The 144,179-nt window shown below is 39.5% G+C and overlaps 1 protein-coding gene across 2 annotated transcripts; it reads right to left on the bottom strand.

Moving 5' to 3' along the window:
* Positions 1 to 68,350: 68,350 nt before the first annotated feature.
* On the bottom strand, positions 68,351 to 133,367 carry pcdh17 (protocadherin 17). 2 transcript variants are annotated; one of them, XM_040010893.1, is made up of 5 exons: positions 132,561 to 133,367; positions 129,000 to 131,795; positions 104,835 to 104,893; positions 104,229 to 104,401; positions 68,351 to 73,117 (listed from the first exon to the last, which is right to left on the bottom strand). In XM_040010893.1, the coding sequence occupies exons 2-5, from the start codon at positions 131,493 to 131,495 to the stop codon at positions 72,420 to 72,422; spliced, it is 3,426 nt and encodes a 1,141-aa protein (XP_039866827.1). In that variant the 5' UTR covers positions 131,496 to 131,795; positions 132,561 to 133,367; the 3' UTR covers positions 68,351 to 72,419. The 2 variants fall into 2 exon arrangements, with proteins under 2 accessions (XP_039866827.1, XP_039866828.1); XM_040010894.1 differs by having other exon boundaries at positions 129,210 to 131,795.
* Between the last annotated feature and the right edge of the window lie 10,812 nt (positions 133,368 to 144,179).

Here is a 144,179-nt window from a genome sequence, read left to right as displayed (position 1 = left end):
TGTAAAGACTTATAGTGATACAAAAACAGTAGTATGTGCTTTGATATGAACTGAATGACTGAGAAAATGAAACAGTGTTAGGAATCTATAGAAGGTAAGCAGCACAGAGAGAAACAGAGAGATCTGCCAATACCCCAGCACACTAATATGTGTTTCTTATAGCCATAATAGGACAATAGAAAATACTTATCAAAATAGTGTCACATTGTTGTAGTGATGGTTATTGTTTTTTTATGGTTTATATGCAGAACATCTCAATATAAAACAATCAAATATAAGATAAGATTTTTTGGTCCAGTCCAGTATGTTCTACAAAGACAATAGGGAAAATGACCTATGGTTCAAGTTTGAGGATTTGATCTTAAAATATACTATATGGGTTTTATACACCTGCCACAATGGGACTGAAAACATCTGAATTCAAAGTAGCGTTGTCCAAAATATTTGTTCATACAGTGTTTTTTTTTTTTCTCTTTCAACATAGTAAGTCCCAAATCAATTACAATCTGCATTAAACACTACAACTGGTTGATATTTATATTACCAGTCTTGATTAAAGGGAGGAATGAAGGTATCAGTGGATTTTCTTCACAGTGCACTGAAATCAATAGGTCGTTTGAGAGATATCGGTACCTCAAAGGATGGAAAAAATAACTTTTTATAATCTGAATTTAAAAGAAAATGAGCTTCATATTTAAAAGAAAATGTTCGATCTCCCACTTGCCCAAAGGATTGTCTGCTTATTGACTTCAGAAGGAAAAAGTAACCTATAGTGTGCCTCAACTGGCTTTATTCAATATTACTGTGGAATATTCTATTTTGCTTTCATAGACAAGTGTCTATTGACGTTTATGTTTCATATTATCTTGGTGTTTATAATGTGCACGAGGAACGAGAGTAATTGCAATGCAGAACAAACCAAGCAATCATACATTTTAATAAACCATTCTGTCAAATGCATGGTTTGGGAAGAATGCCTTTGAAACTGTAGATATGCATCAGGGGAAAATATTACTAAGCCAGCAGCCTTACCCAGTGTTGCTGAAACAGGAAAAAAAATACCATGTCAGTAATTTAGAACGTGAACAGTTTGTTAGAATCTAAAAATGATGGCAGCAGAATCATTATTTTTGACAAGTCGATTGATAGTGTTTGGCTGTTGACGAATTGCAATAACAAAATCCTGTTTCTGTCAGCCACTTTTGTGCACTACTGTTTCTTTTAATATGAATGGAACATTTTAACATAAAAATTGACATCTGAATTGATACAATCCGTCATTTACAATATGTTTCATATTTCTTTGTCAAACTGTGGGATTTGCACACACGGCATTTTGATAGTAAGAAAAAATGTCAGTCTTCTATAGAAATGGTTGATAAAATGACTGTTACTGTCATGGGTTTAAGCGAGAGTAATGGACTCCACTGTGGAACTGCTACAAAAACTGTCGCACAATTACTGTACTCCTTAACATTTTCACAATGTCAACATGTTTCCTGGCATGTTTTCCTATCTATCTATCTATCTATCTATCTATCTATCTATCTATCTATCTATCTATCTATCTATCTATCTATCTATCTATCTATCATGTATAAATACAAATTACATGAGCAGTTTTCTGAATTTTCTTAAGTTTGCCATATGAAGGTTTAGAGAATAGAACTTCCAGTGTGTGCTACTGAGATTTGACTCTTCGGTGTAGATCTGAACAATGTGTCCATCAGTCTCAGGGTGGTTGAGCTTCCCTCTGTTGGCAGGATGAACCAGTGAAGCACATTCAAACAGTTATTCTTCTTAACATGAAAGATCTGCCAGTAATAGTTTAGCACAGTCTCCACTGGATTCATTAGGCAAACGAGCGTTTGTTGTTGTTGGGAGTCTTTCCTACATTTCTCCATTTATTTTTCCAGTCAACAAAATTGAAAAAAAAAAAGGCTTTGTGTATTTCAATAAATAACCTTTAAATTATCAAATAGAATGGCTAAAATTATATTTCCCAATAAATATTTTAAAACATTTTAAAATTCATAAATGCTACTAAAATGCTTGTGCAAAATAACAACAGTGGATTACAAAGTGTTCTCATAATGAGGACCTGAGCACCCCCAAAGGGACAATTAGCCGCAATGAGAGAGTTCTGCTGACATTGCTGATCTGTAGAATAATTAACACCTCTGCCCTTTGTGTTGTCCCTGAGGAGAGGCCTTCTAAACCACAGTGGTGCGTAATTCTGATGGAAAGTTTTACACAGCTGCAATAAATATAGGCACAGGGAAGAATATTAGTTCTCCAAGAAAGAACATTAAGTGACTTGGAACATACATGGAAACAAAATTTGGAGAATCCATGTGAAAACGGTTGCTTTGTGAATACAAAATCATATGTTTGAAGCAAATCAAACCTGCTTGGTTTGGTTCAAACAAACTCTACTCAGTGTGCCCAATTAGTGTGGTTAATTTGGGTGTGTGAGAAAACTGCCAGTCAAGCACCAGCAGTGCTAAACATCCAAAGTGAGTTTTTTTTTTAAATATGGTCTCTATTCAGTCTCAAACAGATTCTGGTGGTTTTATTGTTTATCTGTTTGTTTGTGGTGTAACAGCAAAAAAGATTGATCCCCAAACTGTGTGGTATTACATCTGCAAAGCTCAGCCCGGCAGATGTTGTTTAGCTATAAAGCTAAAGAGCTAATCAAGCCATCTTCTATTTTAATCTGATCAGGGAGCAGAATAAATGTGCAGAAACAATGTGAATTTAAAGCAGTGAGTCAGCATTCAAATCTGATTGTGAAATGCTTTTTACTGATCATTTCTCTGATTTGCCTGCTTTGTTAATATATTAGTTCCATCAAAAAGGCAAAGAGCATAATATTCACAGTTTTGTACAGGGCAACTTGTGCCCTATCTCTTCTTAGAGTATGACCTAGTAGTAATGCTCATAACCCTTAATTTTTTCATGAGCTCTTTATGCCCCCAGAACATAACTTTACACAAAGGAAGTATTGAAAATATAATTAGCTTATTTGTTTCCTAGTTCAGCTGTTATATAGCACATGATTGGCTCATTAGGGCCGAAATGCCATATGGAATTCTTCCACTGACCATATTTAAAAGATGGAATTCCTGGTCTGAAAAGCAAAGCCAAAAAGCCAAGACTTTCATTCTTTTGAATGACCAACAGGAGGCGACTGCTCTGGCTGCTAATGCAACTCTGATGATAGAGTCAATTGGAAAACAGCCTTACTTATTACTTGGTTTATGTCCTCCGTAAACACTTTCCTAATTAGTTTGTGGTCTCAGTGGCTAGTATCATGTCAGCAGATTATCATTTTTTAAAATCACGATACACATTACTGTCAAGAACAATAATAAAGTGGGATATACTTTAGGGCAGGCACAAGTTACGACCCGTGCTTGGTACACCAAGTATGGATAAGATCTTAACCTAATGTCAGTGTAGCTACATCTGTCTTTTATATACAGTATATGGAGTTCAACATCTTTCCAGTATTCTTTGAGTGTCACGCGTCGGATTTCTGGTATCTCTGATCATTCTCTGTTGTATGCCATTGTGTTACAGCAACAGAACATATAAAGCAATATTGTCATCAGCGACTGACCAACAGTCAAAATTAGGTTTGTGCTTTCTAATCAAAATGTCGAATGCATGACAGGAGTCCAAGTTCAGACTTCATGTCTGTCTGGAGACTCTCTGCCTCCAGTCCAGCCAGTCAGTGTTGACTCCGTTCCCCCAGGCACTGTTGGTCTTCTCTCAGTATGGCATTCAAAGACTAAGCATTAAAAAATAAAGGAAGGCATAATACTTGATAAGTTACAAGTCCAAAACGTAGATGCATGTCAGTAAAATATGTCACTTTGCAAATGGAAATCTTTGACATGCTTAGAAATTAATTTAGTAGTGAATGTGTAGTGTATACCGTTAAGACAAGTAGTATCTGAACACATGTTTTTCTAATTTTTCCTCTCTACACAATCACAGTACATTTGAAATCAAAGAGTGAAGATGCAATTGAAAATCAGACTTTCAGCTTTAATTCAAGAGCTTTGATAAAACTGCTCCATTAAGTGTTTCAGAATTACAAGTACACCACTCTATCATGGTGGTATACAAAGACAAGTGTGCAACAAATGTGTCACTGTCCAAATAAATATTAATTTTCTATTCAACAGTTATTAGATTAAATCATACTATCGATTGTGATAGTTTTTCAAATGTTCTTGACAGAATGTTTTCCAAACCAAAAACATGTAGCAATTCTGATTTAAATTGCATTTCCACTTTCTGAAGGTAATTGCTACCCATCAGTGTTGTAATATTTATCTTTTTGACTGATATTGGAAGACGCATGTGAGGAAAAAAGATGAGGTTCCCCTGGTCTAGTAAACAAAAATTATTATCACGAATATTCCTCCAAACACAAAATCTGCTGCAATGCTCAATTTGTCCATCATTTAATTTTTGCGGGAAAATGTTTAAAAAACCCAAACAACAACACTTTTTTAAGGCTCCTGGTTAAAAAAAGAGGGTGAACAGAGGAAAAGAGAAAAATCTTCTCATTGAGTAATAGTTGGTGTTAGCCACAAGCATAGGCCAGGATGGTATGACAGTAAGCATAACAGAAAAGGACAGCCTCTGTTCCCCCAGGTACCCAGTGCCTCCTTGTCAATTTAGCAAATTATATTTCCATTATTTTCTTTTCATTCTGCTTATTAGAATGGTTGGGAAATTAATGAGGGATATATCCGCAATACAAATTGGCTCTGAAGCACAGTTTTTTCTCTAATAATCACATTCCTCTTGAAGGATAGAGTGAGAAATGACGGTGGGTGGGGGGTTAGAAGACAGACGTTGAGAGAAGGGTGTGTTAGAAGGGGGTTGCAATGGGGAAAGTTGTGGGGTGAGTAAAGAGGACCCTTGACAGCAGCTTTAAGAGTCATAGATAAAAGTGAGGAGGTAATGTGACTAGGCTGAGCAGGTGAGGAGCACTGAGATCAGCCTAGAGGATAGATAATTACACAGAAGCACAGGGATTACCATGATTCTAGATGAAGTGGAAAAGCCATGCAAAGCATATTATTATGATGAGAGGAAGTAAAACTAGAGCTGTGTATAATTTATCCTCTGTGGCAGCATGTGAGGGGAGGATTGAGGAACTTACGTATTTATCCCTGAAGGAGTTCAAGGTATTTAGGCCTAAATAACAACCAGGAAGACATCAAAGGGTGTCAGCCCACAGAAAGAGTTCCATCCTTGACAAATAACATGATTGCTGCAAGATCGGTAAACAGATCTATTAAATAGAGATCGCTGATTCCATATATTCCTTTTCTACATTATGAAAAATAGGTACACAAATAGTTTGTACTTTTCCTGGAATTTTCAGAGAGGTTGTTCTACTAATGACTTCTAGCTACACAGAATGCCGAGAGATCAAATATTCATGTATGATGAAATATGCATACAGGATATACGGATGTAATTTGTGTTGACATAATCATATATAACACAGTTAAAATCCCACCAACTGTGTCCTTTAACATTAACACATGTTAGTTTAAAGGAAGTGAACAGTTATTTTAATCTTCACAGTTGCAAAGTTTAGTCTACCTATCAATTTTGTTTTATGTACAGATATTTGGCTTTACACACAGAATTGATATCCCATAGCACATTTTTGCCAGCTGTGTTCCTGTCGACATGTCAAAGTCATAGTAGGTATTGTCATGGTCCTGGGTCTCAAGACTCAGTGTTTGGTGTTGTTAGATTTTGAATTCTGTCATTTAGTGGGTTTCCATGGTTTAGTTTTGTATTTCAAGCCCCTTCAGTCTTTCTTTAGGTTTCTTTAGTGTTTGGTGATTTCTAGTCTTTAGGTTTTGTTACTTTTCCTCCCTCGTGCTACCTCCAGTCATTCTTGTCTCTATGTTCACGTATTTCCTGTTTTACTTTGACAGTCCGTGTCCTGTGTCAGTGTATTCTGTAGCTGTGTCCCAAAACGTAGGCTGCATCCTCCTGAGGCCGCATTTGTAGGCCGATTACGTCACAGCGACGCGACGAAGGCTGTCCCAAATCAGTTTGGCTGAGATCAAAGTTATTAGATTAGATTAAATAAAACTTTATTAATCCATCGGGTGGGTTCCTCCAAGATTTTCACACAGCTGAAAAAATGTCAAACAGAAAACTGATCAAACAGAAGTGTGCGATGGTCGAGAATTTATGCCAGTGCCCTGTTATATTTTAGATAGCAAGGAGCAGACGGCTGATTTTATTAAACTCCACCGAGGCAGGGACACAGCTACTGGCTCTTCTCCCTGTTTCATCATGTCTGATCAGTCTCAGCTGTTCCTATTTTCCTCATAACCCTCTGTGGGTATATATAGTGTGTGTTGCCCCCTGTTCCTCGTTGGATCAACTGCTTGTCATCCTCTGTGTTTCCTCTGCGTTATTTTCCAGGTTTTCACAAGTCTCTGGTTCTTCATTATTGGTTTCTACATGTCCTTAGGTTTAGTTTTTCCCAGTTTAGGTTTTGTTAGCTTTTCTCAGATCCTCTTGTCACCTCTTGTTCGTGGTGTTATTGCTGCCAGAAATAAAGGCTTGCCTTTTGCTCTCCACCCTCATCTCCGTGTGCCTGCATTTAGGTCTGATTTAAAATATGATTTGATTTAAAATATGATCAGATTATCTGTAATACTGGGCTACATACCAGAGGCCTATAAGGTGGCAGTAATTAAACCATTACTTAAAAAGCCATCACCTGACCCAGCTGTCTTAGCTAATTATAGGCCAATCTGCAACCATTCTTTTCTCACAAAAATTATTGAAAAACTAGCTGTTAAACAGCTAACTGATTATCTGCAGAGAAATGGTTTATTCTCATTAATTTATTATTTATTACTTGAGTTTCTGTTGGAATTTAGAATCCATCACTCTACAGAAACATCTGAAGAGAAGGTACACGTGATCTTTTTATGTCCTCTGATAGTGCAGTGTTTAATATTGTTGACTATAATATTTTATCACAAAAATCAGAGCATGCAGTTTTTTTCAAATTTATTGCTCTGCAATGGTTTGAATCATATCTGTCTAACAGATTCCAATTTCTGTATGTAAATGGACACACATTAAAGTTAATAATGGAGTTCCACAGGGTTCCATGCTAGGACAAATTCTATTTACACTGTACATCAAATGTGACTTTTTTGCTTGCATTTATCTCTAAAATTAGAAATACCCTTTCTCAGAGTGATGCTGAACATTTGTTACTTCTAGACTTGACTATTGTACAGAATGGTGCACGTCAGTTAATGCTGGTTTGTGCTGCAATAACTATTCTTGGTCGGAAGGAGAGGCCTACATCCAGTGAGTAGATTGTAATAGGTGAAGGTTATTTGCACTCAGACTGATGGTACAATCAGGTATGGCATAATGTAGGAGGATGTGGAGGGGTGATATGGTGTGGTTTGTTTATATGACACACACCATTCACAACAAATGGGCTACTCGCTTTTCTTCCCAGCAGCTCTCTCCTACATCGTTAGCCCAGGAATGCATTCCTGGGCTATCTCAGGAGTCCCATGAATTCCATGACTGCCCAGAGGCTGTTGGGTAATGTAGTTCACACTAACAAATATTATAATTCATTATTATCAATTTGTCTTTAAAACTCCCTGAAAGGGTGTTGATCCAAAATGCTGCAGCAGGAATATTGACAGAGACAGATCTATTAAACTAGCTCCCAGTTTGGATTTTGGGAAACACACACCCTCTTTACTTTAAAGATTAAGCTTAAGACTTTATGATAAAGCCTATACTTAAGGCTGGATCAGTTGACCCTGATCTATGAGCCTAGTTCTGCCAGAAGTTTTTTCCTGTTAAAAAGGAGTCGCCATATGCTTGCTCCAGGGTGTTGTCTGATTTGTACACTCAAAAAAGTAATCTGTTGAATGAATGTAATTTTATCATGCCACCATATTTCAATTTAAAAACTTAAGTTGGCTTAAGGTGTTCTGATTAAGTTATATGGACATTACCTATTTGTCAGTTACATTTAATTCAATTATGTATCTTTAATTTAACCTTTCAAATAAAAAGAATATAACTAAATATTTATTTAGATAACCAAGTTTACCACAGAGAAATTATGCTATTAACAGATCCAAAGAAATGTAAATTTTTTTCTGTAACTGGCAGCAGTTAACAGCATCTAACAGTGTTGTTATAACTAGTTCTTCCTCCTTTAACACATTTTGCTAACTATTTCTTTTTTTTTATGGTTAACTTCCTTCAGTTTCTGTGTACATCCCCACCAGCCACAGAACTGGTTTATTTTCTATTGCTTTCTACAATGTAGAAAGCACAATGTAGAAAGCAGTAGAAACAAAGAAAAGAACATTGAATGAGAAGGTGTGTCCAGACTTGCACTGGTAGTGTAATTTGACTGCAACTTTCCATCTGCACCTTGAATACATCACAGGACTAAGAAGGAAGGAGGGTGTGTGAGCAGGTCATGTTTTGTTATAATGTTCCTATTACTCAGCAAGTCTCTCAATGCTATCAGCTGGGAGTACATGAAAAACTATAAGTAACTCATTCAGCAGTACTGTCTATAACAGCGGTCCCCAACCCCCGGCCCGCTAGAGTTGAGGCTGGGGTGTGAAATTTATGGTTTTCAGAGTTTTTATCATTAACTTGGTTTCTCTGGGTTTTTTCCCGTGTTGTAGTTGTGTGTCTTATTTTGAAATAATATTTATTTGATTTCCAGACCATCTCCAAGGCAAGCTTTCCCAGATGAATGTGCCTGATCCCATCTGCCGGTGGATCACTGACTTCCTGACGGACAGGAAGCAGCATGTGAGGCTGGGAAAGAATGTCTCGGACTCCCGGACCATCAGCACCGGCTCCCCTCAGGGCTGTGTTCTTTCTCCTCTGCTCTTCTCCCTGTACACCAACTGCTGCACCTCCACCCACCAGTCTGTCAAGCTGATCAAGTTTGCAGATGACACCACCGTTATTGGACTCATCTCGGACGGGGATGAGTCTGCCTACAGGAGGGAGGTTGAACGTCTGGTGTCCTGGTGCAGCCACAACAACCTGGTGCTGAATGCCCAGAAGACAGTGGAGATTATTGTGGACTTCAGGAAGCACACAGCCCCACTCCCCCCCATCATCCTGACTGACACCCCCATCACCTCTGTGGACTCATTCCGCTTCCTGGGTACCACCATCACCCAGGACCTGAAGTGGGAGCCCACCATCACCTCCGTCATTAAGAAAGCCCAGCAGAGGATGTACTTCCTGAGGCAGCTGAAGAAATTCAACCTGCCAACACGGACAATGATGCAATTCTACACTGCAATCATCGAGTCCATCCTCACCTCCTCCATCACCGTGTGGTACGTTGGAGCCACTATCAGGGACAAACAGAGACTGCAGCGTGTTGTGCGCTCTGCTGAGAAGGTGATTGGCTGCAGACTCCCATCTCTGCAGGACCTGTACACCTCCAGGACACTGGGGCGTGCAGCTCGGATCTCAGCTGACCCTTCTCACCCTGGACACAGTCTGTTTGACCTGCTCCCCTCAGGCAGGAGGCTCCGGTCCATTCGCACCAGAACCTCTCGCCATAAGAACAGTTTCTTCCCCTCTGCTGTTGAACACATGAACAATAACCGTATGACTGTTCCCACCACTAACACATGACCCTACGCTGTGTTCACTGCATCATTTCATGTTTGGCACCGATCACCACCTGCACTCATGTATATATCATGTATATATCTATCTATCTACTTAGCACTTTTAATTCTTATTCTTATTTTTATTTTAATGTCTATTTTAGCGTAATTTATGACAGTATGTTTGCACTGAAGCACCGCAGCAATTTCCTAATGTTGTAAACCTGCTCAACATTTGGCAATAAAACCCTTTCTGATTCTGATTCTGATTCTGAAAGAAATAGTTACGCGTTCCCATAGCGACCTGAAAGCATTAAGTGGCAGAGAGGAGGATGTTACTCTCAATGTTTTGTGGCGCATTTCAGGAGGACGCTGCTAATAAAGTAACGCAATTACACAGTGAATTCACATTTATCATTAAATTTTGTCCTATAGTCGTATCATTTTATTTTGTTGTATTTATCCGCGACACCTTAAAGGACGGTCCGTGAAAATATTGTCTGACATTAAACCGGTCCGTGGCACAAAAAAACTTGAAGACCGCTTTTTTTGTTAATGATCATTAGTTGATCATTAATTGAAGGTGCTGGAACACCACTCCAGATTATTCCAGCCCACTTTAACCTCTGGAGCAGCTGATCAAATACCTTTAAATTTGATCGATCTCTCACTTAAGATCATCTGGCACTGCTGTTATTTTCCATTTCTGGATTTTGTTTGCATATCTTTTTTCATCTTTGCATCTCAAAATTTTAAGCTGCATTGTGTGTGCAACTTTGGTCACTGATAGTGGAGTTGCTCATGACCTCATGCATGGTTTCCATTACTTGTCTCTTCTTCTTGTCTTCTTGTACTATATGTTACTAAATAAACTAATTAGTTGTGAGATTTTTCACCATTATATATTTTTACTCTCCATTATTGCACAGTTCTTTTGCAACATGTTGCTGTCAGTAGGTGAATTCTGTTTTAATTTGCATTTTACACTTCATACAACATCCCACCTTTTAGAAGAAGCAGTTGTATTTTTCAAAAGAAAAATCATCAAGGCTCAGTGGCAGTTTTTAGCATCAACAGTCGAACAACAGTCAAGCTTTTCTCTTTGGCATTAGCTTGTTACAGAACCACAGTATGAGCCTAATTATCAGCAGCAGTACCTTTGAAACTGGTTCCAGCAGTTCTCAATCCTCCCACGTCCAATCAATTTGGTCATTTTCTGGGTGAGTTTCCATTACTTTAAAACGTTATTACTGAGGCCATTAGTCTGTCGCTATTGTTGTGTTAAAGTGGGAAGGGGGTTGTGTTCTGTTTTGAATATCTTTGAAAACAGGTGCACTTATTATTCTTACTAAGGCCCCAGTCACCACTTAGTGGCCCCCTGACTGTTAGTCACTAGGGAATAATATGCATTCCCCAACAAATGGCAAATGGTTGCAAAAGGTTGCTGGCAGTCGCAGGGCAGTCGCAGGGTGATATAGATATATACAGTGCTGAAATGAAACCCTCCTTGTGTTTTTTTTCCAGATTGGTTGGATGGTTGCAATCAAAGGAATCACAATAGTGTTTTTGGTGCAGCACCATGTAACCTCTTGTAAAACACAATTCCAACATTTTATCCCCGCACTTCTTATCTTTTTTGTACTGACAAGATTTCACTGAATGGTAGTTTTATCCCTTTTGGGAGTTACACCACTCAGCAGGATTCTCCAAATAGTTACTTCTAATTCTATTTTTATGTGTAATGCTGCAAGACATCAGTTTTTTTCTGTTATGTTTTTGGACTCTTACACCAAAGCATCAGTCTGTCCTGCCAAAAGAAGTGTGGAAAGAGTGTTAGCACAACTGATTTCATTCACAGTGGTAGATCTGACATCAGTAGATTTTTCCTGATGAACCATAAGTCTTCTGATCAGTGTGTTAGGCTTTCTTGCTGTGCTAAAGCCAGCGGCATTAATAGTTTTGCACAGTGACTTTCTTCAGAGGTTTTTCCTTTTTTATCTTTTCGTTCCACTGCTTCACGTCATCTATGGCAATAAAAATAAAACAGCACAAAGTCATCAGGTAGGAATAGATACAAGTTGCTTAAATTAGAATACGGCAGTCTACAGTTCAGTCCTGTTTCCTAAAAATGTTTCCATACAGGTAAAGAGCTTTCACATTTTTTTTCAAGGGAAGTGTATTTTCTCTCAGACAAAATACATTACAGTTTAAAAGACAGATGACATTCAGGTAAGGAGGTAGGCAGGCAGGGTGGTGGAGCTCTAATCCATAAGATATTAATACAGGAGACTGTGACTGCAGTTATAAAACAGGATTTTTAGACTTTTAGTTATTATTCTTTTGCATTTGGTTAGATCTAAAGAAGAGAATGGAAAAGATAATGATTAGGATTCAAATATCATATCATAGCATAACCTTAATCAGGTTACCAGGCATTTTCTGAGCTACCAGGAAGTCTTGGCCTGCCTGTTCTAACATATGTTTGGTTTCCTGAAAAGGATAGGTGGTGAGAAAGTAAGAACATAGCAAATGTATCATATTTAAATTTTTTACAGTCAAATGCAGTGTAGCTGGATGTATATGTAAATCTAAGGGGAGGGAGTGGTCATCTGGACAAAACTCCTCTCAAGCACACAAATCTCTTTCAGTTCAACTCAATTCAATTCAGTTTTATTTATATAGTGTCAAATCACATCAACAGTCGCCTCCGGGTGCTTTATATTGTAATTAGACCCTACAATAATACATAAAGAGAAAAACCCAACGATCATATGAACCCCTATGAGCAAGCACTTTGGCGACAGTGGGAAGGAAATACTTCTTTTTAACAGGAAGAAACCTCCGGCAGTACCAGGCTCAGGGAGGGGCGGCTATCTGCTGCGACCGGTTGGGGTGAGAGAAGGAAGAAAGAATAAAAGACATTCTGTGGAAAAGAGCCAGAGATTAATAACAAGTATGATTCAATAATTTCTTTTTAACACATGAAAAAGAAATACTCAATGCATCATGGGAATCCCCTAGCAGCCTACACCCATTGCAGCATAACTAAGGAAGGATCCAGGGTCAGCTGATCCAGCCCTAACTATATGTTTTTTAAGTTTTAAGTCCATACTTGACTGTATTGATAAAATCCATACATCCATTATACTGCTATTTTGTGCACACCATCAATATTGTTATTATTATTATTATAAAAAACTAATTTTGGGAAGCCTATTGTTTAATTATTCTCATGGCCTATGGCCTACTATCATAAATCTGAAGGTCTCTAGAGAAGTTCTGCATCTGTTAGGTAGTATAAGTAAGCCTTTAAAAAAGAGCCATAATACCAAAGTTAGTGAAATATTTTGATTCCTTAAATGTGTCACTAAAGTCCTGAGCTCTCAATCCTAAATGTGGCTTGTGAGGTGGATAAATATGCTTTCATTTTTCATCCTGCCTTGCCAAGGAAAGCAAACTGTCTTCCATTTGCTAAGGTCTTTCCCAATAAAGACAGAAATTTGATATCTTAAGATAACAGAAATGATATTACCCAGAAGCCATAACTGAGTCCTGTCAGAAAGGAGACGAAGTGAGTGATTGCCCCCAGTTATGCAAGAGCTGATTTATCCCATTAGGCTTTGGTGTAGGCACAGACCCAGAGCTTGTGCCACTGAGGCTCACTAGCAGTTATTGCCTGACATGAAAATTCTTCTTCAAGCGTAAAGTGTCAGAAAGTTAGATTGATGCTTCTACTCATTATTGCTTCTGCATTTTGGGATGAGAAAGGTAATATTAGCTTGGAAAAAAGTATGAATTGCAAAGCCTGTGATTGATATTTCTGAGAATTTTGTATCAGTTGGGACGTCAGCTGATAAGAATGAAGGTATAACAAAATAAACAGAGAATAAATGCTTTTATGTAAAAGTATATGATCTAATAAAACATTACATAGTTAAAAATATGGATAAAATCATTGCTTTATTTCATTAATTAGCAACAGACAACATTTTGAAACCTTTGTTAGATAGCATATGCATGCATGCAATACAGTGCACAATATATATTTCACAGGGGTACCCAAATGAGAGATTACAATCAGGAAATATTTTGGGGAAAATGATTATTTATCCTAAGCAAAGTAATAAAAACAAAAACAATGCCAGTCTTATCTTATGGTAATAAATCCTGGACCCAGAGTTTCACCTTTTTCTGATATTCCATTTTATGATATAAAGTATACATCAGCTTGAAGTGCCTTTCTTTAAAAAGTAATCAAGCTATAGGTCTCTGCAATAACAGAAACAAGAACATATTGGAATGCTGCTGACTTTTTTAATATATGGACTCACTGGTGTGGGACATTGTATTGCAGCAATGGCAGACATCTACTCTAGACATCTTCGACCCTTGCCAAATCAGACTGAAACAATTTGGATGAAGAGATAGTATTCCTGCTATCTGAACCAGTATGACTGTTTCTGTTTGCTCCCAGACTAATATCTGGGAGCTAAAAGTATGATTCAGACTATTAATTATATTTGTCATCAACGGCTTTAAAAAAATCATTAACAAACTCTAGTGTACTGAATACAAAATAGATGAAGTCTTTCTTCACACCACAACAGCACTTTCAATTACCTTCATATCAGTATGACCTATGAAGGTACATATAGGCATAGAGTAATCGTAGCAACACAATAAGACTGTCCCATTTCACGCCACTGGATTTAGATTTTCTGGATGCCTAACAGCAATATAGTAAAGGTGTAATGTGCAGGGTAAATTCAAATTGTAGGTTGTGATATAGCTATACGAATGTGGTACAGCTAAGATTTGAATCTTACAAAAACTTTGTGATAGTTTTCCCACAAATTATGACAACTACTGTTTTTTTTCTTAATAAAAATGTATATTCTGTGAATATACAAATTTCATTTCAGGGTAAGACACCCACAAGCCACAGACAGTTAATTCAAATTCCAGTAAGGCATCTATAGTTTGGTAGCAACCCTATGATAGAACAAACAACGCAATGAAGGGTTCTCACTGGCAACAATATATTAGTTTATGTAATGCACAATATATCTAACAAGGTTTGTATTGATGTTCTGTGAGAAAGAAACACATCATACTAGTGCAGGAGGAGTTCCCAATCGATACAGAAGTAAGTGTGGATAAAAATACTGATGGGTATGTAAAAGTGCCAACGGTTAAATAAAAACTATCAGCAGTGAAAACAACAACAACGACGATAACAAAAATAACCCAGAAATTGCTGGTTGCAAGAAAAAGAAGATTAAGGTGAGGCAATTATTTCACCAAACACAAGCAAACAAAAGAGAAAAATACTCTCAGCAACCAGCTGGAGCAAATCTAAGGCTACGTTTGTGCATTACGCTTCAAGAATTCAAGAAGAAGAAAAATACAGAAGGAAAAGCATTTGAATCAGACACAATATTAAAGCCAGGTTAAATGAACAATAAGGACCAAAGTGTTACAATTCAATGATCTATTAGGAACCCTCAGGTCATGATTCCCAGATTTCAATTTGATTGAGAATTTGACAAGTGTTAAACATGCAGGTCGAGGCCCATGTTCAGGGATGTCTTAGTGGCTTACAAGGCACCCGAAGAATATTGTATGTGGGTTTAACATTGTGGCTGATAACTTTATCAAATAATTCCATCATCACCCAGAGGTAAACCAGGGCAAGATGCCTCCCAGACAACGCGCACTTGTGTGAACAAATGTGACCCATTAATTTCCCTAAGAGCTTGTATTGGAACACAAACGTTTTCTGACCCAGTTCAAATAATATCACTGAAACAAATGTCACTGAAGGGCTAAAATGCCAGAAGACTGCATCAGTCCACCAAAGTTAAAAAAAAAAAAAAAAAGATTTATAATTTTTGTGTTCGACATACTAAGAAATCCATTTTTTTTATTTTGCTTTCATGGTGACGTGTTAATGAATAGAGAATATAGAGTTTGCATATTAGAAAAATCTAATCTTTCCTGTAGTCTCGCTGTTGTGTGCAGATTTAAAAACAATTATTTGAACACGCTCGTGTTTTTGTTAATAGCTAGCGAATAATGAAAAGTGTATCTTCCTCTTGATTCCTCTTGTGAGAGTGAAGATACAAGAGTCTGAATGCGTGTGGAAAAAAGCTCATGAACAAATGTAGAACTCAACAGCTGAAGCCAGTGCACCAACAAGCTAATACAAGTTTCTGGAAGAAAGAAAAGAAAGAAAGAAAAAATATCCAAATTGCACTTTTGGTTCTGATAAAACTAGATTGACAGTCACATTGGCAATTAATTTGCAACATAAATTTGAGTTGCAGTATTTTGCTTTTTTACCCCCAAGTTAGTGTAGGATCTTTAAAGCACCTTGAGGCAACTGTTGTTGTGATTTGGTGCTATGTAAATGAAACTGAATGGAAATGAAGAATCCCATCAGTCTTGAGAAATATCTACATGTCTTTGGCTTTTAAAACTAATGCTGGTAAAGTAGTATAAAGCCATTCATTAACCCTCTCAAGGCAGGCGTTGCCGATTTGCAACAGTTAAAAACTAACAACCTGATTACCCCACATACATATTTTATGAGTTTTTTTTTTTAACTCAGAAGTACCACTGCAGGACTTGGTTGTGCATTAACAACGAAAAGTTTAATTTGAGCCTGAGAGGGTTAATGCTGGAAGTGGCAATGACTAGGGACTGTAGTGATTAATAGGGCAGGCTTGTAATGAAAAACATAGTCTGGAAAATAAATAGCATGCAGCTACAGGTAAGTTATTCCATGCTCACAGATTAAGATGAAATAAACAAAACACAACAGAATGACTTTGACCTCAGTCACACAGGCCTAAGGAACAGCTCGTGACCCCCTCTGGAAAACACTTGTGAAAAGTGTGGTACAGACCATAAATGCAAAACATATCAACTATGTGAAATGTTTGAACCTAGATAATTTATCATTTTAAGAAAAATATTAGCTTACTCTGAATTTGATGGCAGCAACTTTGCTCAAAAAATGTTGGGACTGGGGTCAACAAAAGGCTGGAAAAGTAAGTAGTATCAAAAAGAAACAACTGGTGGAAGACTTTGTAACAAATTAATTTAACTGGCAACAGGTCAATCGGTGGGTGTAAAAAGAGCATCTGAGAGTTTCTCAGAGGTGAAGACTGGCAGAGGTTCACTGATCTGCAAAAACTGCATCTATAAATTGTTGAACAATGTCAGAATAAACGTAAAAGTGCGAATGCTATAATTAATCATAATCTAGAGTTCATAATACCTTCAACAGATTCAGAGAATCTGTAGAAATCTCTGTGCACAAGGTTGAACATCGGTATTGGATGCCAAGATTTTACTGCAAACTGGTGTGTTTCTGCCATGGAAATCACTACATGGGCTCAGGAACACTTCCACAAATACTTTTCTTTGAACACAATTTCCCATCTCATTCAAAAATACAGGTTAACGCTTTATCAGGCAAAGAAGAGGGCAGCTTCTCTGGGGCACATTTCACTATAAATGGCCCGAGGAAAAGTGGAAAACTATTTTGTGGTCTGACAAATTGAAATTTGAAATTCTTTTTGGAAAATGCAGCATCCTTCAGACTAAAGAGAAGACAGAAAATCTGGTGTGTCAGTACTTACTTCAAAAGCCTGTAACTCTGATGGTATGGGGGTACATTGGTTCCTATTGAACTGGCAGCGTGTACATGAGGAAGAGCACCATGAATCTTGAAAGGTATTGATGGTGACTTTCCACTGTTTTAGAAAAACACGTGCTCCCATCCAGATGACTTCTCTCTGAAGGTCTTGTGAACACCTTGCATGTTTTAGCACAACAATGCTAAACCCTCTACTGCAGCGGTCCCCAACCCCTGGGCCTCGGACCGGTACCGGTCCGTGAGTCGTTTGGTACCGTTGAGTTGGTAGAGTTGAGGCTCAGGTGTGAAATGTATGGTTTTCAGGGTTTTTATCGGTTTTCAGCATTATTTTGTTATCGTTTTTATCGTTAACTCGGTTTTCCTGGGTCTTTTCACGTGTGTTATGAATAAATCTTCTTTTTTTCGGTACTGGTACTAGTTTTATTTTGTTGTATTTATCCGCGACACCTTAAAGGCCGGTCCGTGAAAATATTGTCTGGCATAAACCGGTCCGTGGCGCAAAAAAGGTTGGGGACCGCTGCTCTACTGCATGGCTTTGTAGTAGAGGACTCTGGGTGCTGAACTGACCAACTGAAAACATTTAGAGGATTATTAAATTGAAAATACAAGAAGACTCAGAACTGCTGAGCAGGACTGTTGAGCAGACTGAAGACCAGTCCAGCAAATGCTCTTTAGTTCCCAGAAATATATGGACTGTTGTTAAAAGAAGTAGGGAAGAAGTGGTAAACATGATGCTATTCCAACGTTTTTCTTTTTTTTTATGTGTTGTTACCATCAATTTCTAAAGTTTTTTAATTTAAATTGTAAATTTTCTGTATCCAAACATATGTTTTACTATGGTGTAATGTGAATAAAAAATGGATTTCTGAGATCCATCTTTGGACGGAAGTTGGTCCCCCAAACGTGTTACATTTTTGTTTTAGTGTTCTAGATGAATTTGAACACACTTTTCTCATTGAGCAGATGGTCATGTTAATTACTGAAAAGTGAGGTGAAACTGAAGTAACAATAAGCAAAGGACGATTCTGAAGGAGTATTTCAAATGCAAGCTATCAGATTTATTTCTGTATATATATGCAAGTATGTACATTTTTATTTTATATTTAATTGTATTTACATGTATTATTTAATTGTGACTTTTTTGTAATTTGAGGTTAAAAAAGGTTAAAATAAAAACGAAACAAAAAAAATGTAGCTCTCCATTAGTAGCAACATAGTGGTATTGCTCAGCAGCAGCATATTTTATACTTTTATGGTCTAGTTAATAACAACCACATACTGTGTGCGAATAAATTCTGCTGGCTGTGGGTTTTTAAACCAAAACATTTCCAAAGGTCTTGACATTGTTTAGACACCGTTGGAACCACATGCTGTCTACCAATCAAAGGCACAAAGACAGATGGGAGGTGGAAGGAAACCCCAGGGGAAAGGCCTTATGTCTCAGTTTCACTGCAACAATGGGGCACGTGCTCTCACTATTGTTGGAATTGTTCACTCACACAGTGTGCATCAGCTGACCGGAGAACTATATCACATCCTGTCTCAGAGCTATTGATCTTGAGTTACAGGGCCTCACGGTATTTTAACGGATGAAGAGATTTTCTTGGCAATACTCTGCTGTGAGTGGGACCCCAGCGACCCTGGCATCTGGCGGCTGCATCATTCAAACAGGACCAGAAATCTGATTCCTGCATTTCAACCAATCACATCATGACGTTTCATAGTGTTTAGCTGTTTTGACCAATGAAATATCCCTGTATGAATTTACATTTTCTATATGATATACAACCACTTTCTATCACTCTCCCAAGATGATAAAGGACATTTAAAAATAAAGAAATTGTGGAAAATTATTTAAAATGCTCTTATATTGGAGAAGAATGAGTACTATGCAGAAATCACGTATATATACCATCTGATTATACAGTATTTACAGGTGATTTTAAGCACAAAAAATAAATACTGCGTAATGACTTGAACAGAAGTCAGACACTTATAACAATGTGCCAAAATAAAGGAGGATGTGTTTTTCAGATCACTGTATGATCACATTATATACTGATAAACACAAAAACATATAAAGATGTATGTGCATTAGATTAGTAGATATCTTGTAGCATTCATGAGCGTACATTCAAAATCTCTTCTAACAAAAAATCCAGAACTCTGTGAGTATGCCGGCAAAGACTGCTTGTCTTTATTTAGTCAAAAATAATAATAATAATAATATATTTTTAATACATTACTTGCTCTTTTTATTGTGTCAAAGCCGTTCAAGGCCATAATTTTTGAGTTACACAACTGAATTTGTATGGACAGTTTTGAAAGGCAGGCAGCTGGGTTAAAGAGCAATAAAAGAAGCTTGGGTATTGAGAAAGCTAATGAAGTATATCTTTCTGAATGGGAGGGGCTGGACTGCTGGCGTGTGCTTCACACAAACACAGGCACGGGCCAGAGGGTAGTGTCAATAGACTTCATGGGGGATGGGCACTTTCTACCGTTAAATTTTCAACGGCATTTATTTCCTTAAGGGTTGTCACGTGGCCCATTTCAAGGAGGAGGTTGGGCTGTCTGGAATAAGTCAAAGTAAAACTGCAGCTGGTTGATTTAATCACAGAAAAAACTCACAAGAACCTAATGGTTTTCATGGCTTTATACTTTATACACACTTTGTTGACTGAATATGTGCATGTGATAGTGAGTATATATGTGTAGATGTGTTTATGTATAAGCAGTACAACAATAACCAATTTTGTTAGCACCTAAAAAACCTGTTGGATAAGTCCTTTGCTTTCAGTAGCTGAAAACACAACATTCAAATTAATATTTGAGAAAATAATTAACAGTTACTTGGCAACACAACCACCAGGCCCACAAAAATAACAGCAATTTCATTTCAAAAAATGCTAAATCCTTATTGGTGTTCAGCAGTGACATCAGCTTTTCTAGCTGAGGACCACCTACATCAAATGAATCACACAGCACAAAGGTCTGCCAGCAACACTCTCTGAAATGGGGCCTGTTGAACATCACACAATAGATTGCTGTTTGTATGCTTCCCAGGGATCCTGAGAAGCATGAACAGTATGGAAGTTTACTTCCCCTTGTCTATGATGCACATATAATGTACTTAGAAGTGCATTTCATGTCTGCACTGGTAACTCAGGTACCGGGTTACACGTGTCTGTTTTCCTTCAGCATGAGTATCCAAAAAGGCATATATTTTTCAGTAGCCATGTGATGAATTGGCTCCGTGAGTTTTCTTGAGAATAAAAATAAAATAAAGTTCTTATTATATTTGAGGAAGTACTCTAATTGAGTGGCATTCACAGAGAGAACTCTCTTCTCTGTGAGGAAATCAGATCATTCAGCTTCGTTAATGCAACAAAGAGTGCCTGCCACTGTCTGCTGACTGTGGTGATAGTCAACATCACAATGTAAAACTGAAAGTTAGCTGGAGAAGATAGACTGATCTGCTAATAGTGTAATATTTTGAAGCCAAAATAAACAGCGATTTTAGCAGTTTTAAATATTATAAATGAAAAATGTTCAGTATAACCGTCTTTAGCCATAACTTGGCACGTCACTCTTTGGTTAGGCATAGTGCATGATTTGGGTCAAAATACACCCTTTAATAATGTTAAACACATGTTAGACAAACTTCTCTTCCAATTCATTTGCTATTAAGTAGACAAGTGATTGATAACACAAGCACAGAATATTTGGCTATTTCAGACCTTTAGAAACTTCAGTTAAAACATACTGAACTACCACTAGACCTAAAACCGCATCTTAAAAATGAAGCTAATGGGATACTTGTTCAAGAGGAGAGGGGGTTTTGCGTTACTCCCACACCCCTTTAGTGAAAACGGGTTATGGGAATATCACAGAGGTAAAATAAGCCCTCTATAGTAGTTAATAAAATGACTTCAGTGTCTTATTTCACCTGCAAGGGAGCTGGATTTTGACTTGATCTGGCTTTGCTTCAACATTTATTTTTGCTCTTTTTCAGTCTGGCTTTGACAAAAGTATGATAGGGTACACTTGCGATTGGTTGAAGGTAGCCTGTGATAGACAGATGGCTCATCCAAACACCTGCCAAATATGTTTTGAAAATGCCTACCCCATTCCAGTTTTCAAGGTTAAATTCTCAGATGGTTTTGTGTAATAAACCATCTGTCATGTCAGGTTAAGCTTCATCATAAATTTAATCCAACAGAACTAGCAGTAGTTGTGCTTGTGAAGCTGTTGTAGGATTGTGTCCTTGTCACTGCAATCATGACTTAGTGGTTGCTCTGGGTGCTTTCATTGAACTCAGGGAATTGGATGAACATCTGTGTGGGGTGAGGGTTCTTTCTGGCTGGGGAAAATACAGCATTTAGCACCACAGTGCATATTTGACAATTTACATCCCTGTGTAAAGCAGGTGGAGTACAGAAGAACTGTTTTTTTTTTTTTCAAAGTTGGTAAAAATTAGCAGATAACCTTAAAATGTCTGGATGTCTTAAATTATGGAAACAACCCCCACTGTTCTATTTACTCGATTCATACTTCATTTATTTCAGTTCAGTTTAATGTCATTTATAGAATGACAAATCAAACCAAGAGTCACATCAAGACACTTTATATTGTAAAGTAAAGAACATGCAATAATACAGAGAAAACCCTACCAATCAAACAGCCTCCTACAATGAAGCACTTAGCGACAGTGAGAAAGAAAGACTCAACAGGAAGAAACCATCTGCTGCAGTATCTGTATATAATGTATAGAAATGATAGCTGTGCTGGACAAACAGAAGGAGACAGCACACTTAAAGAATCCGACATACAAATAGATCCCATGAACAATTCATTTATTTTCATTGTATTTCAATTCTGGGTGAACTACACGATGAGGTAGGCACGGCCATATTGCTGTCCTGCTCTCAGGTGATAAGAGATTGTAACTTTAGCTCACACGAGGCCAGAAAAAAAACTGCAGCTGCACAGCTCTCTGTAGAGGTTTTCAAGCATATTTCACTTATAACCACACCCAAATCAGTTATGTGTGGGCGATTAAAAGCTGACTAAAAACACCTGCACACACTATCAGCCATTATGTCGCTATGCTTGCGTACTAAATGGGTTGCATCTGAGGCTCTTTCAATACCTGTTATTATACGAATTTCTCTGGAAAATTCAGATGGCCAAGTAAACCAGGAGCAGCCCAGTAGATTTCAATGCCATTAGCCGCCCTGCTCAATAATCAGCTTCATTTGCTAAGAAAACAAACTGGGGCCAGATGGCGAGGCTGATGAGTGTTCATCGATCTGGGGTCCCTCTTGCATACTTGCTTAATTTTGGAAATGGAGGGGATGGACCTCTGAAGGTTGAGAAGGGAAACACTGGGGCAGATGTGACTTCCCTCCTCAATGCTGAGTACAACACTCAAAATGTGAATAGTATATGAGCTTTGGAGCAGCCCTTGAAGTATAAAGCAGCCCCACTAGTGAACCTATGTTCACTTTAGTTATTTTTATACCTGCTGCCAGTGAGATGGTAAAGCCTGGGTGAAAATGAACTGCTCATTAAGCTGCGGTATGAATATTTTAAGAATAACCTTCAATTTAGTGCACTTTGATCTATTAAAACATGCAAATAATGTTTTATTAGTCTCAAAGATGTATTTGATAAGTCACATCTGCTAATTAAAGTAGTGTTTGATGAGCTTTCTTGGGAAGAGGAGATTGATCCTTCATCTAATGCTATTATTCAACTAACATTTAACCTAGAGTCAGTGGAAATGTTACCTCTGGGAGTTTTATGTTTGACTGGACCTAATCATTTTCATAAAATAAACATTTTTTTTGCAAACCATGAAAGCAAATATTTAAGTTCAACACAAGTTTAACTTAAAGAACAGTGTGTTTCATAATGTAGTCATTACCTTGGCACTCTAATACCACAGAAAAGGTTTTAATATTTAATTTTTTTTTCCTTTTATGTTTCATTAGATAAGATTTTGGAATTAAAAGTGAGCAGCAATTTCATCTGGATTTGACCTGAGTGACCCTGCTACTTAGGCTGAGATATTAGTCTCACTTCCTGAGAGAGAGGCAGCTTATTAAAAACAACCATTCATTACCATAAGACATAGCAAAGCAGTTGGCTTCCTAATCTTTGGAAGCTCCAGATGAATATCTTTCCATGACCTAAAAGCTATTATGTGCAGTGCAGCAGAATGCAGCATTTTCCTGACAGAAAAAAAAAGAAGCTGGCAGTTGCGGCTGATTTTTAGCTGATGTTGGGGCCAAATAACTATTGTCTCTGTGAAATCTTGTTTAGTCACGCTGTGACTGTCCTGTACTTGCAGGAAAATAGCTGTTGCATATTGTTGGCTGTGAGGGGGGGAAAAGGCAAAGCAGAGAAAAGGCAAACAGATGGTGTCAGGCTCAGAGCTGCACGCATTAAGTCAACGTTAACCCAAACGACAGAACAGAAATGATTTGGAGGTAATATTAACCTTCAAGAACGAAAACTGATTTTAAAAAATCTGATTATGACCAGATGAACTGGTCCAAGGGAAAACCTAAATCCATGCCAGGATTTCACAAATATGGAAAAGCAATGAGAGACACTCGCTGAATAACAATTGATCGACTTACAGAGTGATGACGATTGCCACCTAGAAAAGCTGGCATACATGGCTTCAACTCTGCTGTTCACAAAGTAGGAAAAGCAGGAAGAGAGACAAGCATCTTCATTTCTTCCTGAAATGAAGATGCTTTCTTAATGAACAACTGACTTAGTGTCTGACCTAGCAATTTGGACAAACTTTAATTATGAATGACACCTAAGTACCTCCCAAATTAAGGAAAAAAAAACACACACTTTTAGAAAAAGACGGTGTAGAAGGTATTGTTGAAAGACATCGGCCCATTTTTGCCAAACGTGTGAGCATGTTGACTCCTTGCTTTTAACATTTTTGAACACAGGCAAACAGATGGTGTCATGATCAGAGCTGCACGCCTTAAGCCAGTTAGTTAGCCCACCAAAATATGAATAAACAAAGACCTTTCTCATAGACAAGGCATGTTTGATGGAAATGTATAATAGTTTAATAAACATAGGCTTTGCGCAATGAATAGAATAGCTGTCTGCAAACACAAAAATGTCTGCAAAATAACAGCTTTGGTGCCACAGCCCCTGTCCTGCACCTGTAACCTCTCGATCTTTGTGAGTTAAAGTATCACAGACACCAAAAGAGGCCAAAAAAACCAAAACAGCAACAAAAATCACCCTTGGTAAAGCGTTTACATATCTTGAGTGTCTAAATAATTTTGAGAAAATTGGACAAGTTGGTCTTTTTATTTGTTTAATTGTTTGTTTTACATTGTTCTAATAGAAGATTTTTGCTTGGATTAATAATTTGGAGGAAATAGATGGTTGTGGCTCCCTAAAAAAATCATCTCCCTAAAACAGTTTTCAGTATCTTGACTGACATGAATCTGCAGTGAAACATGAGGAAAATGAGGTAGTTATGTTTTTTTTTTTCTTTGAATATGGCATTGAGGAAGCTAAGCTAAACTGAACAGATTTGGTGAGTCTGCATATTATTATATTTTCAGGCACCCTACCAGCTATACTTATCTCAACACTGACATTACAAATTTGCAGTAGATTTAGATAACTATCAAATCTGTTAAATCCTTTTTTGTTTTTAATCCCAGAATGCATACAGCCCACCCATGAGTGACTTTTTAAAATGTAAAACACTTAAATTTTCTTTGTTTTTCTTTCAAAGGAGCTACAGAGAACTGAAAAGGGGGTTATCTTATCAAGGCTTCCTTGTAAATGATCTCGAAAAATATAACCTTGTGAAATAGTTTTCTGGTAATTCTTTTTAGAATAAAAGATGAAAGCACACACTATAAAGAGATTGTGTATTGTGTTCCTTGAAATCTTCAACAATGTCAACCTGAAGATAACTGGAGCATAGTAAGAGCTAGTGTAAAACATGCCTCTATTTGTAGTTCCAGCTTAATCTGTGAGCTTCAAGAAACTGATAGATATGCAGAAGACTGCATAAACAAGGGTTCCATGTATGGTCTTACAACTGAAACAAAGCAAGAGCAATACCTCCCATTTTTAAGGTGTATTTATATGTTTCCACTGTCTTGTTTTGCAGGACACTGTATGTAAGTTGGGCACAATGTGAGTTCTGAACTGCTTTTAATCCATTTCTTTTAGGTGTGCCGGTGTGGCTTGCTGCTGAATCAGAGGTAGGGCAATAGAAAGGCTAAGGCTTCAACAGAGAACACAGGGTTTTTCCTGTTCTTCTTCTCCCAGCATTAATGGCTAGAGCATTCCTATTACCTGCTCTGAGCCCTGAAGATGGGATTCCTGTGGTGCAGGCCGGGAGCTGCTCTGCTGCACTGCATTGTGATGAGTTCTCCACTGATGTTTTCCTGCTTTTGCTCCTCTCAACTCTGCCAGTTCTACTTTTCTCTCCTGCCTGTCTTCAAGCGTGGTGTAGTTTCTCAATACGCCTGCTACTTTGTGCCCCTTTATTCTAGCCTATTGCTGAATTCATGTGCATGTTATTTGCACTCATTTCATTACTATTTTGCAGTAAATAAATATATCAAGATTCAAAGATGTCACTGACTATTCTAGTGAAGTCATAATGCTATTGTATGCACTTTACCTTGGTTTTTGCAACTTTTTCATGTTGAGGATAACATCTCATTTTAAGTAGGGTATGATTTTACGCTTTTTAGAGCACGCGCTTTTTATTTTTAAAACTGTATCTATCTACTCAGCAATCAGAATTCTACAGTTTAAACAGGTTTTTTTTATATTGACACATTTGATAGTGGGTTCAGAATACCAAAACATTTGTTATATTTATTTCAACTATCATTAACTTCACCAAACTGTGATCCACAGATTTTTTAATAAAGAGTTTTTCAGTTATTACTGTGCATATATGTATATACTCCAAAAGCTGATGCAAAACATTCTCATCACAGCTTTCATGGTCCTGCATTTAATTCAGCTTGTTAACAATCTCAACTGCTGCGTTGACGTCCATCACAGCTAATGAAGTAAGGCTTTTCATTTCAGCAGGATCTATTTTGGGGTTGTTTTGTTTTCAGACTCGAAAGTTAGACTATAAACTTATACTTGTAGAATTCTTACAACCTGTCTCTAGCTTCAAACAGATAAACTGTAACGTCAAAGATAGATAAAATGAGATCGTTTCTCAAATAAAATGAGGTGTTTTGTAATCACTGACTATGCTGCATATCAGGAGAAAGTTATAATCAGTGTCATTGTGAAGCTAAAAATAGTAAAAACCAACAAAAAAACAGCATTATATTAGTCACATGTGCTCAGAATGATATTTTTTAATCATCTCTGCCCATTACTGTCATTTTTTTTTCTCATTTCTAAGTTCTGTACTCGTTCCCATTCTGCTCTTTCTACTAATTCTTCTCTATGTTGTCACTCCACGTCCTGCTCTCAGACACCATCATTCTCTCATCTGTTCACACTCTCTTGGGAACCCTGTTTGTCTCCTTATTCCCTCTACATACTCCTCTCCAATTCTCCCCTCCTACTTTCTCTTTCTTCCTCAGGAGTCTCTTGTCACTTCCCAAGTTCCCAGCGGTACATCTTGGAACAAACAATCCAGAGATGGAAATGAAATATGGACAGAGTTAAAAAGAATATAGACACTGGAGGATCAAGAATATTGCACTGACAATGAAATGTTTCAGTAACATGTACTGGGATGTAACACCATCTAATTAAAATACAGTGAAGTACGCATTGAACAATGTGCATATGTACACTTGTGTGCCTTTGGATGTGTGTGTTTCACAGGTGGACTTGATAAAGTGAAGACGAAGTCCATATCCATATTCCCCAGACAGCCCCTTAGCATTTCTCCAGGCTCCCGCCCCTCCTAGTTTCACACCCATTTTTTTCAGGGCAGTTCAGACGTGGGGCCCCTCTTTTGCTCTGGGTTTGACAGAAACCAGTATCTTCCCCATCTGAGCCTGCATGAAGTCTGGGTCTCTCATCACAGAGCTGGTTGCCTGACAGCTCATCCATTCAGCCCAACCCCAGAAGGCTTTGCCCCAGTGCTCACTGCTTTAACTAGGTCTCCATAACAAACCTCTTTGCAGTGTTGACTGTGGAAAGCTGACGCTGAAACTGGCCAACCTGTATGGTGGTTGGGAGGGGGATGGAATTGAAGGGGTGAACAAGGAAGGACTCTGGGAGTAAGACATGGAAAATGAAGTAAGGCAGAATGAAGAGAGATGCTAAAGTCAATAAGTAACCTAATAGAGCAGAGGTGGGCATACCAGACATTCCTCTTTGCAGTCCCTTGTGGGTAGCGCAAGGAGCAATTTTTCAAGTTAAAAGAAGGATCTGGGTTAGATGTGAGGCCCATGAGAGTCAATGTGGCATTTGCACTATGCATTGGGTACCAGCTGAAAAAAAGACAAGAAATACTGTAGAGGAAATAATAATTTGTCAGTGTTACTGACAGTACAAGGGGGAAAAAGCAAACAAACAAAAAGGAACCATCCTCAATAAAAGAAAATAGTTTTCAAAGTTTTGTTGGAGACTTTGAGAGAAGTGACGATTTAAAAACACCTTCATTGAGAAGAATATTGGCGGAAGCCTCTGTTTTAATCACTTAGACCTAGATACAGAGGAGCTAAACTAAAATAGCTCTGTGTTCCGCCCCGCTTATTCCCTCACGTCTGAGTGGGTGCACGATTGCTGAATAACCTCCTCCACACTCCGATGGTGGCCAGCTTCTACTACAGATGGAGGGAAATTGGATGGATAGAAAAAGAAATAGAAATAGGACAACCTTGGCCTGAAGCAAATAAAACAGAAGTGAGAATCAATTTTATCATCCAATTATCATTTTGGCCTGACCCCCGTGCACTCAATATTAGTAGTTTTAGTAATAGATTTAAAAGTACTTTCTCTAAATCCCAATTAGAGCTAGTACACACACATACAGTAGACATGGGGAGCTTATTAAATATCTGTTGTGTGTGCTTGGTATATACGTAGACTTTTGTATAGTGAAAGTTGGACACCCCCGTATCCTTATATTCATGTTAGTTAACACTAAATTAACCCTAATATCATTTTAAACTGAACAGAAGGAACATATTTTATTTCCTCAAAATGAAGCCCACCATGGAATCGGCATGATTAATCATGCTGCGAAATTGCTCCTTGGCTGCTGCCTCTACATGCAGATCTTCACAGAGCTATCTGTATAATTTGCTAGTTTAACATCACTGAGCATCACCATCTGAATCTCTTAGTTTTATTCATTTTGATCTGGAGAACTGACGAGTGAGAGGGCATTTATTAAACTTTCCAAGGGTGACAAAAAAAAGAAAACTGAAGAAATTATTTGTGCAGATGTTTCACTAATGAAAGTTGTCTAAAATTATTAAAAATTTTGTGTTTTACGTGAAATCAGTGAACTGCCTAGCTCTCATTGTTACTGTGTATGGGTGCATACATGAAAAACTCAAAAACTATGATGGATCCTCTAGAACTTATCCTCTGAGCTACTCACAGTGGTACTATAAAGCATCACAAATATCTTATCTTTGTAGTTAAAGCTTGGCTAGCTGACCTTGAGAAAAAAAAATGAAGTATTATGCACCACAGATGAAATGCTGCCTGCATTTCCCATTGCAGTCAATAAGAGCTGGGTTATCTATCAGTTCGTATCTAAAATGTCAAACTTCAGTTGTGTTCATTGATGGGATTGTGTGAGAAAAGGGTGTTGTGGCTACATTTTAATGCATATTATGGGCTTATTGACATATAGCTGAAGGATTCTGAGACGTTTTCTTCAGTTTCCAGCAGCAAACTGTAAACTGGTTTCTATAAATGGCACACTAGTGAAATCTCCACAAAGCTCTAAAATTCTTTTACTTTTCACCTCTACACAAACACATGGCATCGAAGGGCCCAAGTTCTGTGAATTCTGAGGCTGTAGCTGCGCATATGTCAAAGCAGTAGGCTTTTAAAGCTGACTAGGTATGAAGAAATCTGACTGCACTCCCACGGGATCCCCTTCATTTTTATAATGTATAAAAATCTCAGTATGAAAATCTGCCCCTATAAATTTCAGCACTAAAATTCACACATCTCCTAAACGAGCTCAACATTTTAGAAACTATGCTCCTTACTGCAAGCTCAAAATGAATGATGTCAGTGTGACATGTAGATAAATACAGATTTTCTAAAGAATAATTAACAAGCTGACAAAACAGACAATTCCCACCACAAGGAGAAATAGATTCAGATGCTGAAAGTGCAGAAAACATGCATATACATGCATATACAATATGTAATAGCATTTCTGTCCCGTGCAAAAGGCTGTGCAGTCACCAGGCATGGTTGCTCAATAGCAGAGGTCACTGACCCTTAGCCCACATTAACTATTTGTGCACCTTAAAGGCCTCTTTATGTTCCCTGTATTTGCGCCTGTCACTCCTGGACTCTGCAGCTGCTGCCAACAATAACCTCTGCCAGCATGCCACAGACCTGAGCTGTTCTTGGAATAACAGAAAATTTATTCAAAGAGCTGAACAAATAGAATGAACACTTAGAACACACTTTGTGCCCTTCAGCTGTGATAAAGCCATGATTCCAGTCCCACACAGAGACAGATTGATTTTGCATGTTGAATTCTGTAAGTCTCATACATTGTTCGAATTGGAAAATTGAACCTTGATTCAATAAATAGAGGGACCTTTTGTGCATTACAGGATGAACACAATCCTGCCAAGACATAATCCTTCTAACCTCAGACTTTGGGGACGTGCAAGCAAAGCAAAATCACAGTGCAGTTACAACGACAGTGAAACATCACAATACACATTTCCATTTGAGGCCCTGGAAACTAATTAATCTCATATGGGACCGAACAATAATGTAGTGGTTACTGTTGCCTGACAGCTAAAAGTTTTCTCTTGTTGGCTTGAGCCTTCCTGTGCACACTCTGCATGTTCTCCACGTGTGGTTTTCCTTCAGGTTCTCTGATTTCGTCCCACAGTCCAAAGACATGTTTGTTTGAATAAAGTCTTTTAAGCAAAGCACTTGAGCAAAACCACATCCATTTGAGGGCACTTAACATGTGTAAGGTGGGCTCTTTTTGACACTTGATATTTTCAGTCACGCAAGCTGCAAAGATTCAGTCATCACCTGGTAAAACTCTACAGCTCTGATAATGTGTCTGTTTATTCAAAGCAGTACTTTATGCCAGATGCTCACAGTGAGAACATTAACACAAAAATCTTTAGACTGTTACGGTGTTTGCCATTGTTATTACTTCATGTTAGTATGTAGAAATGTGAATGAAAAAGTTTTACCTAATTATTGGGGTATGTGAAAAGGCAGGGCACGAGAACATTTCCATCACTTTCATGCAAATTCATTCACTGTTTGAATTATTTGAAATGATTTGCATTATTAGAGCTACTCACATGCCAAAAAATACTATAGATTATCGTTAAGTATTAAAAGAAAAAAAAATGTTTTTTGGCCTTAATGGCATGGGATGGGTTACATCTGCTGGGTAGGTTGGATATATAATTCTACCACCGAACTTGATGTAATTGCTGTAAGAGTGTCAGGGGGACAATGTGCAAAGATGCAGTCCAATATGAGGTGGCTGAGGTTAGTAATAAAACTTAAAGTTATTGTAACAGTTTCCGTGGAGACTGATAGTAATCCATATGGGAACCTTGCAGAGACTGAAGCTTTTAACCTGAAGGCCAGAAAAGTTTAATTTCACTAGATAAATGGCACCAGAAAGGAAGCTAAAAGTGATGACTGAACTTTTACTCTTCTGCTTGTCTCTTCTGCATGGCACGTCTGATTTTGTCATTTTGTGCACAGAAACGTTTCATTTACATTTTGCTATGAATACAGCATTTTTAAAATTTCTTTAAATCTTTCCAAATTATTTTTTTAAATGGAAACAAATAGAGGATATTAATTTTAATTCCTGTGGTCAAACAATATTGTAAATGTGGTCAGCAAGTCCATTTCTCTGGAGCAATCACTGATTAAGTGGGCATTCTGTGTCCTTGAGGGTCTTTTTTTAGCTATGAAAGTGATTGTATGGTGGAGTGTGCTAACACTACCATGAAGCACGGACTGATTCATAAAGGTGAAATGCAGGTTCAGACATGTCTCTCTACATTTATATAAATGTTCAAATGTACTAATGGCTTTAAGTTTCCAAATCACAATTAATTTTTTGCTTTACTATAACATTTTTGTCATGCAGGTTATACACACAGGAGCTCATTAAAAATAAGAAAGCAATACAAGGACAAAAGGCCTGAAACTTCCTATAGAGAAGTCCTTGTTTCCACAGTGTCATTTTTAACATCACCATGTCTGCCACATGAGAACGTGCACGCCATTTGATACAAGACCTTTTCATAAGATACACAATAATACGATTGTTCTTGGAGTCTCCTCTTGCTTTAGTCCTCAGCTGATAATGATTGTGAAAGATTGAAAGATTGACAGTATGACTTTTTAAATGTAAAATTCTAAATACATTTCCTTTAAAGTATTTGGTGTCAAAATTCACATAAAGATAAACAGTTTCTAGCAGTCTGACTGAGTGGGGGGAGTCCAGTGACAGCCAAAGACCTATAAGAAGGTGTCCATGTGACTTACATTTCATTGTTTTTCTTCTACTGTAGGGTAAAGTAGGCAGCAAAAGTGTTACAACACTGCTTCCAGTTCACACTCTGATTAAGAGGTTTTTAGTTCCCACATTTAGAAAAGCTAAAGAAAAAACAGGTTTTCATCCACTTGTTGTGCTGATGAAATGATGACTGTGTTTCCACACCCAAGCATCTCCTGCACTCCTGCACTTGCTTTGTGTTTTATTTAATAGAAAAAGATATGTGGTCATTGATGGCCTCTCTAGCTTAGCACTGTTCATGTGCAGCACGTCTTAAAGCTAAATGTTTAATAACTCAGTGTCCCAGACACCAAATATTTAAACACTTCAGAAAATAATTACTCTCAGGCGGACTAAGATTTCAGTTTGAACAATAAGCTCAGGATCCAAACTTTTTCATAGTGAATAATCTTATTCATAGTGAGTAATTTATTAGTTGACGTTTGGTCCATTTTCACTGTTTTCTTTCTGCCACATGATCTCTGTCCTTTGGGGACCCTCAACATGAACTTTCATTGAAAACAATTTAACCCTCATCTTACATCTTACCTGTGCTAATATATACATATTATCCTAGTCATAGCTCTTTAGTTAGCCACCAACATCATTATATTACTACTTAGTTGTATACTACTCCATTTCCATCCAAATGTATGATTTTTTTTTGGTTTGTTTTTAGAAATCTTTCAGTCAGAACTTGGTATATTATCTTTATTTGGTTGAAATCCTGAATGATTAAGTCCTGTAAGCTATTTTGATGACAACTCTTAAGAAGGTTTATTGTGTAAAACTCAACTTTGTTGCTTAATTCTTGCTCAACAAGTTGAAATTTTGTTTTTTACATTTTTTCAGGCCATTTTATTTAGTGCATGTCATACTGTACACTAGAGTTGGATGTCTCGAGACCGGTCTTGGTCTCGAGACCACTTTTACGTGGTCTTGGTCTCGGTCTTGGTCTCGCTGTTTCGGTCTTGCGTTCTCAAATCGACATAGTGTTCGGGAGATTTGGAGTCAACCATCAGCGGAGCGGGGGGGGTGGCTTACTGGGCTTAAGCCCAAAAACAACACACGAAGCACAGAGCGCACCGTCGTAAATTCCCCCTAATTTTGGTATGATCCGAGCTCAGGCACTAGGCGACTGAGCACAGGACCCATGTGAGCGAGGGGGGAGAAGCTGCTGCCTGCGAGTTTGCTGCAGACAGAGGAGAGCTTAAGTTTGACCAGGTACCAAAGCAAATCATTCGTACTGAACTAATAATGTAAATATGACGGTGTATCACAAAAGATTGATATCAAACTGATTACTTGGTTGCGTTACTTGCTCTTCGAGTGAATCAACAAATGGATAAATAAAAAGCCGAACAGCAATGCTGATTTTTTAGAGTCTTAGCTTACATTTCATATTTTCAGTTGTTACCCTCCACGGCTAAACAAACTCTCTAAATCGGTTTCAGTTGTGTACTGATGAACACAACAATGGACATAAGGAGCTTCTTTCAAAGAAAAAACTCAGGTAGACGTTATTTTATATATTATGCTTTGGATGTTGTTCAGTATATCTATGCAAAACAAGAGGAATTTCAATACACAGCAGTATATTCACAGTTGAAACCAGATATTTACATACACTTTATGGAGAAAACATAAAAACTTTTTTTTACTGTTAAACATCAATTTAGAGTAAACTTTTGTTTTAGATAAATAAATGTTGAAATATCTTTTGAATTAGTTAAATGTCAGAATAAAAAGAGGGAGCTGTCTATTTTAATCACTTTCATCAAATTTAGGAGTACATATACACTAAGTTTATTGTTAATTAATAAGAAAACTCCAGACGATTCCATTCTGAGCTGAAGAAGCTTCTGATAGGTTAGTAGAGTCCATGTGAGTAAACTGGTGGCACAGCTGTGGATGCATATAAGGCAAAACACAGAGCCTGTTTCTTTGACATGGGAAAATCAAGAGATATCAACCAAAACACCAGGAACAGAATTGTAGAGCTCCATAAATGTGGCTCAATTTTGAATACAATTTGTTGCCATTTGCAATTAAGAAATACAGATAGTTTCTCTCTTTACTCTTAAAGTTAACAAATATGTTTTTTATATTTATCAATCTAAAAAAAATAAACATTTAGTCTGATTTGATCTTACAATTAAAAAAGTGTTTGTGTTTTTATCTGAAGAGTACATAAATATCTGGTTTCAACTGTATATTTGATGATGTTGGTGTTTGGCTTGATTGTCAGCACAAAGAGGGAGAGAGAGGAGCAGCGAGGGAGAGAGAGAATGACGACAGAACAGAGATGGAACAAGAGCAGGTGAGACACACATGTTAGTCAAATGGTTGTTTGCCAAAACTCATCAGAACATGTATCTCGTACCTAGTGTTTCTTTTTAGATACCATTTGTTACTTTTCAAATTCTATATTTATTAAGTTATGCAGGCTTGTTTGCACAACGAGGCTAAATAATTATATAAACTTTTCTCAATCTAAATATTGTACTTTGGTAGAATTAAAAAATAAGTGTAGTGCAGGTCTATGATGATTTTTAGTGCTACTATCATCTAGTTCTGATTCTGGTTCTGTCTTGGTTACTGTTGTAGTCCTGTTTTAATTCCAGATCAGTTCTGGGTCTGGTTGAATTGGGGTTTAGTCCCTGTGTCTTGATACAGGCCCGACTTTGTTCTGCCTTGCTGCTTAATTAAAAAACTAGTTTAAGGTGTCCTGCATATGTATATAGAATAGCATCTGGCTGCAGTTTAAAGACTTTTTTTGTCTCGGTCTTGGTCTTGGTCTCGTCTCAACTTGGTCTTGGTCTTGGTCTTGTCTTGGTCTCGATACCCTCTGGTCTTGGTCTTGTCTTGGTCTCGGATTAGGCGGTCTTGACTACAAGTCTACTGTACACACACTTGTATCTCCCAGAGAAGGTATCTTTGGCCAGTTCATAGATTTCTTCTAAACCTCTGCATAAAGGAAAAAAACACAAGAATTTAAAATAAATGTGTAAAATATGTGTATTTACAAGGATCTATTTAAAAAAGGAACAAGAATGCAATAACTGATGTTACCAGATATTTTCAAGGAGAAGCGATGAGCAGATGAATGCTCGAGCTTAGAAAGAAACATGAGCAAAGTGCCATAAAATCATGAGGCAATAAAAAAAAAGAAAGATATAGATTTGAATCTCATGTTACAAATGAATAAAATAAAGAGCCATTGAAGTTAATCACATTTTTCTGAGACTGAATAAATAATTCAGAGTAATTTAAAGCAATTTCAATAAAAAAAAATGTTATCATTATTTTCAGATGATTATTTTCAGTGTACCAGTGACATTACTTTTACCACGAGGCAGATGAAGTTAAACTGGTTTGCCTACTGCTGAAATCACAAGCTGGCTTGGGAGATAAACACATCCTTCTGTGCTGAAGATGACCAACAATGACATGAACGTCTTCTCCTAATTCAGCTCTGGAGGCCTTCATTTATAGTTGCCTTTCAGACACTCTGACAGTCTGGCCAGAGTAGATGGAGCAGGTTCAGCCAGGGCAAACCACTTGATTTTGACTTGTCAAGGAAAAAGTGGTTGGCAGGAAGAAGCTGTTAGTCCTTGATTCCTTGATTGTGATTTGATCTCTGTGTTTTTACATTCCTTATCTATATGGAGCAATAGAATCTGTGGCATGGCTTTTGGCTTTAACTTATTAAAAAATAAAGAAAAACGTCCACATGGAGAGCACACATCAAAATTAATATCTGCAAAACAAATACTGAAAAATCTTTGAAAGATAAGAAAAAATGAAATTAAAGAGACCAACATGGGGACAAGTGAAAAAAGCAAGGCAAAAACGCGAGAGCATTAAAGGTAAGAGGTCAAGAGCTACGAGGGCGAAGAAGCTACACACTAAAAAAGGAAGAGTCTAAGAGGGCTGAGGAAGCCATGAGGTGCACACTACAAAGTGAGATTAAAGAGTTAGAGAGCTACGTTGAGCTTAAAGCCAGAGTTTCAGTGTCATGACAGTGGCTTTTTTTCTACGTCACTATGGGAACAGGTTATGCTCGAGTTTTGGTTTAAAATCAGCTACAAGTGCAAATTCTTTTATTTACTGCATGGGTTCAGCGGTTCTCTGCTTGGCAAATATGATTTATATGTGCAACTTATGCTGGGCCTCACTAAAACAACCTGTCACGGCGAGTGAGGTGAGCCGTGTGGAGGAAATGAAGGAGGATCCAAATGCAGGCAGTCGTGAAGGTGTAAAGGTGGTTTATTGAACATGAAAGTAAATACAAACGGCAAATGGAGCTAGAACTAAACTATACTGGGATCAACTAAACTACAGAGCACAAACCTTAACGAGAACGACCAGAAGAGACTAACGGCGGACAGCAGGGAGAACACACGGGTGAGACATGGTAGAAACGCAGATGAGGCAGGGTGGAATACACAGACGGACCAGCAACTACAAGGACGGAGGACATGACTTAAATACACCCAGAGAAACACAGGGGAATTACACACAGGTGGTGGACACAGCTGGGAATGATCAACAAGACGAGACAGAGGTAAAACTGAACACACTCACATGAGACCCAGACCTTCACAATAAAACAGGAAATGAGAACACCACACCAAGACGCAGACCTGACACTGAGAGACAGACAGAATGACACATGGAACCTGAACTAAACTAAACGTGAGATACAACAGAGAACAATTCCTTAAACATGAAACTCAAATAATAAACATCATAATCATCATCATCATAAACACAACAAGAGAACAAGAAAACAATCCCTGATGCAAACTAAAACCAAAACATAATAACCTCAAACATGGAATAACAAAAACATGAAACTCCACATACTGGGTCCAACGGACCCAGACCCGTGACACAACCAAATGAACCCCAGCTGTAAAGTTACAGCATCACAAACTGTGCATTACCTTTTCACTGGAATTCGCATGCATTCAGTTGGTAATGCAAAAAAAAAAAGAATAAATATTTTCGTAGTTCAATCTAATCTGCTGTTACATCTGTTTTACATTCCTGGAATTGCAGATACTATCACGCAGATTAGAAGATTGAAACCGTTTATCACCAAGAATAAATAAAATTAATTTCAAACTAATGTAATTTCCACATCCTCTTTATTAGGCTGTGCGGAATTGTCAGACTCTGAAAGTGCCGCCATTACATTGGAAAAAAATATCAATATAAATTGAAAATATACAATAAATATATTCAGTGCTTAACAGTCCTTTTAGTTATTTACAGTCCCAGATTCAGTTCTTTCCTCCAGGTCCTGGTGTGCCACAGAAATAGGGGAGGCATGATTAGATGATAGCTGCTGGCCTCGCCGGTCAAGGTCCCTTGAACCTACTGCACCACCCTGACCTACAGCCGAGCCACAGATCACACCTCTCTATAATTCTTTTATACTTTATTATTCTTATTTTAGCAATGCTGCATTTTACTGTTACAGTTTTTATGCTCTTTATAGGTCTTCCTAGACCATCTGACTAGAGTAGGTGGAACTCATATGGATCAATTTGTGTGGGGAAAAAGAATCATATAACACGTGACCTAAAATAGTGAGAAAACCTTTTTGTCATTCTTCATTTTCCTGTATCTGTATCTAAGTAATTAATGATTAAATTTAATGATTAAAATAGTTTAATGATTAAACATCTTTCTGTCTTAATATCTTCACAAATCTGTGCTGGTTTAATAGGAAACTACAGGTAAGTAAGTATAAATTATTTTGATCAGGCCAGTTTCCAGAGGTCAGTTTTATGGTCAGCGCTTTAGGTTATTCTTAGACATTACGATAAAAATGTTGTGGCTTCTGTCATATTTTGACATGCATAGAAATCATCTTTCCACCTTGAAACAATGACAATCTTACTCCATTAGATTTACCAATTTATTTAAAAATCAGCAAGAATACCAAATGATCTGATCACGTAAGGGAAAAACATTCACGTGTAGGTTGGGGTAAGACATGTGATGACGTTTGTCTGCCTACATGTTAACCTTGCCACAGTTGTGCATTTCTAGATGTGATTTTTGATATGTACAGCATCCATCACAAACACCATGAAAATACCATGAAATGTGGCAGAGAGATGAAAAACATGCAAAATATGACATTAGCTTTTGTGCCCCTCAAGTTTGCCATTGGTGTCAAGCAGAGCAAGTGCAGCATGCATGCAGTAGTTATAACTAACAAAGATCATATAGAATTCAGTAGGGTGCAGTATTTGCAATGCCCAAATGGTTTCGACAAGTATGTGGTAACTGATATAACTGTGAAACTGAATAGCTCTGCCATCAAACCCATTTTGATTAAGCCCAAGATACTGATGTCTGGCAGCAGCCTCTGCTATCCGGTCTGATGTCTTGATGACAGAAACTTCAGTTCCCTGTTTGGGACAATTACTCCCACACAAGCTCTGGAGACTTGAGAAAAGGCTTCATGACTGAAAGAGAAAGTACCATATAAACTGTGACAAATATGACATGCCTGCTGACTAGTATATGACAGAGAAACAAAAGCTCAGTTCTCTGACTATCCTAAGATGTATTTTGTCATCACACCTGGGCTTGCTCAGTGCTTTTCAATTTTTAAAAAAGAGACTAACAAATGGGAAACATGTTTTGACAAGTATTTCTTTTAGTAAAGTTTTGAAGGGAAGGGACCGTATATCTTGAAGAACTGTTCTACAAAGGCATGACCTTAGTCTCACAACAGCTGAAATTTCACCTGAACTCTTCCTTCAACACGAACCTTGAAAAAAAAAAATGTTATAATGCTCATTTTCTGTGCTTCTCTACAACAGATGTCTTTTAAAAGTAGTATTTTGTGCACACAGTTTTTGGTGCAGACAGAGGAAATTAAAACATTGCCTTAGAGCATGAAGATGAGTAAGTCCTGTTTGAAGTTTATTTTTCAAGGAGGAAAGCATTTGTGTATTATACGGTGAGCTGAATAAATATTTAGAAAGCAATAGATTTAAAGTCCATAGCCAGAGTCTTTAACAAAAATAGAGAAAGCAATACCAGTGTGCTATTGTGTCTTCACAACTTCAAGGCTTGACAAATATGTTAGAGGTGATTATTACAATGAATTTTAGAAAACCAAAAGGAATATTAACCTAAAGACAAAGTAAGCACTGGGTTACAGACAGCTGGCTGACACCTCTTCACATTGTGGATTTAGACTGAGTGATTTGAATTTCCCTAACAGTACAGCTCTGCTCACTGGGCCCCAGCAGGGAGAAGGTTGACTAGAGGGTCATTACAGACTGTTTTTCATAAATTGTTTTGCCTTTGAGATTTGTCCTGCATTTAAATTGCTTTCATAATTGAATATTAAATATTGAAGGTTCAGCTCGACTTTTACCATGACTTCTCGATGTTACTGTTTGCACTCTTATCTTGTTTTTACTTCTTTTCCATCATAAAGCAGAGGTTCCAACTTACGGACCAGTCATTTTGCAGTAATGTGCCAGTGCCAACCTGTATATAACCTGATATTTCTCAGTGAAAATGCACAGCATCATTATGGATTAGGTATTTCCGCCGCTTGTGGAAAAGAACTGCCTGTCATCACTTGAAGTCGGTGAGTATCGCTCATTTTCTATGTCTCTGGTCACCACATTGTTGCTAATTGCTTCCTGTGTGAATGGAGCTTTAGGACACCAGAAGCAGAAGAAATAAAGCTTTTTGTGAAGTTGTGAATACATTATCAGCACATTGTCAGTTGAAGAAGCTCAGTATCACATCATCTCTGTTTGTTCATGTTAAAAGTGGGGAAAAATGTAACAGGCAAGAAAAATAGTTCATAGCCGTTTCATGTGGGAAAAAAAGATGAATGGAACAAGACATTAAAACACACATCTCCAAAATTCTATTGAGGTCCTCGTTTAAGCGAACACTCTTACCATCTATAATTTGTATATAATCAAGAACTCTGAGTTCCTTGCATTTGACAAACTTTTATATTTCAGATCATCCAACAAATTTTAATATTAGACAAAGATAATCCATAAATAAAATCAATTTATTTGATCATTTATTAAGGGAAAAAAAATCTATCCAAATCTACCTGGCCGGATGTGAAAAACGAATTGGCCCCATAGTTAAGAATTGTGATGAACCACATTTTTGGGAAAACTGGATAAAATGTCTTTAGCCACAGCCAGGCCTGATTACTGCCAGAGCTGTTAAATCAAGAAATCAGTTAGACAGAACATGTCTGACAAAGTAAAGTAGGCTAAAAGATCTCAAAAAGTAACACATCCTGCAACAATTTGAAGAAACAGCCGAGAAACAAAGTCAGAAATCTTTGGTTCTGCTTACATCTGGCATAAGATTCATAAAAAGAGCATCATACCAACAGTCAAATGTGATGGTGGTAGTGTGACATCGGGGGCTGTGTCGCTGCTTCAGGAACTGTATGAATTGATGGAAATTTGTATGAGGGCGTAATACTTTTTCACATAGGTAGGTTTAACCATTCAAAAGCTATATTTTGTATTTATTCAAGTTATCTTTGTCTAACATTAAACTTTGTTTGATGATCTGAAAAAAGTGTCACAAATATGCAAAAAGTAGAAACGGTTTCCTAAAAAATTAAGAAAGCATCATATACGTTTTTATTAGCACCATAATTTCTCTAGGCAAGGATTTTATACTCAGTAACAAAGTGCTGTCTCTCTTTTCCTCTTTTATACACTTAATACCAAAGTGTGAGTATTATATCACTTTCGTCTTGGTCAATTCTAGGCAATGACGGTAGATCAATAAGACATGCTGTTCTCCTCTCATGGTGTTTGGAGATGATGTCAGAGTGGAGTGATGAATGACAGAATAACAGGCTCAGCAGTCGAGAAAAATGAGCTGGACGGGGAACAGGGGGTCAACCAGGTTAATGATGTTGGCCATGATTATTTGCAGGTGCGAATGATCTGAGATTAATCATTTAGGGGCAAAGCTTGAATGACAGGACATGAGAAATGGCAGTGATCAAACTGGAAACGCTCATGAGCTCTGCACCACCTTCACGAACATGAAACAACAACATGAGGCAAGGGTAAATATTGCTGCACTCCACTTTGCACAGTGTTTTCCAGGATGCTCATTGATTTTCATGCACTTAGGTCTGTCATTATCACTGTGAAATAAAACTGACAATATGTCCTGAAATTTATCAGAAATAATGTCGAGTATTTTGCAGATCCTCATCAATGTTAGGTGTATTCAATCCAATTAAATTGATTTTATTTATATATGGCAACAATTCACAACAACAATTGATTCCAACTGCTAAAACTGTAAGTTAAAGACACCACAGTATTAGAACGAAACCCCAATCATCAATCATATGGCCCTCTATGAGAAAGTACTAGGTGACAGTAGGAGGGAAAAACTCCCTTTTAAGCGGAAGAACACAACATTGGCTCTTTTCAAGCATCTGCGCAGAGACCATGCTAGCAGATAGCTGCCAAAGAACCCAGCCGCAAAGCTTGAAACTAGACTTTAACAGGTAACAAAGATGTCATTCTTGCAGCCTGTGCATGTTCCTACAGTAAGATCACTGCAGTGTTGTCTCTTTGGACCGGTTTTCAGTTTTGTTTTGTGTCGTCATTTTTGTTGTTATATGTAAAGACTAAAAGAAAGATCATATAAAATAGCGATTGCATCTGGAACTATTGGAGATTATGTATCAGAATTTCAGGAACGCCACGCCTCCAAACAAGCTCCTTCCGGTTGTCATCTATATAGGTTCTGCAAGCTGTTCATTCTCGTTTACGTGCCCCACCCTCCCTCCTTGTTCTCAATTCTTTAACTTCTTTACTCCTATTTAGTACATGGGGATCTGCCAGGCCTGGGAGCCGTCGCCAGGCCCCTTCGAGGCCTTCCCCAAACCGCAGCTCAGTTCATTCACCTTTACCTACTAAAACGCGGTCAAACCTAAAATGAGGACGTGGGCCCAGCTAGTGAAACAGCTTATTTCAGATCATGTGGCTGAGTAATGCAAAAGCAGTGTAACAAATGACTTTATTTGGGAAATAATTAAGCACAGTATAAGATGTACAGTATTACTTTTAACAAAAGGGACGAGTAATGTGCAATACATTACTTTTTCAGTAATCAACCCAAAAGTGTTTGGTGTCTAAGAGTAGATAGACAGATAGACACGCAATGAAATGTGTAGTCTATTCTAAATAGAGTGGTCTACTCCAGCACGATAAGGTGGCGATTCAAGTGACAATCAATACTTATGCTTTCCTTTGTTTTAATGGTCAGGGCATTCTGTCAGTGATGCGATACTTTGAATGGGGGATACTCTCCCCAGAGACACAATAGAAAAATGTCTGATTAGTTGCACAGAAAGCAACAAAAACAAATCTGTGTAACACTGTGATGTCACAGATAATCAAATCAGTGACGGTTTATATTTAAATCTTAGTTCATTGATTTTTTTTTTTTCATCTAGTGAATCCAGAGCTTTCACAGAATACCTTGAAGATGGTTTGCCAGAGATGTACACACGCACATACTGGGTATATTTACACACCGTCCTCTCAGGGGCATGTCAAGCATGTTGTGCTCAGTTGCCTGACCGGACCAAAGCACATTACCCAAGGCTCTGACAAGAAGACATACATACATGTTTTTAAGACACACTTGAGAGCTCCAGAAAGCAGCTGATATAGATTTATTTGCTCTGCTTAAAATGCGTCTGCACGTACGTCTACCCCAGCTGTCTGTGTGGCGCAATCAGAGGCTTAGTTCTGGGAATACCGTTGGAAAAGGAGAAAGTGTGGGTAGAGTTCCAGAAGGAAAGACTCTGATATTGCAAGCTGTACATTAATATACATATATCTATATGTGTGAGTATGCATACACTGTCTGTGACAGAAATCAAGTTGGGGCTTAAACACTCAGAATGAGGATGCATTTGAAAAGTAGTGGCTCTTGGGCTTAAATCTGTCCTCAGAAGTCAAGTCAGCTCTGTGTTGTCTGCAGCAAGGAAAGCAAAAAAGATAAATTGCCCACTCAGGTCCAGTTTGTGTTCACATTGCTTAATTACAAATGGACCAAGGACAGTACATTTAGTCATAAGAATTGATAATGCATGCTACTGGGTTTCAGTATAGAAATACAAACAACCATCTGCATATAAACAGCAATAATAGAAGGAAAGTTGCAAATCAACTGTTTACTTAGCCTGACACATGCATACACACCCACTAATATGTAGAAGAAGACATTATTTTAAATTTTCTGTAACACAAAAACCTTAAAAATATAAAATGCTGCTATTTAAAAAAATATTGCAAAATGTGATTACATCAAATATGAGATGTATAGGAACAACAAGTCTTGCAGATTCTGTTTTAACAATTTAATCCTTTTTCATAATGATTTTTCACCAGGGACATTTTCATAAGGCAATCATTTAATCACAATCAGAACATTTTTCTACCAGTGGCCTTTCACTGGACTAAAAGCACACGGCAGGAATCTAACTCAAATCAATTAAGTGACCTCCCACAGAGTGGTTTATGTCTTATACATCTGACATACAGTATAATGGATTGATAAAAGCGAGATTATAAAGTTGAACCAATAAGATGTTTTTTTTCAGAGTCACTAGCTGTTGGTACGTGACTTCTGACTGAGGAGCGTGTTGATGAATGGCAAAGTGAGTCAGACCGCATTCAGTGTAACTGTACAGGCGTGCAGCAACAGTAACTGTACATGTTGGTATTTTGGAAGTGCTGGAGATGATGATAAGTGACTATAACAGTGATACATGAATTTCCATCACGGATGATAATACACCTCATGTTTTATTCCCAACAATGACGCTGAATTGAATGACTTGTTCAAATCTACTGATATTTCAATTTAAAAGCAGACCTGCACACAAGGATAACAAGATTTCATGTGAGATTCATGTATGCTGACAAAATTTGCTCTCAGAGCTCGTGGATTTCAGAAAAACAGTGGCTTGTGGTTGCATGCATAAGTATGTTGAGACTACCTCCAGACAAAGTCAGTATAAATGAAATAGTTTGGAATTGATAAAACGAATAATACTAAAGCATGAGAATGAATTCTTTGATTATATTTGACCTGCGTGTAATTGTGTGTATAATTACTATTATTATTATTATCAGTAATTGCCATTCAATGTATTGTACCAAAGTTAGCTTAAGCTCATTTTTATCTGTAGTGCCTTGGCTGGTCATGTGCAGAAGATCATAACAGTATCACATGAAAAGCACAACACAACACACATGACACAACCACACATCCACACATCCACACACACACTCACACACACACACACACATACACACAAAACACATCAATGTCAACCAGTCTGTGAATCTTTTAGCATTTCAATTTGTTTATAAAAGTGGTGATAAAGCTGCAGTTCTTAATGATATATTAACGAGATATACAAATATATATATTTATAGGCCGTGTCTGTAGTTACAAAATTATCCTAAATGCTTTAACAAGACTAGTCGAGTCTTTATTCACAACAAGAGAGTCTTTCTAGTTTTCAAATCTGAAGGTCTGAAAGCCTGGACACCAAAAGCTGACATCTACTCCCACACATGCAAGGCTTTAGGTTGAAAAAAAAAATCAAGATAACAGGTAGTCTCATTAATTTTAGTGTAGGATGCAAGTGCTTTGGAACAGTGCATCTTTCAAAGGATCAGAAACATTTCAGAACTGCACTCAGACAAGGTCAAAAAGGGACTTTGTGAAATGAAGAACTGGCTTGTTTGAAAAGGCACCTGTACTGAAAATTCAACATCAGGGCTTTGTTACTCTGAGTGGGATGTGCAAAAATAAAAACAAGTATGTGCACTGTTCCACAACCAGTTCCACAACCAGAGAGGGAGTTTGACACTGGCTGAGATTAGTGGGAATAGATTAGAGGTGGGCATGACAGGGATTGACACCAGCCTTGACCCGTTAATTCACCTGTTTTCATTAACAATAAAAGCAGTACGCTCAGCCGAGTGGTTCCATTACAGATATTTTCTCAGTACATATAGACATGCCTCGAATGAATATACTGCAACTAAATAATGAGTTTGGTCATGTGAAAAGTTTGGTTCCCTATAGATTGCTTTGAAGTGATATTATCATCATCATTGGCACTAGCTCACTCATTTCTCCCATCAAACATAAAGTGAATGAGAATAGGGACTGTAAGCAACAAAGGCACAGGAACGTGTACTAGTGTTATTTACTTCACTGGTCAGTGGTTTTAATGTTGTGACTAATGTGGTGCATTATGCAACATACATGCACTTAATTCTATTTCTTGTAATATGATAATAACTAAATTGAATGAAGTAGTTCATGATGATGTTATGAATGGACTATGGCCTGCAATTAACACTCCACCTCTAATTGGTCGTGATGGTTCCTGCTCCAGCATTTCCCTGTCTTTTTTAGGGCCATGTTCACCTGTTCATTTAGATTGCAGAGTAAGTATTAAATAAATAATTCATGTTGCACGACTGGCTGTTAAATATTATATGCCTCACAGGCTAAAATGTGAAAAGGATCTGATTAGTAGTCAAGAAGAAAATTAACAAATGTACATTCTTTTTTAATTTTGCATATTCACACTTAAAGATGATTACCCTTTTTTAAAAACTGTCTTAATTGCTTTGTGCTCAGTGTAGTTAAGAAAAACAGTTACATCTGCAGCAGTGCTCCAGTACTGACAATCGCTCCAGTATGAGAATTCCCAATCTTCCAAATGGCCTATCCTGAACTTCTAAATAGTAGCATCACTTTCTGAGGGAACTGCCATAACTTACATGCTTATATATAGTCTATAGTTCTTCTATGTAATAAAATGTAAAACTGATAGTTACACAACCCAATAGCTTGCAAATTTTATTACTCTTGCAGGCTATACATCTCCTTGACAGGAAGCTTCTGAGAAAGTACCCTTAAACTCTCTTTCATTTGGAGTGGGTCTCTTGGACTAAAACCACAGAGAGTTGGAGGTTTTTTTTTTACAGGTTTTTTGCGCAGGTCTTTAACAAATCATGATAAAGAGAGTATTTGCCATAATATGTCCGTCTTTAAATGTTGAGTGCCTGTCCTGTGCGGTCCTACAGATAAATACAGCTAAACAATTTCCCAAAGTGTTTTTTTTAAAGGCTTATAAATGCAGAAGAAAAATGGACAGCAAGCGGCTGAACATTTGCCCAGCTGGCCTCAAAGTTGCAGTTTTAAGAAAAGACAAGTCAGAAGGACATTTTCCAAAGGACAGCAAATGAATGTTCCTCAGTAATGTTCTGTATGAATAACAATGAGGTGGACTGATGGACGTTTAAAGAGTCAGCCTAAAAACCTTCGTTAGCTGTCCATGAAAATCTAGAGGTCAAGCAAGCTCTGAAATAAAATATTACCTTAAAACACAACACAATATGAAACATACTAATTCATTCCAGTGGGAGTGCCAGGGTTACGGGCAGACACACACACACACTCCTCCCCCTCCTCCTCCCTACTCTAACTAATGAGAAGCTGTAAATGAGGAGGTTTGGATAGTGTTTATCTATGTGACTCTGAGGGGGCCAAGGTGCCCTCATACACAGCAGTGTGTAGAGAGAGCGACTGCTGGGCATAATACTTCACACATCAGCTGCCTCTCACATATGGCTGTCCTCGGCTGGCCCTGGCTCTTGCCCCATCTGCCTTCCCACCTCAGTTACCATAGTTTGTTTTTCCAACCACTGATTGGTTGCCTCTGAGTGCTTATTGTGGTGCCACATCGGCCCCAAAGCTAGTCGTTATATTTTTCAGTGCCCTCTTCTTGACTGCCATGTGCACATAACCATTTTGCCCTTCTCCACTCAGTACAGGCCCCATCACTATCCTACCTCCATAACCTTCCCTCCAACCCTCCCCTCGAATCAATGCCCTAATCCTGCCAAGCTTGGCACAGGGTCACATCTGGAATGGAGAATTACTGCTGCCCCGTCCCAGCCCTCCCTGCTATCTATTCACAGATGGCCTGTTGATTTTAAGTTCTCGACTGTACAGTGAGTGCAGGGTGTTGGCATGTGAGAGAATGGTTAATATTGGGGGAAGCCTGTTGAGGGCAGCAATGTTGAAACTGTTTTTTGGAAAACAGATGCAAGGATTAGTGCTAAACATTTCACACTTATAATTTAAACCAAAGTAATGATCTGCTTAGATGACCATGGGAACTGGGCTGTGGCTCAGTAAGGCCAAATCGTAACACACTGAGATATTAGATAACTGAGAAAAACCATGATTTCAGTAATGATTTCTATTACTTTTGCAGTATTGTTAAGATATCCTAGTGCTTTCTTACAGCCCATTATGTGCACAGGAATCTATAAAGAGCTGCTGAAGGCATTCAGCTGAGGAAGGTGATGGCATTTACACTCATGTGGTATTTGATCAGACAACAAAAGCTTCAGGTACATTACTGTGGATAACTCTTGAGCCACGTGTTTCCACATTTCCTTATTTCCCCACCCAAGGATCCAGACTTTCTTGTAATTGTCTGCACTGATCTTGAGCAATAGCTCTTTAGGGTTTCTGAAGGTGGTTTTCTTTGGATAATAATCGCTTTTTCACTCATTTTCAGTCCAGCCTTGAGTGTTTGTCTTTGTTTGTTAAGACACTTAACACTGACCACTGATCTTGTCAATATTAATGTAACATAGAAAAATAAACATACAGAATTACCATCAGAGTTTAAGCCATGATGCAATACCATCTGGAAAGCATTTGATTGGCAGAGGCTTCATTTTACAGCATGCCAATGATACACCATCAGTTATGGATTGGCCTCCCCAGAGCCCGGACCTCAACATTACTGAAGCAGTGTGGGAACATCTTGACAGAGAACAGAACAAAGTGCAGCCATCATCCAGAGAAGAGCTTTGAAAGTCTTTCAAAAAGACTGGAGAACTACTCCTGAAGACTACTGAAAGAAAATACAAGAAAGCTCGCTAAGAGAGCTCAGGATGTATTGAAAAGTAAAAGTTGTCATAAAAAATACTGACTTTCATTTTTGTTTTCAATCACATAACCCTGGAATTCCAATGACTAATTACAACAATCTGCGCTCACAGAAATACTGGATATATTAAACAATTGGTTGTAAAGTAAGAGTTGGAAAAAACCAACATCTCTGTTGTGGAACATTCTGAAACCCTTTGGAAGCAAAATGTTTCAATAGTAACACCCGAAGGGCAGATAAGACAGGAAAGGGCAATCTGGGTTAGGCTGGAGGAGAACTGGAATATCCTGCCCACCAGAAAGGAAACCCTCTAATGTATATTTGATGGGTATGCTGTTGGTCTGATGCATGAGCAGAGGAAAAACTTCCCAAACCTCCCGAACCAATCAGCGCGCAAAATACACGATAAGCAAACAATGTCAATTTCAAAATTTTCGTCTTTAATTCACTGAGCTGGTCGTGAAAATCAATAAAATACCAGATAAGATAATAAATTATGAAGTGATTAAAACAACCAAACGACATGCTAGAAAGAAGTGGAATGTGCAGCAGTGGCAGCACTTAAATCTATGCCCAAGGCAGGCTTCAAATGCACCAATGCACAGATTAGAACATGAAGGAAAGCAGACGCAAGGCAATCAAAGAGGCAAAAACCAAAAAACTGTCCAGAAGTTCAATAATAATAATGAATAATACATTATACACATGATTTATTTCCATGACTTTGTCTGCAGATGTGGTTTGGTTAATTTTACACACCAAAACTACTTGCTTAGGTTAATTGAAAGATCTTGTTTACAGGCATGTGAATAAGTGCATATAAAATCAAGGACATTAGAAACATTTAGAAATCCATCAATTTGTTTTCCTGTTTGTTTTTCTGTTTATTGAACATTGCATGAAGTTAACCAATATGCACAACAGCTTCTGATGATCAGGATTAATTAAGTGCACACGTAAAGTGCATGTGAAACACAGTATTCTTCCTATCTCTTCTTATTTAATAAATCCAATCTGAAGTGATAGCACAATGAATAAAAATAAACACTTTGCTTTTGTGACAATTTGCTGTTTTGTTATCCACTCTTTGTAAGTCAAAGCATAAATCTGCTTTGGGATTTTGACAGCCATAATTTGGCATTGTCTCGCTGTAGCATTTGTCCATAAATATGAGAGGAATTCATTTGAAAATGTACCTTCACCATATGTCCCTTTACACATCTAAAGCCAAAAACCTATTACTTTGAAACTGCTTACAGCTGTTCTTGCTCAGGAGTTTGGCAAATGCATCCCGTCAACATCAACACACCGTCTAAAGCCAGAGCGAAGAGCGAAGCCAAAGAATGACTTTCCAAATTTGAGCATCATAGTAAGGACACGGGCAATAAAGGGAGATCTCTTTATATGAGAGAACTCCAAGGTGATCATCATTGCATATCCAAATAACAAAATAAGACCAAAACAATAATAGGAGACACAGGCTTTTGTGTTGGATTTCGGTCTGGATTCCTCTTTTCATTCCTGTCTTTACCAATGCTGAGCTTTGTGGTATTATTTGAGTTCTGATGGGGCTTTTTATGACATTTTGAGATCCTTTTTGGATCACTTTAATGGTTTTATATTTAATTTTTATGAATTTCCGATTTTATTGAGGGTGTTCCTGTGCAGACTTTAGTTTTCCTTCTCATGTGTGTAGTTTCCTTAGCATTTCCTGTCTGTTTTCCTTCTGTTTCATCTGTGGACTTGTAACCTCTGATTTCATATTTATTGTCTATAATGTTAGTTGTCTATTCTATTATTTCTTGGTTTTTTTTCTTTGAAGGTTAGTTTTCTTTCATGTTTTGCTTAAGTTTTACATCCACCATAGTGAATTTCTGCAGGATAGGATTTGCTTTGCTCCCAAGCAAAGAAGAGCCATGTATGTATCAGCAGTAATTTAACACAATGCCTGCTTTTTTCTTGTTTTTTGCCAAAACTGCTGCCACCTTGAATTATGAAATCGGAACTTTCCAAGTTGGAAATCTGTTGTTGTTAGCAGCAAAAAAATTCCCCTGAGCTGACATTAACTGGGCAACTGAGTTTGAAGGAGTTTTTGTTTGTAGTAACTGCTGGTCTGGAAGTTGAATCCGGATAAGATAAGATAATCTTAGTACAATGTTTTGTAACATCATACATAAATTTCTTCCTCCCAGCATGAGAAGTATATCATAGTGTCCGCATCTGTGAGATTGTTAGGCTCCACTTAGGCCCGGGTGATGTCGATTTTGTCTTCAGACAGAGCGCTTGAGCAGATGTCGCCGTCCCAATTTTCTGTGAGTGTGCAGAATTATCCGTTTAGACTTTACATTACAATGCACCAACTGCGCATGCACTCATCAGGCAGACTTCAAGCTGACGTCAAAGCAGTATAATAGGAATGACTCCTCATCTGTGATGTCTCCAACTGTCTGTGTCTGCAAACTTAATGAAGTTGTCTTCTATTTCAGCACATTTTAAATTTGTTTTTACTTTAATAGATGTGAGCACTGTCTTCCTCTTACTATTTGAACATAATGTCACTATCAGAGCTGTGCAGTAACTTTTTTTTCAAAGTACATTGGGAATAAGTTTCAACAACAAAGGGCAAATATTTAGAGGTGAAATTTGTCATTGCTTCACATCCATTTCTGTTAATAAAGAATTAAATTGCTGAAAAAGCTCTGATTTGCCATCATGTAGCCTCTCTAAGCTGGGTGTACATTAACTGCAATGCAGACATTTTCGAAATCTGCATCCTCTTCAGTAATTTTTCAATACAGCTGTCCACGGATGACATGGTCTGTTTGTTTCGCTTTCCTTATTTCATGCATGGAGAACGGGAGACAATCCATTCATTCTATTATTCTGTTACCATCCAAACAGAAGCAATGTAGCACACATGATTTACAGTACATTAATAATAGATTTAAAAACACAAGATGTCAAATGAAGAAAAATACTGCAAAGCGGAGGGCAGCTCGGTGCTTCCACTTAACCGTTCCAGCTTGATTCATCTGCAGCAGCCCTTTGTGCACTTTAAATCCAAATAGTTGGCTTAGTGTATTTCTGTCTGAAATCACTTTTGGCAAGCTTCCCTTAAACACCTCTTTCCCCTGATAGCTCTCTGCTGGTTGAAACTGGCAGCACAGGGTTATCTATATTTAGCATCAGTGATTATCTGAGTACTACTGGCAGATGTTTTATGATGCAACATGTGTAATATATTCAAAAGATACAAATATAGAAGATAATCTTTTTACACTCAGGTTTGCCCTCAAAATGGCCTTAGTTAACTGCAGTGCAGATGGCGAATGGTATGAAAACACACACACACAGGCTCGTGGTGACTCCTATACTTACAGTGGTGTTAAATTGACTAAATACAATGTGAAGACTGGAAGTGCATTTAATCTTCATTTAATATTGACCCAGTTTTTTTGGTCACATTTCACTAACAACAGTGGAAAAGGGAAATTATTCTGCTGATGAGCCCAATACAGTCTATGACGCTGCACAAGCTTAAAGACAGTCTTTGTGTGGCCTCCAGTCACAGGGTACTGAAACCAGGCACTCCAGTTGAAGGGTGGTCTCCCTACTTAAATCAGCCTGCTGCTTATGCGATAGCATCTACTGACAGGGAAGGCAGCAGTGTGCTGAGTTTGTCATGTTTGTGTACCCATTTCTGGCCAGACTTAGCCTTGTGGTATGTGACATTATCATGCAATAAAAATGAGAGATGGCTTCATTACTGCAGTTAAAGGATGCACCTGCATGGCAGTGATTGCAGTAGATTGTGTGCGGTTATTTCGGTGAGCCATGGCTCATCATTAGCTTGGAAACATAGGATCACTTGGAGATTTCCATGCTTTTCCTTTATAAAAAACATACAAATAAAAATATAGGAAATCAGATGAGTTTTTTTTTCCAGTAAAATGTATTTTGAATTAAATAAAAGTTAAGTAATTTAGCTGTCAAATTTCAAAGTATAATCAAATCAAAAAGTCTTAAAGTATAATCAAAAGCTTGGTTACAATTTTCCATATTCCTTTTTTCACTGTGTATTACAATAAATGCCAAATACTGTAAGATGTTTTGCGCGATGACCCCATTTCCTGTTATCTACTCTGGGTATGTTTGTTTTTTAGGAGAAAATTGATTTGAACATGTTTGGATGGAAGACAAGCAATAAACCCAGAGTGCACATCGACAAAATTTGAAAGTACTGTAAGAAAATCGTAAAAGATAACTCTCTGGACATTTCTCTCTCTGTTGATAAGTGTTAAAAAATGGATTTACTATTTCAACCGGCCAACAAAAATCAAAAACTACACCTTATTTAAATTGGTATGAATCCCCTCTTGGTTTTTTGATAGCAGGTCAAAAAGGTGATGAGACACTGCAGTACAGCAATAGCAATGGATTCATGATTGCTACTACTGGCTGCCTGGAAGTCTACTGCCTTTCTAGTATATGCTTAAACCTGTTGATAGGTGATTTTTGTTTAGATTAAAGTTCAGTGATTTAAACATGATAGGATAATTGTAAAGTAAGTTGCAGTATGGTATTAAAAAGTACAATTTACAAACCCGTGTTAGACAGGTTTTCTACGCTAGTAACTCGTGACCTAATCTGCCATTATTATTCCAGCTTCCTGAATCAGCTTTAAGATAGACATTTTCAAAACAGGTTTTCCATCCATCCATCCATCCATCCATCCATCCATCCATCCATCCATCCATCCATTCTCTAAACTAATCATTAAAAGAAAAGAAAACAATAAAACAGATAGTCGTTGAAGTTTAATACATCATCATCAGTTTTCAGTTCTAAGACTTTTTAATATTTGGCAGATAGCAAGCTAAAATAAAAAAAAACAAAAACATGCACAGTTTGTTTCACCTTACCTTACCTTAGTTAATCGGTTATTGCTTTGGTTATTACAAGGTATTACATAATTATTTGTTGTAAAAGAAATTGTCCTATTAAAATAATATTATTATTATTTTTTCAGCTTTCTGACTTCCTGACTAAACAAAGATAAACATCCTCCAACCAGACTTTCTAGCACTGCACACACTTAACTTTTTTTTTTAGAGGTTTGAAGGTTAGAGAAACAGCAGTCTGACTGAAAATTTGCCAGATCTGAGCTGACTACAAAAGCTGAGTGAATACCACTCTTACCCTCAATAGCAGCCATCAAAATGCAGTTGAGCAAGGCACTGAAGCATCAGTTGTTCTGGGGGTATTATATAGTTGCCAACATAGAAAAACCTGTAATGGTACTGGCCAAGTGTGAGAGCAAAACCCTGAGTGGGTGTCAGGCTCGCAAGCTTTTGGCTGCCTGCTGTGACTCTTACCTTGGCTCGTTTTGTTAAGTCGACATTAGAAAATCAGGTTGTTTTTTGTTTTTTAAGATCTTAAGATACTATACTGTAACCATCAAAGTACATTTTATAATTCATAACATCACCTTGCCTAATTTCTTTTTTTGTATCATTGTGAAAGTGGCAGAAGATGTGAGCAGACTACTGATATGCCTTCATTTTGCATTTGAAAGTTGCAGCGATTTGTGTTATTACGGCTCTGTCAGGCTGATGGAGGCGGAATTGATGGGGCCGCTGAGCTGTTGCCGAATGCTCGTATGAGAATACAGGTTACAGTCTTTTTCTCATCAGCACCTATGACACTGTGATGAGTGGAGGCTTGTAGCTTTGACTGACACCTAAATATGGAGGCCTGCCACATACTTATATTTGGATAAGAGGCAGCATGGGACTCTAATTTCAGGGAAACACTTCAATTCATGAAGCATAGCAAGACATCGTTATAGAGTTGTATGACAAGGAGAGATATAATGGAAGAGAGGAGGGTGGCAGGGTGGGTGGGGGATGAGAGTGAAAAGTTGGCAAAAAGACTTTAAAGCCAAGAGAAGCAGAAACAAAAAAAATATCATGAAATAACAGGGAGGAAAGAAACTCAAATGAGATTGCAGCATCAGCAGGGTGATGCATAACACCAGCTAACTAGTGTATAGCTTTATTTTGTGCTAGAATGAGCAGAGGTCTAGACATAGGCAAGGGCAGAAACTGCTCATGGAAGTCTATCAAACTATCCCATCAGGGTTTGGATACGCAACTGATATAAAAGAAGAGGTGAAACAAGCTAGTGTTGTGCCATACTGCAAATTTAGGTTTTAATCTGATACCAAGTAAACACAGGGTCATTATTATGTAATGTAAACCTTCCTGTCTCTAAAGCACTTGGAGTCAGCTTCTGTTTAAATGTGCTACAGCATATAAATAAAACTGATTTGTTTGAGGTATATTTCCAAAAATAAATACATAATTATTTAACACATTTCAGTGGGCTACTGTGTACTGAACTTAGTACTTAAAGTATCAGTCCTATTGTGCTATTATCGATCTGATACCAATACCAGTGTAGGTATCAATACTATCGGTATTTCTATCCGCTAAACCAAATCCAGGTGCAGGCAATGGATTCGTTTGAAAGGTATCAAAAGTGATGACTGGCATAGCAATAAGTACCAAACGCAGAACTTAGTTAAGGTAGACAGAGTTAGTCAAGGTAGAAATCCAGTTGTAATGATAATAATAATCATTATTACAATATTAATAATAATAACAAAGTTAGCCTGGTCAGCCAAATGTTACTGCAAATTTTACAGCGGGGCTAAGATGGCTTGACCTTTTCAGTGTCATGGTGTTCATCTGTTCTAGCATCTGTTCTTGGAAAAAACAGCCAAGACAGAAACAAGAATCAGGACATGTGAGTGGAGACTGTTTGATGATCTGCCCTCTCTTCTCCATTTTGTTTACATGCAGCGTTTACAGTGACCTCTACGATTCTGGCACAGAACCTCACGAGCGCCTCAGTCAAAAAGTGAAGTTAGAAGATGCACCAGATGACAAACAGATATTATAGTCAACACGCTCCTTTCCACACACATGCCGCTTCTTTAATCTTTTTGTCTATCTCTCAGTCGAGTTCAGTCTGTTAGTGTGAGTGGCTGTATCACAGAGCCTGCTGCCTTCTAAAGCAGACATCAGTGGGTAGTTTATCTAACTCCACAGCCCTCCCTCATCACAACAGACTTCCAGCTGCTGTAGTAGACATCTTTCCAGCCACCACACTGAGGAGAGAAGAGGTTGAGTCCAGCAGAGATGCTCTCCAACACATCAAGCCCTCCTAGGATGTAGGAAGCAGGAGCAAAGGGAGCTTTTCCTCTTTCCTGTGGCTCACAGTGTGCAAAGATAGTTATTATCAGTAGGAAAAGGTGAGGGAGCACCTTATAAGGCAATGAGGCGCTGAATGATTGCACCTTTTTCTTCCTTTTCTTTCTTCCTCCCCCCCTTGTGTACCTTCCCCTACAGTGCTTCTCTCTCACCTTTCCTCTCCCCATACCTCCTGTGCTGCTCCTTCTCCACACAGCTGACACCAACACAGGTAATTCTGACTAATGTGACAAATAAAGTCTTCTAATCTCAACAAAGCGGCTGTTGCTTTCTTCTGCGCATTCATCTGTGTTAAATCAAAGGTTTTATGCAAATAAATGTTTTTATGGGGTACTTTCCATCCAAATAAGCAGCTGTATCACGTTGTAAGCTGGACAGTTTTGAATTTACTGCGTAAACAAGTGTCAGGCTTCGTGCTGAAAAGCAAACCTCGCCAACATTCGCCTGTCAAAAGCAGACTTTTTTTTTTCTCCCACCTCTCTAAATTACACCTTTTCTAACGAAGAAACATCTCCTGCAGGCAGAGAGCTTTAAGTTTTTAATCAGGTGTGTCTGCTGTGTGATTCACCTTCTTTGCTATTTGAAACTGCTGTGACCTTAAAGAGCTTAGCACAACATCTCTGCTTCCGCCATGGAGCTGTACTCTGCATGTAAAGCTTTATGCTGTCACCTGTGCAAACTAGATAAATAATGCCGGCGAAATGCTGCAATTCCACAAGTAAAGATGTCAGATTTGTGGGTCTGTGCAGTCTCATCAGTCATATTCAAACTCTCATCTCCAAGGGCTTCACACACCCTATTTTTTCCATTTCTACATCTCATGCTTGTGGGGAAGTACATTACCGTGTTTTTGTATTGGCGTGACAGTAAAAGCGTTTAAACTTTAACAACTATACAACTGAATATATGGTGGCTGTCAGGCTGTATGCTGTGTTTGGCTGGGAAGAACATTGCCAAAGCACAGCTGTCTTGTAAGTGAGGGTAGGTTTAGTGCAGCAGCAAGACAAAGCGTCACGCTGCAGTATTTATGAACAGTTTTTAGGGGGAGGTACTGAGTGCTCTCTCACTCTGTGTACTCTCCAGTCTACATATCCTGGCCTACATAACCTATATGTGACAACAAGCGGTCGTCTGTTGAGTGCTGTCTGCTATCCAAGGGAAAGTTTTGTGTTCCATACACACTGGCAGCTCATGCAATTTAATGTGCAAAATACCTATTCATTGAGCTATAGCACAGTGAAATGCCACTTCACAGCGATCATAATATTTAGATCTCTAAGGACGATCTACACAGACAGTTTTGGGTGTAAAATGCCAAGGTTTTGAAAGTGTGATGATAAGAGTTACTTTTAATTGAGGTCAGTGGAATGTAATTGTGCATTTAAAGTTAGAATGACCAGAAATGTGAAATTGGTAGTTATTCAATTCAGTTTTATGCACATCGCACCAAATCACAAAAGCAGTGGCCTCAAGGCGCTTTATATTGTAAGGTAAAGACCCTACAAAAATACAAATAAGGATTTCAAGCACCATAGTGTGTTGTTAATGCAAGTATATCGTGTGAAAAGGCTGATTGATTTTTTTTTCTTTTTTTAAAAATCCAATTATGCCAGCATAACCAAAAAGGGCTGTGCTAATTAAAGAAGCAATTTGCCTTAGGACTTTTGATTTTTGGTAATGTAATTTAATATTTACCAATTTACAGGCGTGATTTATGAAAGGTTACCACAAGTATTTCCAGGTAAGAAGTTGCAGTATTATTCAGATTAAGAGTTTATAATGTAAAAAAAAAAAAAAGAATAAAATATAAATTCAATTTAAAAAAAAAAAACACTGTAATATGTCATCATGATACCATTTTGGAATCCAAATTTTGTACTAATAAAGCATTTTAATTATTAGAAACATCCCCACAATGTTATTAACTTCTTGTAATACTATTGGTATTGATTTTACCTTGCTTTCTATTATTATCCAGATATTTCCATTGGCTATTATAACCTTTTTACCTTGCCTTAGTTAATTGTATCTGGTTATTACTTTCACTATTACAAGGTATTATGAAATTATTTGTTTTTAATCAATATGATCACCCCAGTATGAATATAGCTTAAAAGAAAGCTACACACATACACTACCAAAAAGTTTGTCAAAAAAAGTCAAAAGTTTGGACACACACTTTCTTTTGATGGTTCTTCTTTATTTTCATGACTATTTACATTGTAGATTCTCACGGAAGGCATCAAAACTATGAATGAAAACACAGGAATTATGTAGTAAACAAAAACGTGTGAAATAACTCAAAACATTTTTTATATTTTAGATTCTTCAAAATAGCCTTTTTTTTTTTGCTTTGATTACTGCTTTGCACACTCTTGACATTCTCTCCATGAGCTTCAGTCACCTGAAATGGTTTTCCAACAGTCTTGAAGGATTTCCCAGAGATGCTGAGCATTTGTTGGCCCTTTTGCCTTCACTCTGCGGTCCGTCTCATCCCAAACCATCTTGACTGGATTTAGGAAACTGTAGGTTATCTGGTGCACCACTCCATCACTCTCCTTCTTGGTCAAATAGCCCTTACACAGCCTGGAGGTGTGTTTGGGGTCATTGTCATATCAAAAAATAAATGATGGTCCAACTAAATGCAAACCTAATGGGATGGCATTTCACTGAAGGATGCTGTGGTAGCCATGGTGGTTCTGTGTCACCAACAAAACACCCCCAAACCATCATTCCTTCACCTCCATGCTTCACGGTGTGAAACGACGCATGTAGAGACCATCCGTTCACCTTTTCTGTATCGCACAAAGATATGGCAGATGGAACCAAAGATCTCAAATTTGGAATCATTAGACCAAAGCACAGTTTTCCACTGGTCTAATGTCAATTCCTTGTGTTTTTTGGCCCAAACAAATCTCTTGTGTTTGCTGGTTTTCCTTAGTAGTGGTTTCGTAGCAGTTATTTGACCATAAAGGCCTGATTCATGCAGTCTCCTCTGAACAGTTCATGTAGAGATGTGTCTGCTACTACTGTGTCTACTACTGGAACTCTGTGTAGCATTTATTTGGGCTCTAATCTGACGTGCTGTTAACTTGCCATTTTTGAGGCTGATGACTCGTCAGCAGCAGAGGTGACTCTCAGTCTTCCTTTCCTGGGGTGGTCATCATGTACTTAGCTGACTGGTTCTTGCCATAATATGAATTCTAACATTTGTCAAATAGGGCTGTCAGCTGTGTACCAACCTGGCTTCTGCACAACATAACTGATGGTCCCAACCCAATTAAGAAGGCAAGAAATTCAGGCACCTGTCAACACCTTTGTTGACAGCAAAGAGCTGTCAACACCTTTGTTGACAGCAAAGAGCGGCTACTTTGAGGAATTTGAGGAAAATATAAGACATAGTTATTAATCAATTTTTCCTTTGCTATATAAGTCCATATATCTTGCTAAAAATAAAGAAAAGCCATTAAAGAAGGTAGTCTAAACTTTGGACTGGTAGTGTTACATACATTATTCCTACAAATACATGCATACAACGCTACAAACTACCACCTCATGTAAACTTTATGTCACAGCTGCCCTAAATTAACAGTGCTGGTAATTACCAAAATTATATTTATTGTTTCTATAATCATTAATCTACCAGCATGTTCAAACTCTTTGATAAAAATGATTTTTATAATGCTAAAATCTAATTATTGTTGTTGTTATCCATTAATTTTCATATTAACTGTTTCACCCAAAGAAAAGCTGACAAAATAGTAAAACACATGATTATTCTTTTAATTAATATGCTAAATTGGTTATTTACTTGCATTTCAGAACAAAAAAAAAATATTTTTAGTGGTTGAATGTTATGCTTGATTAATTTATGACTTTTTTTTTTTTAAAGAAGTCCATTATGCCGGCGCAAATTTTGGTGTAAAGTTTTGAATTTGATTAGTTATTTTCTTTAAAAAGCAAACAAAACAAAAAACCTACAATTTATAGTTTCAAAGAAGTTTTTGATAGATTTCTAAAATATTTGTATTTTGTTTTTATGACAGATAAGCACTGGACATATATACAACCATACATACATATGTACATACATCACAGGCATGCAGGCATTGGGAAATGCTTTAAATGACCCTGTTAGTCATCACTGGGCATCAGTCTGTACCCCTGTGGTTGGTGCCATCAGGAATGGATGTGGTCTAGATACCGCACAGGCCTCTCACTACCATGCCAGATGCAGCTTTGCTACTCGTGGCACCATCTCAACCTTTGAAAATTTAACGGTTCATGTACATCAGGTCTGAACCATCTGGCCCTCTAAAGAGTTTTTGCATGTCAAAATGACCTTGGAGGTGATGAATGGACAACATGATCAGCGCAAAATTCCCCTTTTTTATTTTATAATTTATGCTTCTTGATCACATGGTTCAGTTTGTCACACTAAAATTAAAAAGGGTGTTGTCGTTTAAATGTATGCCACACTTTTATTTTTAAATATAATTATATGTCATATGTGTCCTTCTGTGCTTCACGAAATCTGAATCCCTGTGACTGGACGTGTTACACAGAGCCAACTTGTCACCTTTTAAGGCTGTTTGCTTTTCCAAGTTCATCTTAACATATTTTTACAATTTTTTATTTCTTTCATCTCTAAAACATCATATTTGAGTTTCAGTTCACATATGTATAAATCAAATAAGATTTGCTGTCAGTTCAATAACCCAGTGATCCTCTATTGCACCTTTGTTTCCTCTCTCTGAAGTAGTTCTTGCTTCTCTGCTCGCCTTCTCCCTGTCTCTTTCTGCAGGTATCTCTGCCTCCAGAACTGCATGTTTCTGATATGTGGTTACTGGCTCCACCACCCTGCCAAGTGTTCATTGTTTGTTGTTTCTCAAGTTTTCATCTTTTCTCACTCTGCGTCTCTCTCACCCCAACCGGTGAATGCAGATGGTTACCCTCCCTGTGGCTGGTTCTGCTGGGGATTGCTTCCTGTTAAAAGGATATTTTTCCTCCCCACTGTTTCCAAGTGCATGCTCAAACGGGAATAATCGTATTTCTCCTACAATATTGTTGACCTTTGTAGGTAAACTGCACTGAAATGACTTATGATTATGATTAGTTGTCGTATGAATACAAACGAAGTGGTCATTTTGTGTGGTCTAATCTGCCACCTCTATGATTAAGATATAAAGCTACTTCGTTATGGTAATTACTGACAAATAAGATTGATCACTCTATGGTTAGAAGAAACACATGTTATATGCATTTACATAATACAGTATATGCATATAAGAGTTGCTATACAAAGTGTAGAGGCAGAAAAACAAGGTCATGATAATGTTTTCCAATGCTTCTTTGCTTCTAGTTTCTCCTTTAGAAGGATTTTATTTCATTTTCTGTAGAAATATGTTTATGTGCAAAACACTAGTATATTGATGTGTCTCATTAGCAAATATGGGCTAGGCAGCTTGGGTATGTGAATCTAGTGCGAAAGCAATCAATAGTTTTATCAATAGTGCCATCTGTTGAGCAGTCATCTGGTCAATAAATTGATACATTAATCAACTTAGAACTACACATGAGTTCTAGACTCAAAATGAGCCATTTGGCTTGATTAATTTATCCCCGTTCGCAGGCTTTGACGCACAGTGTGTCACCTTATTGTAAACGGGTGTCAGGCACATTGTGTCACACAGGCAGAGGATCTGAGACAGCACTGTCACTATCCCCCTGCCACTCAACTGACACTCGAAAACAGGGTGTTCAGATGTGCACTGGGCTGTGATCTGAGCTGTAACACTAGCCCAGATGCACAACACACGCACAGTTACACACTCACGTAACTCGTTCGCTGGGTGGTCTGGAGGAGGAGGGAGACAAAGAGATGCAGGAAAAGAGCAGTATATCTGAAGGGTGAAACATTAGAAGGGCATCTCTAATGTTTTCCATTAAGGTAACGGAGATGTGATGGCAAGGATGTTTGACCAGATAAGCACAGAAAGAGACATAAATGGAGATGCACCAATGTTTTTTTCACGGATAACCTAAGGGTAACATGACTTAACTGTGACTCCTAATGTGCAGCTTGCAGCAGTGCTTCAGTGTTAAATTGCGCTTTCATATAAAGTTGAATTACTACCCCCGCCCAAATACAGGCAAAATACTGTATGTGCAGTGCATTACCCATTAAGTGCAAGATATTTTAATCCAATATATGCAGTGCAGACATTTGTGCAGTGGAACCTCAAACACAGACAGGCAAATGGTAAAATGATTTTACTATTGTTGAGCCAAACTGAGAATCTTTTAAGATAATTTCCGTGCAACTGGTTAAGTAAATGTCAGATAGCAGTCAAACAAATCAAACACCTAAACCAGGGAGCCTTTGTGCTATGTGGCACACATCTCTGGGGAGTGCCTGTTATTTACACCCTCTCATCCTGTCGAGGTTGGTGCTGTGCGGATTCATCACATTCTCACTTTGTTGGAGATCAGCTTTAGACTGCTTTAACTGTCAGCCGCAGCCCTTTAAATCCCACAAGGCCCATTCTATTTGCAATAGCCATTAGCCGAGGAAAAGGCCTCTGTCTGTCGCGCTGCTTATTTAGCAACTCTTTGTTTGTTTTTCCCTTGCTGATTCTTATTTGATCATTCAGTTTCTCACTCCTAGATGTGGACTGCGTATTCATTTTGTTTCATTGTATAAGTTTGGGGAATAGTTGACGGTGGAGTTGGGGGGGGTTCAAAGCTCTAAAGGATGGTCTAATCATATGCAGGCATGCTGTCAGAGGCTTTAATCGCCTTTGTCAGCTATGCCTCTGAGTTCAGAGAGGGGCCGACATCCCTGCATGATACCCACTGCTGTGCTCATACTGGATATACATAAACTTTGAAAACAATGGTGCGAGGCAGAAGAATGGGGGTTTCATCCGACTAAAAGCTGCCCGTTGCCATTGTTGTATACGCTATAGCATACCAAAGCCAGTAGTTTGACTGAAATAGAACAATTGAAAATGTGCCAACAGACAAATGTCTCACAGATTTTTAGCGGACAGTTGGGTTTCAAGGCCAAAGCCTTAAGCCAACACAGTGAAGAATTTTCCTGGTAAAACCATTCATCATGCAGTTCATGCAGACTTTCAATGAGCTGCCATAAATTCTCCACTCTATAGATGACAGGAAATGTGTAACATTTTGTTTAAAACTGCAAAGCATATTTTCACTGGATCAGTGGATCTCTGTTTAATGGTTTGCCATGTATTTCTCTGCCACACCCTCTACCAACTACCCTGCGTAGGCCACTTCAGGATAGCGGCAGTGCCGGAGAGGAAAAAGCCCACAGACCAGACAGAACTCGTAGCACTGATTTGTATAATTGCTTGGAAATGTCATTCATGTTCTTACTTTTAACAAAGAGAGTCAATATGGCAGATAAAGAGCACAAGCTAGTTAAAATTAATTATCTCACTAATTTATTTTCCTTATCATGAGATTTATTGTGCAACAAAACATAATTGGAGTTTGTATGGAATCACTTCAGTATGCGTGTGTGTGTTTGCTTTTCTGCCTGCATACATATTTGAGTGAAATTTAACTCAGCGTCGTGCACGGTTTGTTTTTTGTGTTGCGCTGACCTCAGATTGGATGATGCTTGTTCTTTTTAAAGTTTTCTAACCTTGTCTTTAGTCCTACCTGGGAACTTATTTCACAAAGATGACTCTTGGACAAAGAAAGTTTAAATATAGAGTTCACTGAGTAGGTAGCTCAGGATATATTCCAAGGAACATTGTCAAAATGACATTGTGGTAAGGCTCAGTTAATGATGGCATGGCTAATTGATATTAGAGCATAGGATCAATGGTGCAGCTGTGCCAAAGGAGAAAAGCTTCAGTAGTAAGAAGAATATCCCGAAGGTCATATTCTGTTACTGTAATATTGACCTTCCTGTTCCCTCCTGACATTCTGTCCAAATCACATCCTGTTGTTATCGTCCAGCCATTTAGGTATCTGTCTTCTCTTTCATCCAATGCATCCTTTCTGTGATGGCCTCTGTGGCAAGCTATCAACAAAGCCGCAAAGCCTAACAACCAAATCGCTTGCTTGTTCACTGTTAAAATAACGGTGCGAGCATAATGCAATAAGGAAGTGAAAGGAAATTGTCATCATGTCCACAGATTTACAGATTACAGGCAGCAGTGTACTGCAGATGTTTAGTGGAACACACCACTTTCTATCTGCTATAAATGTGAACAAACATGAAAGACCACATGTTCAAACATCCATATGTACAGTAGTAGGTAGTGAAACTGCAAGAAATTCAGAGACTCCAACAGCTTCAGAGTTCTCAAACTTGAGCTGAAACACCAAAAAAGTAAAATAAATAAATAAATGAGATAAAATGAAGTAATCATAATACCCATAATGGGAAACCAAATAGGTGAACAGCATTGCTTTAAAAGTCTAGGTGGCATTTAGTGAAAGGTCCTCTTAACACTTGAGTGTCTTACACATGAGACATTGGATATTTATGAATTGATTCAGCAGTGTCAGTCAGTCCTGCACTTTGCCAGGGGCGCTAATCCATGTGATGGAATTCATATGTCTACTTCATATTAAGTTTCCCGTGTTGCTTATTGACCTTTTCATCTAGCATTTTCCCTCACTGATGTGAGCTGGCCCCTTCACAGAAGCTGTCTAGAGCCATTATTTTGCTGCTTTCGATTCTGCTCCGGGTAAGAAACACTTGGACACTTACACACTTGAAAGGAGGGTTTTCATGTGTAGAGAACCGACAGTCTAAGGTACTGGGTGCAGTAATAAGTACAGTCAGGTCCATAAGTATTTACACAATGATGCAGTCTTTGTAATTTTGTCTCTGGACGCCACCGCGGTGGATTTTAAATCAAACAATCAAGATCTGATTGAAGTGCAGACTGTTACCTTTAATTGCAGGGGTTTTGCAAAATGTGAACGGATTACAGTTATTTTCATGCATATTCCCATTTTCAGAGGCTCAAAAGTAATTGTTCATTTGACTGACAGCAGTTTCACAGCCAGTTGAGGCCTGTTCCCTCATTATTTCATGACAAACTAAGCAGATAAAAGACTCCAGTTGGTGAACTTGCATTTTGGGAGCTGTTCACTGGAATGAGGTCCAAAGAGATGTTGAAGCAAATTAAGGAGGCCATCACAAGGCTACCCCCCCCCCCACCCCCCAAAACAAACAAACAAACAAACAAACAACCAAATACATCTTAAAAAGAAGGAATGCATTCACAAGTTCAGCAAGCCTGAGAGGCCTTTTAAGACCAAGGAAAACAATAAAAGCAGAAGATCACAGAAATCTTTCTTTGGTTAAGGAAAGAGCATTTTCAAGGAGGTAGGTGTATCATTCTCCAATCAGAATACTTCATCATGAATGCTGATAAAGAGGGTTTACCAACTGGTTATACTCAAGATTAGGAAGGCCATATTAGACTTTGCCAGAAAGGATCAATAAGAGGCTGCACAGTTCTGGAAAAACATTTGGAAATAATCAACTTGATATAATTTGTACCAGAATGATTGGGACTGATAAGAAGGAGAGATTCTGCTCATGATGTGAACCATACCACATTACCGTCAAACATGGTGGAGGCAGCGTTATGGTATAGGCATGTATGACTGCCAGGGAAACCGGCTCACTAATGTTTATTGATAACAAAAGTAACAGGTTGACTCCTAAAGTGTACAAAAGTGGAATGGCACTTAAATGGATAATGAGCCAAAGCATACTGCAAAACCAACCCAAAAATTTCTCAAGGCAAAGACATGGGATATTCTTCAGTGACCCAGGCAGCCAACTAATCTCAACCCAATAGAGCATGCTTTTCAGTTACTGAAGACAAAAACGAAGGCAGCGAGACACACAAGCAGCCAGCAACTGGAGAAAAAGCAGATTTTGGTGATACCCGTGGATTCTAGACGTCAGGCAGTCATTGGATTTTTATCCAAGTGGTAAAAACAAACATTCATATTTAAAATTATGTTAGTTTGTCCAATTATTTTTCAGCCTCTGAAAGTGGGACAAAATAAATTAAAATGTAAATGCAATACTTCTGTTAAACCCCTTGAATTAAAACTGAAAGTCTGCACTTCATTTAAAAGTTGAGTTTTAACAATTGGCAAGTTTTAATTTTTCTCATCTGCCACACTTTTAACATTAACTGAGGGTGAAAAACGGTCACAACAGACGGCAGAGAGACGGGAATCTTTCTGGACATTTGCATGCTATGGTCAAAGAATCGTGAGCAGTTCCAAAAGTATTCAAATGAAGTCATGTTTAAATCATGTTTAGTAGTAATTTGGTGGCAATAAAGCTATTAAGGCTAATGATTTATAGGTGCATTGATGCTTCCGAATAACAGAAAAGAAATGTATAACAATCAGCGTAAATAGCTAACGATGATATACACGTACAGAATGGGGCCATTGCCACTCCTTCTTTTCTGCTGAGTTACACTTTCCTACTGCATTTCTAACGTTTCCAAATTGTTAGTAAATAAACATTTTCTTTTTCTCAGCTGTAACTGAGTTTAATGCATGCCGGGCAGAAACAGCCCGTAGCGCTGGTTTCGCTAGGTTATATAATGGAAATAAGGAAAGTTAGAAAAAGGTCATCTGGTTTTAAAAAATAAATAAATCCACAATTACTGTTATTTAAGGCGTAAAGGTGTTGCACTTTGTAAACCTGCCATCCAACACAACCTTCTCTGGCTGACTCCAGTAAAGCTGAAGCTGGGAAAGCACAAGAAAGGAAAGCAGTTTAACTGTATAGGAACATCATTTTTAGGTGACAGGGTTGTGTTGTGAGGCATACATTTATATTACCAGTGTCCCTCACGTCTCTTTTATGAAACCACACACACACAGTTACACATAACACATAACGCACATATTTTCAATTTGCAGTACCTTCCTGACCACAAATGAAAGGAGGATCCTTGTCCTTTAACAATAGAATATGATGAATACTTTCTTTTCTTCATGTTGAAAAGATCTTCTCTCCATTTGCCCTTTTAGCCAGCTCAATACAGAACAGCACTTGATTAAATCCCATCAGCACAGTTATTTGGATCAAGGACCTTGATTAAAATGCTGAAATATGAGTTTGCTATCTTGTGTTAGGCTTAAATCACAAACTCATTTTAGTGACTGCGGTCACTATATATAACTAAACGAGCAAACAATCAAACAAATAGAAACACCATGTTCCTGTTCTTATTACTGAAGCTATAAATAGAATTTATGATTCTGTCCTCACTTTGACATCAGTTTGTTTTTTTACTCATGCATGCTGTGAAATACAGTGTACACAATGTACTAACAGACACTGAGAGGTGTCTTTTACCTCAGTTACAGTCACATTGCGCACTTGTGGCTTCTACTTATCGCGTATTACATCACGTCATTACTGTTTCGCACTTTACTGCAGTTTCAATAACAACTTGTATGAGTTCGGAGAAATTCTGATTAGAAACGACTGGCACATATAATATAGGTAGGAAGGTACACTTTAGGTTGAAAGGAAACTCTTATCACTGGGCCAAATGAGACAACCATGCGATGCGTGTACAGCCATTGCAGTCCTACAAGCTGTGTGTGAGCGCCTCGACTATCTTTTTAATTAATATCTGCCTCGAGGCAACTAGTTAGATGAAAAACATAGAAAAAGCTTTGGTGCATACCAATGGTCTGTAAATCCAGGCAGGAGTAAAACACTCTCTGTGGCCAAAATAAAAAGAGTTTGTTTGAGTCCAATTCAAAAAAGTTTTTTTTGTTCTTTTTGTTATTGAAATGTTGCACACATCGATATTACTGATACAATTCATTTTAGCGTATTTAGAATAAAAAACGCAAGTATGTGGGGGAAAAAAATCATGATATTTTTATCACATCAGCATTGAGAAATGATCCACTTTCAGGTTGTAGGACATCTCCGTGTGAATGCTTAGAAGGACCGCAGTCTGGAAAATTACTGACTCGAATCCTTAGACAGCAGTACGCTGATGGATCCGTGGAGTCGCAAACACAAAGAGCCATATGTACTTCTGCAATTAAACAGTAATGATGGAATAGTTTCCTTAGATAAATGTAATGGTGTATCATTAGCTCCCATGGTCTGTCATTTTGTATTGGGAAACACTGAAATAAGACATTAAAAACCCATTTCAAAGCAATAATACTTTAAGCACCAGTCAGCAGTTCAAAAGAAAGAAAAAAGTTTGTCTACACTAAACACTAAAAAGAAGGTCAAACCTGCCACTCGGAGCATCTCTAACGTAACACACAAACAAATTAGGAATTAAGCAAACCAGATTTGGGAGCAATGTGGTATATCTAACCAGACCAGCATTGAAAAGGCATCAAATTGGCCGCTGAATGAAAATCTAGCTGAAGGGTAGAATACAAAATCTTATTTGAGAAGCAGTAGTAGACATAATTTCAACCGCCAATTTGTTTGCCTCTAAGCAATTCAAGAAAAAAAAAAGAAAAAGAGGCATGAGCAGTAATCTTTATGTGGTGAAAATGTGAACTAATGTAATGAATCGAGGATCATTTGCCCACAGCAAGTTTCTATGTGTGTGTACTTTGGTAGGATTTGCTCTGCGCATGTGAATTTAACATTGAAGAACACAATTGGAAATATTTCTGAAGTCTTTTATCTGTTCCAAACTAATCTGGCACTCGCTGAGTAAACAATGCATTTCTATTTGACAAGAAAAAGATTGGCTCCGTGGACGCACGTGCGAGGTTATCGCTCGGGAGACGAAGGGGAAATCAAAACAAAGCTGCGACTAACCAATCCTCAACCGGCTCATAAAAGGACAAGAGCAAACGTTATTAGTAATTGCTTTTTTTATTTGAACTTTTCATCTTTTTTTTTTCTTTTTTTTTTCAGATAGATCACAATGAACACAGCCTTTAGACAATAGCAGTTGAAATAATCCATACAAATGAATGTCTCTGGTCTTTTCACCAGCTGCCCATTGTAGCGTGGAGTCCTATGCTATCAGTGCGGGCCTGGAGGGTGAGGGGACAACACTGACAAACATTGGGTGCTTGCTGTAACTACCAAAAAAAAAAAGGCATGTTGTCTGTGTGTGTGAAGCAGTGGCTGTCTGAGTCCATGTGCACCTGCGTCGGTGTGAGTCAGAGACCAGAGGTGGTTAGCCACATTCAACAAGGCCCTGTCCTAATCACTTGATAAAACCAACAGTCTCAAGTGGGCAAAAATAACCCACTCTAGAGTTCAGTAATGCACTGCTAACAGTGTATGATGCCAACAGTGTGTAATTAGACAACAATGAAAGGCCTTACATTGTGCTCCACCTCCCACTATGTGTTGACCTCAGCAGCAGCCTCTGCTTTATTAAACAGCAAAAAGCCTGAGAGAGGGGCCATGGCTTTAAAGAATACCTTCTGTCCACTGAACCCAGCTCATTTCCCCATTTGCCCTCACGTTTGGGAGCGTACAGACAGTGGCTGGGCCTGTGGAACGCCATTAGAGGGGACAGCACTTTCAGCAGCAGGGCTCAAGAATCCTGGGATGACCTCTGACCTTTGTTGTTCAGTGAATGTCAAAGTAAAAAAAAAAAAGAAAAAGAAAAAAGAAAGAGACAGTGCAACAAAAGCGGTTTAATTTAAGGGCGAATTAAACCTCTCGAAAAGAAGGAACAGAAATCAAGGAGTGTTTAGTCAAAATATGAAGGCATGAAAGTGAATTCTGCACGCGCACACACATGCACAGAAAGCTTGTTCGAGCATGAAGACTGAGCACAAAGAGATAAAAAGAAAAATAAAGCATGAAGAAAAGTGTGGAAGTGTCACATTTGTCTGGGTAGTGTTTTGCCCTCTCTTTGAGCCTTTACCTCCAAGGGGCTAGCATTTAAATAAAAGGCAGTGTGTAGCTGAAGTGCCTTGGTGTTATTTTTGTGTGTGTGTGTGTGTGACAAGACTTTTTTTATGGATCACAGTTGTAGCGTGCTCGTAGAACAGCACATTTTAACTGTTTGTATGTTGTGAATGTCAGGTTTGCTTGATTTATCCAGATATTTGAGAGAGATAACAACAAGGAGAGAGGAAAAAAACTCATTTAAAAAGAGCCATAAATATTTTCTTCCTCTGTCAAAATCCTCCAAGCCCTCTCTAAAAACAGCCTCTGCCATCTCCCAGGAAAAAGAGCAAGGGTAAGACGAAACCAAATACTCTGCAGATGAAAGAGAGGAGAAAAAGGCAACGCATACTTTGCTCCACAGAGGCGAGAAAGCCAGTGGCTTAGGAGGAGAAAAGTAAGCAAATGAAGGGTAGAATGCACAAAATGTAAAAAAACATGGCAAGTAGGTACAACAAAATGGCAGACTGACAAGAGAATGTCCAAACATGCATCTCAATTACGAAAAAGGAAGCAAAAGAACTCGGATGTGATGTGTTCACAGGACTGAGGGTGTTATATCTGCTGTTGAGATTCCCATTCAGCCCTTCCCGGTGTTAAACGTACCAGGAGTCGTATGGATCTCAAGTCACTGTTCCCTCTCATGGCTGCATCTCCACATACATTTGGTGATTGTGGTCACATTTTTCCAAAACACATCTAATCTAGTAGCCTACTGTTCTGCGTATTTTACCACCAGAGAATATTAGAAAAAGCACCTCCCGCTATTATTTCAGAGAGTGGCCGAAATGTGCCAAAATTGTTTCAAAAATAAATGTCTGTATCTTTTTTATTCCTCTTAAGAAAGCCTGAATGCGAAGTCACATGGCTCTATAAAACCATGTACCTAAACAGCAAAGACATCAAAAAAAAAGGAAAAAAAAGAGAACTTCAGATAGAATTTTAGATGTCAAGTTTCTCTGCAAACTATGATAATTCTAACAGGTATTGAGTACATACATAAACAACACAGACTGCTGAAAAAAGAACCTCGTTTGGTCCTTTATAGAAAATGCACATTCTGGTGGACCAGGGCTTTATAAGCAGTCACAAGCTCCACAGATACAACAAGCTCTCTGCAGAGACAGTAAGGCAGTTTTATGATCACCAAGGAAACCACTCCACTTTCCATATGGCAGGTTTCTTTTTTTGGAGATAAAGTAAAAACATAATGAACAGAAAATACGTATACTAGTTAAAGAAAATAGCTGCCCTGTAAAAATCTGCTCAGCAAAAATATTTGAACTGTTTTTTTTTCTTGTGGTTGTTGCTTTTTGTCGTTGGTTCGAACCGTATTCTAGATCAGCTGGCTCATGAAGCTTTCAACAGTTATTGTATCTGATCCAGCTGGATCTCAGGGTAAAAAGAGGCGACATCTCAAAAGCACTGAAGCCAGCCTGCAAAGATGCAGAATAGAGATGGAAAAAAACGAAACAAAAGAGAAAACACCAACATAAAACCCAAACTAAAGCAAACTCACAGAGTTCGACAGCTACTAAGGCAACTTTTGCCAAATACAATATAAGCCCAAGTATATTGCAACACAACTATATATTAATTTAATAAAATACACAATATAGCTTTTGTACACATAACAATTTGGCTCAAATGCACAGAAATTGCAGTAAAATCAATAAAAAATATGTCAATTTTTTTGATGTAAACACATCTAAATTGGATACATTTACACATATAATGATATTATGTATAGTGAGAATGTGAAGGGACATTTTCTTCTTCGCTTATATTTTTGGATATTTGTCTTCGAAACAATGGCAGTGTCCTCTGTAGTTCTTTCAGTTAATACGCCGCTCTCGACCTTAACGCCAGGACACATTTCGTTTAGTTTCCTCATTTCGTCGTCTTTTTTTTTTTGTTTTCTTACAAAATGTATAAATATTTTTGTTAATATTTGGACACTATACATGGATTCATACATACAGTCATCTATATAATCATATAGATATCATCTTTTCACAGTTGAGGAAAAATGTCCCTTTTTTTTTTTTTTTAACAACTTGCCTTAAGGCAGAGCCACACACATGATAATTCACCGTACACAAGGGACTGAAAGCTGATGACGTACATGTATAGGACAATTCCACAGATGGACAGTTGTGTTTAAGCATTTGTGTCTATGTGTGCGTGTGTGTGTGTTTGTTTGAGTGTGGTGAGGCATCAGTGCGTGTGTCAGCGTATGTTTGCGCAAAGTGTAGTGCACGTGTGTAAACTTGTGTGCGTGCAGCTACACCGGTCAGCAACGTGAACATTTAAATAGAGGTGTGAGACAGACACAGCTTACACATGTAGCTACAGATGACAGGTGAAGCATGGTTACACTGGTAATAATTCACCTTCAGCGGGACACTGAAGCCACTCCGACCCCCGAGTTCATAACAAACCCCTGCGAACACACCCCTGATTAACCAATCTTTTCAGACACAGGATCCAAACACTTAGATTAAATTCAAAAAGGATAAGGTCGGCTTGTGGATTTCGGTCTTTTGACTGCCCCAAAACGATTAGAATTTGTTTCTGCGTCCGCGTCGATTGTCACATCTGACCATAAATAGTCCTTTTTCGATCGTTTTTGATGTCCATCACACATAACAGAAATCCACCTACACACTTAAATATGTAGGATTTCACGAGACCATGAACAACACACTTATGAGCTGGTGGGCACTTAGATAATAAGCTTGCGAGGTGCCTGAGGCGAGAACCTCTGCAATTTGCTTAGGAATCCAAAACATAAGAGTTTATAAATTCAGAAGAATTCAGATGTTTGTTACCAAGTTCCTTTCTGTTGGTAGGGATCTCAGCACCGAAACTGGTGCTGAATGACTGATATATTAAATGTTCAGTGTTTTCTTACAACAAATACAGTGAAAAGAGCTCCTGTCATAAGAGCCATTTAAGCTTTTTTCAGTTTGTTTTGGTGAGAGTTTTGGTATGAGAGTTTGTGGAATAGCACCCTACTCCTCTCTCTACCGTCTTGACTTCTTTTTGCTGCAGTTCTTTGTGTCACTTCCTGAGCGTGCCAGTGGCTTCACTTCCCCTGCAGTCCTGCAATAGTTTGTCGATGTCTCTCACCACCTGGTCAGCGTCCATTCCGTCACGGCTTGCATCTGGCTCCACCTGCTCCAGGACACACTCCATTTCACCTGCTGCCTCTTGGCTGATCCTAGAGCGAGCCTCTGCGAGCACCTTGGCCACTGGGTCTGAAGGAGGCAAGGAAGGGTAGACCCCCTGTTCTCTGGTTTGTTTGGTGGGTGACAGGTACTGACCATCAGGAGGACCATAGTGACCAGAGCAGGTGGCCGGAGGTGGTTTGCCTTCGGCCCCGTCGGCGGGGCTTTTGACTGAGGAGCAAGGAGACATGGTGAAGCAGCCCTTGGTAGGACTGCTGGAGGCTGAGGGTACCTCTTGGAGCAGTGGGCTGAGAGCACGTTTCGCCTTCAAGTAGGGCTTGACGTTGGCAACCAGGACGGTGTGGTCACGTCTCTCCTTGCCAAAAGTACAGAACGTTTTCTTGCCATTGGGGTTGACAGTCTCGTAGGTCTCTGTCTCTGGCACAGTCTCCATCCCTGCTGGCACAAACATATTGTTGCGGTAGTCGATACCCTCTGCCTGGTTTCCTCCAGTGGGGAACTGGGGCATCCAGCAGCGGTCAGAATGACCGAGTACCCGGCACTCCTCTGTACAGTTCAGACAATCCTCATCTGCAGAGAGAAAAAAAGGGAGAAGGAGTGAGTGGACGGAGAAGAAAGTGATCTTTATGTCAGTAGTGAGCACAGAATTGAGTACAACCACACAGGGAGAGGATAGCAGATTCATAGAAGTATCATGGAACTGAGCTGCACAGGAAGTTGGAGCCTTAAGTCTTAGAACTAGAGCCAGTCCTAATGAAATGATGCAAAAAAGGAAGTGCCCGATCAGGCTCCCCCTATCAAAACACACATGCACACACACTTATATTCATGAACACATGCACTTATGCACATATAGTACGTACACATAGCTTTTCAAGGGGACTGGGGGACACCTGCTAGCAATTTCCAAAGCTCTGATCAAGGGGATGGCAAAGCATACAGAAAGGATGGGGAGGGAGCAAGAGGAAAAACAACAACAGTTGAGGTTTGGCAAAGGCATAGTGCCGTTATCATAAATTCATGTCAGTGGGCTTTGAAGCCCTCCCTAGACAGAGAGGCTGTGCCAAATGGCTTGTGCTTCTTCCCTGTGTGTTTGTGCCTGTTTATTTGTGTGCTCTTGTTGCTGGCGTGTGCACGCATGTGTGTATAAGTGTGTGTGTGTGTTCCCCGCTTTCATCTCTATTCAGAAGGATGCACACTCTGGCTGATTATGGGAGTGTTCATGCCTGTGTCAAACGGATCCAGAACTTGGTTTTAAAAAGAATAATAATAAAAGAAGAAGCACTTTTTTCCTCTCCTTTTGGGCATAAGTGAAAAAAAATGTGAAAAATGAAACAAAACAAACAACCAAAAAAAAGCATCTGTTGTCCCATACTAAATGGAATTTCTCCATTGGCTGGGTGGGACGAAATCAAGAGGACACACAGAAAGACAATATCTGAACAGTTCCAAGAGCACAAATAAAATGAACACAAATAGGTCCTTGTTTCCCATCATCATGAGATGTGACCGTGAAATATACTGTAAATGTGACTGAAAAACATTATCACGCCATTAGTTAAAGACGCATAAACTTAAAAAGGGACAGGTTGGGGCAATCTCACAAATGTTATAACACACAGGAAAATTTAACAGCCATCTCCGGTATAATACAAAGGTTATTTGCACAGACGTCTAAAGAGCTCAAGCTAATTGCATATTACTTTTGAGATACGCCATGCGCCTCTTTCTGTTTGTGGAACCATATATGGTAAACACCATATTTCCAATTTCTTGCAGAAATGCAACACTAAGGCAGCTGTCTCCAGGGAGAGAAGCAAGGCAGTTCTAGTCACAGGATTTTCATATCTGTTTATGTAGCCCAGTAAAAGTGAGAGCAGAACAGGTGGCAGACAGAAATAATTGAACATAGCCATCTCTCTTGCTCATTTTCATTACAGCTTGTCACCTCTTTCACCTCTCTGGCTGACTGTTAATGATTTAAACCTTGATTTCTTCATTGTTGCACACTAAGTTTGGAACCAAAGCACATTTTAAAAATCAGCGTAATTTATCTTCGTCTAACAAGCCTGTTGTGGTTTCAGCTCTTGAAACGCAAATCGGTAGGTGGAATTTAGATGAATTTGTTACCAAGGAGAGTGTTTGCTTTGGCTTTGTTTTAAAGGCAACATTAATTGCAGTTAAAATGAGGCTACTAAGAGCAGCATTCCACTATTGTTTCCAACTAAATGTGAAAAGACAACATTGCTGTTAAGAGCTGCGACGCTACCCCCATCAATTCCATTATGCAATGCATGAACCTCTGCAGCACGGTGAGAGTGCTGCTTTAGAGACCACAAACTTGGGACTAATACAATCTTTGGTTGATGCGAATGAGCAGGCAGAGTGGATGTGCTTGAGTGCACTTGGCTAGGCTGTCTTTGCTGTGTTGCGGGTCAGCAGTCTAGATTCCTAAGAGACTGCCCTCCTAAGCTGTAGAGATGAGCTTAACACTTCACAAATGTTTGAAGAAGCCAAACAGTGCTGGCAAAGAGAGCTTGACATTTCCCATGCTGAAGCAGTCATCTGAAGAAGAAATAAGGTGAGCTGGAAAGCAGAGGCCAGACCAGTACGAGACGGACTACATTTAAATAGTGTGGGGGTGAGTGCATGCGTCTGCACGCACTGAGAAATGGGAGAGTGTGTGCCTGTGTTTTGTGCAAAAAGTGATTTGGGTAAGAAAGTATAAACAACATGTCAAAGCGATTCGGTCCAAAGCTTGTGCATGAAAAACAAAAAAACAAACCTGAATGCACTTTCTAATGACAACGCGCTGTTATTGTGATCCATCACCAAGCTACAGCGTACAGGGAATACATGTAACCACGCTTGGTTAACAAACCAGTGTGTGAATTCCAGACACAAACAATTCATCTGGCCTCAGCAATGTCTCGTGATTGTCCATTCAACACGTGTAAATTAAAGTATAAATAATCCATTTTGACATATTTCCCTCTGTTTAGTTGGAGGAATCCTCTGATAGATTATTCATGTCTCAGCTGCACGTTCAACCTTGAGGCGTTCTCCTCATATCTATGACTACCAATATGACATATGAGAGCAGAGGTGACATTCATCTCGCACTCCCTCTCTCTCTCCTTCTCTCACTTTCTTCACCTAGGCTTCACCAGCTCTCTGGGATGGGCAGTAGATGTCTGGATCAAGGACACATTTGCCTGTGTTGATATGGCCACCAGGGGCATGCTCAGCAGGTTCTCTCTTGCGATTATGTGGTCCAATATAAGCTACACCGATTGACTGAAAATCTGCTCATCTGAACTGATACGGCAGTATAAATATTTCCTATTTATATTAGCCAATCATCAAGGAAGCACATTACCTGAATTATATCTCCACCGCTTTATACCTGCACTTGTTTGGCATCTTCAATTTGAAGTCGGTATTCTAGATATTTGTTGTAAAATCAAAACCTTGAGATAAAAATGAAGATATTAATATATATTTACACCATGCACAGAGATTTTTTTTTATCTTTCTTTGTTCACTCATTTACAAAACTAGCCTAAACACCAGGCACTGATATTATAAAGAGATATATATTTTTAGACTTCATCTTACATTCAAATCTCAAAAAGGCCAGTACAGTGTCTGTGAAATAAATGGGAACCCATGAAAGGCAGGAGGGTGATCCACTCATATTTAGCAAAAAAATGTGCGATTTCTCAGTGTGTAGGATGACTAGAACATCTTATCGTTAGAAAGAAGAGGTAAGATTCAGCTGCAGCTTCAAGGGAAAGTGGGACTGTAACACTTATTAAAATTCCAAGTCAAAAGTCAGGCAGGGTTGATTTTTGTATCTTTGTAGCCATATTGTAGACTCTTGACCTGAATCCTTTATTGAAATCAGATATGTATTATACCTCTATTGCCAGCAAAAAGGTTTAATTCCACACACACCTTTTTTTTTAAAACTTGTGAATACTTTCTTAAAGAGAAACAGAGCTGGTACGTTTAGCAGGGTTAATTGCCTTACTTACGGGCAAAATTTCAAGAATGCGCGACAGTGACTTTGATAGGACATCTCTGTAGCTGCCAGTCATCGTCAATGCTAAAAGCACATTAAAATGGATATAAAAGTCAGAAAGCTGCTCTAAGAAATATTTCAGCAATAGCAAAAGGACACAATGTGTCAAAAGTAAGCAAATAAGTACATGATTCGTGTTCACTGTTTTATTTGTCAGCATCAGTTTTGTGAGATGAGCCAGAATAAGATAATAAGTTTGGTGAAAAGAAAAAAAAAACGCTGAATGAAGGAACTTTATTTTCTTTAAAATGACCTAATGATCAGTAGTAACACCATGTAACCCACAACATCATTAAATCTCTCTGAGAGCTAGCTAAACTGAAAGCTAGCCATTACCCTTTTTTGTTATGCTACATTTGATCAAATTTAGAACAGAACATTTTGTATTTGTATTTGATTTATACTTATTAACACCAATTTGAATTCCTCTGTGATGTTGTCCTTGGCCTTGTTTTCCAAGGAAATCCATGTACTGTAAATAAGTTTTAAGAATTTAAGAATTATCGCAATCGTTTATTCTATTACTCTTGTTCTCTTCTGCTTGTTTTCTTTTTTCTTTCTCAGCAGGTGATCCAGGTGATTGATATATGCATTTTTTTTTTCTGCTCATTCTGTTGGTTTTTGTCTTTTGCCCTTCTCCCCCGTCCCTCTTCTCAGCTGTTTCTCTTTCCCTCTTTCTTTCTCCCCTTCTTTCCCCCAGTCAAGTCTGTCCCGTATTCAGCAAGTGAAAATAAAATAAACAATAAAAGGTGAATCAAATGGACCATTACAGCAAGGCTGGGATGGTCAATTTGGTAAAGTAAATCCGTTGGGCATCTTTCTTTGCCTTTAGACAACAATTCTGATGGCAAAAGAGCCAAACGGGACAGGCAAAAAAAAAAAAAAAAAAAAAAAAAAGAATTATCGCAAAAAACACGTCTTTTGAGGAAGATTTAAAGCTGATTTATTAGTAATGGTTGAATTAGAGTCTTTACATTTCATAAACCTACTACATGAATAACAATCGAGTTTCCAGAGTGAAAAGCCAAGAAAGAATGAAGATGATGTTACCAAAAAAAAGAGGCTGAAAAGTTACACAGCCAGTAGATTAAAGAACTGTGTCGTGCTATCGTTTAGTAAGCGATCACATGTATTCACACTCTTTTACTGTTTCACATTTTCAGCTTAACAGAAATTTCCATTCACCTCAGCAGCACAGCAGCAGTTAAGGTGTTATTCTTTAATGAGCCGCAAACACCTATTGAGTCTTTCTAAATTACAAAAAAACCCAAAAACCTCCCTCTCATTTGCTGACAAAAAGAAAGTCTTTCTAAATTAACACTTCATTAACAAGGACCGGGCCACATGACATGACACAAGCAGGCAAAGCAGTGACTAATAGAGAGGTAATGGTCACATCTCTCTAAATAATGAGTTGTTTTTTTTCTCTCCTCTTCAACTAATTTTTCAAAGTTTTAGGCTGGATGCTTTCAATATGATGTGCACAGGGTGTGCAACGAAACCTGTGAGTGTAAAAGTGTGCCTGTGTATCAGTGTGTGTCATAAAGCATGGTGTGATTTCCCTAAACAGCCTTTTCTCCCTCCAGACGCCTGCCCCCCTGGCCCTACATGCCCATCCCTCCTCGCTTTATTACCCAGCCCTGTGATTAATGTCCCACTGTCACACACTGTGGTTCCTGAGAAGGGAGGGGTGAACCAAGAGGGAGGTGTACTCAAAGGCTGCGGCTAGCAAAAACATAACACTGGGAAAATCCATAGCATGTTAGAGTGCTCCCTAAGTTCAAGAACTTGTTAAAAAGTTACAAATCATAAATTTCATCAGTCGTTTTCCTCACAGTCACACCTGGGGAGTCTTTAGACAGCGCTATAAGCTACAGAAGTAGCCTATGAGGCTAAAAAAAAAAAAATCAGTCAGTGCATTTGTGTATATTTGCGGTTGTGTTGTGGTGAATTTCTCCCATACCACCCAAGGTGGACAGGAGGAATGGCAGCTGACGAATCGCGCAGAGCATCTGTGACAGACCATGACTGCACCTGTTCACCTGGGGGAGCTCGCAGTGTGGGTTTAGGTGTGCATGTGTGTGTGTCATTTTCCTTTTAATCTCCTCACCTAGTTCTAACTAGCCCAGCTGATCCATCCGTATACACCCACCCACCCCACACGCACACACATTCCCACATTCTCAGCCAATCAGGGTAACTAAATATTTGGACTGCACAGATGAGAGAGTCTCCACTCTGACTGAGCCTAATGTTTGCTAAATATCTGACTTCTCAGGTCGCCGGTCGACCAAAAACAGTACTTAAATAGAGTATTTCAGACTTTGGGACTGTGCTACATTATCTTGTCAAGAATTCAGTTGACAAGGTAGACTGGAGGGGCCACACAAGAAAATAAATTATATATAAAAGAAAGCAGTATTAATTAATGATTATTAATGAAATAGATTTTAATGTAAATGCATTTAAAATCTGTGGAAGTGGTTTTATGCTGCCTCTGTCATTTAAGTTGTTGACAGACCTGTTATGTTTTAGTTTCTTCCAGATTAAAGTCAGTCTATATTTCTTTTTAGCTGCACAGTTTTTCTGTGTTGAAAATGAGGACATTACTCAAGTGAATTACTGCATCCGATACTGTTATGAATCTAAAACAAAGCTGTGCTGGGAACGTTGGCTGTTCTCTACAGTTGGCCAGTATATTTTGCCAACTTAATTTCAAGAGGCTGGAAAACAATAGTATTTCCATGAAACTGCTGCTTTGGTGTACTCATCACAGTTTGCTAGGGGACCAGCATTTTACGCCGGTCTACTGCTCTGCTTGAAACCAAAAACAACACTAAATTTTGCCTGTGATGTGATATAAATTGGTAATTTGGAGCAAGCTGAATGTTTAAATAGACTTTTTTGCTCCTTTTTAACTTATGTTCCTGCTAAATTGTGGAGTCGATGTAAAGCATACCTTAGAGATGTTGAGTGAGTAGATTTTATTTTTCATGTGCAGTGGGTGACTTTGCACAATGAGAAGGGTAGTCCTCTCCAGCGTGATAGATTTTATCTCAGTTGGAGGCATAAGAATGCCGACTTATAGGCAGAAATGCTTGGCAGCGGCGGTGGGGAGCACTGGGTGGCTGGCACAGAAGAGACAGAATCAAGGGCAGATATCTTAGGATCAAACACGTCCTCTCTTCAGGCGTTCCCTCATGAGCTACAAGTCCCTCCGTCAGCTAATGCCTGGCTAAGTTGTTCAAAGAACACCTTGGGGAAAGAGTCTTTGTGCATGGGAGAGAGAGGGATAAAAACTCAAGAGGAAGAGGAAGAGGAGCATAAGCTCATATTCAAACAAAAACAAACACACAAAGCCCAATCAATGATGAGCAAGCACTGCTGTGTGCAGTGGGTGGCAAGAAGGGTCTGTGGGTTGTGTAGATGAGGGCAGGCGGATGCTCCTTAGCTTAAATGACACGGTGTGCTCAAACAGCACTTTTCCTTTAACACAAAGCAGAAATGAGGGCAGTAAAACGTGGGATGCAGTCCTTATAAATACAAATGTGTTTGCAAATGATTTACGTGGTTTTATAACCGCTGCTGCTTGTGAGCGCACATGTGTGTGCCTGTTGACGTCCTTGCGGAGTGACCACTTAGAGTTTTCCCGTGCCAGTGTGCAGGCAACTTGAGGACATATCGATTGGTTTTTAATGAACCTCGATTAATATACCCAGTTCGAATATGAATAGCCTTCCCTGAATTTAGTGCATTTTGAGAACATGTTTTAGACTTGCAATTCACACACAATCCATGAGCTCCCTGACAAAAATATCAATTACTGAAGATTTCCACCCGCTTAATTGTTAGCAAAGGTCAGCCTACGCACAAGTGCGATAAAAAAGAGGTGAATGTCAGCATTTCTCTGTTTGTTGACAGGCAAATCTCAGACTAGAAGAACAGGTTCCACAGTAATAAACGGCCACGGGAACCTATTCAAAGCCAAAAAAGAGCTGAGAACAGACAAACTGTTGTTTATCTGTAACCACATCTTCGACATGTGACAAAGTTCCCACTGTTGTGTTTGAGAAACCCGCTCAGCCAAGTTCTGCGTGTTCTTCAATAAGAGATTTTCAATGCTGGAGACACAGAAACAAAGGAAAAGAAGGCTAACCGCAGAATAAACAAAGAAAAAAATATATATTATCGAGCATGCAGCAGCTCTGAGTATTCTGTGTTCACGGCAGTCACAGACGCTCACTAAATATTGTATGGTCAGTCAAGACAGATTCTTTCCACGGACAATCCTCCCAACCCCCCGAAAAAAAAGTCTTCCTTTCCAACCTGTGACTTAAGACCTTGTATAATTCACATTTCCTCTGGCAATAGATCGCTCCTCTTTCTTTCACCCTGTAAGTGTTTTAATGGTGGAGCAATTTCAGGAGAGTAGCCACAGGGAAGCTATTAGATATAGATGTCTGAGAGGAACAGCCCTCAGACATCTATCCTACTGTCATTAAGCTATTTATACCTAGCAAACAATAAATCTGAAAAATCTATAGCATTGAAGAACATTAGCCATTGTTTATACAAGCTAACTCTACAACAACTCTGCACTAATCAGCTCCAATGCAATGTGTTTATCATAAGTTAATTGAACAAAATCTTAATGTTGCCAGAGTCCAGAGGACTTTAAAGACAATTCCTCACAAACATCCTGCAATGGGTTATCAATATGCATTTGGCATTAGCCATATAAAGTCATATAAATACAGGATTACAAAAAATATTTTAAATATCTGTAAAAAGAAATTGTACTATAAATAATCTTTAAATGTTTTTTTCTTATATTGAAAGCATGTAGAACTACATAAATGTTCAAAAACAGATCCACAGGTGAGTAATAGTTTCAAACACCTCTTTAAGACTCTTTATGGCGACGTGTTTGAAAGTAAAACATGCTCATGCTCTCTGAGCCAGGCATGCCGACAAGATGTAACAAAGAAAGAGAGAAAGCCGCAAGTCAATAGTATCTTGCTACCTTTACCTGGAGAGAAAGACATGGAGGGTGGCACAAAGGGTGGCAAGGAGACAAGAAAGGAACTTATTAGAAGATGAGGCGAGAAGCGTGGTGAATCAGTGGCTAATCCTCCGTTTCCTCTAAGCCTGTGTAATTAGGACATGGGGGATTGCACCGTGACAGGGGATGCTTCTGGACCGCCTTGCTTCTCTCCCCCCCTCTCTCTTTTGTTTATTTCTTCCCCCTTTAGCCTGGGTTTATGGCAGTTTGTCATCTAAATATAGCGTACTTGTGTGTGCCTTGTGTGTGCGCATCACAGCATGTTCACTCATAAGCAACACAAATAGACACAGCAGGCCTGCACAATGCTTTATTTCTACTCACTACTACTTACTGTTTGCAGATGTGAAGACAGTGCACTCTATTTTTTCTCTTCTTTTGTCTTCGTCTCTGCATGACACTTTTAAATCGTTTTGGGGTATATTTGTGCGAATCAAATGGGCTTTTCAGTTAAACAGCACTTCTTCCACCGCATGCCAGTTCAAAACAAACGCAATGTGTTCAAAGGGAGCCTATAGCCCAGGATCCTCAGGAGGAGGAGAGCACAGTATGGACCGAGCATTAGAGCAGAGACCAGAAAGGCTGATCAGCATCCTTCTGCCTGTTAACAGCCTTAATCTACTTCCTTCCCCCAGTAGACGGCAAAGAAAGTTGCCTTGGCCCATTTAGAGAGACAGTGAGCACAAGAAATAAAGTGAGAGCGAGAAAGAGAAAAAAAAGAGGGAGGAGGCAGGGAATTAAAAAAAAAATTAAGCCGAGAGAATCAGTGACTCACCAGCTCATTACAGAAATCCTGTTTCTATCCAAGGAGAAAACAGGTTTAAAACACCCTATTAAAGAAAGAATGAAAGGAAACCTTTTGTTTCTAATTCACATAGGGTCGTCTTTTGAAGTGCTTCCCTCCGACAAATTTTTACATTTTAGCCATGCTGCGTTAATGATCCACTTCCATTGCTCTAGAATTGGGGGATCTTTTCTTAAACTGACTCGATTTGTTGCGTAAAAATAAAGCGCCGCGGCCCTGTCCTGATAGCCGACCCAAAACAACACGGAGAACTGTGGAGGCTTCATTCGGGCAACCCATACAACAAGAAGATCAACTAGACATAAAATGATGTCACATTTACTGAATTAAATCACTTTCTTTTATTGTCTCCCGCTCTCTGTCTGCCCCTCTGTTTGTCGCTCTCTTTTGAACAAAAGGATTTGAACAACTCAGAGTGTCATGGCTTTGTGCAAGTAATCATTCCCATGTGTGCTGCTTTAGCAGGATTAGGGAAAGTGCTTCTGACGCTCTGTCTCCACAGAACCATCACTGTAATACAACACTTACACACACAGCATAAAGCAGAATAGTACTAACCTTACTATTGCATTAGGACATGGTTCTCCCTCATATCAAATGATAGCACTATTCTGCTTTGCAACTGAAGTCTGAGATAAAATGCATTATCATACAAAAGAAGGGCAAATGGAAAATTCTGCAAGCCTTGTGGATATTCGACAGGTTGTTGCTACTAGCAATACTGTTTCCTTAGCAAGTAAAACAGCAGAGCCTGATCAATAATATCAGCAATACATATTATATATTAGCTGAACCGCATTGTTATGTTGTCGTAGCAAGAACTCATAAATAATTATACTTGATAAATATTTTGGAAATTTGTTTAATGTGTGTGAAAGAAGAACATCTTGTGCAGATCTATCAGATTTTTCAATTACCAAGTATGAGTATCGGTGTTGCAAATCACAATTTTTTTAATCGTAATTTTTGCAAGAAGCCTTAAATATTACTAGATGACGATGGAGGACAAACCCTTGTGATTTGCTTTGACATTCGTTTTTCTCAGACTAAATTCTACAGAATTGAAAAACCAACCAACCAGAGCATTTCGCATTTCTTAGTGACACTTTTAAAAATGTGTATTTCTCTTACATTACTTCGGCTGAACTAAAAGCATCCCCTGGGTGAAAACCCCCCCACAAAAAAAAAATAATTGTGAATTTAATCACGTACCTGACATGACACCACTCAGATGTTTTCAAACAGACTAATCTGACAGACCAAGCCTGCTTGTTAGAGTGTGCATAATATTTTCATTTTTCTTCCACTTTGACTCACTGGAGCACAGAAAGTCAGTCTGTCTACATTAATCGAGTGTAATCACAATTCCTTTAATCAGAATCGGCTTTACTGGCAAAGTACGCGCACACATACAGGGAACTTGCCTCCGGATACGGACAGTATCAGCGTGACATATGCTCTACATATTGTTATTGTCTATTTATACGTGCAAAGGTCCAGAGTGCAAAAATGTTGGAGTAAATGATGAAATAAATAAGGGATGGATCAGCTGTTACATCATACGGAGTATCTGATATCGCCGTGTTGTTGTTGTTGTTCCTGCATCATCATAATAATGTTGGTCCAGGACCAACATTAGTCATGTTGTTCTGATGTCATAGAGAAAAAGGCCCTCATTTATATAAAAAATCTTTTAGAAGAAATGATCAACACTTTAAGCTTTTCCTTTATTCATTAATAAAATGCAGTAAATGCTGGGTTTGCTTGTGATAACTTCCTGGTTAACAACATCATTGGTCATTTGCAATGTTGATGCTTAACTAACATTACTATGATGACGTAGGAAGAACAGCAATACGAGAATATGAGATCATGCACAATATATATGCACTATATACAGTATATATATATATATATATATATGTAATTTCTTTTCAGGAATGTACACCATTTACATGTATTTTTAAATATTATGGCACAAGTTAATACTAGCTACACAATAAATGGCATATATTCAAGTTAAAATGACTTCTTCTGTATGCATGATCTGTCATATAAAAAATAGTATGATGACTTACTGTCATAAAATGGGATCACCCACACCCCGACTGCCTGCTGAACACTGGAGCGAAGCTGCCAAAGGAGGGAAGTAAGTGTGAAAGCACACCAACTGTAAAGCTACCTGCCACGCTGCATACCACCTACCTTCTCTAAATTCAGCACTTCAGGACGTGTACTCATGAGACTAATATGTATAATAGGAAAACTGTACACTTTAGCACCGAGTCATCTGATCAGTCGTGCCAATGAGCAGCACTGGAAAAAACCCCACACCCCCAACCATCCCACCCCCTCCAAGGATATTGGCGGGTGTTGAACAGAGGCTAAGTGGAAAGGTGAAGTGCGGTAGGTTGAGTCGATGGTGTTGGCTTTCTCAGCCCCGGGGCCTAACACATTTAGAGAGCTAACTGACACACTTTGGATGTATTAGCAACAGCGAGCTCTGCCAGCCTCTCTATTTCTGCTGCGCCACCTCCTCCTCCTCCTATCGCTCTCTGTCTGTCACTGCAATCTCCTCTCCATGCAGAAGAACATGCCTAGTGTTTCAGCAGCATTACTTTAGCATTGATGTTCCTCCATGCGCCAGCCAAATTGGTGTTTGCCGTCTAGACACTGGTTGCTTATGTCTCTGTATGGATGAATATACGCAAACACTAACACTCTCACTCATCTGTTTATAAGCATGATTAGATTAAAAGAAACTGACGGAAATGCAATAACAGTCTATTAGTATAGCCGTCGGGGAGGATAATCATTTCAAATAGAAATGTGTTTTCCATCTCACTATCTAATTTATACTTTCTTTGCCTCTCCATCTGTTTCACTCCTGAGACTAGAGGGTTATAAGCGCGAGGCTTTAAAAAAGGCTGGGTTCAAGTCCAGGCCACTGCAATAAAACACAAATAAATAGAAATATATAACAATAAATACCTTTCAGACTCAACTCACAAGACAGAAAACCCCAAGGCTGGAGGACCCCAGCTCTCGCTGACAAATGTATGCATTGAATTTGAAGGTGAGAAAAACAACTCTTGTCAATCTGCACTGCCCCATTCTATGTGACGCTTTAAGATTAGGGTCAAAGATTAGAAGGCTTACACAAGATAAGAATGGGATTAAAGGAGCTCAGAGATGTAAAATTACAGATCACAGAACCACTAAAAACACACCTGAATTGTAAACAAACTCATAACACAGCAGCCACCTGTCCTGCCGGACAATATCAGCGTTGTGGGGGGAAAAACAAAACAATGTATTCCTGACAAGAGAGAGGGAAGTGGGTATTATGGAAGCAGCATCCAATATTCCAGAGAGGGATTCAGCACACATCAAAGGCTGCCTCTGCAGTAAGTCTGTTAGATTTGGGATTAATGGACTCCAGAGGGGCCTGGACACACACACGCAGGCACACAAACTCACAAACACACACACACACACACACACACACACACAAAATCCACTACCACAACTCTGCCTGATAAGATTCACAACCCAGGCTAGCAAAGCACTGCAGTGCAGACTGAGCATCTATCCTAGTAACTCTCCTCAGTAGGCTCTCAGCTGCAGTGTGATACAGTGTTACAACATGTGATAAGTCAGCGAGGGGCGGTGAATGTAATTTCTTAACATTCCAGTAAATGTTGGAAAATAAACGCTTTGTATTTCCAGGTGATTTGGGGCCAAGAACCCAGGGAATGCGGCGCAGCTTCTTTCGGCCACGTTTATTAGATTGTTTGGACTAGTTCTTTATTTTGCTTGTCAAATTACAAAGCACATGCCAGGAACGCACGCATGCCTGCACATGTGCACACACAACCGTAAGTTGCCTCCGAGCTCCAATGAGTTCATGCAAATTGCGAAAATGCAAATACGGGTGGGTAGTAAGGCTTAGCTGGCCTCTGATCCATTTTGAGGAAAACACAACAAAAAGAGGGAAACTCAGAATGAATCTATTACGTTTAATCTCGACAGACATAAAGACAGTCTAATCCGAAATCTGACTTCCTTTCCACGCCAGTGCCCAGCCTCTTCCTATTTTGCCCCCCACCCCCTTCATGCATCCCATGCCCTCTGGGCCGAAACCACAGGTGCAGGCAAATGCAAACCACTGGGTGGAAAATGCTCGTTGACAGCATTCTGGTGTGTTTGCGATTGGTCAGTGAACAATGAGGGAGTTTCCTGAACCACTTGTCGTGCTGATGGAACAGCTGGACGCCAACACCAGACACAGATCAGGGTGGGAGGAGACCATGCAGAACAACAGGGAAGTTAAGACCTAAATGAGATTCAGCAGAGCTTAAGCTTACTGTCATTTTGCAAACTCTAAGTCGCAAAGAAATGCAAAAAAACCAAACAAACTCATAAACAAAGTCCCAGTTTGTTGCTGTTTCACACTGCAAATGTTGGGGTTTTTTTCTACCAAAAGAGGCGCACTGGATGAACATAGCATCTCATAAACTGTTGAATTTTTCAACAGACTTGAACAAGCAAACACTGCAACTTTTTTAAAACAATGGCAAGAAATAACAGTGATGCTCCTGAGCAAATGGCACCATCGTCATTATTTAAATAAATTGTTAAAAATTAATTGATATAAATTTTGGATACCTTTAAAGCCATAAAGATTACAATTATGTGTTTCATATTAGGGCAACTAATAAATACCTCCTTAGGATCTGACAGATACAGCCTAGCTGCTTTAAATCTCTTTTGGTTTAAAGCATGTGGTGCCATCGTGGCAGAAGAAGAAGAGCTCTCTGTTTTAGTGATTTTCCTGCCAACTTATTTCCTAAGAAAGAAAAAGAAAAAAAATCGAATGTAAAACTGAGAAAACACTCCGAAAACTCCGAAATAAAATTGAGCACAATTTAAAGCTTCACACAACAACAGATTGGTTTGCAAAGTGAGTGTTTGCTAGCACTAGCAGCTTTCCATCATTTCAAATTAAAATCTACGTTTTTTGCTAAATGGGTTTAAATGCTGAACTTGCTGCAGTCGTAACTAGAATAGCCAGAGAACCTGATGACGATTCAGTCATCCAGTCTAATCCCAAACACTTCAAATAATCACTAAGATCTTCAAAAGTTTGTGATCCTTAAGATTTCAAATATCTGCCAATCTGATCCGGTATTGGTCCCCTCTCCAAATTCAACAAGACCAACAAACCAACCAACCAGCCAAAGCACAGCTAAGACTTTGTTATTCAGCTCTACTGGAGAGACACTGAAACTCCAAGACCATGTGACGATCCAAGAAGCTCATAAGAATCCCTCAAAATTCAAACGATTGGATCTGCTGCTAACTCTTTTAGTCGATGATGTCAAGGCACACAAGTCTAAAGTCAGAACAAAATTTGCAAATCTGATGTATTTTGGACATGTGCCACAAAAATGGCCTTTGTTGGCCAAAAAAAACATTAAAGCTAAATTACAGATTGGAATAATGCAAACCAGTCGTTTTTAAAATAATGTGTTCTGGACAGATGAATCAAAGATAGTTGCAGGGGGCAATGAGTGCTTGGCAGGTGTTAAACTCGATATAACGTGAACCTTTTTTTTCATTCGTGCACTTCATTTAAGTTAAAAGTTAGGAGGAAATGAAGCACATGAAAATGCCTACTTTAAAGTTTAGTAACCCCATATTGCTTGTTAGGTAAATGAATAATCATGTGAAAAAATCAAGATGAAGATACTGATCACAATAGTTTTTTGTCAAAATTGAGCCGCTTTAAACCAACTCTGAATCTTTGCACAGGCAGCGTCACAGACTTTTAAAACTTGCAGTCATTTGATTCAACTAGAAATTATGTTATGAGTGCTAAATTTAACCCGGGGTCATCCTTTGTTGAATCGTAAGCTGACTTTGGACAGGGTAATGATCCTAAGTAATGGCTCAAGAACAAAAGAAACGATGGCTATGAATGGCCAAGTTATCAATTCTAATTAAATGGTTTTGAAGAGGCAGCACCTGCTAACATCTCATAAGTGAAGCACAGTCAATGTCAGAGACTTGTAGAGACTTGTGAAAAATGTTTTAAAGGGGTAATTTCTTCGAAAAGGATCTATTAATTGTATCCACATAGTAACACATCATCTATTGAAATTTTGTGGAATAAATGAAAAAATGATAACCGTCCTTGTCCTTCAAGCATATCACCTTCATCTGTAGGTGCTGTATCAAAGAGCAGTACCCACGTATGTCTGCCTGTCTAAATATGTCAAACTGCAATTTGTTTGTAAACAGCTGCATTGTTGCAAACCATCAATTAATATCTGATCACAATTAATCCGCCTAAAATTAAAAAGGAAGATGGTGGCGATCACCTGTTGTTTGATATGTCTTGAATTCTGATGTGGTTGCCTAGATACAGCAACATCCTATTTTCCATCAGGCTATGTGTACTATTTCAGTGGCACACTCTGCTATTGTCTGCCTCTTCTCTTTTGAGCACCAACACATTGGCGCACAAGTACATGCAAGCATAAAACCCACAGGCACGAGCACGCCCCAACTCGCTCTGATCCACACGATCATCCCGAGCAGCATTATCACAATCTAGGGAACTAGATTATCCCTGGGCTCAAAACTTCATCCTCTTTGATCCCCACTTGGGAGGGGATGAGAGTCAGCACAAGGGACCATTACCGTGATTTCCCACTTGTTAATCAAGGCAGATTTTGATCACCTCCAGGGGCAGATGGACAACTGTTTTCAAAACATCGCCACTGAATGGGCGCTACGCTATCAAGGAAATGTCCTCCAGCAACACTAACCCCACAACGCCGCTAAAGAGCCTACACTAATCTCAGCGGTGCTGATTTTCTAAAAACGGCATCAGATTAAAACATTTCAATTAACGTCATTCATTGTGTGTCCACAAATTGCTGCCACTTCCCTTTAAAATGAGTAACACTGAGTGTTTATGTGTGATAGGACACTCTGGTAAATACTTTTAGCTTCCTACAGTAAAAGCAAAACTTGAATGGATCTGGGGGATATGTGCTTTGATCAAATGCTTTCTTTAAACCTGTTACAGAAAAACCTACACATCAGCAAAACATCAATCCGTCTACCTCACTGTGGCTCTGAATTTCAATGAAGCACATGTATGCAAACACCCATAAGCACTGTAGGAAGATCCATCGCACTTAGTTGTTTACACTGCAAGCCTTCCAAATCTCCATAACAGATCTTTGTTGTGGTTTGAGGTGGGAAGGTGAGGTCAGCTTGTTAATTGGCTGCTGGTGATTACAGATGCATCTTAAGCTTGCTGACATTGTCCACCGGGCTTTGGAGACCCTTACAGCTAATGCACTGAGGAGACGCCTGCAATGTACAGAAGAATTACACAAATCTCACTCGCGCATACTCAAGTAGCAATTAAAATCCGTCCCGTTAAGTCTAACCTAGCGTTAACCCTGTAAAGCAGGAAGCTATGGGAACAGCATTTACAGTAGCACATTAGCAATCAGATCAACCTTTCGTTGGCTCCACCCCTCTTTATCAAAATGTTCATGTCTGTCATTCGTGAGTCTTTTGCCAGTAGCCATGAGGGTGTTTCTCCCCATCTGTGGGGCTGCTTCGCGAAAAAGAGAGGCAACGCGGGGACATTTGCAGCCACCCAATTAAATCTGCGTTGGCCTGGCAATTCCTCAAGGTATTGCCATGTGACAGTTTAATTAACCAAGCCCCTTATCTTAATTTAGCAGGATCAAAAAGTAACAAACTGAGGTTATCGGTGAAAAACACTCCCAGTCGCCATCCTCACATGCTCGCAAAGAGACACATATACACATGCTCTCGATCTCCTTCGGTAAGGGAAAGCTATAGTGCGCCGTCAAGCATGTGAAAAAGATGTTTGATGAAATTCTTGCGGCTACTAGGGCAAACAGCACAAAGTTACATTTATGTTACAAATGGTTCATCCCACATTTATCAGGGCTCTTTCTTTTTATGCTGCTACAGTGACACCAAAGAACTTCCTGATTTTGTGTGCATGTGATTGGGTTTAGGCGTGTGTTAGAAGGGCATGTGTTTGCTTTGACAGGTTTTCTTTCTTTTGAATTTGAACTTGAGGCTCAGTGACTGCAGGGGAGCCAGGCACCATGCTACTTAAGCCAATCTCCCATGGAGCCTGCCTGCTGTCCCGCCCCTCTTCATCCATCTTTCCATCCAACCACCCATGAGATTTTCTCATCCTCTGATTATTTACAACTGCCTGAGATATTCTTCCTTCCTTTTCTGCAACTGTTTCTTAGATTTCCTATATTTTAATCCATTTATATTTGTCTATATATATATTTCATGCATTCAAACCCCACTGCTATTTCTCTATATTATATCACATTTGCTTCTCCTCTGACATTTTTGATTATCCCATCCACTGCCATCACATAAACCACATCTCGTCTCTTTGTTTTAGCATTTCCTCTTCTTCAAATACTCCATTATCTATAGCACTGCAGGCAGAGGATGAAAGGACATTACTAGTTATGGTTGAGCAGAGAAGAAGTCCCGATGCCTTGGACAGGCCAAGCCCATTTATCTCCCTGGTTCCTGATGCTGTGTAACATGGGGAAACAATGCCCCAGGGCACCACAGATATTCATTTACATCAGCCAAGAAAATAGCCCAGACAGAGGGGCACTCGCACTCGCATCTCAGTGATTCAGAGGAAGATGTACAGAATTCACTGCAGGAATTTTCACATAATCAAAGCGGAGTAATTCGCCCAGTTTGTAGCCGACTGCACAGAATTGATCAAACAATCTGTCGTTTGTTGTTTTTATAATTTATATTGGTACTTCACTCAATATTGTATAACTGAGCACAATACAAGTCCAACTATACAGCACTGTGGCATCCAAATCTCACAAAACATTTTAGTCAACTGATTGTGACCACCCTATTAAATCGCACACGCACAAAACCACTGGTATTATAACATCATGTTGAGATGCCCTCTTTAAGCCGTGTCTGTGTTTTTAAGTTAAATACTTTCCGAAGAAAAGATATCCGGTGTAATGTTTACGTTTCAGAGGACATGAAACATGCAAAACATACACCAACTCAGACCTGGAACCTCAAATAAACTATGCACCTGTTAGAAACGAGGGATTCAGTGTTCAGACTATTATTGTCAGTAAAAGCAGATATCACTGCAGAAGAAAAAAAAAATGCACCGATATCTCCAGTCTCTGAATCCAGCACCGGCGCTTCTGCCTTAAATGAGACAAGAATTCATTAAGAGATAGCAGGATGGTGAGATCAGAAACAAAGTCATGTGGAAAAAAAGAAAGATCTCTGCAACCCATAGCTTTACCTCCCACGATATTGTTAAAGCTGACAAGAGAACGGGCATCTCTACTTGTGTGAACTGTCTAGAGGTGTGAATCTGACATATGTAACACGGCCCCGCTTAAAGGTAAAAGCTGTGTCTTTCCGTCAGTCACTCTGTAACGAAGGCAGATGTTATATGTGCTTCATTTAAAGCCATAGCATAAAGTTGGGCTAGAGTAAAGCATAGAATAATCCTCAGCCCATTAAAAATACGAACTGTACCCAGAACGGGCAACTCTTGCTGTCAAAGGCACAACTTCCAATTTCTAGTATTTTACTGAAGACAAAAAAAAAGGGTGCAAAAACACAGCATGTAAATACAATTATATGATCGTAAAAACTAAAACATGAACTGTCACATGTCACTTCCTGTGACCTTTGTAATGTGTCTCAAATTTTATAGCCTTTATCCTCTCGGCTCTTTAGCTTCTCGTGATTTGAAAGCGATCACGCTCGCTGGAGGTGGGAGTTTAATCAAATCAGTATTCTTTTTAAGCAGTCTGATAGGTGTTAACTTAAAGTAAAAACATAACCTTCACTTTGTCACTCACTATCATATTCTACTCACATATACAGTGGAACCCCGACTTACAAATACCCCATTTAACAAAAAATTAAAGTTACGAAGGCACTTAACGGCAATATTTCTGCCCGTGTTACTAGGGCTGTTCGATATAACGATATATATCGGATGACGATATAAAAACATCTATCGTTTCATTTTACGTTTAGCGTTTATTTCGTGGTGTCGCAAAATAAACTGTTTACGGCAATATTTTTTCATCGTTCTGATGGTCACTGTAGTGGCTATATTCATTTCTTAAAGTTCTCTCTTTCTCTTATATGTAATATAGCCACACTATGGACGGACAAGCGCCTGTTTTTATGCGTTGTCGTTAGCAACAGCGACGGTAACACCATCGCGTGTCCGCTTGTTTATGTTCCACATAAACCTTTCACAATAAAGCTCAAAATCCTGTTGAGACTTTTCAAAATAAACTGAATCACGTGAAAGAGCAGATTATTTACGGATGAGAAGTAAAAAAGCCGTCAGGTGCTAAAAAATAAACCTTAGACTCAAACGTTAGAACAGGCTTTTCCCCGCAGCACGCCGTGTAATAAATACAAAGAAAACGGCGGCCGTTACAACTTATGTCTAAAAATATATAGTTTCATGCATCAGTTAAAACACTCGACTCCGGGTACACGACGCGCAGCTGGAAACACTTCACGCAAGTCGAGCTGCCCGAGATTCACAGAATTTACAGAAAATGTTACATTTTTGTGATTTATATCGTTATCGAGACGATAGAATTCTTTTATCGGGATATGAGATTTTGGTCATATCGCACAGCCCTACATGTTACGGCAAAATGCCCGCGTAACGAAATCCGCTGGCTCTGATTGGCTGAGCCCAGAATGACCACAATACCTTTCGAATCATGTGACAACCCCTTTCGTACTTGCGCTTCGCTGTTGTTGCAGTCAGCAATTAGCTTATAGCCTATCGTTCACTCAAAAGGCGCGACGGGTGCTTCGACTTACGAAAATTTTCGACTTACGAAAGACCCTCGGGAACAAATTACTTTTTTAAGTCGGGGTTCCACTGTACTCCGCTGAGGCCTTCAACTGTATTTTTTTATAACAGCTCTGGACATTATCATTATCTCCGTGCAAACAACTGCTTTTCATTTGGTGTTTGCGACTCACTGCCAGGCCATGCCGCAGCTGCAGAGAGCGAGTTTTTACTTTCACCTTGTGTTGTCCATAGCAAAGGAACAGCACAGTAGAAATTATATTAAGCCCTATCATTAAGTTCGTGTGCAGTGCATTTAAGAGCATAATGGCTGGCAGGTAACAGCATGTAGGGTTAATACTAGTTATACAGGATGTTCCTGAAGTTTAGGAGCTTTCTTTAATGACAGGTAAGGTCAGATTTACTTTCATAAATAACTGTTTGGGTTTTTTTTCTTCTTTGCAGGTGCTTGCTGACTTGGAAAGAGTTAAAGGAAGCTATTGTAAGATGGCATATAAAAGATTTAACTTTGGCCTCAAAAAATAAAAAATAAATCAAATCAAATCTGGATATTTCACCGGTGTAAAAATGTTTCCAAAGTGGAAGTAGGTCATAAATTACCACAAAAACAAAAAGGCAAAAACTCCCGAGGCCAGCACTGCTCTGAGTGCCAAGATAGCAACAGATATCTGCAACAGCAGTAAACCTTCAAGGACTGTTTTTCCCCCACTAACAAACTCATCTTTTGCCTGTAAGCACTGCAAAGAATGACAACCGTCAATTAGTCAGTTAATTAATTTCCATTTGAATCTAATGTATAATGATTTGAAGAGCAGCAAAACAAGCAGCGCCTTGCTCATTAACAGTACAAGTTAGATATTTTTACTTTGTAAAACCCTAGTGTGCCTCAAAACTGGAAACCCAGAGGTGTACGCGAGAGAGCGCTGAGAGAGAGAGAGAGAGAGATGAGAATGGTCATGTATACGGCTGAAAAATGATAGGGGGGAAGCAGAGGCTATCAAAGCATATGTAAAAGAGCTTGGTTAATGTCTAGAATTACATCGGAAACTCTCTAACACACACACACGCACACACACACAAAAGCACAAATGCCCGGCTGTCCATGGAAAGAGGACAGATGGCCGCGGAGTGGCTCTGGTCCAGGGAGTGACGATGTTCTGTATCATTATAATCTGCTCCGTAGTATCCTCCCTACTGCTGTGCTGGACAACATGTTTCACCCACTGAGAGCAGATACTGGAACAATTCTGCTGCTGCTCTGCAGCACATACTCCAAGAGTGGCGCTGTGACAACAAACTTGCCTCGTAACTGTTCTTTTGTTTAACTTTTGGATAGTTGGGGGTGTGGAGGGAAAAAATGGTCATTTCACAGCCCACAATTCAGTGTCACACGATGATCGATGATTTTGTTTTTAATGCAGAAAAAGAAAGCCACAAGGACGGTCTGACTGTAATACACTGCCCGCTCTAAAACCCACTAAATCAGCCTTTTGCAAACCAGGGTGACAGGAGTTATTGCTGCCCTTCAGTCAGTGCATCTAACAGACACACACCACTTCCGAATAACCGTTTAAGCCTGTCGGATGTTTTTCGCTAAACGAATACTCCACGTGCCACCCAGGAGCTGAAAAAACCCCAGAACCCCGGGAATTTAGCGTGCGAGATCTTCTATCTTAAAATATCTTTGAATCAAAAGTTAGAAAAGATAATACCCTAATTGTGTTTGTTGTAATCGCAAATTTAATTTCCAGGGAGAGGTTATCGCCTGGAAAAAAAAAGAAAAAAGAAAAGAGCTGCACAGCCATGGGGCTCAGGCACACAATGTTAATTTAATTTACAGTACAGACACTACATCTACAAGGTTGTTGTTCATGTGATTACAAAGAGAACAACTAGGAGAGGAGACACGTCTGTCACGATGATGGAACTGATAAATAACTGGATTGTGTCTCTCTCTCTCGTGCACGCACGCAGGGTGAGTGATGGTGTGTAGAGCGCAAACACGTGTGGCAGTTATTTTTTTGTTACGTTTGCAGAATGAAAGCCTACGCTCCCTGGATGATGAACACGATGATGATGATATGAGCTACTAGTGTGTTTACAGCAAGCAAGACTGTGTGCGTGTATAAACTGTAAATATGAAACATGCAAACTATTCAAACCGCCCAGCCCAGCTTTCTGAGCTCTATTACGCTCAAATGAGGCAGTAAAACAAACGCATACAAATTCATCTGCCAGGTGTGGCGTCTGATACAAAACAAAGAAGATAGAAGCAGTTCTGGGTTAACAGTTGAATGTTACCGAGTGTTTTAATACTCGGTATCATCCCTGAGGTTTTGCAGTTGGCCTGACAGTGGATGAAGCCCTAACAATATGGTTGAAGTGTGATTATGTTTAAATCTCCATGACTCTAATCCCTATACTTAGGGCACCTACATTTTTTTCATCAAGCTTCCAGTAACATTCTCACAGTGTTTAACGGCTTTGTGTGTCCTCTCGATGTATTATGAGCGGGCACACACTTGGATTAATGCCCTGTCATGTTCTCATTACACAGCGGTGCGAGGAGAGAGGGGCCGGGGCACCTGTAAGCATTCAGGTTCAGCGGGAGAAATGCATTCCCTGTGTTGTTTTTCTTTTCTTTTCTTTTTTTCCTGCAGAGTTTTTAAGATCAGAAGTCCAATCATGCTATGTCGAGAGGTTATAATGGTGCTTAGAATGAAATAAGACATATTTTTACTCACTGCTTCCATAAACATGCCGTAATTATTCATTGCGGCTACCAGGGGAAAGGGATAATGTCAGAGATTTACGGCCCGAGTGGTAAGAGTCTGAGATATTCATCAATCCTCTCCAACACTGTGGTGCCACAGTGCTTGAGAGAGGCTTCACTAGCTGAATGAGGATCAGGGGGTGATGCGCCATGCAGTCGGGCCCAGGTTTAGAGGTGGAACTCGCACTCCTGCAGCCAAGCTCATCAGCTGCAGCTCGAGAGGAAGGACACAAGAACGGACATTACCCTTCGTGAACTGCAATCATAACAGTGGAATTTAATAAAACTTTGTGTATTGAGGAAAATAGAATAATCCCTTTCAATCTCCCGTAATGAGAGAGAAGAAATCCTAAGACTGTGATATTTCCCCTCCCTTCACCCCACAAGATTTTAGGCTTTCAACAGGATTCCACTAGCTTAGCTGCAAATCGCCTCACTGCTGTGCGATACCGCCACATCCTCTAAGAACGGGGTGAACACAGGATCTGGCACATGTGTATGAGCACACAAACACTCACAAATCTTATTTGACTTTGAGTGAGAAGTCCAGATTGCTGATGGTTCTCATTTTCCCCACAAGGGAAGTGGCTGGTGATGCTGCCATGAATCAGACTATCAGCCCAGTCAGGGACAGGACACAGAAAGCTGAGAAGACGAGGAGCACGAGAAGATGAAAGACAAATCCTCGCTTCTCAATGGCTTGCACAAACAGTAAGAAGAAACACGAGCATCTGCTGTTTTCAGATGACGGTCGATTTTCTAATCTACTACCCAAGGCCATGCTACACACTTATAAATGGATTCTCTAGTGGTCTGATACTAAGACAGGACAGATACTTAATAAGGAGAAACTAAAACTCTGCTTGTTTTTTTGTTGTTGTTATTTTTTAAATTACTGATTACTCACGAAAAGAGCCAACAGGCATAAAAAAGACGCTCACGCTGCAAGAGTTCATCAGAACCATGCACATGCATGTCTCTGCTGGTGTAGACACAAAGCACTGGGTGTAAACATACCTTGATGGCCACAATTAATCATGTTTAAAAAGACAGATGTGACGGCATCACACGAAACTATGACTCCTCCATATGCTACCTGTTTGGAGTAATGTTTGCAAACTGACTAATTACAACAGTCTCAGACGAAGCCTCTCTCTCAGCAGATGTTTGTCCATTAACCTGCAGGAAAAAAAGACTTTAACATCGTGTGAAGAATAACATATTAACAATGCCCCTTCTCTCAGGGTGCACACTAAAGTTTTGCTTATATATATATACATATATATATATATATATATATATATATGTATGTGCGTTTCCATTTTCATTTACTGAAACACATATATGTGCAAACATACATTGACATACAGAATATGATGCAAAATCAGTCTTCAGGGGTATTCTTCATGCTTCTTAAAGCCTACAAAAGCCAAACTGTTTCTATAATGTTGGTTGTGGGGAGGCCAGTCCATCACTGATGGTGTTCAATTGTGTATTTTTCTAGTCACATATGTTTTTTTACTGCACTTGCAGTGTGTTTGGGATCATTGCCATGCTTAAAAATGAAGCCGTTGCTGATCAGATGCTTTCCAGATGGTATTGCATGGTGGATCAAAATCTGATGGTACTTTTCTGCATCTGCAATTTCATCAATTTTGACAAGATCTCCAGCACCACTGGCTATAATGCAGCTCCCAACAGTCACTGCTGTATCTCTCCTGACCTCCATCGTACAAACATATGATGATTTGAATCAAAGGCTTCTAATTTAGATTTAGCACTTTAGTCCAGTTCTTGTGTAACTTGTCACAGCCTTTTCTCTCTGTTTTCCTAAGAATGGCTTGTTGACTACCAAACTTGTACTGAGACAATCTGATGAGGCTTCACTAAACAGTACTAAATGGATTGGGTGAAAGGCCATTTGCATCTCTGAGGTCCTATGTCAGGTCCTTGGTGACTTTTTTCCCTGTTTCTTCTGGTTTTTAGGTACTGATCGAATGTGGAAGATATTTTTTAGGCCTTCCACTACTTTTTTTTTCATTCTCCACTGGTCCAGTTTTCTCAATTTCTTATGACACACTGGACACCACGCTGAGATATGCCAAGTTTCCAGCTAATAGCTCTTTGGGAATCACCTTGTTGGTTCACAAATGCTATTTTGTGCCTGTCAAACTGGCATTTTTCATTCAGCTAAAGACATGGGAGGAAAATATGTGCTTTTGTGACATGCTGCTGGTAACAATGTGCCTAAAGATACAATTTAAAATTGGTTCCATCTAAGTTGTCTATTTTATATAGACACAACACTAGTTCATTCATTGAATTAGGTGCTTTTTTTAATTCAAAATGATTTATAGCTCGGTGGTAATTGCTTTAAAGAAAGGTCAGATATAAGAACTGGACTGAAAATGAGTTAAAAGGCAGAAAAAATGAAACATACATGAAAGGCTCAGTAGTAGCAGTACTGTGCAGAAAGTTCAATGCTTCTGCACAGTACTGAAACTATTATGCTGCATTTGTCGTAGCTGATTATGTACAAATGTTCTAACTGCACGTTAAGATTTATAAGAGGTATGAAGATGAATCTGCAGAAAAATTTGATCCACATTAAGCTGTGATATTAAGAGCAGATTTGAAAACCAGCGAGTTCTAAAGCTCAAACCCCTCACACCTAAGCAGCCCACTATTTGACAGGCCAGAAGGATTACAGCTGCCCTTTGTGAGTATATCCAATTGTAATATTCATTTTTGCCTTTGCCTGTTAAACCTTTTAATGAGCAGCTCATGCAGGACAAACAGAGTACTGGGCAGGGGTTAAGTTAGGTGCAGGCTACACTGTGTAGAACTATCACAGGTATGGAGGATCTAGTAATAGGAATGTGAACCATTAACCACATTTTCTGATACTGAGTCATCATTTTTCAGCTCCCTCGTCGCTGTTGCTTTTTAGTTTCATCCGATAAATCGGAGTCACGTTCTGGCTGTGCCGTAATTTCATCAAGACTCCAATTTGGATTCAATGCCCGGCGGAAATGTTTCAAGAAGAAGGATGCATCTTCAAGCAGCTTGTCTTTCAGCAGTTGGACTTTTTTTTATGACTTTTTTTTTTCTTTCTGATTGCTCCGTCTTTCTCTCACTTTGACTGAAAACTTTACTTTTATTCTAAGCAATAATTCATCCCTAAAAGGAAACCCACAAAAAAATTATTATTTAAAAAAAGAGTGGCATGAACTCATCCATCAGACTGTGACAAACCGTAATTCACCATAACTGTTTATAATAAAACTTTGCGCTAACAAATACAACTAAGAAAACAATGACATCTCAGTAATATGTGTGCGCAGTGTTTTTGTTCCTTGTAGAATTAGTTGGCCACAAAAAAGGCTAAATATGAATATCTTCAAATGACATAAACACTGTGATCATGATTAAGCACAATAAGCACCGTTTACTGGCCAAAGTTCACTATTTGTATCAATAATGTACGTGCACATAGCGAACAGACAGTGTTCTTACTGAGCTGCATTCTGAATACAATTTCAGAAGGATTCAAATTAGAGATGTAATACACATCTACCCACCCTATGAAAAACGTGTCTGCATTTATCTGTCCATGAAATATGAATGATGCTGAATGAAACGGCCTTTTCCACAAGTCAGATAAAGGTTTATTGAAGGCCAGAGTGAGAAGGATAGAGGTTGCCATGGCTACAAGTGTGAAAAGGGCATCTGATCAGACTTCTGACCAGTCAATTAATCTTGGAATTGCATTTTCTTTTATCAAAAGGTTCACTCGCGATTCAAAATTAATTGCTCCGAATAAAAAGGAAAAAAAAAGAAGGAAAAAGGCCGAGATTGTGGGGAATCAAGACCCTTTGAAAAAATACAGTAACGCAGGAGTCTTAAGATTAAGGCTGCCACGGGGGGAAGATGGGTGAATATTTAAGATGGATTGAAGTCTGAATAGTTAGTTTGTTCCCAGTGTGCAATGGAAGAGAAAGCTTATTATTCAACAACATAACTTTTAAAAGACTTAATTTCCTCCTGATTGTTTCGGATGTAAAAATGTAACGTCATGCCCTCTTTTATTTTTTATCTCCAAAGTGTTGCAAGGCCATAGTGAGGACTCAATTTTTTTTAATGATTAAAATAAGTGATGCATAATGTGCTTTATAGCCAAGGAGGCATAGTTATATGGTATGATATCCTATACGTATAAAAGTAAGGCATTCATTTTATACTTTTATACTGATATTGCAGATATTCCCCACATACTGCACATTATGTTCACATAACATAAAAACATAATGTATGTTTTTAGCTATTCAACTGTCTATTTAGCCACCTACTAAGCCACTGTAGCAGCAAATACCTTGACCAAGACATAGTATGAGTACTGACAATAAAGATGAAGTCAATCTGAAGCCAATGCTGATCAACTTCAAATTTCTTGGGTTCTAATTGTAACGTTCTTGATCCCTTATCAACTTTTTAGGCAAGGAAAATGTTTAAAATCCACCAGGGAGGCAATCCAATTTCATAAAATGTACCCATTATATATATATTTATACATATAAACTGTTCGCCTCCCAGCTCCCAGGACTCACTCTCTTCTCATCACCATAAATTGCTGAACACCTACAGAGAAGACAACCATCTTGGAAACGAAGAGCTAAATACGGCATCATCATTTATTTATGTAGCAGATCTGTGCGTGCACTTACATCACTGTTTAGTCATATTTGTGCCAGGAGTTTGTGTGCGTGCGAAAAATTGACAAAAGTCTGACATTTCCCCTTATTCTGAGACATTCACGAGCTGTGGGATGCTGTGGGGGTGGGGATTTTTTATCACCCCTCAACAAATAACAGAGGAAAGTACATTTCATCGCTTTCTACCATGCCGTCACAGAAACACGTCTCTCGCTGTCTTCCCTCACTGTACCCACACTGTCCTTGTAGTATCATATCCTCCCCCTTCCCCCCTCCCCTTCTGTCACACTCGAGTTTCTCTCTTTAAAACAAGGCAGGAGGCGTTTTGATTATCATAATCCAGTCGCAGCTAATTAGGATAGGTCAGCTGGTACAGTTAAACAGCATCCGGCCCCTTCTATTCTTTCTGCTCTTCCTCAATCATCAGCTCTCTCTCTCTCTCTTTCTCCATTTGCTCGGACAGCTATATCAGTGGGTAACATCTCCCAACACCACTGCCGCCTGTCTGTTCGTGATAGCGACTGTGGCAGTCATCTCCACAGAGGCGAGCGATGTGCTGCCAGCCACTCCGCTAGAGCCAGACAAGCCCACATTAATGTCTGCTGCAGGCACGCTGGAGCATCAATTAATCGGCGTTTAAAACTGGCAAAAAAATGCATTTGATATACGCTTAATTATAAGCTCAATATAAGCTTAATTAATACATTGCTACCACTTTTGCGGAGCTAATTAATCAATTTGAGAGTGATCTGTGGTGCGAAGATGTCCAGATGATGTTGTCTAGCAGGATACTGCTGAACACTGGGCATCAGAGGAGGCGATGGATTGCACGGACGGTACGAGGTTAATGTATGTTACTCGTGGCTGTTACTGAAAAAGAGGAGAAAGGAGGAAAAAAGCCAACGAGAATGTTAAAAATAGAAATTAAAATAAAAAACAAAGACACAGTTGTAGATACGCTGTAGGCTACAACCTAGCAAGTATGGGGGCTATGACTAAAACAGGGTTGGGAATTGATTGGGACTTGAACTACATGCTTTGTGCACTTGTAGTTCTGTTTATACGGAGCCAGTGAATGAGGCCGCAGTGTTCTGGCAGGAAAGCAGAGAGAGCTACAGAGAGTAATTGGGAGGGCTACGCTTAGAGGGAAACAGAGGACTTAAGATGGGATGAACGAGGGAAGGAGAGGAGGGGGGCAGAGAGGGAGAGAGAGAGACCTATGAAGGAGATGCTAAGTGCTGAGATCTGAAGAAAATAAGCCTGCAGGAATACGACCCCAGAGACAGTGACCAATGACAATCTCCCTTTTCTTTCTCCTTTTTTTCTCCCATCTGATAATAGACAGACCTGCGTCCTTCCATGTGGAGCACGAGAGTGCACGCACACACACACACACACGCGCGCACACACACACACACACACACAGAGTTTTATTTAAATATTAGGCAGTACCTGACTGTAGCCACATCATATTCCCTTTTAATAGTTCACGTTTGAGTTTCCTCTATTGCCTTTATTCTTTGATTTTTTGTTATTTTTTTAAAAGAAAGTCTCATCAATTAGGCATAAAATGATTCAGTACCAATAAAGACAACAGTAGCACTAAGAGTGACTGACCATGACTGCATCGTGTAATATTTAGGTGCGGTTTAACTCACAGCGAGGCCTTTCAGCATTCAACTGGTATTTTTGCAAGTTAATAAAGACAAGCTGGAACACCGCCAGAGCGATGTGTACCACACCTCACTTCTCACTACCACTCCAGCACCAGGGCTTGGCCTCCTGCTCCAGCCCTCCCCCACAGGCCTAGCTAAGCCTGCATGTTATTGGCAAAACACAGCCAGCTGCAGCCAGTTAACTGTCTAATCTCACATCAATCGATTTCCCCAAACAAGGAGCGGTAGAGAAGTGTAACGAAAGTCATGGAGCGGGGCTGAAAACAGAGCAGAGGGTGAGAATAAAGTGAGCGAGAACAGGCAGTTTATAGCCCTTCACTGAGCTTCCAGCACCGCTGGCCTTCGCGCGTATATGTGCGTATTGATGCGATCTTTTGTACGAGAACAAGACATTCCTGATCAAAGCAACACGCAGGAAGGGCGGAAGGACGGGTCGCAGCTGGCGCAAAGGCCGATAGGGCCAGCACGCATTCGCCCGACACCACCAGCAACAGCTTTTGCACGCCGACTAATGCCCCAAACTCTCTCGTCTCCCTTTGTCATGTGTCTTGTGTGTAGAAATGCGATCCATTTACTCCCTCTTGGACAATTAAATGAGAACATTTTCAAAATGAGAAACATATGGAGCTTTTTAATTGTCCAATTTCTCTTGCCAACATGTGTGGGCTTTTTTTCCCATTCTAAAAACCAGTGAAAAGGAAAAAAAAAAACGCTATCCAGTGAGACATGCATATTGCAGCACAGAGTGTTGCACAAATTGTCATTGTCCTTCCGCAAGAAGTAAAAACAGCCCGTCTGTTCCCTGGATTAATAGCGTCATTATTGAGAATCCATGTTCAGGATACAGGACTGTACTGCTGCATCCTGTCAGCCAGACTTGGGAAATTTGTATCTCTGTGGGAATCTGTGTTTTTCCTAACAGGTAATGATGCACGCCGATGTACACGACTGGCTGAAACCGCAGGGAGAATTTCACCTTCCCACCCTATCACCTTACACCACACCCGTGTGTGATCTTGACTTCCTGCTTCCTTCCCCTGACCTTGCACGAATCATGTGAGGTCGCTGGGGTGCGAGGGACCCCAACAACTCATATCTGGGGAGTTATTGTTCTACACATGTCATGTGTAATCTGCCCGACCCGCAGCGCTTAGAATAATTATTCATATTTAATCACCGCAGTACAAAGCTACATCGCCTGCCGCTCACTAAGTCATTTTCCATGTTACATTATCAAAGTTTCAGAGATGGGTGCTCGAGGAAGGGGACTAAATGGAGAAGCTGAAGTAGTTGGGCTTATAAAAACATAATGGGCTTGTCTGCTTTGATAAACTGAGGACGTGTATAGAATGCACACTCGCTCACACCCTCCGATACAACCGCACACCCCCATGCACTTTAAATGTGAAAAGTGCAGAGAACAAAGTAGGGGAAATAAAGTAGCCAAGTATAAGTTCAGATTGGGAGCGCTCAGGCAAGTCAAAAGCTCAACCATTAATACAAATAACTTGAGCTGAGCACAGAAAACGAATTGAGTCCTTTTTTTTTCTTTTTCCCCTCATTCAAGTGTGTTGGCCTGCACGACGCTCCTTTATTTCTCGTGTAATCACATTTTTTTCCGGTAAGGGCTCACCTTGCTCCAGGGGTGGTGGTTTCACGCCTGCAGCCTTCAGCTTGAGGGCTTCTTTTGCAGACATATCACAGCAGGAGCCTTTGTTGGTGTCCTGGTCACTGTCAGCCTGGTCGCTGTCACCATGGCCGCTGTCTCTGAGGCTTGCTCGCTCAGGGTCTTTGAATGTTGAACTACTACACAAACAAACAAATAAAAAAAAAAAGGACTGTGAGTGCTGAGTGTGGTGGAGGATTTCTTAGTGGGTGTTTTTTAACCCTCCAAGGAAGTTTAGAGACACCATTCTTGAATGCCAAGCAAGGAACATTATTATAATGATTTAAGGATTTAGGATGTAATAAAACGCTTCTAAAAATATAACACAAGCTTTGCTGTCTTCTGTGAGTCCAATCCTGTGTATGATAATGTTCTAGTAACACAGAATATTTTTAGTGACCGACTTTCAAGCTAATTAAATGTACACGACCGTCTTCTTCTTTTTATTACTCACTACAGTTCATTGTCAGCGCAGCTAATGTTAAATTAGTTTGTGGGGAATAAAATAAAGCTGAAAAAAACAAACAAACAAGGGTCTGATGTCTAGTCAAGGCCACAGATCTCAACCCTTACCTTTGAACAAACTGTTGTCTGCTACCCATATAATTAGGCTCCGTGGGGAAATTGTCCGTCTGTTGAGAAGAGAGAGAGACAAAAGTATGTTGTAAGCACGAAAGAAATGAGTCCTGCTGCGAAACAAGAATTCCTAGTGACATATGATTAATTATGCATAAGAAAATAAGGCAGAGGACAGATTAGGGGTGATAAAAGCTATAAAATTAAAAAAAGGGAGCCCTTCATGGCCAAGATTTGAGCATTTCATTAACCACATAAGGCAGGCTAATTAGCCATTTGAGAGTAAACCACAGAGCTGAACATCAAATCTGGCAGACATCATATAATCAATGAGCGCTAGGACAACAGTCTCGATGAAAATAGAGAACATTGCCGATACGTTTCTGGAGTCCTAGTCGGACTGTTTGTGCAGAATTTAAAATGCTATTTGCTCCTTGTTCCTTTAACAACATCTCCACGGGAATCTGCTGACACTCTAAGAATATCCTGCACTTTTTTTTTGTCCTTTCTATTTTTGTGCACAAAAATAAATTGTTTGTGAGGAACCGCATCTTGCATGTGCTGGACCCTGTGGTGCTTTATTTCATATGTGTAAACCCGATAGTACACAGGGGCCTTCTACTAACGTGAATTGATAGATAGGAAACTAAAACACATGCACATGCTTTTACGCACATGGATGCAAAGAAACAGAATGACGTCTGTGATAAAGCATAGCAGTATAATGAAATACCGGTAGAAGCCCTACTGCATAAACAGGATAAAGCACCGTATGATTTGCAGTTTTACAGTGTAGATCGGTGTCGTGGTTTTGATCATGTTAAAGGAAAATCTTCATGCGCTTTCTGGAATTTCCATAAATAGCTAAAGTTACAAAAGATGAAAAAAACTGGCAAGATATATAGACTTCTCAGCAAAAACACAGGGAGAGGGAAAGTTATATGCTTATATTTAGGCGAAATTATTGCGAGGATATAAACAAAGTCATGCTCAGGTAGGGAGGAATGGCGGAAACAAATGTCTTTGAGAGATATAGCTTTCATAGTGTTGTAGCAGTATTCATCACAGCAACACAAATAATTACCCTGTGTTGTGCACAACTCTCTGTGTCTTGAATTCGTGGCGGTTAAATGTCATGTTTAGTGAGTAATGTCTACTTGTGCCAGAGTTTTTCACATGCACAGCTTGACTCACAGTCGATAGAGTATTTCAATGTCATCCGTGCGCAGCGGTGGCTCGGTATGAAAAAGGGTGTGTGAAGGTCAGGCGGGCCACCTCAGTTCTTTGACCTTCCATGCTTTCACCAGCACCTTTATCTCTACCTAAACACTTTATTCCGCCTCAGCCTTCAACCAATACTAAAAGAAAACACCCACAGAATATATCAAAGACTGGAATCTGACCACGAAGTAAGAAGAAGAATGAATGAAATCGTTTGGCATTGAAATGATAACAGCCTGCGTTTTTTTCTTTCTTTTTTTTTGGAAAAGAGAGTTGGGAGTTTTTATATTGATGTGCCCCTTCTGTACTTTTATGACCAGGGTATCAACCTTGGGCATATTTTTCAATCAACTCAGCTCTGTTAGCACTGAGCAGGAGGAAAGGACATTAACAGAAAATAGTTTTCCTGCCGGTTATATGGTTTAATTTATTTTCCACACCTGTGCACACAAAACAAATAATATCCTTGTGAACAGAACTTTTACTTTTTCATTATTACAACAGACTCAAAAAGTTATTTTTTGTCATCCACATGGACCAAAAAACCTTGAAATGTCAACGGTCTGTTGTACATCAGCATTAAATTTGCTTTGATTAGCATGATGAATGGAAATGCACATCTCCATTGCACGGTAAATACGATGGTATTTTGTTTGGTTTGTTATCAAAAAGGGAAAAGAGACATTTCACACCTAAAGCACATGCTCCACCCCGCACGAGCCAATAAAAAGCACATTAAGCCACTTCATAGGACCCTGTTTCCTGCCAACTATTCCAGGCTGATCTTAAGGCTCCATCTCTTCCTGCCTGTCTGTACTGCCCAACCCTTTCACTACAATGGGCCCCTTTCCAATTAATGGGTCGATAATAGCCGGCACGAGATGCTTTGTACTGAGCCGGTCAGCGCCCGCAATGAATACAGGATAATCTGAGGGAAGGTGATAAAAAGTGGATCATGTCTGTTATCTTACTGTTATGATTTCTAGTAGTATTATTAAACGCTGTATCAAAGAGTTAATTAATTAGTTTAACATTACAAGTGCAGCTGACTGTTTCATACTGTGTGTTTCCCAAATGTGAAACCTCGTGAAAGTGATCTGAATAAAAAGAAAAAAAAAATCTAAGTAAATTGAGTGGAACTAAACTGACCAAAACTGCAGTATCTGTATATTTGTCCTATGACGGTTAAAAATCTGACTCATTTACTGGCCTAAAATATGAGTTTTAGACCTTAAAGGCTCACAGAAGCACTGAACCCATTTAACGCGAGATGAATTCAGTAGTTCTGGGTCGATCTACTTTGTGCAGATATGATCAGAGGTTAGGTTGTTTGGTAGCGTGGATGAAAAATGCAAAAGCATGTTGTCGATTTGTAGTGAATGATGCGTTGTATCTGCTCCATGTAGCAAGGCCACAGAGGTCAGAAAGATACTGAGTACAGTGAGGCTGAGTAAGTGTAAAAAGCTGCACTCTATTCTGTATTCCCATTCAGGTCCCAAGACTGACCGCTCAGACAGCCGGCCGATTGAGACAAATGGGACGAGCATATTGGAGTGCTATTCTATTCTCAGGGCATGCTGGTGCATTTTGGGGCACTCTTCATTTCTATGGGGCTATATTTGTGCATATCGGCCTTTGTGTGTGTTTGCGTGTGTATTTGATATCTTAGGTAGGAATGGTGAACGAGGACAAATTGCAGATTCTCTTTCACACATCACTGGATTGCTCTCTTTTATTCACAGGAACAAGAGTACACCCCCTCCCTCCACCTACCCTGTTAGGTATGATACATGCATTTGTCCTTTACTGTCTGCCAGGAAAACACACACGCACACACAAACACACATTATTCTCATTCAGTGTATGCTTGTGAGCACATGCGTTTCTTCACATCAGGCAGTGCGAGTGGCTCCTACTCAACCCCTTCTCTGTAAGCTAAAAGATAAACCCTCTGTTATTGTGCGTTGCTATGTATCTGAGTGACATCATTCCTACTGGAAAACTTAGAGCGGATTAGCTAAAGCTATACAGAAAAAAAAAACATGTAAAACAGAGAAAATTAAAGGAACCGATCATTTTTGTGCAGTGGAAGCTGGAAATACATGAAAACAAAACACACACAAAAAAAACAGAACGTCACTAACATAGTAGCTCTTTCGGTTCATGACTCATCACAATTTAGAGGTTATTGTAATGTGTAAAGTGCAAACACAGAGTTACAGGTTTTGTTGTCTTTTGGCTCTATTGCGCCCACCAATAAGAACTAAAATCCAGCGAGAAGTCAAGGAGGCTGGCAAACAGCAATGTCCACAACAAATTTATCTCGTTTCACTAAAATCTGACCAATCCTGTACGGGAGCAGTGATTCCTGTGAAGCAACAAATGCAACCTTGATTACCGTAATAAAGGCTAATTAGTTGAACATTGTGTGCAAGTTTCACCAACATCTTAACTTTACCCAGGAGGTAAAGTGACAGGAACAGGCAGACGGTGGACGCCTCGACCATAAAAACTGAAAACGAAAGGCATAAAAGCAAAGTGAAAAACATCTTAAGAAAGGGGTGGAGACAATAATTACACTGCAATGATAATCAACTGGCTCAGATGCACAAGGGATCAGATCAACTTAACATCCAAATATCTTCCTAGAGACAATCAATCAATCAGTCGTCAGTTAAGTAAGGCTCTTACTTAACTTCTAAATAACCTAAAACGGGTCCAGTCCAAACAAGTAAACCAATCACAACTCAACAACCACAGTTAGCCCGTGTGAGTCTAGATACTACTTTAACATTGTTTCAGCAACAAACTGGTGATTTGTGCAAATGGATGTTTAGTGTAAAGAAAGGCCTCTTTTTGCTATGTGATACAAAAAAAAAACCCCACTGGACTGTTACTTTCTGTGACTAATCTCAAAGAGAAGGTCGTCCGATATAACACTGCAAATTTAAAGTTTTTTTGATACATTTTTTTTTATTTGTTTTTTAACTACCAAGCACACAGGTAATGGTGAGTGACCTGCAGGCTCTGTGTGTACATAGTCTAATGAACAAGGAACAAGAGAGAATAAAAACAATCATAATACGCCAACGATGGCAGAGCCTTTCACCATATCAGACTCAGGTTATTTTACACTAGAGTTCAGGTTTCAGGTTTCTCCACCACAGACAGAAGAAGCAGCGCACGCAGCATCAGAGAGGGGTGCGTATCTGCAGCATCCCCCTTCCACGAGCACGTTGTGCGAGTGCTACGCATTACAACTCTGCCACAAAGCTTCCACCTTTTTCGACAGCATTCTGCGTGCCGCTCTTCCCTCGACACCACAGAGACTGGCAGTGGAGGAGGAAATAGCTTCACTCCTGAGTAAGGAAGCAATAATGACAGTCCCTCAGCCAGAGGCACAGAGGGGCTTTGTCTCCAGAGTTTGGTGCTTTAAAGTCATTTACAGCATTATGTCTGAAGAAATGAGGCACTGCATTCAAAAAAAATTTCAGTAAAAAATTACAATTTCAGATGAAACGAGATGCATTTTGTATGCAGATACAGTCATCTACAAAACCGCCCTCATTAATATAGTCAGAACGATTAAATCTTTACTAATAGCGCTCCTTCAGTTATACAGAGAAGCTTCTTATAGTTTTACACATTACTACGCAAAATGTCATACCCTCCCTCCCCCCTGGTAATGGGCTGCTCTAATGTATAAACATCATCATAAAATAGTCTTTGAAAGAAGAATTTTTCACATTAAGACAATTTTGGATTTCAAAGTGACATGGCATTCTTTAGACATATGTGGCGCAGGCACGATACGCAGGCTGAAAATATGCCTTTCGATAGGACTATGAAGGCTTTCTCTAAGGGAAAACATCTTTTTGCAACGTTTTATGGTATGTTGCACACGGACCTATCTGACTCCACTCTTCAACTCTACATCTTTTTTTAAATGTAAGTGCTTTTAGTTTGGCTTTGATTTAGCCCTGTAAAGCCTCAACCATGAAATAATTGCTAGAAAGTTCAAATTTTGGGGGGAAACCTGAGTTTTTATTGAACCTTCTGACCTAAAAAACGTAACTGTAATAATGTAATTATTAATTAAATTGTATCAAATTAAAAATATGTGCCATTGATTTAGTTCTTTTGTGGGGGGGAAATCACACTTATATGGAGGTCTCAAATCATCTCATGTATGCAGGGACAAAAGAAAAATCCTTTGCAATTATTTTGAAGTCGCTCTACTCAGAATGACAGGCAAAAAGGAAAAAACTCTGTAAATTTCTCCGCTGGTTGCATTTCTACCACATGTCAGCGGCACTCAAACACTTAAATACAACCTCTAGCATAATTCTAAGGTGCCCGGGTGAGCCGTGCTGTTGACAGAAGTTCAAAGCAGTAGTTAAACTGGTGTCTCCCATGTGTGAGCGAGTGCAGCTGTATAAATGACACGAGGCACAGCTAAAATCAAGCATGCGTGCTCAGCAGCCCTCTGTATAAAGCAGAGAAAAGGCTAAAAAAAAGGTTTCTTTATGCAGTGCTGTGAATCATCAGGAAGGGGCATTCACACTTGGCCTGTTGTTGTTTATTTTGCCACACCTCTAGTACAGCAACCTTTGAATTCAGCTACTTTAATTTTACAGATATGCTGATTATGTGTACACATGAAAAGAAACCCTGTGGTTGTCTTTTCTTATGAAAACAAAAACACATTGATTATAAGAATATATTGGGAAGCAGGTTTGATATTTTGCTTTAAATGAGCCAAAATTTTAAAGACTTTCTGAAGGTCTTTTCAAAGTTATTTCTTTTGACACTGGCTGCTTTTTCACTAACTTCAGCTCAGTCCTTGTAACTGACCGTTTTGTTTGAGCCACAACACTGACCTATGAATCATTCAAGTACAAAAAAGGGCACCTAAGTGAAGAAAAGAATCAGTGTTTTGTCTACATCAAGCAGACACATTAGCAAAAAAACAGTTTTAAATGTATCTTTAGCCACTTTGTTACCAGTAGAAATGTTGCGAAAAGGCAATTTGTTTAGTTGACTTGATAAAAATCTATTTTAAAAAAAGCCAAAGATAACACAGTGTCACAGACATAAAAGACTATTTCTGCTCCAACAAGGTAATTCTCAAAAAGCTATTAGCTAAAAACCATATGCACATCATAATGTCTCATTATGGTGTGCATTTGAGAAAAGTGGAGCAGTGAAAGACAAAAGAAGAAGTGGTGACCCTGAAAACTACGCACAGCAGATGAATAGTATCTGAAAATCGCAACCTGACTAGACCTGACTAGGGCTGTGCGATATGACGAAATATATCGGATGACCAAATAAAAATATCTATCGTTTCGTATTATACACTGTTGTTTGTTTCATGGTATCGCAATATTTTTTCATCGTTTAGATGGTCACCATGTGGATGCAGGCACAGAGAAAACCAGCATGGACAGTGAAGATGAGGCAGAACCAGGTAGCTCCAAACAGAAGGACCAGTCACAACAAATCGAGGACCTTATTCCTAAATGAGCGGCTACCTCTGCAGCATGGACATGGTTTGGTTTTGAAAAGTCTGACACGGACAGAAAACTGTACTATGCAAATTATGCCACAAACTGATCCCCACCACAGGTTCAAACACAACAAACCTCTTCAACCACCTACACAAGAATCGCGTGAAAGCGTATGGAGAGAGTTTACAGATGAGAAGGAACAAAAATGCACAATTTTGAGATGTATCGTTATCGGGATGAGAAACGTCTTATATTGGGATATGAGATTTTAGTCATATCGCACAGCCCTAGACCTGACTCAGGACCTGAGAAATGCATCTGGCCCTTCAGTTTATCCATCTACTCTTTCAAAAAAGTCTCATCAGAAATTGTCTCATTGGGAGGGGAGTGTCAAGAAGCAACTGATAGAAGGCTGAGGTACACAAATTACACAAGAACTGGTCTGAGAATCAGTGGCAACAAGTCTTATGGAGGCCGAATCCAAATTTAAAGTTTTCAGTTTAAACAATATGCATCTACGGGTATCTGTAAAACATGGTGGAGACTGGTTTGGGGCTGCATTTCAACCAGTGGTGTTGGACCACTGGATGGCTGGATTGACAAATATGAATGCAGAAAAGTACTACTACTACTAACTATTCCTGAAGACTACTTATAGAAATTACAAGAAAGCATACCTAAGAGAGTTCAGGCTGTGTTGAAGAATAAATGTGGTCACACCAAATATTGACTGTCAAGCTCGTTACAATTGTACAAGCTCTGTTTTTGTCTTATATGCTGTATTAACATCTATGTTTGCGTGTATTTCAATAAATCACAGCAGCTATTTCCCATTTTTCTATCAAATCATAAGGAAATGAAGGTTGACTGAAGAATTTTGAACATTACTATATGTATTTCCTGCATTCACAATGCTGCATCCTTTTTGTCCATGCATTATGAAAGAGGGTTCATTTTATTTGATTTGTTTTTTCAGAAATTCTAAAGGAAGAGAAGAAAGCAGAGTACATCTTGTGAAATCAGTGGCAGCACAACAAAAACATATCAGTGGGGCTTATCTCAGAATATATTGATTATTTGTCCCACTTGTAGTGATTTGTCATTTAAAGCATCTTTACCGACAGCCTTCCAATCTCTTGTACTGAACTCCACTTCGGTACCATGAATCTAATAAACTCGGGCTGAATAAACTTGGCCACTGTGTTAAAGGTGCCACTGCCTTGAAATACTGTGTTTTATTAAAACTACTACAGGACTTTTTGTAAAATTGCTGGTTTATTATGTAGCTGGTGACTCAGACAGCTCTAATCCAACTCAATAGTCTCATCTTGTTAATCATGGTTTGCCGCAATTCATTATTCATAACAAATGCATTTCTTTTTATTCTTATCATTTATAAATTTTTATATTTATTGTTCATATTCATTTAGTGGGAGTGGGGGCTTTTCTTCATTAGATAGGGCTAAGTAGCACTTTAGAGGCTTTTATGTATAGTCGCATAAACAGCGTGACCTCTCCATTGCATATTCATTCCTCGCCAGCAAACACACAATATTCATAATTTGTATGCAACCACTCTGATTGATTGTCTATTATTTTTGGTTGACCATACAGCAGCATTAGAGAAACTATTAGGGGCCCAGCAGAGTGCACGGAGTCGCCCAACTGGCACAAGGGCTTTTTTAAAATTATTATTCTTAGTCTTTATTTAAGAAACGCTGCACTGAAAAGAAATCAGAAAACAGAAAAGAAAGAGATGAATTGTTATTCAAACCACACCATAGTATAAAAGACTAAAATCAACGATAGGTGAGAAGAAAAATAGAAAGACTGCCTGTGTGATTACTGATGATATATCATTCCATTTGAAGAAGAGCCTCAGCAAGTGCATAATATATATAATTTTCTCTTCTGTCTACAAATGACTACTTTGGTAGCATTTCTAAGGTAGGATCTTTATGTGCAACTGGGATTGCTGCATCTGCCTTTAAGAGTAACAGCTATGAAAGAGTCTATCAGTTCTAAGAGCTGCTTTTGTAAAGCACATTCATCTATTTGTAATAATGTTTGTCGTTTAATTTTCCAGACTAAATTACTTGAAGAGCATGAAAAGAACACTCTGGGGGATAAACGCAGCCCGAGTCTAAGAGATGGTCAACAAAGCATTGTTAAAATCTTATTCTTAAGCCTGTCATTATCATCTTGAGAATCAACTCACGCACAATAAGAAAATGCAAACCTCTGGAGAGAGTGCATATCCTTGAACTTGTTTCCCTGGCTCGCACTTACACACAAACTTCACACACACACTCTCACAGGTACAGGAGATCTGACAACCTAGCTTGTTTTATAATGCATGAAAAATCAAACGATAGGGTAAACTACATCCTGCATAAACAAAACGCCACAGACGGCTTGTGTCTTAATACGCAGTGATAGAGAACAATCTGTTTACCGCAAAATTATAATACATATATATAAATATAATTACCAGTTTTTAACTCCTTTGCAAGTAATTGTTTTATTAATTGGCTGATTAAGCCCGTACTGAGCGAATCATCCTTATCTAACTAAAACGAACAACATTTCATAAACAACAATAATGCTGACCAACATCCCCTTGGGGAAAGATTACAATTATCTGCCACACTGGCAACACACGACAGATGCTATGTACTATGGCAAACTGTCAGTGTCTCTTTTTTTTTTCATTCCTTTTCCTAAATGAAAGTAAACGAAATGAATGTGACCCACTTTATGATGCATCTGTGGTATGAAAATGCTCCATTCATAAAGAAGATTGATCTGATCAGACCATCAATGAGGGAAATGCAAATGACTCTTAATAAATATTTAATGTTAATAAAAGCAGCCTCTTCCTATACATGTTAGAAATCTTGAAATCCAGACACTGGAGGTTTTGTGTATACAGGTGCATACCTTAAAAGCCAGTAGTGCGATACTAGTAGTACTATAATACCATGTGGGGTAGTTACTCTATTAGGCATTAGCGAATACTGCCAATCAGAGGTATGACAGTTTTGTCATTTTTTTAATCTTTTTTTTTTTTCATTTACCTATAACATCCCCCAAAAACAGAATCATTCTAGACATATTTTTCAAACATAAGAAACAAAAAAGAAACCCTAAGAATGCAATATTGTAAAATTGCACTGCCTGCTCACCAGCTGCTGTACATTTGTCTTTAGGCAAACCAAATGTGGGATTGCTGAAATGCCATGCAAGTGGGATATTCAAGCAGTAAAATTAATTCCAATTTCATAAGGGTGGCATTGGCACAATTCACATCCTAACAAGCTGCAAACTAAATTCAAATTGAGTGAATTCCTATGACTGACCGTGGGGTTTTGGAATTGAGTGAGAAGTCTGCCATAATCCTCTTCTACCAGACCGGGGAATTGGTCTCTACATGTGTCAGGGTATCAGTGTATGTGTTCATCTGTGCATGTGTGTGTCATTGTATTATCCATGCTGTGAGGACATAAGACTGTTTACACAGCCACATTATGAGTACCTACAGATCTTTTGGGGACAAAAGCAGGTTAGCATAAACTTAACTTAAACGAATTCATGTTTAAAGGGCAAAACTCAGTTTAAGGCTATACTTTACAAGTTCTAGGGCACCTAAGTAACAAATTCAATAGCATAGTCCATATGAAAACTGCATATATTTAACTCAAGTTGAGAAACTCAGACCTATATAGGTAGATCATTGTATTATAAACTATATAATAAATCCAAGCTGTTACTAGCCAATAGATTGCGTTTGCTTGATATGCCCACATGGACTGAAACTTGGATTTTCCTGCCAGTGTTTTGATATGAACACAAACTCATGACTGAAGGATTTCATATCAGCCTTTACTCCATTTTTTCTATTGTTTTAAATGGCCCTGAAGTATTGGATACCATGAACAGAGGTCAAAGTTCAAGCAATTTGAGCTTTGACCACTGTGAGTCCACAAACTCATGACAGCGCTTACTGCAAGTGTGCTTTGGTCAACACAGCAACAAACTGTTGAGGTGTAGCTTAAGCCATTTAAAATTATTGGTTTCAGAGCTCAGTGGTGTTGCTGGCACACTGTGTCTCAAAGGGCCACAGAAGTTATGATTAGGCGAGTAGGGTAGGTCTGCCAAAAAAGAATCTAAGTCAGTATAAATGTCCCACCGTGGGAAAATGTGTGTGTGTGTGTGTGTGTGGATCCAGTGAAGGAATATATTTATTAGCCAGTAAGTGTGCCTTTAGTGATCTCATTTCAAAACCAAACTCACCAATTTTCAACATGTTTATTTAATTGCTTTATCATATCATATCATATCATATCATAAACACTTAGGAATTAGGCACATCTTGCTCATACTGGGATATACCCAATTTTTTCTTCTGAACTGCCACGATTCCTCCTGATTTAGTTGCCGTCATTGCCTGATGTGAGTCCATAAGAAGATGGGTGCACAGAGTGATTGAGCTGACACCAAATTCTAAAACGTGCCATCCAAATGCAGAAAACTGCAGAAACTGAGACTCAGCACCAACAATAGTTCATTCATCTGATCAGATAAATAATGTGTCATTTCAAAAGCTCTTTCAAAAGATCAGATACACCATTAGAGGATCTGTTGGGAAATTCTATGCTATGCTACCTAGCAACCCTTCATATCCTTTGTTAAAAGTATGGCAGCTTATTAACACATAACCCCAAAGTTATTAGTGTACTCGATGTGTTAGATAAAATGACTGCTTATTTTTATATATTACTGAGAAAACATATCAGTCATTTCTAAGTATGTTTATATCCTTGTTCTGGTGTTCTAAGGGTAGGCTGGAGGAGGTTTGAGATTAAATTGTTTTCTCATCTCAGTTTTTATAGTCTTTACTGTATTTTGCCGTGGAAAAGATAAAATAATAGGACGTTTTTGGCGAGCCACTATGACCTGTAGCCTCAGTTTTCCCGGCCTTAGCTGACATGAGTGGCACTAAGTGCGGTCTTCTGTATCGAGATGCTCTTCTGCACACCATGGTTGTATTGAGTGGTTATTTGAGTTAATGCTGCATTTGTATCAGCTCTGTAATATTTTATCATTTTTTAAACCATCCTCTATAAAACCTAGAAATGGCTGTGCAGGAAAATCCCAGTAGATCAGCAGTTTGTGAAATACTCAGACCAGCACACCTGTTAATACCAGGCAGGTTCGGAGTCTCTTAAATCACCTTTCTTCCCCATTCTGATGCTCAGTTGCTATAATGGGATTGGCTGATTAGATATTTGCATTAACGAGCAGCTCAACAGGTTCCCCTAATAAAGTGTGCAGTGAACGTATGTGAATGAAGTGGTGACTGAGACGAGTGTATATTCATATACTATTCTGGAGCCAGAATAATGAAGTGCAGTCGCAGTTATGTGCAGAGCAGTATAATGAGGCAGCCTGTTCGGTAGTTGACACTCAAATACCAAGCCAAAAATAATTATATAGGACCTGCAAATTAAATAAAATTGCCCTAAATTACAGCCTCCTTAAAAAAAAAAGAGGCAGACTGGAACATGTTGTGACCATATCTCTATTTTCCAAAAAGTACGCCTTGTTCTAATCTTACTCAAAAATTAAAGGCCTTGTTAAATTTGCAGTCATCTTCTGCAGTATTACTGTATGGATGGAGTTCCTACCAGCACTGCCGTTTAGAGCAGGGCGATATGACAAAAATATTCATCACGATATAGATTTGAAAATTTGCGATAACGATATAACTGACGATAATTGACACTAGACAAAATACTTTGCAACTCCACAATTTTATTAGTGCAAAAAAACCCATCAATGTATTTTCACTTAAACAAGCAGCTGTTTTTTGCATTAAATTTTTATAAAAATGTAACACTACAAATGCAAATTCCTTCTTGCTGACAGTTTAACCAAAAGGCATTTCCAGTGGAAATTGGCCAACATATCCTCAGCATAACCAAGTATAATATCCACAAAACTTAAAAAGACGTTATATACACAATACGGTAATATTATGTTGAAGCACCGTACGTATCGCTCCGCGAGGCTCCTGCCTACGATAGCCGTAATGCTCCATCAATCCATCAAGCGGTGCGGGTTTGTAGCTGAGCAAAGTCGTACTAAAACATTTGACAGATTTTTGAGCGCCGTGTACCACATAAAATCATTTCGAGGTCAGTAAACACAACCAGAATTCATACATAAGGCACGCGGGACTATAAGGGGCACTGTCGATTTTCAGAAAAATCAAATGATTGATTTTAAGTGTGCCGTATTTTCCAAAAAACACAGTAATAATGATGGCCCGCCAGCATGCTCTACCAAAAATAGCGCTCTGTTGTGTATCTGATGGACGAAAGCTAAACCAGTTCCACACCACTGAAGTTGCAGCATTTTTACAAACCAATTCTGGTTCATCCGTTTCATTCAACGATCCGCTTTCGCCCTTGTCATTCTCCGTCGCCACCATGCCTTTTTCGCCATGTGCGTATGAAAACAAAGGCACTGCGCATGCGCGTTTTACCCATATTCTATCGCGATATTTCATGTTCTTATCGTTGCCCAACATTATACCGGTATTACCGCGAACGGTATGATACGGCCCAGTCTTAGCTGCCATCTCTGCAGCCAGCTCGCAGAAAACTTTTCTGAAGAGGAGGGGCATCACAACACGGCATGTTTGTTCTTCTATCAACACAATCCACATCTGTGGCAGTTTAGCCTCAGGAGTAAATGATAAATGTGGCTTTTGGCATACATATTTATTCCAACACACAAAAACCCTTAACACAGCAGTTTGCCAGCTTTCTAAAATAGCAGTGTTGTTTTCCCTCAATGCTTGAGACATTTTATGTAGACTAACCAGCTGGTCTGGGAAGCTTACAGCTGGGACCAGTCTTAGTATTATTGATAAAAGAAAATATGTGAACTTGGGGTAAAAGAAAAGCGAATGAGGATTGGGAGATAGAGGACTTTAGCTAAAGCTACATTATTTATACACCTTTGAAACTGAGGGGAAAGCATGAAAAAAAGAAAAAGTGTGTAGTGTATGATGATCTTGATGCACTAGATACTAATCATTCAGTACTTGCTCATCAATAGTTACAAAAGCTCTGCAGTTAACTGAAGTCATGAGTCAGCTTTGACCTTCCTTAACTCATTATTCCAACGCCAAGTCAGCCCGAAAATCTAAAGCAGAGCTAACACACTGTTCATATCTAAGTGTAGGAAAGAGCAGGAATATAGTATTTGAGCACTAAGCACTTTTCAATTTGAAGTAAAAAGTCTGACAGCTTGATAAATATGCTTGCTTGTTTTGGTTCAGAAGACTGACAGCCCCCTAATGTCTGTTCACTAAATATGAACTTTATGGTGACAACAAGACTTGAATGTTCAGCTATCGAATCAACCAATCACGGCAATTCAGTGCATTTAGGCCTGCAGCCTGGTCTTGAGCATCAGAATGGGGAAGAAAGGTGATTTAAGCAATTCTGGATATGGCTGGTCTGAGTATCTCAGAAACTGCTGATCTACTGAGACTTTCTCCACACCACCATCTCTTGGCTTTGAAGAAAAAGGTTGTGAAAAGAGAAAATATCCTGTGAGCGACTGTTCTCTGGGTGAAAACGCCTTGTTGATGCCAGAGATCAGAGGAGAATAGCCAGGCTGCTTGGAGGTGATAGGAAGGCAACATTAACTCCAAAATCCACTTGATATAACCAAGATGTGCAGAAAAGCATCTCTGAAAACACAACATGTTGAAACTTGAAGCAAAGGAGTCTCGGCAGCAGAAGACCACACCAGCTCACCAAAATTAGACAACAGACGGGTGGATTTGGTGTAAAGAGCATGAAAGCATGGATCTAACCTGCAGCTGTTCAGATTGGTGTTGGTTATGCAATGTTTGCAGGGATTGTTTTGTTTTTGGTTTTTTTGCTACACTTTGGGTCCCTTAGTACCAAATGAGCATTGTTGGTGGTTTAGTCCATCCCACTATAACCACAGTGGACCAGTCTTCAGATGGATCCTTCAAACAGCATAACACAAAATATCACAAAGCTCAAATCATCTCAAACTGGTTTCCTGAACATGACAATGAGTTCACTGCACTCAAATTGCCTCCATAGTCATCAGATCCCAATCCAATAGAGCGCCTTTGGGATGTGGTGGAACAGGAGATTGATATCATGGATGTGCAGCTGACAAATCTGCAGCACGTCAATATGAACAGAAATCTCTCTGAGGTGTGCTTCTAGCACTTTTTTGAATCTGTGCCATAACGAATTTAAGGCAGGCCTGAAGGCAAAATTGTCCCCAACCCGGTACTACCAAAATGTGCCTAAAAAGTTTGCTGGTGAGTGTATGATTACTGATAATAACTATTAAAGGGGTGATAACATTGAAAGGGATGCACAGAGCCAGTCCAGCCAAGCACAGTTGTTAAGCTAAGTTAAGCAAACAGTCTGTTTGCTATAGCGAGAAATAGTTAGCAAATAGCAACAGCCAGAGACAAAGGCTACGTAAGTTACCATCTCCATGTGTTTATGTTTAAAGTGACCACATTGAAACTGTAAACTGCCCCAGGATAGCCCCACCCACACCCGCATGTTTCATACGACAATGACAAAAGCAGTTTTTTTAGGCATATCACCTAGACCTGGCACACAGTCAAAATGAGGCTCAAGCTAATATTTTGGTAATATTGTCAGGAACTGCTGCAATTATTATGCAAAATTCATTCTAAATGGGGAAGAAAAGAATTCTTCTTTAATATCTTTAATATAATTAAATAATGGGGATTTACACAAGTAACTAGAAATATCTGCAGAGTAGGGCAAACACTCAAGAATACATAAAAGACATTCATAAAATAAACTCACCAAGTCTGTATCCTTCAGCTTTTGGAGTCATTTGTAATAAGCTAGTATTTGACTTCAGCTTATGTTCACATTTTCCAACTAATTATTAAACCCTCTCATCTTGTACTTATCCAACATGTATTCTATTTTTATTTAGGAAAAAAAAAGAAAGAAAGAAAGAAAAAGCTTTTTTTTGTAATTTAGTGCTAAAACAAGCCATCACAAATTGTGGTCTTGTTTGTGGGTTAACAAGACAGAAGCTGAGCGCTTGTGAACAAAATCATTAAAGAGCAAATTATTCCGTTTGAATTGATGGAGGAAGAGCCATTCTGTGGATGAAAGGATTTTAGATATTTCCCCAAAGCACCAAACCAAGGCCAGACGCAGATACATAAATACACACACACAGAAAAAAGGCACAGAACGCGTGCATATGTCTAATATCAATACATGCACAAGTGCACATACACACACCTGGGTTCTCCCTGTCTGCTGCAGATGGACTATGTTTCACTTCAAGGTGACCTATCTACTGTACATGTATCAGGTCAGCGGGGGTGAGGCAGCTTAGCCAAGGAAGGAATGGAAGACAGAAAGGATACTGTCCGTGCACCTGGGTAAAGGCTGACAGGAAAGGCTTTAGGATAATGCTCCGTTGTCAAAGTTCCGGACGCTGGTTTCTCTCGCTCTCTTTTAAGTGTGTCTATGGTGCATTAAGAATCTGTCAGAGCAGCTTTAGTATTAATCAACGAGCCCACAGAAGAAACAATCGCACATAATCTCGCGCGCTAAACCCCGCTGACCTTCTCTTCAAATGCATAGATGAACTCCCCTTCAAACCACAGTCATTTAAAGACACACGCAGAGGCAAGCGCGCACACACACACGCACACACACTCTCACAGGCCCTGGCACCAGCGCTGGTAATTTGTTTCCTCCCCGCTCTCACCCTCCCTTGCAGAATACCTGATTGGTTTCTCCCACGGCTGCATCCATGTCTCTCCATCTGGGAGTACATCGACTCAGCGTGTCAACGTGACCTCAGAAGAGGACGCATTTTTAGACAGTGTGTATGTGCTTGTGTGTGTGTGTGAAGAGAGACATTTTACCCCATCAATCCAGGGAGTAGAGACGAGGGGAGAGGGAGAAGGAGAAGAGAGGAAACAGGAGAAAAGGAGACAAAGTTCCATTCATCATCTCAGCAGCGTTGAGAGTGTATAAAAAGCAAGACGCGTTCAGAGTCATCACTGAGCCAACGCTTCCATCGTGGTACTTCATTTATTAGGACAGTGCGCAGATCAATACGCCAGACATATACACCCTGTACTGTTGACAAGATAATCTCATCATTATGAATTTGGCTTGGGTCGTCAGTAACATGAGCAATCGCGACGCTTATCAGAGATGACAAGAGCAGAAAGAAAGGGAACCCTAAAATGGGGAGAGAAAGAAAGCACGGGAAAGCCAGGGAAGAGCGAGCGAGCGCGAGTTCTTCTTTTACTAAACAATGCTCAGAGCGATAGATAATGAAAAGCAGTATTTCAGTACCAAACAGAGCAAAAATCAATAAGAAATGGAGCAAACCAGCAATTGATCTGTATGCTAAAGGCCCCAAAAAGATTTCTTTCTAAGACATAAACCCAGAGAGGGGGGCCAATTGAGTACATCTGTGTAGTACAATAGAAAAAGATGAGACCGGCCAAATATCCCATTTTCAATACACCATTAGCACTCTGCATCGCCGTCGCTACCCTGAAGAGCAGGCAGAGGCGACGTCTGACAACAAATCTTGTGTGCCCACCACTTAAAGGGCCTTTTGTTTAGACAATAACATCTGAGAGCGCCGACTCATTCGCCTCTGTTGCCACAAACACATAACAGCCACTGCAAAACACAGCGGCTGTCAATTCCCTTCAGACGCGCGCAGGGCTTTAGACATGGGAGTCAGATTTCAAACTGCGCTACAGATAAGCTGGAACAGAAGAGGCAGTGGGATCTCTGGATCGCTCTTATTAGAGCGTCAGACGTTCGCAGAGACATTCACAGCACGTGCACGCAAAAAACAGAGACTGGCAGAGTGAGGAAACAAAAAACAAAAAAAAGATGCTCCTCATATTGCAGCAAATTGTAATTTCCTGATTGGGAAGAGTGTAATGTACTCTCCCAATCAGTAGTGATTGCGTAAAGGGAAAGAAGTTGTTTGGAAACAGACTGTTTTTGACACGCAGTTAGGTGAATTTAGAGGAAATAAAACGGTACTCATTGTGTATCCCTCCAATCAATTAATCTCATTACTAATGTAGCTGTGGAAGTGCTGAACTGTAAAAGGCAAGGACATGGGGAGAGAGTGAGAGAGAAGGAGAGAGGCGAGCGGGATAAATCACTCCTCTAATACTAATGAGATAGAAGGTGAGAACAGATTCGCATAACTCATTCTTTCGGCTGCGTGTTGTTTCTGCAGCACATGCCTAGGGGGCACGGTGAAGGAAGATGTGGCAGAAATAAAAGCTCTCTCCGGTTGGACCGGCGCCAAGACACAGCGGAGCGAGCGAGTTCTACTTTGTTTGACTTTGAAAGTGTTTGATTTACAGCAAGGAGACCCAGCTGCTGGCAGCTCAAAGAATGCATTGCCACGCCGTGTGCAGCACGCGGCCGTCGGTGTGCTTGTGTATGTTAGCGCGCATTACTGTGTGGTCACTTTTATCTATACCCATCTATTGCTGCGGCTGCGACTCCCCGCTGCCTAAAACGTTAAGTCTAAAGACCCCAGGAGGGATCTAAGAGTCTTCAGGGGGCAGGCGGCCACTACAGGGAAGCCCATTCCAATCTGAGGGAACCAGCAAGACTGGTGCTTCAGAGCACAGCTGGTGGTAGCTCTGAGGGTATGTGTGTGCACGCACAGAAACCCCCCCACAAACACAGGTAGACACATGGTAGCTGAATGCTGGATTCCTCCACTGTGAAGGTTATGCTTTATGTTGTGTTCTCGTTTGTTTGGGAGCTCTGTTAATGCCTGGTTGGCTCCTTGTGCCTGACTTGTTTGAGCACAATGCCAGCAGCAACAACGTAACTAGGGACATGCACAAATGTTTATTTATCGCAATCGTCCGTCTTCCTTTTTTTTCTCCTCCTCCTTTTATGAAATATGACACGTCGGAGGGTATTCTCTATAAAAAAGAACACCTTACAGTAGACTGGTTGTAAAGTGACAGCATCGACGGTGTAGGCGTGCACCTGCCAGTGTCAGCGTGGTCAGGAAAATAAGACACAACGGCAGCCAACATCAGCTCATGGTCTCAGCAGCCTTGTAATTACAGAACAGCAGAGTAATTAATAAGTCGCAAAGGACTCGCCAGCCCGCATATGAAAAGTAAACCAAGCTAATCAACGGCACTTGCTGCTCAATGGAATGACATGATAAGATGAAGCTCTGGTGTCAGGGAATTAGGCAGAAGAGTGCTGCTCATCCACTCCACCTCTATTACACACAAACACACATAGAGGCACACACAAACACACAATAAGTAAGGAGTGGATGTCTACTGACAGGCCACAGTCTTATTATCATGCCCATGTCATCTCCAATAGGCTGCTTCCTACTGAACCAAGCAAATTGGTTTAATGTGTCCGGCCAATTTGGCTATCACAGAGCTCAACTTGTGTTTTCATATCCTGTCTCTTTCTCTACCCTTGCAAAAAAAAAAAGAGAATACAATTCTTCCATTGCTTTGCACTGTCACCCCGGTGGGTCTGTTAAAAATAATGAAATTACGCAGCGCACAGGCACGGCAGCTGGCTAAAAGGACATCTAAATAACACCAAAACATGGCACTCTTTACATACAGCACATTGTTTTTGTCTCTTCTATATCCGTTTCAGTTTGATCCACAGTTTGATTTGACTTGAGTTTAAGTTACAGAGAGGGAGTGCGTGTGTGTAGCGGCGAGCATATAGTCAGGGGCCAACATTTCAATTATTCAGCAGGGTTACTTGGATTTTTGAAAACTTGCAATAAATAAAACATTGACTTCTACAGCTGCAGTGAAATCTCAAGCAAACTCACCGGATACTCGTAGCATCTGTATTTGCAATGAACTGTTAATTGCACGAATGGAAGTTTTATGCCTGTGAGCCTGTGTGATGTTTTCTGTGTCTAAAGAAAACATTAACAGTGAGCGAGGAAGACAAAGACAACAGATGTGTGCGTTACTACCACACCAGACTTTTCTAAAGTCTTTCAGGTAACTTTTCTAAAAATCTAAAAGAGTCACAGCCCCACAAGCAGAGGGGAAAACGAAACGCACCCTAAGGACAGCAACGAAGCGAACGAACGCTCAAATTCTGCTTCTGTCAGAGAGTCTGCGTCTTCTGTTTCCATCTTGGCCGGCGTTCTTGCCCACCGTCTTCCGCCCATTTCCACAAATACGTAGCCAGAGACCGTCGATGCTTATCGTGACATCTTCCGCTTTCCTCTGATTTGTTAAATGATTTATTAATGAAAGAGGATGCAAACATAGCTGCTGTTCTGTGCATTACAAGAGCTGCTACAGCAACGCTGTTGAAGTGCGCACCTTTGCGAGCACCACAGATGAAAATGCCAATAATGGCAACTAATAAACAAAAGCGTTTCTGTGTTTTGGCTTAAGAGAGATGTCCTAATTTACAGCACTTCCCTCAGGCAACGCTCTACTGGTATCTATCATATGAGCTTTGGGGAGATAAAGAAAAAAATAAAAGCGCTTATTAATAATTCAGATTTTTAGTGTGTAGCGTTATGTACAGTAGCAGCAGGTTTATTTGAGGAAATATGAAGATATACCCTGAGGTAAGCTGATATTTTTTAAGGACTGGCAAGCTCAAATAAAACTAATCTTGCCCAGTGACTCAGAGCATCAACTGGGGGACAAATGCACACAAATTGCAAAAAGTTTTTTTTTTGTGTTTTTTTTTTAACTGTCTCCCATTCCTGAAATGACTGCCTGCGCATCCAGTTGCTATGCTGTCGATCAAGGTTTCAGTGCGTACAGGTTTACCAAACTTGTTCCAACAGAAAGCTCCGGAGGAAAGTAGTTATCTAAAGATGAAGGGAGAGAAATGAAATAAAGAGTGCTTTTCTATTCACTGCCTCAGTGGCCACTGAGGTGTGGGAGCAATTTCAATACAATGCACAGCGGAGGCTTTGATAAGACTTTTCAGCGGAATCCTCAAAAACAGTCTTCACACGTGCATCTGTGTGTTTGGGTGCACGAGCGCGCGCGTTTCTTGGAGGAAGGGCGTTTCAACGTTCGGACAAATACAAGATTGTCACGCTCATAAAAGAGTAGGGGCTCTGTCACGGAGCCTGCCAGCTAAAGGCTTAAATCACACGCCTGGAATACACAATGATGTTAAACCCACACACATCCACACACACTCACACAATCTCCCTAAATTATGCAGAGTAAGACCATTCCTCGAAGCATCAATTTTCAACATCTGCTCCGGCTACATTGCTGGCAGGTATGTGCTCAGTCTAAACAGGTGAAAACAGTGATTTTTTATTTTGTTTGTTTCTTCTTCTTAGTAAGTACGCTTTTCAAATGATCACAGTCACCACACTTGACGTTTGTTTTTATTCCAGGAATATTTAATTCACCGAATAGGATTTTGGATCTTTTTACTGTGTGTGAACTCAATCCCAAAATTCCATAAATTCAGATATTGTCACTCAAAGAAGTGCGGCTGCTCGCCTGGCAAATCCACAAGAAAAAAAAAATGCTATATTTCATGTGTATGAATGTCTGGCATTTCTCATTAGAGCAGCAGGGAGTCTTCTTTGCAAATGACAAGTGACAGTGTCAAGTCAGCAGAGACTGGAGCCCCGTTCCTCCCCGTCACCCCACACAAGGCAGAATGCCGCCACCTAAAGGCAGCTCTTATAGCCTTCCTGACACCCCCTTTTCCTTTCTTTTTTTTTTGCCTTTGTATTACTTGCACCTTATTAACGCGAACGGTCTCCCACTAAGACGAGAATCTGCTTAATTAGAGTTTTGTGGTGAATCTAATTAGAAACAAAACGAATCAATATGATAAAATATGGGCCGTTTGAACACCATGACACAAGGTGTCTTTAACTGTTTGGTTACAGTGATGATGTCAGCTGTTCACAAAAGTAAAAGAAATGGAAAAAAAAGAGGAACGTGCATACTAGGTGCACATGGCTGCCTAAAGCATGCTCGTGACAGATTGGACTTAAGTGTGAAGTGATGAAAAGTAATTCCTTCTTCCCGAACACTGAGACAATTTGCTGCAGACTGGTCTTAACCTTGATTCTACGCTAAGTAATTCCCTTCAACGCCTTAAGCAAAATTAGGCATCATTACTTATCATCCATCTTCTTATTCCAGGAATTCTCTCTACAAATGAATCTGGCACTGTGGTGACAATGATAAGGGCAGCAGAGCTCTGCTGATGTGTTCGTATTATTCCCTTCTCCCAGCTAGAAACCAACCCTAGCCTTTCTGCCAGCTCACTGCTATAAAACATCATTAGAGGCCGGAGTATGGAGAAAGACTGGAAGTTGAAGACAACTACAGCGGCTCTACTTGGAACAAGTTTGGTAAACCTGTATGTACAGATGAAGACAGCGGCACTGAGGTGCCCTTGTGAAAGTGATTGACCATGCGATATGCTCACCGAGTTTATCCATCTCCTTATTTATTTTTTTCCCATATAGCCTCTCCTTTGTGACAACTGTAGTGACAGATGGGCTGAGAGGCCTTAGGATCGATAGAAGGGGAATTCTGTCTTTGTTTCCTGACATTTTTCCCATAGCCACGCTAGCCGACTCAGGTTACTTACTGTCCACGCGCAGGGAGAGGCGAGGATGGAGTAGGGAGGAGGGAGGAATGAGATACGCTTCTGTAAAGCCTCTGAAGAAACTTAATGCCTCAGGCCATCTCCCTCTACACAGGTTTCTGTTGAATAATACAACAGAGCACCCTGAACGCCTGATGCGTCGAAGGGGACCGTCTGTAAACAAGACACCAAGGAATGTGTTGTTGCCTTTCCTGCTAGTTTCCCCTTTGACAGTCTGAATAAAGAGCGAAAAGGAAGCTCTCAAACTGTATGTGTGTGTGTGTGTCTGTGTGTGAGACAGCCTTGTGTTGTCCAATTCATCATCACTACATTAACAGAGAAACAGCCTGCAGAAAGGCCCAGCAATTATTCTCTCTCTCTGATTAGGAAGCCTTAACGATCTTTTTGCTGACCCTTGCCCTGTGCAGCTGGTTCATAATAGAAGCAGGGATGAGGCTGAGAGTGAGAACAACAGACAGTGGTCTTCCTCCCTGGTGGGAATATGTCACATCTGATCACCGTCACAATCAAGTCCTCATCCACTGAAAGCAGTGGGGAAGCAAAAAATGTAAAACAGAAAAAAAAAGAAAAAAAGAAAAAAGCTAAAAATTAATAAAGTGCAACTGGCAAAAATGTCATGCCCTAACAGTGTCAAGCAGTATAAGACTATGATATAAAATTCCGTGCCAAATCATAGCATATGTTCTCTCGAGGTATATGTTCTCTCATAGCATTGTCAGATGAAAAACCAACAAGCACTTGGAGAGAGTGGGGAAGAAGATGGAGGTTCTTTTAGCAGGAAGAAACTTACAGAACCAGAATCAGGGTGGGCGGCCGCTTTGGCCAGAATAACGGGTAAATATCGTAATAAGGGTAAACTGTGCCACGACTGCCCATTATCCCCAGCATTACATACCAATGTCTTAAGCAGGCTCTAATCCTTGTCTGACACGACAGACTTTTAATGGGCTTAAGGCCAAAGACACAGAGAAGTTATCACATTAGAGGCTTATACACCCAGTACTACGCTCAAAGACTTATGAAGTAGCTGTGAAAATAGGTACAATCTCCTAATCTCTAGGAATTAAAACCCACTAGAATAAACCTCATATAGCTATAGAATTTCATGTCTCGCCAAAAGAAAAGGGAGAAAAGAAAAAAAAGAAAAAGCATCAGTCACTACTTGGAGGAGCTTCACTATCACTAAGACATCTGTTGCTGTCACTCTGTATATGTTTAAATTTAGAAAATATTCAGGAAAAAATCATTTAAACAAAACTGATCTAGATGTAATTTTTTGGATTAAAGCAAGAACATTTCTTTGGAATTATGACAATGGTCCAAAATAGGATATATACCTGCTTATAACACACGCTAAGCTCTTGACTCCACAGCAATGAGATGACAGCGACCGAAAACTGATTTCAAAAGCCTGCCGTGACATATTCCAAGCACAACCGATTTGTGTTGATGTCACTGGCTCTGTTCTATGAGAGCACCAGAATGACTGTTTAATCCTTCTAATGCTCACCCCCCCTTCCTTTCTTGTCTTTGTCTCAGTGCTTCTGGGCCTCTCTGCCTGTCCTTGTCTTTTTTTTTTTCTTTCATTTTATAAAACAAGGGGTGGGGGGCTGATACAGGAAGTGGGACCTTTGTGAGTCCTGTGACGTAAAAATGGTGGCACAACAGTGAAGGAGTGCAATTTCTCTTACCTGTATGATGGACATGCGGTTAGTAGGTGTGTCTGTGGTGCTGGTGACTGGGCCTGTGAAGCTGGTGTGGCATCCCACGTGGCCTTGGGGCACGCTGAGGTTATTGGCAGTGGGTTTGAGGTACATGACCTCTGACCTTGGTGAGCTGAGTGGCAGACGTGTCTGGTAGTCAAAGTACATGGGAGAGGTGGCCAAGGAAGGGCTGCTTACCACATTCATCACATTCATGGCATCCCGCTCCTCCACCTCGCTCTGCACCAGCATGATGTCGTTCTTGTTAATCTTCTTCTTCTTCCCTTTCCCCAGCTGCGGGTGCGAGTACTCTGCAATGCGACAATTGTAAGTGCGAATCTCCTTGTTTTCCCGCTTGCACTTGATAGCTATGGTCACCATGGCAGCCAAAAGCATGATAGATATGATGCTAAGAGTTACAATAAGAGGCAAAGACATGTCCCAGTTCTGATTGTCCTTCATGTGCGGCAGTCCATCAGGAGGTCGTCCATTGGAGGCCTTGATGATGAGCCTGGCGGCAGCGGTCAGAGTCGGCTTGCCGTGGTCCGATACTCGAATGATCAGCTCAACAATGGGGCTCACGTCGTCCCAGAATGGGTGGGCCGTTCGTACCTCGCCGGTCACTGGATCAATCTCAAAGAGATGTTCCTCATTGCCATCTGATATCTCATAGGTAAGCCGCCCACTTTCACCGTAGTCATTGTCTACCGCCCTCACTGTGGTGACAATGTAGCCAACGCCAACATTACGTGGCACGTGGATTTCAGCGGTATCATTCTGAAGAAGCGGCAAAACTATGACAGGGATGTTGTCATTGACATCCAGAACACTGATGCGCACTGTAGCATTGCTCTCCAAGTGCGGAGATCCTGCATCCTTAGCCAGAACCTTGAAGTCAAAATATTTTATTTGCTCATAGTTAAAAGATCGGACAGCATAGATGGCTCCATTAGCAGCATTTACATTAACATAGGTGTTGACATCACCCCCACTAACATTGGAGTTAATTATGCTGTAGTACACGGTGCCATTTTGCCCAAGGTCTGGGTCATGTGCCAGAACTGACCCCAGGTATTCCCCAGGTATATTGTTCTCAGGAATCTGAAGAAGGTAGACTGACTTGGTAAAGCGAGGGGTATTGTCATTCTCATCCAGGATCTTTACTGTGAAGGATTTTGTGGAGTTCAGAGGAGGTATGCCGTTGTCTTTGGCCACAATGGTGACATTGTACTCGTCCTGCATCTCCCTATCCAAGGGTCTGTCTGTCACCACTGTGTAAAAGTTGTCATAGTTCTCTTCGAGTTTAAAAGGTACATTACCTAGGACTCTGCATTGAAGCTGCCCATTCCTGCCTGAGTCCTTGTCTGTGACACGGACCAGAGCAATGACAGTGCCTGGAGGAGCTGCCTCACTGATGGCCCCCTGTCTCACAGACACAAAGCCTATAGATGGCCAGTTATCATTCCTGTCAAGCACTTTAACGGTCACTTTACAATGGCCTGGGATTGGATTGGGACCTAGATCCTTTGCCTGGATGTCAATCTCAATAACTGGGCTTTCTTCATAGTCAATTTCACCCTGAATCTTTATGACTCCTGTTCTTGAATCTATGGAGAAAAGCTCTCGGATTCTCTCTGGAGCATAGCCACTAAAGGAATAGACTACTTGTCCATTGTTCCCCTCATCAGGATCGGTGGCATTTAGATCAATCAAGACTTTTCCAGGAGGTGAATTTTCAGGAATTTCCACAACATACGAGGGCTGATCAAACACAGGGCTGTTATCATTGGAATCAATAACTTTAACATTTATCTGCATGGTGCCTGACCTAGGATATTCGCCCCCATCAGTGGCTGACAATATAAGGGTGTGATGGCTTCTTTCTTCCCGGTCCAGTGGTCGTTGAATAACTAATTCTGGGAATTTAGTCCCGTCACCACGGGATTTTACCTCCAAAGAAAAGAGATTGTAGTCATCGCGTGTTATTTGATAGGTTTTCAGGCCGTTTTCCCCTGCATCTGGGTCATGCGCGCTGGTCAGGGGAAAGCGTGTCCCTGGGACTGCATTTTCAGAAATGTCAATATCAATCTGATCCGAAGGAAACATAGGTGAGTTGTCATTGATGTCCTGAATATCTATCTTGATCATGCATATCTCCTTGTCGTTGGCAAACACTTCCATTGAGAGCTGGCACTTGGGGTTTCTCTTACACAATGTTTCCCTGTCGATGCGCTGTTTCGTATACAGCAATCCGCTTTGTGGGTCCACGTCGATGAGATGCGGGGCTGAGTTCTCCAGCACTCTGAAGTTGGCTTTCTTACCCTGTCCTCCCTGCCCAGTCTGTTCAATTCCAAGTCTGGCATCTTTGGCAATGTTCCCAATCACTGTACCCGGACCCTGCTCCTCTGGGACAGAGTAATTCAAGTTTTTCAATGTCAGGGCTTGAGCCCACAAGAGCAGGAAAAAGAAAATAGAAAGATACATCTCCACTCAGTTAAAAGCTGCTATGATCTGTGTTGAGATTAGCCCCTCCTTTTAACTGTTGATATTTTGCTCAAATGTGGTATTTCTGTTATCCAGGACAAAATAAAGAGTTCTGTTCATCATGCGAGGCCTTGACATTTGTCTTTGTGGATTGTTTTTGCTCTGTCGCTCTCTTCCTCTGCGAGCAATCGGTGGCGCTGAGCACCTAATTTATATTCAGCTGAGCATCCAGACTCATCTGAGCAATAATCGGGATCCAGTCTCCAAACAGAATAGTCACTGCAAAGTGTTCAAAACCACCTAAGAAGGAAAACAGAAACAAGATATAGATGTTATAATATACATGAATCAATTAGCCACTCAAATGAAAAGACACTGAGCCGCACCGGCCATTCTGCCAGTAAGAAATCAGATCCACCTCTGAGCCAAAAATGAAACAAAGCTCATGTGTAATTCATCTCCACATTTACGGAGGAAGCTTGTCAATTAGTTAACCTTGGGAAGACACTCCACGCAGCATAAAATATATGGGCAAATAATGATTCTCCTTGTAGCTTATTTACTCCATAAATACCACATCCTCAGTGCATTTTTTTCAATCTATCTCTAATGTACAATGGACTACCTGACCCGAGCGCGATAATGGCCCATTCACACATTAGGAGAACTCAAACTGCAATAGGGCAACTTCAATAATGTGGTATCACTGCAGGCGTACAACTGAACACGGCCTATTGTGGTGGCTATTTGAATAAGTGTGTATAAAATGAGCCTCTTACACGCATTAACAAATCCGCATAATCCGGATATTTAAAATGAGCCTTATAAAAATTCAGAAATGAGCTGCCAACATCTCAGCACAGCCGTGTAATTCTCTCCACTCGTGCTCTCTGCCTCTCTTTCTCCCTCTTTCTGTGAGAGAGATTCATCGCTCCTTGGAAGAAGACGAAGAAGCTGTTGCATCCGCATGCATGGGGATGGTTGCGAGATAAGGTTTGGAAACGAGCAACAGACAGCGGAAAAATAAGAGAAGAGATGTCAAATGATGTCAAATATATAACTTACCAAAAGAAACTGCGCAAATAGTCCAAGGATAGAACTGTACAAAAAAAGAAAAAAAGATAATAACAACAAAAGGAGAAAGACAAAAATTAAAAACAGTCAGTTCCAGCAGGGTTTAGGGAGAGTTTCGTCTCCTTAGCCCACTTCGGTAGGTGCCACCCGTATCCTCCTTCTCCTCTTTGTGAAGAGGGAGAGAGGGGGGAAAGCCACAAGCCTCCAATGCACACGCAGGCTACAGTGCAGCGCAGTGGAAATAAAAAAAAAAGTGCTCCAGAAAAGTATGACTGTAATGTCAATGAGCTGAAGTCCTCTCCGCTGTCTGATTAGGATGCAGCGGCTCGCCTTCTGCCTGCAGTGAGTCACCGTTCTTCAGGAAGGAAAACTGAGAAATACTCTACGAAGAAGAAGAAGAAAGGAGGGGAAAAATCCAGATGTGTGGTAAGGTAGATCCAAAGTGAATATGTGAAAGGCAGTCAGTGTTTTTTCCGCCGTTCGAGACAGCACAGAGTTACTGATTCCCGTAGTGGCATTTTTGTCCTTGCCCGTCGTCCCCGTCAAAGTCCACGCACACACACATGCACACACACACACATATATATATATATATACACACAGATACACAGAGAGACAGCTGCTGAGGAGGTGGTCAACAACAACGCCGCATTCCGGCACAAGTCTCCCCTATATCTGTCAGAAAATGTGTGATTTCCTTCAGCACGCACGCACAGTCGTTATTTACTATTTCGCGCACGCAGCACAGCCCTAAGCCCACGGAGCGCTTCCTCTCACTGACTGAACTCCGGACACCGCATGGTGCATTAAACATTGTCGCTACTCCTCTGGCAGCCAATGAATTTGAAGAGGTGGGAAGAGAAGGAGGGGATTCAAAAGCCGCTGTGGGTACTGACTACAAATGATTGGTGGCTTGCAGTTCACCGGTGGCGGATGGGTTTTTTTTCAAACCGCACTTCATTGTTGTTTACAATAAAGGAAACGGTGCGTTGGGGAGGGGGGGCAGGCTCGCCGACATATGCACTGGGGCCAGGATGAAGTGGTTGGAAGTGTCCGTTAGAGCATCAAAAAATAACAAGACGACAGATTTGAATCCAGTGGAAGTAAATTTCTCTGGTACAGAGAGCAGAGACCTCCCTGATCCCGACGTAAAAGCGCCAGTTTAGTTCTTTGGTGCACAACTGTCTTAGTTTTCTTAAGAGGGATTGTGAGTGTTTGGGAAGTGCACGTTTTAGGAGCTACTTATTACACTTCGCAATTACCGGTCTACTTTCGCGGTTTTTATTTAAAGTTCTAGCTAGAGGCTTTATTTGCCGTGCCACCTGAGAAGCAGCAGAGATTGCGTTAATCATTTCCTATGTAATTAAAGCTGCTAAATGTCTAGGCAACTGTATGATGGGAATTTATGATACATTTGGAATTAAGGACTGCAGCAGGAAGCCTATTCGATAGTGACAGTGAACTGTCATGGCTGTTTCAAACGAGAACAATTAACAGTAAATGTCCCCTAAGCAGTGGAACAAGGGCTAAGCTGTTCAGTCATAAGTAAGAGTATGTTGACTATCTGTGCTTTTAAATGTGTGCTACACAAAGTAAGGAATTTAAATAAATCATTTCAGACTTTAGGAAAATGTGATGTGCATTATTATTATTTTTTAAAGCCTTTCTCCCTAGCAGCATCCCAGACAACTAACTCAGGCAATATTCAGATTCAACAATATTAATAATACAATTAGCTTTTAACTGCAGGCTAACTCAGAGACACTTCCACCTTAGCTGGGTCAGGACATGCATTCAGAAAAACTGATTAGAAAAAAGTAATAAAAAGTTTTCCAATCAACCCACTGTGTCACACTGTTGCTCGTCATCATCCGTCCCACGGTTAGTAACTGGTGTGTATCTGCAAAAACGGCAGATTACAGGTCAAGAATTTTCAGTGGTACTTTTGGCTCAACTATCGCTTCATCATCACTTCAGCGCCAGCAGAGCTTCTGCTTCGCCAGGGCTTTACTAAACCTTTCATTTGGTGTTGCTATTTCAACACGTCAGCTTTGCTCAATATAATCATGTATATACATGGGTCTCAACCTCTTTGACTTTCCCGCTGACCTTTCTCCCTGACAGGGGGAATGACAAAAGTGTCAGATACGTTCAGTCAGATGGCGACCAAAGCTCATTATTAAACAGCAGGTTTGATGTACTAATGTCAAGATGTTGATAACTGATGAAGGTAAATGTCACATCATTGTCTCTATCTGTGCGCTGTGTGTGTTTGTGTGGATCTGTGGTGCATATTTCCACTCCCTCACTGTGGCCTTCTTTAAACTTTCTCATGTGGGTGTTCACAGAATTAAGAGTTGACGTGGTGGACTTGTACCAAGCCAGTTTTTTTTCTTCTTCTTCTTTAAAGTCGATTGATTAGCAGCATTCTCTGAAATAATTTCTACATAATTCAGCCTGCTCTTGAACTGAAGTCGAATTAGTTGTTTTCCTCATTGTCTTCACCGTTGGGTTTTTCATAATTTTCCTAAATAAAATGATTGCTTTATTTTGCTTTTCAGCTATGAAATGCTACGTAGTGAGCTCGAACAATGTCTCGAAAATCACCTGCCTTGATGAAATGTCGCCAGTGCTGCCAGAGATAAACCCAGCCATTAGCAGCTTTCTTCATTAGCCCAATTAAATGGCCCTCAGGAAATGCACTGACAGAAACCGTATTTGGAATGGGCTGCTGGTGAACAGCTGCATTAAAACCCTATTTTGTAAATTAAATTTCAATCTAATGGCAATAGCCTTTCTTCAGGTGATAATAAGAGGAAGAAGGCCTCTTCCTGCCACACTGTTTAACACATTTTTTTAATTCCCTTTTCCTCCTTTTCCTATAGTCTGATTCACCTCCCTCCCCCCCCAACAATGAAAAGTTTAACACTCCTACCACTGCAAAGAAATTTAAACCATGAAAATGGAGCGCACGAAGCCAGAGTTTGTTCTTTTTCTCTGCTACCTCTGTCAGAAGAAGAATGGAGAAAAAAAATCAAAGCTGACTTTTACACATGGAGAGTTTTTTCCAGCAGCAAACTGTCACCTCTGTCACCGCTACTTTTTACTCGGCTGTTGTTTGTCTCCCACATAAATTCTTGCCATGTTGCCATCTGTATCTATGTCTCTCTTCTTCTTTTTCTTCTTTACGCTGTTCATCTGGTTTGCCACATATAAGGAGAGGGGGTGTTTACATGACTTTGCTGGGGTTCAGCAGGAGAGAAAAGCTGGTTTCCTGTGTATCTATCAGCCCACTGTATGGCCATATTGGGTGAACAATGTATCAGTAAGGCTTTGTTTTTACTCACATGACGGTATGAAAGCTTAGAGCTTCACACTGATGATGTTTTTTAAGGAAATGTGTCTCCTTTGTTTTTCAAAGAGATAAGCCTTCGGCACTGTACATTAGCTACAGCACCCACCCAGTCTTGCTGCTCTATAAATATTAATCTCTTTCCAACAGGTCGCTTGCATGAGATCCGCTTTACTGAAAGTTAGTTCAACCTGCATTTGACCCCAAATACTGTATATTTTACAAGTTAATCCCCGAGTGTCTAAAAGAGGCTGTTGAAGCGGTAGCTCTCTGCACTTTAACGGCGCAACATATCCTCAAATTGAGCAGCAAAAAAACTATAAAAAAATGCGCAACATAAAATAATACCCTTTCAGCTTCATTTGTTTTTGTCTGTTTATTCTCTGTTTACAGGCAGTTCTTTCTCAATACCTTGGTATCTAAAGGTAAAGTGTGAGTATGCTTCAAATGAAACACGTTGTTATTTTTAAGGTAAATTGTGGCCGTATTGAAAAGCAGGGTGAAAAAGTCAAAGAAAAGGACACCATGAATTTTGAAAAGGAGATAACATTTTTAAATTCATAGTGAGTCACTGAGTCTTAATAAATGTAATTTAAAGCACAGCCCTGATGTAAGAAGTTCATTTTAGATATCAAAGCTGTAGAACCCAAGTTCTACAACCGTGTCATGAGCAGAGCGGGACGGCAGTGTCAGATACCATTGATCCATTCAGCAAGATGGACAATGTGGGCTTAACTCACTTCTGTAATGCTTGGGCCACAGGAAACACTGTTTCTGTGTGTTCACCTTGCAAGAGCAGCTCCGTGACCTGGAGTATCATCAGACCTGAAGCAAAGCAGTGATTTATGCAAACGAGATCATAGACAAAAATAGTGAATTTCTAATTACGGATTTCTAATTCATCAGTAAATGGGCCGTGTGCAACAAACGCTTCTTTTACTGTGGTTGAGCACAATCTGAATCTGTTTGTGTGCCTGTTTTCTCTTTGGTTTAATGTGTTTGTCGACCAAATGTTCAGTGTTTGTACGGGTCGAGAAATATTTCCTGATCAATGCTCGTAAATGATTCTGCCTCATCAGTGAAGAAGCTTTTTTGTTTGTTTTGAGATTTTCACTTGTGAAGCAGCTTGAAAAACAACAATGAGTTTTCAGGTGGTTTTTTGTTAGTTTTTCTCTGATAGGAAAATAACACGGATGCTCTGTAATTTTACAGCTATAACCACTGTTTTACTGGAATAATGTTTGTCAGAACATGTGATTTTTAAAAAATATAGATTCCTAAAATCAACGCTCATTGTTTGGACAGGACTTAATGAAAATAATGGCCACAGTTTTAGACCTTGGTGTGCTTATTATGAATTTGAACAGGGTTACTCTAATGAGTAATCTTCATTGCAACTATTTCAATGAATTCATCAAATAACTGGGTACATTTGATTCATTTTCCTAATTTTGTCTAACAAGTGTTTGGATGTGGGTAAGAAAGTCAAAATGTCCTCCTCCTGTTGACATTTCCTCAAGTTCAATTTTGAGCATTTCTGTTTTGCCAGGCGGGCTTTAATTGGGCAGAAATGTTGGAGCCCTGTACAGAAGAAAAAAGATTTGACTATCCGAGAAAAGTCGAGTCAAGTTTAACAAAAGATGCAATCTCCGGCAGTGAATGGGGCCTGTCTAGACGCAGAGAAAGCTTCTGGTTAGCAGCAAGATGTGTGGAAGAAATGATTCTCGTAACATGTTTTTCTTGCCGAGCTCCTTTCTTGCTCAAATATCATGCCTGTAGAGGCAAACATACAAAAAAGCTAAAGATCACAAAGGCAAAATTTGCAAACACAGACATTCAAATGGACTCTCCATGTATACTGTTACAGTGGTGGATGCTCATGTAACCGGTGTGATTCTGCGTTGTGTCTGATAAAAAAGGTAAGTAAGAAAGGCCTCCAAGTAAATCATTTGCCCACTCCAGCTCCTCTCCCACAGGGGAATTGTAGAAAAGGGCTGGCATTTATTTTTACATTAAACATAAAGTATGAATTTACACGTAAGATATTTGACATAAGATAAAACAAAAACAACAACATGAAATCCGACATACCTGATAAAAAAGGTAACAGAAAGAAAGGCCTCCAAGTAAATAATTTGCCCACTCCAGCTCCTACAACCAAATACAAACAGTGGGGAAGAGGGTTAGCTCAACCCACCACAACTTCCAAGCTAGCAAGGAGTATATATTCATGCTAGCATTTATGGCGCCTAAAAACACATTTATGATACACACATACTACACACTTATAACATCTAACAAAAAACAGGCTTAATAATGACAATAATTGAACTAAAATCGCAATCAGAAACATCAGGGTGGCTAAATATGAATTATATGTGTGTTTTAAAGTGTTGGGAAGAAATGACACCCGGGTATAAAAGGAACGGTTTGTGTAATTATAACAAGATGTGATTTATGACCCTGTTACACTCATATTAAACAGTTTCAAACAAAGAGTATTTGGACTACTAACCCAAATTAATATGTTTTCAACCAATTACAGTTTATTTTGCTTGTATATGCTACATGTAGCTAGTTACTCCCAGCATATACCTTTGATCCTATATACACACGCCTGCACAATGACTTTTATTCACTTCAAAGTGAAAAGAAAATCTGTTGAATACATAACAAAACAACCGATACAACCACTTACAGCTTCCAACCTTGGGAAGCTGTGGTTTTGCTTATTAATATTAGCAGAGATTAATTAAAGCAACAATCGTGTGTTTATTAGACGGCATAAAGGGCTTACCGATGTGATAGAGTAGCCCCATGAGAAACAAGTCACAGGCAAAAGCGTTTCATCAACACTTATTAGCAGGACTGAGGTTTTTTTTTCCTTTTCTTTTCTGGAATGCTCACAATTTCAAACTGCTCACTCTAATAAACCATCATTCGCACATGTTTGACACATGTTTGTTTCACAACAGCAAGGACATCACAATAAAGATGGTGATATTCAAATGATAGCAATTCGAATGTTCGCACTAATGATGCTTCTGGCAAATAATGCATAAAATGGCCTTAAGAAAGTGATACTGTGTGTAGTCTATAATTAAAGCTGTTTAAAGGCACAAATTGATGTTGGATACAGATCTGAAATTCCTGACTATTTTTTCAACCTATTATCTTTCTTGCTCTTAAATGCAACACATTAAAAAAGTCAAAAATATGCATGTTTTAGTTTTGTATTTTAGTCCATAGAGCCATTAAAAGGACTCTATCAGTCAAAAAAAAGTTTAAAAACTTCAAGCTTAGTATCACATATCATGTCAAGCACTGTTGAAAAATGACTGTTACTATACTTTCTCAGTCTGACTTTGAGTGCATTCAAGAACCATAAGTATTTCAGGAATATATATACACACAGCACAAATGGACTGTTTTTTATCACTTGACTCATACACTGTGCTGAAACAATAAACTAGATCATTTGATATACTGATGCTGATACTTCTGCCAGTGTTAAAAAAAACTTGCCAGGACAGCTTTATATGTTTAATGCTCAATCTTACCATCTTATCTCAGTCTAAGATAATACTAATTTCAGATGGTGTTGTTTCCTTAGATTCTTGCTTGCAGGGAGACGTGTTTCTCAGTGACACTGAATAATGTCTATACTGTTCAAGAATATACCCAGACTTGTTCCTCCGTTTCATCCGCTTAATCTAATTTATATTGTAAAGGACAGAAATAAGAACATGGACTACTTTACGTCAAAATAGGTCAAAGTGATTTTCTACTGCCGAGATAGAATCATGTGGGTCACTGCATTATTTCTGGAAATTCAGACAGAACAAGTGTTGTAGGATTGTTGAAAATTACCAACCAATTTTATATAGGTGACCCAGTAGAGTGTCTATATTTGTCGTGAATAGGGTTTACTGTATTGGCGTGAGGGAGAGGATTTGTCTCTCCCTCTATTTCACGTTTCATCTCACCATATCTGGACTTGATCATCTTTGTTCTCTCTTGCTGTTACATGCCTGCCAGTAAGTGTAGCTGCCCATGTCTGTCAAAGCAGAGCTGCGGCATTACTGCCGTAACTTTTCATTTAAGAAAAAGAAGCACATTTTAATGGCTCACGGTTTTGGTGTCAACCAAGCAGTTTCAGGTGCAGTGACTATTAATCATGCTGGATATCAAATGACTGATCTCAGAATTAAGCCCAGATATCTTAATTGTGCTATTTTACTCAACACCACTTCTGGGTAGCGCTGTCATTTTGATTTTAACACATTGGGGATTTTCAGGCAGGATTTGAGATTTCCTCTTTGGTGTTTGGCTTGACTTGGACTCAACTGGGCCAGCTCAATTTGTCTTGTCTAAGGCGATTTTGACTCTAGGGATGTTCACAGTATCACCCTCTGTAGCTAAGAATGTCTGTCTCTTCCTTTTTATCGCTGTCTCAACTGCTACTTCTTGCTTCTTCCTTTTTCCCCCCTGTCTGCGCACTACAGCGACCACTCCTACCTCTGCTTCCCTCTCTGCGACCTCTGTCTCAGTCACCCTGTAGTGAACAGGTGTATCTGTCTCTCTCCTGATGAGTTTATTACTCTGAAGTGTCTCCATAGTCCCCGTGGACCCCCTGCCTCCTAATACGCTTATCCCTCACAGCTTATGTCAGCCGGAGTGGGTGGTCTGATAATGCTCCACTTGATCAAGCCATCCACATCAGGGTCCATCTGGTCCGCAGTCACTTCGGTCAGCTTGCATGTCAGTGGCTTGACACACAGACAAACACCCATATAGAGTAACCTCCCCCTCAACTATTAAAGGTGATGGGGTGACACTGCAGTGTGGAGTCAGTGATAAGCTCTGCAGACCTTTGAAATGTTTCTGGAACCTCTTTTTTTTTATTGTCAGTGAACTTGTATGGAGATTAATGCAGAGTGACTCAGCTTGGTTCCTTCAACACATCAAGCTGCCTTGCTCTCAAGAGGAATCAGGAGGGAGTTCATTGCATATACAGCAGCTGAAAGAATGAATTCTCAAGTCACTCTGAAAAGGTATTCACCATTTTTACAATTTAAATAGGTAAAGCTTTATGTTTATCAAATAGAAGCTACAAAATACATTTTTTTTGGCATTTTTTTTTCTTTGTGGTTTGATTTGATTTTTTAATACATCATTGAGGAAGTTTTACTGATTTCAAATATAACCTGGAGCATTGTAGGTGATGTGGGACAGCAGTAGAAAGAGGAAGACTTATGTTTTCTCCCATTTCAAATACAAAAGGCCAGCTGGTTTAGCAAACATCTGCTTAATAGGATACCCCACAAATCCAAAAGCAGTGTTATCATTCATTTCAATTTTTAAATATTTTTTGGTTTTGTCTTAAGGGTCATAGTTGTTAAAAATTATCCTGAAAAAGTAAATAAAGTGAGAGATAAGACAGTTCCTGAACTGGCCACTTGGGGTAGGCTTCAGTGGAGAGTTAGTCTCCATAGAGTCCCATGTTAAAAGGTCCAATGTTACAGCAGAACAACAGCTGACAGCCTGGTACAACTGCACAAGTAGTGATTAAAGGTGTAGCTGCCGTCTGTCTTCTAAAGCAAGTCACTGATTGTGACTTCTCGACCGTGTTGGTGACAGTGGTGGCTTTCATGCCATTTTTAATGCAAATATCTGACAATATCGACTGCCCAAGGAGTCTGTTTTCCAGTTTCGGTGAGTCAAAGTGTGCTTCAACCGTAAAGGTTATGGATGCTCCTTGCTGATTGCTAACTTAGTCATCCATGCACCGGGCCAAAAAATGTCATAATCCTAGAATGATGGCTTCAGTATGGAACCACATAAACCCATGGGTGGTGTTACATGTGTTTTCGATGCAGTTTAGGATTGAAATATGTTGAAATGTTCCATAAACAGAGGAAAAGCAAAGTTGCATTAAGGCTCATAACGTGGCTTCACTGGTATCAGAGTCAAATGTTTTATACGTACAGTACCCGAGTTTACAAGACTGCATCTTTTTTACATTCATCATCTCACTCTCCACAGTATATAAATAACAGCAAGCTAACACTTGTACTGAGTAATCCACTGTGGCTCTGTGCTATGATCCTGGACAGTAAAGGCAAAACAGGAGGCTTTTTTTTTTTGCTTCGTGTTAAGCAAGATGTGATACCAGCCCCCACCGCCTTGTCTCCCTTCCCATCTCTCACTTGTGTGTGTTTTTCCCCCCTCTGTCTTCTACTTGCAAACGCCTGCCCCTCCACCTTCCCACCAGGAGATATCAAAGGGCCTGAAAGCAAAACAAAGATTGCTGCCCATCCCTGATGGAGCAGCGCGGCGCTCGCGCTTAGATGTGCATCACGCTCAAGTTAAAGTGCACCACCTGATTCCCTCTGAACTGCTGCAAGTCTTTGTACACTCTCAAGGCCTTGAAGTATGCATATGGGTTGTGTTCATCATCAGTAACTGTAAACAACAGCAGGAGACAACCTTTTGACTTCATAAAGAGCCTACAGGTGCTACTTAAATGTGATGTTTCACACACAAACTAGCATCAACTGCGGTGCTTACATTCAGTGCATTCCCCACAAGCATCTTAGTGATTTACTGAACCAGAGCTGCTCGCACTCGCCTAAGATGAATGGACTGAGTAATAATAGCTTATTTACAATGATTCAATTTATGTTGTTTTCATTATCCATTCCCCGTGTTTTCAGCATCCACACAGTCCTCATCAGCCGAAAAAAACAAAACAAAGCACTCTATACTTTGCACCTTTACTTTAATATCTGGTTGTCTATGGCAACCGCACATTACCCTTTTACCTCCTTTTGTGGATGCAGAAGATGCACACAGCTCACACAGCCCCGTCATGTCTTTTCTCTCCGTCCTTCATCACATTCACTACAGACATTTTAAACGATTCTGTTTCATTTGCATCTTTAACATTAACGGCCCAAGTATTAGAGATGGAACATCCATCTGCCGAGAGGAGCGGGAAGGCAAACACATTAACACCATCTAGTGGTAAGCCTAGAAGAGCCTTTCTGAGCCTCTTGTGTCCCGCTGCATGAATACACATGAGTGCTGCGCTGCTTCACTGACAGCCACTTTATTTAGAAGACCTTTAATAACACAACCACATTCTCTATTTTGCCTTTGGTCAAAATATTAGGAACAATTTCACCCCACACTGCAAAGAATTTGACCTCAATAAAACATAAGCACTCCCGACTTAATATCACCCATCAAGCAAAACTGCCACGAAAAGACTGTTGCTGTACTTTGCTTTACATTTCACTTGTTACGAACAAGGTCACCAGTGAGTGTATGTTATTATGAGCTGCGCTACCATAATGTATATCAGCAGAGATAAAATAGGATCTCAGAAAATGAATTAAATTGTCTATTCTGGTACACTATCGTCATGCCTTGCAGATAAGTGCTGTGATTAAGAAAAAACTAGAGCTAATTAGCCAGATAATAAAGAATTCTGAATGTCAAGTAAATTATGAATTCACTTCCAGTGTGTTCAGGCATTTATCTTCAAATGTGTCCTTTTTAAATCCCCTTTACCTGTTAGAAATTGCCAGTACTCCATGTTTATATAATAGATGAACCCATTTGCCGGGGTATTTAGAGACTGCTAATAAGCCTTTCTTCTAAAAGTCACGAACCCATCTCCAGACCATCAAAGACATCAATGCACATAACCAGCGTTTTTGCGCACATGCCACGGCACTCTCCCTCCATGATTAGCAGAAATTTTCTGGTTTGTGTTGCTCATGAAGATGGGGATGTTTGTTTAAAACTAATTCCATTTTTGGAAGGTCCGACTTATAATTTGGTTGTGTTTCTTTGAGAGCAGGATTGGTAACAGCAGACTGAACTTCAGCAGATTAAATATTGAATCTGTCTGGGATCTTGTAAAACCAGCGCCTCACTGCCGTTTCTCTTCGGTAGCTGTCACGTTTAAATCCATTTTCACTGCCAAATGTTAAAAACTCAACACTGTAAAAATAATTTGACATTTGAGTAACAGCAATTACTTCTTATTCAAATACTTTTCAGATTTTTGCATTACAGTTCCTTGATATAAGAATCTGACTGCTCTATGTTGGTGCAGTCAGTTTTTAAAGTATGTATATTGTTGGGTTAAATTAATAAGAAATATAATATAATATTAGAAATTATTCCTACTAAAAATTATTAACAAGCAAACATTGCTACAAAAACTGGAAAAAAGATCCTATATGAAA

This window comes from Simochromis diagramma, unplaced genomic scaffold, assembly GCF_900408965.1.
Source record: "Simochromis diagramma unplaced genomic scaffold, fSimDia1.1 OVJJ01000603.1, whole genome shotgun sequence".
NCBI classification, from domain to species: Eukaryota; Metazoa; Chordata; class Actinopteri; order Cichliformes; family Cichlidae; genus Simochromis; species Simochromis diagramma.
Note: the sequence above shows the minus strand (reverse complement) of the source record. Positions and strands in the feature narration are given on the sequence as shown.

Excerpts from the sequence above, each read along its gene's own strand:
- pcdh17 (XM_040010893.1), bottom strand. The coding sequence starts at position 131,495 with ATGTATCTTTCTATTTTCTTTTTCCTGCTCTTGTGGGCTCAAGCCCTG. Across the intron at positions 104,894-128,999 it reads ACCGCATGTCCATCATACAG|ACGGACAATTTCCCCACGGA; the intron begins GTAAGAGAAATT and ends TCTTCTCAACAG. Across the intron at positions 73,118-104,228 it reads ACCACCACCCCTGGAGCAAG|ATGAGGATTGTCTGAACTGT; the intron begins GTGAGCCCTTAC and ends TTCTCTCTGCAG.